Source organism: Polypterus senegalus, chromosome 5, assembly GCF_016835505.1.
Source record: "Polypterus senegalus isolate Bchr_013 chromosome 5, ASM1683550v1, whole genome shotgun sequence".
In the NCBI taxonomy this organism is placed as follows: domain Eukaryota; kingdom Metazoa; phylum Chordata; class Cladistia; order Polypteriformes; family Polypteridae; genus Polypterus; species Polypterus senegalus.
In genome coordinates this window covers 186,991,181-187,135,359 of record NC_053158.1, presented here as the reverse complement: position 1 = coordinate 187,135,359, position 144,179 = coordinate 186,991,181, and the positions used below count along the sequence as shown (strand labels likewise).

The window sequence follows — 144,179 nt, the reverse complement described above, 5'->3', positions numbered from 1 at the left end:
GTGGCACCTGTGTAAATTCATTCTCTGCCGGAGTTTTTGTCCAGTTTCTCCCACATAGAGTGCAGCATCAGGACATTTCATGCAGAGAATTAGGTAGACCACATTAGATGATCTGCAGGAAAATGATCCCTTTATGTGATGTTCTAGTCGGCAGTGTGGTATAACTATACTATGTATTATAAATGTGGGCACACGTTTTACATCTTTTCTGTAGGCAGGGAGATGTGCCATTAGAGTTATTTTTAATTGAATGGCCTGGACTTATTTACAACAGCAATTGTGTACATGTTTTTGGCATAAATACAAGCAGAAACAACTGAAATATTCAGTCCATCTTGGGAGCACCTAGAAGTATATCCACATAGGAGGTGGAAGAGGTTGGGAGCCTCTGCTGACAGCATGTTGAAACACACACCACACCATGAACCACCTGGATCGGGACCCTATTCACATAGGCATGCTCCATATTTGTCTTCTATCAAACAAGAAAGAACATCCATCTATTTTCCTAGCCCACATATCCAGGACAGAGTGAGAGGTGCCCTATATCAGTAATCATTCGAGGCAAGGCAGGAACAAAACAAGGTGTGAGTCCATCACAGAGTGAACAGACAGACACCAAGGGCCAATTTAGCAACTCTAATTCACCTAACTTACATGTTGGTGGAAGAAAATGCACATGGACATAGGGAGGAAATGCAAACTCCAAGCAGGGACCACCATTAGAAAAGTATATTCTTAAAGTTGATGATTTGCATATATTCAAAGAGAATCATGAGCATATATGAAAAATAAACATTATATCCTGGTGCACGTTAAAATTGTAAGGGGTTACGGTTGGTCTTAGACTATGAAGGAGTTAATTAAGAAAGGCCACAATTAATTTTAGCATAGAAGAGCGACCTGCCTGCCCTTTTACTTGCTTTGTTTCGAATTTCTGTGAATCAAGGATGTTGTGTTCTTTGAAGGAGGTGAGCTAACGAGCAGCTAGATTTTGTTTTAGGAATTCAGAGTCTTCGGCCTGACTTTGATTAAACAAGTTTCTCTAAGTATTCAAGGCTTAATTATGGGAACACTATAGGCAAGCTTTCATATTAGTGTGCATATACTGTATAAACTGCTCAAAAACAAATTAAAGGAACACTTTAATGCTGGATATCTCTACTGATATGGACTGGGTAATAGGTTAGGAATGAAAGGATGCTGCATCGTTTGATGGAAATGAAAATTATCAACCCGCAGAGAGCCGAATTCAAAGACATCCCGAAAATCAAACGGAAAAAATTATGCAGCCGGCTTGTCCATTTTGCCAAAATTTCATTGCACAAACTCCAAATCGTACTCAGTAGTTTGTGTGGTCCCCATGTGCTTGTATACATGCCTGCCAATGTTGGGGTCTGCTCCTAATGAGATGACGGATGGTGACCAGGGCATCACTGAGCTCCTGGACAGTCTGAGGTGCAACCTGGCGGCGTCGGATGGACCGAAACATAAATGTCCCAGAGATGTTCTACTGGATTTAGATCAGGCGAGTGAGCGTGGGGGCCAGTCAATGGTATCAATTCCTTCATCCTCCAGGAACTGCCTGCATACTCTCGCCACATGAGGTCGGGCATTGTCGTGCACCAGGAGGAACCCAGGACCCACTGCATCAGCATAGGGTCTGACAATGGGTCCAAGGATTTCATCCCGATATCTAATGGCAGTCAAGGTGCTGTTGTCTATCCTGTAGAGTTCTGTGTGTCCCTACATCAATATGCCTCCCCAGACCATCACTGACCCACCACCAAACCAGTCATGCTGAATGATGTTATATATAGGTTAGAGGAACATTTAAGTTTATATGTCTGTGCCTCTTTATGAATATTAATAAAGTTACAGAAGAGTATATTAAACCAGTTTTAAACTATGTAAGAATTATTTGTTAATGACCTGTACTTTTATTTCAAGTAGTCAAGAGGCACCACGTCAAGTTGTCTGCAGCTTATCCCTTATCAGTGAAGCTGCGTGCTGCCACCTAATTGGCACGGCTGCCTATTACATCAGCCTTAAGAGATATTAGTGCGTCAAGTAAACATTAATTGAATTATTAATTAAGCAGTCCGGTTTTTAAAGGTGGTTTCTACTGAGTTCAAAGTAGAGGTAAGAACTTATTAACCAAAGGCCCTCAATCTTTAACAGCTCAGGATTAGGGAGGAGTGACTAGTTGATGTTCACCTCCAGGAGGCAAAGCCAAAGGGATTTTTAATGAAGAAGCAGATCATGAAGGGTAAATTGTTATGAGAAAGTCTATAAAGGCAGAATATTGTTATGAGAAAAGGTGCAGAATGAGGTCATTATTATTAGAAACCCTGAAAAGCAGATGATGGGAAATTGTGTGAAGAGGGGATAAGAATTGTATTAAATCTGAAGCTCACAGAATGTTCAGGGCTCAAATCATTTGAACTGAGTCTGTATGTGTGCCGTAAAATAAAATCTGATTCTGCTGCCAGTCTTCTGAGTGCCTTCTTTGGGGCTGAGGGTGCCTATGCTGCCTAATCTGCTTCCACAGGCCCAGGATGTGAGCCCCCGGCCTGCTTCTTGTAAGGCACCAGCTCTACAACTGCATCATTATGCTGCCATTAAGGAACATATTTCTGTTTTTAAACTCTTTTGTAGTTTTTCATGATATTTACTGTCATTGGGCATAAAGAGTTCAGGGAGAGAAAAAAACAAACATATTCTAATACAACTTTACATTGTAATACATTAGGTTCAGAGTTGCACAAATAACACTCCGAAAATTCTTGTAAACGCACTTCATTCTTGAACTTAAAGAAACAACTTTGGAGTCCCTTAAAGGCATGCAGCAAATGTGATAAACGTCTTCAGTTGTTTGACTCCAGTCATGAGTTCCTGGAACTTAAAAGAATTTGCAGGTGTCTCAGTCAGTGCCATTGAAACGCAGAAGTGCCAGGCCCTAAGCTATGTGAAGTGAGATATGAGATTTGTGCAAAACTGCAGCTGCTCCACACTTTGCTAAACCTTAGTACCGTATATACTCATGTATAAGTCGGGTCTTGAAACCCGAAAAATCGAGCATAAAATCAGACCCTGACTTACACACCCATTCAAAAATACAACTTCTAGTTTCCTGCAATTTTGCATCAGTTTCTCAGACACAACGAATTTTATTGCAGCTGCACAGTTTCCAATTTCTTTCACCACTTCAATGACTTTTAATTTAAAACCAGCTTCATATTTTCTTCTGATCGAACACTCCATTGCAGATAAGGGATGCAGTTATGATAAAGGTGTATGAAGGTGTGAGATACAAAAAACACAAATCAGTGCAAATGTCACTTTGGAATAGTTTGGGTATTAGTGTGTGGTCACGTAGGCACAATACATAGAAATAAAAGGCAGTGTGCTCCGTGGTTATTCTCTCAGGTGGGCATTGGCAAATCATAATCTCTTGGACCAATAGCGTGAGTTTTTACGCATTCGACTTGTTCGACTGACATTATAAAATACCAGAAATTATACAGTAACTTAAATGGAGTATATACGGTGTCAGAGATGGCTGGGGTGGTAACCCGGCGGGACACCCAGGAGGACCGGAGAAGGGCTTACGCCTTCCCCAGACCATGTGGGGGCAACTGCCCTGGTTCCTTTGGGGGCCACGGGTACAGAACTTTGAAGCTCAACCCTGTAGGGGCCTGTGGTCACCGCCACACCCGGAAGTGCTGGGGGGAAGAGGTCTGGGGACACCCGGAATGCTTCCAGGTACGCAGCCGGCACTTCCGCCACACTGGGGAGTGCCGGTGGAAGATTGCCAGGAGGCACCTGGAGCACATCCAGTGTTGTATAAAAGGGGCCGCCTCTCTTCGTACAATGGCTGGAGTCGGGTGAGGAGAAGGACAAAGCTTGGTGGAGGAGGCAAGGAGGTGGCCTGAAGAGAGTGAGGCATTGTTGTGGCCAGGAGTTTGGGGACTTTAGGAGTTTGTGAAGCACTTGTATCATTTGTAAATATGTATAATAAACGTGTGTTGAGTGACATGAATGTGTCCGCCTGTCTGTGTCCAGGCCAGCGTCCACAACAGTAATTAAACCAGCACTAAAAAGTGAGAGCACTAAAATGTGTGATTTTTGGTGGAATTAACTGCTTTTATATATGTAAATCAAGCAAGTTAATCAATGAGTAAACCAAAAAGCATAATGAGCCATATGTTTAGCTCAAAATTAGAATCCTGAAAACATGAAAACAAACCAGCTTTGCTGCGTATAGCATTTTCATGTTCATAACAGAGATAGGTTTATGCACAAATTAACTTGACATTTTAATATATGATTACAATAAACACTTTGGCTTCTAAGAAAATTAGTCTAAAATGTTTGAATGGTTCTGCAAGGCAATTAAGCCACTTCTTTTAATATATTAATTCTATCTCTCAGTCATTAGACATTAAAATGACATGAGAACAATCTATATGACAACTGGCCATTCAGCCAAACAAGACCAGTCTCATCCACTTAATTCCCCCAAAATAACATCAAGTCGAGTTTTGAAGGTCCCTAAAGTCCTACTGTCTATTATTCCATGTGTTTGTGGTTCTCTGTGTAAAGAAAAACTTCCTAATGTTTGTACAAAATTTTTATCACTCTTTAATTTAATATGGTTCTTATATATCAGTATGCTGCTGCTGGAGTATGTGAATTTCCCTTTGGGATTAATAAAGTATCTATCTATCTATCTATCTATCTATCTATCTATCTATCTATCTATCTAATTTTAAACACTTAAGTCATATCATCTCTTAGTCTCCTTTGGCTCAGCTCTTTTATTCTTTTCTTATAATTCAGCTCCTGTAATCCTGGAATCAGCCTAGTTGCTCTCCTCTAGACTTTTCATAACCCAGCTATGTCTTTTGGGTAGCCCAGAGACCCAACCTGTATGCAGTACTCCAGATGAGGTCTAACCAGTGCGTACCCTCCTTAAACTTGTACTCAACACATCAGGGCGCTATACAACCTGACATTCTGTTAGTCTTCTTAATGGCTTCTGAACACTGTCTGGCAGTTGATAGTGTGGAGTCCACCATGACTCCTAAGTCCTTCTCATAAGGTGTACGTTCGATTTTCAGACCTCCCATTGTATATTCAGATGTAACATTTTTACTTATAAGTGTAATACTTTATTTATTTACATTAAATTTCATACACCACAAATCTGTCCAAGCCTGTATGTGGTCCAAATCCCTCTGTAATGATTCAATGGATTCTAGATTATCTGCCATCTTGGTATCATCTGTAAACTAAGCCAGATTGCTATTTAATTTCCTATCCAAATCATTTACATATTGGGGCTGGGGGTGGCACCCAGCCAGGATGCCCAGGAAGACAGGAGGAGGGCTCAGGCCTCCTCCAGACCATGAGGGGGCGATTGCCCTGGTTCCTTTAGAGGCCACGGGTACAGAGCTGGGAAGCTTAACCCTGTAGGGGCCCGTGGTCACTGCCAGGGGGCGCCCCCATGCCTGGAGAACCCCGGACCCTAGCACTTCTGCCACACCAGCAAGTGCTGGGGGGACGATGAGTGCGCAGCCGGCACTTCCGCCACACTGGGGTGTGTCCGTGGGAGATTGCCGGAACACACCTGGAGGACATCTGGGTGCTTATTTAAAGGGGCCGCCTCCCTTCATTCGTGGTTGGAGCCAGGAGGAAGATGGACGAGGTCGTTGAAGAGAGAGAGAGAGAGAAGGAGTCAGTCCGAAGAAGTGGCAGTGAGGTTTGACCTGGACTTTGGGGAAGATTGGGGTTTGTGGTGCACTTGGACATTGTAAATATTAGAATTAATAAACGTGTGGTGGTGACTTTAAACATATCTGCCTGTCTGTGTCCAGGGCTCGTTCCACAATATAATAAAAATAATAGTTATCCTTGCACTACCCCTATGGAATACCACTTTTAAAGTCACCCAATTCTGATAATTCTAATAAGGTTCAACATACCATCACCCCGTGTCTCCTGTGTTTTTGCCATTTCTGTTCCCATCAATACACAACACTCTCAACTCCCATTTCTTGATGCTCATTCTCTCATGTGGCACCTTATCAAATGCTATTTGAAAGTAAAGATAAATATTTGGTATTTAAATAACATGATATGCATCACTATGAAAATATACTTGTGTTGCTTCCTCATAGATTTCCAGCACATTACTAAAACATGACTTCCCTTTTTTGAACCCATGTGGACTGTTCAGTAAATCTTCTGATCTTGTCATGTGTTGCTCAAACTTATCCTAAATAATTCATTCCATTAATTTACCATTGATGCACGTTAAGCTTGCTGGCTTATAGTTGTTTGGATCTGCCCAATCACCCTTTTTTTTTTTGGCCTGCGCCACCTCCACCTACTCAAAGCTTCATGATGCTCCAACAATGATGGACGGATTAAAAGGAAGAAGTCTACGTGACCATCATCATCATCAAGCCCTTCCGTGAGAATCCTAAAGCCAAAGAGGACTGTTTCATTTATGTTAGGTAGAATGCCCAGAGGGGACTGGGCGGTATCATGGTCTGGAATCCCTACAGATTTTATTTTTCTCCAGCCGTCTGGAGTTTTTTTTGTTTTTTCTGTCCCCCCTGGCCATTGAACCTTACTCTTATTCGATGTTAATGTTGATTTATTTTTTATAATTATGTCTTTCATTTTTCTATTCTTTAATATGTAAAGCACTTTGAGCTACTGTTTGTATGAAAATGTGCTATATAAATAAATGTTGTTGTTGTTGTTGTTGTTTATACAATGGAATAATATTTGCCATTTTTCTTTTCTTTTTTTTTATTGAATTTATTAAAAGTAAGTAACATTCCAGACAAACAAGTCAAACTTAACAAAACTAATTTTTGTTCAACCCCCACCCAAGAGAAAAAGAGGCAGGCCAACAGCCAGAGTAAAACTTTTAAGAGTAGAAAAGAGGGAGGAGAATCTTTTTCCCCAATATAAATACTTATTCTATAATGTCATTGATTAGATCCTGGCAGGTTTAAAAAAAAATCTGCACAGATCCACTAAGTGAGAATTTTATTTTTTTCAAATAGTATAGAACATCAGTTACCCACAGACTTAAAAGAGGTGGGCTAGGATTCTTCCAGTTGGGCAAGATAAGCCTGCGTGCCAATAGTGTAGTAAAGGCAATTACAGTTTATTTGTCCTTCTCCACTTTAAGCCCATTTGGGAGTCCACCAGACACAGGTGTTAGTGGATTAGTAGGGATTGTGACACCAAGGCTGTCTGATAGGCATTTAAAAATTTTGGTCCAGAATGATGTTAATTTAGTACACATGCAAAACATGTGGCCCAATGAGGCTGGAGCTTGATTGCAATGTTTGCAGGACAGATCTTGCCCTGGAAACATTTTGGACAATTTTAAATGAGATGGATGTGCTCAATAAAATATTTTAAGTTGTATAATTGTATGCTTTGCACATAATAAGATAGAATTATGCTGTGCATGACTGCCTTCCACTCCTTTTCTGAAATGTTGAGTAAAAGATCCTTTTCCAACTGTACTCTGGGATCTTTGAAAGGAAGGGGCTTTAAAATGTTTTATAAAGATGCTGTCTGAGTCCTCAAGACTGATCAGTATTTCTTCTGGAATAGAAATAGGTGAGGGGTGGGGAAAATTGGTCGGATTTTGTTTGGTAAAGTTTCTAATTTGGAGATAGTGGAAAAATTGTGTTCATGGGAAGCTAAATTTGGAGTGTAATTGTTCGTAGGATGCAAAGATATCTATGTACAAATCTCAAAATGATTTAATCCCATATGTTTTCCAAACATTAAAAACCGTGTACGTTTGAGAGGGCTGAAAAAGATGGTTATTGTGTAGAGGTGCCACAGATAAAAGCTTCTCTATCTTGAAGTGCTTCCTACATTGGTTCCATATTCTGAGTGAATGAAGGACAATTGGGTTCTTAGTATATTGATGATAACTTGCATTTACTGGGGCACAAAGCAAGGAATATAAAGAAGTACTGCAGAATTTTATTTCTATTGTGGACCAAGCCTGTGTGTGTAAATCTGTTTGTTTCAATGTCCAGGTTTTTATAGCTTGTATATTTGCAGCCAAATAAAATTGAAAGTTAGGTAGACAATGCCAATTTCTGCTTTAGGTCATAGTAGGGTTGCCCTTTGGATGTGTGGTGGTTTCAAATTCCAAACAAATGAGGTTATGATTAAATCTAATTTCTTAAAAAAATGATTTGTTAATGTATGTGGGAAGGCTTTGAAATAGAAAAACAAGCTTAGGAAAGATGTTCATCTTGATAGTATTAATTCTCCCTACTAAAGTGAAATGGAGAATAGACCATCTATGCCAGTGGTTCTCAACCTGTGGGGCAGGCCCCCCTAGGGAGGCACGAAGTAACAAAAAGGGGGGCACAAAGATGTGAAAAAAAGAAAACAAGAATCAAAAATATGAAAAAACATCTGTTGAAACCAAAACAAATTAACTTAAACTACATTCTGATACTAGAACAATAAATATAGAGTTAGATAAAGGTCGATAAAAGTTAAGTAGGTATAATAGGGGGGTGCGATTAAAACTGTTATGAAAATGCAAATACTTAAAGGTTGAGAAACGCTGATCTATGCACATCTTGTTTAAGTTTTCCATGCAAGCAGCACAATTTTGTTGAAAAAGACCTTTATGTTTACTTGTGATGTTTACTTCTAGGTATTTAAACTGAACTGCGATGATAAATGGGAAGGTGTCCAATCTAATGTTGTGTGCTAGAGAGTTCACTGGAAAGAGCACACTTTTATTCAAATTAATTTTGAATCCAGATATCTTTTGAAATTCTTTTAGTGCTATTAGGACTGAAGGCACAGTATTTTATGGATCTGATATATATATATATATATATATATATATATATATATATATATATATATACTGTATACGTATTTGTTACCATATCATCTGCATATACTGTAGTGATATTTTCTGTTCAAGTCCACCTCTGATAATCCCCTTTATCTCAGAAGCATTTCGAAAGTAAATAGCCAATGGTTCAATGGCGATCGCAAATAGCAGTGGTGACAGAGGGCATCCAAGTCTAGTACCACATTTTAGTTTGAAGTAATCTGAAATAATGTTGTTAATACAAACTAAAGCTTCTGGACTGGTATACATTAGTTTGCACATATGTTTAGGCCAAATTCAAATTTGTGCAATGTAGTGAATAGGTAGTCCCATTCAAACATATTGAAAGTTTTTTCTGCATCCAGAAATAATAAGATCTCCATGGTTTTGGACTTTATGGGTGAATATATTACATTAAACAGGCGTTGAAGATTGGAAGCTAAGTGTCTGCCTTTAATGAATCTGGTTTGGTCCTGTGATATAACCAAAGACCTTTCTCAATCCTTCTAGCTAACATCATTATTCAGAAGTGAGATTGGTCTATATGATGAACTTTGTTAGAAGTTCTTATTTTTCTTAGGAAAGATGGTAATTAATGCTTGGAGAAAAGGTTGAGGTAAAATGTTATTTTCCCTGGCTTCTATAAATGTTACTAATAAAAGGAGGGCTAACTTAATTGAAATTTTTTTTGTAGAATTCGGCAGGGTAACCATCAGTGCCTGCAACGTTCCCACTATGAAGTGAGTGTATAGCGTCTAGTAATCCTGAGAGTGTCAGAGGTTTATCCAATTACTCTGCACTGAGAGTATCTAGCATTAGATTGTGTTTTGTCTTCTTTAAACTGAGTAGAATATAAGGACTTATAGTAGTCTCTAAATGTATGCATTATAATATAATACTTCCCATTTTTCAGTCCTTCAGAATTTCCCCAGTGTGCAGTGATTTCCTAAAAATATGCATCAAGGGTTTATATCTGTACCTGCTAACCACCTTAAGAACTCAAGGATAAATATTATCTGATCCTGGTGATTGGTTTGATTTCAGCCTATTTAATCTGTGCAGCACTTCACCCTCTACAATTTCTAAATAACTCCTTAGTAGTCTGGGAGGTAATCTAATTCCTTACAATAGAAGACCTCAGAAAAGTTTAGAGCATCCACTATTTCACTGTGTGTATATTTTATTTCCTATTTACTCTTCCTGATACACTTCATCTTCTCCTTGACTGTTCATTGAGTTGGTGTTGGAGTTCGATTGTCACCATTGGTATTTCCTGATTTTTCTTTTCTTGGATTTTTGCAACTACTGTTTGTTGGATTCTGCTTTTTTATTTTGTGTTGAGTGTTTTTTCCTTTAGATTTTATTTCAGGCAAACTCTTTACTTTATTTGTTTCTCCCTTTTCTCTGTTTTTCTACTTTGATTGATAAATCCTTCTTGATAAGCATTCATTATTTTGGTTTGTCTCCACAAGTCACAGTTTTTCAGAGTTTCTCCCTCTTATGAAGCATTTGTAATATTTTAGGACTTTATATTTTCATTCGCGGGATAATTGATTAGACACACCTATACATAAATAAAAACACCCTTAATCTTTAAAACTCAGCAAGATATTGAAAATATGACTCATTCAACTCCTATGTATCTTAAGGTTTAACACAAGACAGCAGGTACTGGAATTTGTGTGTGTCATAAAGTGCACACCACCACCCTTTATTGGCCTATGTTGTATGAATGGAAAATGCTTAGCTTTTTTATATATTTAATTATTATTGCATTTATAATTTTACCAAAACAACATCAAGCAAACAGTAACATAAAGAGCTGAAAGCCACCCCCATGTTTACTGCTATTTATTTACTTGGCAATTCCCTTCAGCAGCTCTTCTTGACGCTTTACAATATTTTCTTCAGCTTTTCTGTATATCTCATTGGTGTAGTGCATGCCACCATTACTTGCCACCATCTTATCGATCTTCTCTAAAAGCTCTATCACTTGCTTGTGGTTGTTTGGGTTCTTACTGTTAAAAACATGATATCTGTAGCCACATTTCCTCACCATCTCTTGTAGATCTTTGCTGCTACGTTCAAGATAACTATCCACTGACAGAGCTTTGAGGTTATCCCCATGAGTAAACAGGATCATTGTGTAACTCAAAGCCCGATCTCCAAATACACTCTGGATGATCTTGATGGCATCATTCTCTTCTTTGCTGAACTGGCCCACCTTCAGTACCAGCAGAAAGACGTGAGGCCCCGGCGATGATAAAGAATAGCACTTTCCAATGTTGGACTTAACTTCTTCTACTGATAGTTTTTTGTCCAGCAAACCAGGGGTGTCAATAATTGAGACATGTCTTCCCCGAACCATTCCTTTTCTTTTCTCTACCTCCTTCAGAGGTGAGGCTGAGAAGACCTCATTCCTCAGCTCATCTGCACCCAGTATTGTGCTGATTGCTGTGCTCTTTCCAACTCCAGCTTTTCCTCCGACAATAATTCTTAAATCAGGGGCTGAGGCCACTCTTGGTCGTCTTTCCTCTGTTGGAGGTGGCATTGCTCCTCCACTCTTTGCTGGAAAATAGAAAACATTTTTTTACCAAACCTTCTTGTTTTTATTATATTTGTTAAATGAAGAAAATCCAACATTACCAATGTGATTTTTACTTATATTGTGCATTTGTTGTTTTCTTTCTTTCATTGGTTCTTAAAGAAGAATTCTAAGTGCTTAATGTTTAATTATTTTTGTAATGTTCACAATCACAATGACGTTGCTTGGAGCACAAAGACAAAATGGAATTGCTTGTAACAAAAGCAATCCAAGTCAAACAAAGTTCTAATAAAGAATCAAACATAGAGTGGGCGAAAAAACAAGAAGGTCAAAATTCAAAAATATACAAGAGAGTAAGCACAGAAAAACACAGATATCTCATAGTCTCACAATGAACCACCAGAAACTGCAGGAACTCCAGATTTATAAGTCAGTTCCTTGGGACAATTGGCAGGTGACTCTGCCTCTTGGGGGTCCACCCACAAAACACACAAATCACAACCAAGGCAGCTTATATAAACTGTGTTTCCCAACCTTTGTTGATGTCCTGATTAAGTTTTTTACATAACATTATGTTCATGACCCACCATTCCTCCTCTGTGAATTTAGTGTGACCCAACCTCCCCCTTGGTTTATCGAGCATGATCATCAAATGGGATGGAAGAAGGCCCACATGATCACCAGAACGTCAGAGCATTAAATGAATCAAGGGCAGTCATTAATGGTTTTCCCTCTTGGTGAATCGAGCACAATTGCCGAGCAAAGGTTGTGGAGGTGGTCCAGTATTGGCCATGATCTACGGTTGTTAGAGGAGTGGTTAGGGGTGCAGTTTTGTCTGAGGTCAGCTGTGGCACTCCTGCAGTATCTACAGGTTGAGAAATGCTGCCATATTCAAAACCAAAAATAATGAATGATGCACATAGTTAACATTAAAAGGATCAAAAACAAACAAAAGAGACATGAAACATGAATTTGAGGAACCCTGGCTAAGACATGACAAAAAGCTGATATTAACCTCCTTAGCGTTAGACCTGAGCATCATTTCGGCTGTAAAAACAGTGCGAAAAGCGTTAGCCCTTTATAGACGTGTCTTGCATATGTGTTAGACCTGAGGATTACTCGGGCTGTAAAAGTGGCAGCAGTGTTAGTACCAAGCATTACTCAGAAAATGTGTCTTCTGTAAGAGACAGGCCCGAGTGTTACCCAGGCAATGGTGCAGACTCGTCTTCTCCTAGTCTCATAATGGCGTCTTGTAAGAAAAGTTTTTCAGTAGCCCAGGTGTTGTGTGCTCTTGACAGTGATATAAGCAGTGTTGACAAAGTGAATCTGTCTTCAGAAAGTGAAATGGAAACAGACAGTGAAATCAAAAGTGTAACTGATGAATCCAAAAGCGACATTCGTGTCAATCACAATTGTGCAGTGTGCTGTCCAAAAGCTGATCAGTTTGAAAAGAAAATCTGCAAGGAATTACACTGTTATTGTCCAGACTGTGACCTTAGATTGTATATTTCACTGAGCTTCAAGATATTGGCATTATTTTTATTAACATTATTATTATTATTCATTATTATGATTTGTTTCATTAGTATACTTTCTACACTTCTGACTGTGTATTTTTAGTGTTTTGCATGTTTTACACTAGAAAGATGACATTTAGTAAGTACATAATTTTTTCAAGCCAAAAAAATGCAATGCTATTTACGTGTTTTTTTGTGAAAAAATACAGTATAACGTGAAGGAGGCTACAAAATAAAATGACGTGATTTGTTACAATTAATTAATGTCAACAAAGAGGTCTATTCATCTGAGTATTTTCATTTTATTCCCCATACTTAGTCATATGGTACTTTCTTTAAAATTCTTAATTTATCATATATTCCTCCACCACATGCACCACCATATTTGAGCTTGCCTATCCATTGTCTTACACAGGGCTGTACTCAGCATTTTCTTTTATTTATTTATGAAGTATCTGGTATCATACACCGATATTGACATTTACAAATCCAAATTTCCTTGTTTGTGTGTTGGGTGGGGTGATGAGCCAAATATTCAAAACCCAATTTGACTTTAAAGTATTACGTGAAGCAAATGTTATGTAAAGAGACCAGACAAACAATGTGTACAATAAATAAACCAAATTCATAATCATAAATCCTAATCTTTACGCCAAACCATAAACAAAACCCTAAACTGTATTTGAAGTTCACTCAATATATTCGTTAAACCAGTTAATCAACAAACACAAAATGTACACACAATGTGTACTGTTGCTATCCAATCTTGACTGTTGCGACAATGACATAGTGTGTCAGAAATAGCTTTTCTAATTCTGAAGTAACATGGCAGCCATTGCATCAGAAAATGGAGGAGCCAACAAAAAAAGAAGAAGGTATCAAAAAAGAAAAAACTCAAATCGCAAACTTCTTGAAAATAAACCCAAATCAAAAAAGTAGCAGTGGGAATGATTCAGCAACCCTAACTTTTATTTTCAATTCAGAAATCTCTTTACAAAATGAGATAAAAATGTTAAATTAAACATAATCATAACATAAACCGTCCTGCTTTTCATATGTATATGCAGGAATAATTCCCCAATGCACTCACTACCAGAAACCCCATCCCCATTTTAGTAGCCAGTTTCCTGTGACCTTCACCCATGAAATGTTAAAGGGAGTACCTTTTCACCATTCAAATAGTCCAACTTGCCTTCATCTTTTATGACTGCAGGTACCATTACGACTGAGTGGTACTGCTGCACCATCATTGTATTATTCTGTGTTCATTTATATAGAGAGAACTTAATTTGTCCCCAGGGGCAATTTGCTTGCTTTCCAAAAAAATTGCTGCACACAGAGCCGCATGCACTGCAACAGGAATATGTAATTGACATATACAATGTGCCAGGGATGCCAGGGGCAACGACCCGGCCGGGACGCCTTAAAGGACCGGAAGAGGGTCTACGCCCGCCCTGGATCACGTGGGGGCCGCCACCCTGGTTGCTTTGGGGGCCACGGCTAGAGGGCTTGGAAGCCCAACCCTGTAGGGGCTTGTGGTCACCGCCAGGGGGCGCCCCAATGCCTTGGGAACCCTGGACCTCAGCACTTCCGCCACACTAGGAAGTGCTGGGGGGAAGAGAAGCAGGAACACCCAGAGAGCTTCCGGGAGAACAGCCGGCACTTCCGGCACACTGGGGCGTGTCAGCGGGAGATTGCCGGGGAGCACCTGGAGCATTTATTCGGGGCTGGCGTCGGGTGGAAGTAGGACGAAGCAGGAGACGAGAGTGGAGGCGGCCCAAAGAGTGAAGGCATTGTGTGCTATTGGCCAGGACTTTGGGGACTTTTGGGGTTTGTGTGTGCACCTGACTTTTGTAAATATTGTAAAATAAACGTGTGGTGGTGGATTACATGTCTTCCTGTCTCTGTCCGGGCCACGTCCACAAATGAAAACTTAAAATTGTGTTTGCCGCAAATATTTAAGAATTATATTGTAACAATTACGAAGTTAAAGTTTGATTTCAGGGAGAGTTGAGTTTTCCCCCTTCAATATTTGTTCCGGAAAAGACATGAATTTAAGCAATTTTTCTATAAGGCATGTCTTTGTACTTTTTTATAATAGTTAAAGTTTTATTCACAATGACTTTAGAAGAAGCTGGACCTGTCAGATTTTATTTGCTTTGGGATTTTTTTTGGTGTACTGCTCAGCCAGTTTCTATGTTCCTAAGGTAAGTTAATCATTAGATACCATCATGAAAATCCCCTCCATCCCCTCCAGGAGGCGTCCTCTTTCTGCCACAGGCTCATTCCACCACATTGTGCTAAGAAGTGCCTCTGGGGGTCAATTCTGTCCACTGCTCTCAGGCATTGTGCTTCCACCCGATGTACTCTTTTATTGATTGATTGATTGATTGATTGGTTATATTATTTGTCCTCTGAGTCTGTATTCTTGTTTTGTATGTTTCTGCTGCTTTATGCTTCTGAATTTCCCTATGAGATTACTAAAGTTTATCTAATCTAATCTAATTATTACAAAGAACCCTTTAAACTCAGTCTCATTTTTGCCTGTTTTCTGCTACTTTAATTTAAAAGGCTATAACTTCATCATCCTTTACACAATATTCATGTTTTATCCCTCAAAACAAAGGTCATACATTTCTCTTTCAGAATTCTTACAGCTGAAGAATTAGTTACATTTAACACGTATATTATAGCATAATAAATTGCATATTTCAGTGCTGTTTTTATCAAACAATGCACTTTGAATGTTATTCTTATATCTATAAGCAATGGAATAGGTTTCCTAACATTCTAAAAGTGTCACAAGATATCTACAAATAATAGTATGTCTAGTTTTACTGGTTTGGAGCAGTATAAAAAAACAGGATTCTTTGTTTACCACTTTAATTGTTTTCAAATAAGTATCCAAAGCATACATATCCAATATTGAAGACCCCTGGCGTATGTAACATTTTGAAGAGCAGATCTTACTCTGTCAGAACATATATCGTTGGTAAATCCAAATTACAGCACCAACTGTTGTACAATTCGAAAAGTCTTCACAAAAAAAAAAATGAAATACAGTATAGAAAGTGAAAAAGATAGAAGGTGGAATGCCGGATCATTTGAAAGCTGAAACACGCCATTCATTTTCTATATAATAGTTTGTCAAATTTTACACAATTGAATCAGGACATTCGAGAAAGCTGGTGGGAGGGCAGGTATTGCTGTTATGCAGCATTTTGGTCATCTGTAAGGGAGGAAAGAAAAGCACTGCAAAATGGTACCAGGGTATATAATATGGCATTTTAACAGCAAAACTCTGTACTTTAATTATAGCAGCAATTAAATGGTTTTATTCAGTTTTTTTAAAAATTCTGCATTATCGTTTGGTCCCACCTGTGGGTCCAAAACAGTGGGGCAGAGTTTAAAAGGTTAACAACAAATTTCAAAAGCTTTAGATGAACTGTAGAGCATCTACAAGCCATGCTGACGATGAGTATAGTGTCCAAACTGTTTATCTTTTTTATCATGAGTGATATAACAGATATCATTGGTTTATTTGTAACTTAATTGGTAACTCTTGAAAAGTTTTACATTAAATTATAAATATTGTATTATATTTCAAATGAAAAGATACATTTCACATCAAATACAATTGTATAAACAAAAAATATCTCATCCTATTTGGAGGATACAGCTTTATTTTATTTGTAAAAAGAGGTGTCAGAAAATCCATCCCATCACATCCCTAGACTTACATGATGAAATTGGCCAGTTAGCTTTATCTATGAGCTTGGGAAGATTTTGGCAAGCTGAAATGCATACCACTTAATATTCATACTATATATATAAAAACCATTCAGTAATTTGCCAATATTAAGATGCAGTAGGGTGGCGCAGTGGTAGCTTTGCTGCCTCGCAGTTAGGAGACCCGGGTTCGCTTCCCAGGTCCTCCCTGCGTGGAGTTTGCATGTTGTCTGCGTGGGTTTCCTCCCACAATCCAAAGACATGCAGGTTAGGTGGATTGGCGATTCTAAATTGGCCCTAGTGTGTGCTTGGTGTGTGGGTGTGTTTGTGTGTGTGCTGCGGTGGGTTGGCACCCTGCCCAGGATTGGTTCCTGCCTTGTGCCCTAAGTTGGCTGGGCTTGGCTCCCCCGTGACCCTGTATTTGGATTAAGCGGGTTGGGAAATGGATGGATGGAAGATGCAGTACCTTGCATAGTGTGGTGTTCGGTAAAGATTTCATATAAATAATCCATAATGGATTGTTATTTGTTGAATTTCTAATAAATATCGTTATAGCAATAAGTTCAAGCAGTCACTGGATTATTAAAAGTTACCATGTTTGATGCTTTCTCTTTTCTAGTAAGCCTCCGTTCACTTCCATTACCTCATTCCAGCTTGACTCCCAGTCATAGGTCTCTGATTCATATCTTTTTCTAACAATAACATATTTTGTTATACCCTGAGTTACAATTTACATGTGTTCTTGATCAAACTAAATAAAAGCAAACCTGAGTGAGCATGACATTAAGGTGTGGATTAGTAAATGTCAACACTGATCGGCGAAATTCACATTTCCAGCAACAAACTTGCGGTGTTTGTCAGTGACCTTGTGTGTTGAATATTTTCCTGGAAATTCACAGTGTCGCTAGTTTAAACTAACTTTGTTTTTTTTTTTCCCAGCACCCAGTTATAAGTTGCAAAACTAGCGTGACATCACAGTGTTGGATGTAAGAGCCCCCTGAGTATATAACGCAAATCCAAGTAGTGGGCAAATACTTAGCAGAGAACTTGCAAATCCCTTTAAACACAAAACAGGCACTAAGAAGGCAACAGGAAACATGTCTGTGTAATTGTGTCATTTTGTATGGATTTGTATGTGACCTTTATGTAGTATTTGAGCCTAGCCCTTTAATAGTATTGCCCAGAGTGCTGTGTAGTAGAAGAATTCATGTGCTTTGGTGCGGTCCTTTTTTGGTAGAGGCAGTAGTGAATATGTAAAAGCATCAGACAAAAAAAAAAAAAAAAGAAAAACGGAACTGTTGATTCAAGAGAAGTGAGTAACTGCCATCGAATTTGTCGGGAGCAAGCCTTAGTTAATTCATCCTTCCTATCTGCCACTGTCTGAAAGAAATGTTATATTCTGACATTTCATTCTATACATTTTATCTCAGGGAGGCATGACAGTCCAGTGGTTAGCTCGGCTGCCTCACCGCTCAGGTCAGATTTCTGCCCACCATAATTAGTCCAGCATACACTTCCCAAGCTCTCAAGTACACTTGCACCATCACAATCCACTTAAGACTCATTCCGTTTCTCCTTTCTATTGACTTCAATGCATTTTGCTGAATTTGCCAAATTTTTCCAAACATTTCTGCAATTTCACCAAACGTGAGGCTGAGCAAATTCAGTGAAGTCTGCTCATCACTAGTAAATGTTTACATATACAATTTTAGCCAAGAATATCTTGTTTATGAACTTACTACATGCTTTAACTATCGTGAAATATTTCACGATATTTTGGAAAAAGACAAGTTTATATTCTTAATATAATACTTTTCTTTCTGTGTAGAAGCATCAAATAAACTCAGCGAACTGAATGGTCTGCTATGGCTGGTCAAACCTCTTATGATGTTATGCATTGCCAGTACAAATTTGAACTCTGTACATGTTATAGTAACAGCCTTTTAAACCTATAAACAAATAATAATGCTTAAAAAGTAATTTCTACCTAAAAATACACACATTCCTACACCTTGACAAGAGTTTCAAATAAAAAAACTTTGAACTACATTAAACCCAAAAGACATAAATCTATGTTCATCTCAAAAACTAAGACAATCATTGTGACACATGATGCTGCTCCTATTCTTGGTCAGTGGATTGTTCAGTTTGGTCTTTTCTATTGGGTGCTACAGCTCTGGTTTGCGGCTCTTGCTAAAGCTGTTGCCATTCCTTGAAGAACGCCGCCAGATTCTGTATTCTCTGCCTTTTCAAATTGATGTATGAATTGATTGTCATATTCTGCTGCTTCTCTTGCCTTCTCTTTGTACAAGCGATGTGCAGCATTTTCCTTTTTCTGATGCTCCACTACCATAGTTTTCATTTGTTTCTCTTGCTCCCATCTTTGCTGCTCTTCACTTGTTTTTAGGCTTTCTAGCTCTTTGCACGCTTTATCCATGGCCTCTAATAGTCGAGCTTTTTGGTCCGAATCCTGTACTTGACTCAGCTCTTCACTCATCTTGCTAAGAAATTTTTCTTTTTGTTCCTTTTCTTCCTTTCTCTTGTTGCCCAGCTTTTCCAGATTTTTTTTAAACTCATCCACCGCCTGTCGGAATTTTGTTTTTAGGCTTTGCTTCTCAGTTTGGAATTCCTCATTTTTACTCTTCATAATCTCATTTTGTTTTTCAGTTATACATTTCTCTGCTCGCCGATAGTTGTCACTTGTGTAACAACATCCTCCATTTTTCTGCACCATATCATCAATTTTTTTGAAAAGTTCCACAACCTGCTTCTGATCGTACATGTTCTTATTGTTCAAAAGGTGATAACGGTAATTACATTTCTGAATCAATTTCATAAGTTCTTTATCGCCATCCTGAAGGAACTCTTCAATTTGTTTACCTTCTAGGTCATCGCCACGAGTGAAGACAATCATAGTGTAGTTCTTGGCTTTCTTACCAAATATGTCTTTGACTATTTTTACTGCTTCCCTTTCCTCTTGAGTGAATCGTCCCACAGGAACCACAATGAGGAATGCATGAGGACCTGGGGCTGAGAGTGAGAAGCATCTTCCAATTTCACTCCTGATTTGTTTCTGAGGGACCTTTGTGTCAAATAAACCGGGAGTGTCGACTACATAGACCAGCTTCCCATGTGACACTGCTTTGTCTTTTTGGCACATTGTTGTTACAGATGCCGAAGAGGGTTTGGAATCAAATGCCTTCTTCCCCAGGATAGTGTTTGCTGTAGCACTCTTCCCAACTCCAGTTTTACCTCCCAGAACTATTCTCAATTCTGGCAATTTTTGTTGTAGGAGAGATGTGTCATCTGGCTCTAAAGAATAAAAATTGCACGCATTTTAATACTGTTAAACTGAAAGTGTGTTTATTTTTCAGCATCTTTAAGTATAAAAACAGATACTTGAATGGTAATATTTATTATATTAACTATCAGTGCTTTGCTAACTACCAATTGTTCAATTTAGTAACATTTAAAAATGAAACAGATAAAGTAATTATTAATTTATTACTTACTGTTTATTTGTTTCTAGAATATTCACCTTTTTAAATACTTTGTGTGTTAAACATTTCTCCCTAAACTATATTAATCAATAATCAGAAATCATATTCTACAAATAAATGTTTAATTATTATTATATGGAACAAATGTTCTTCTTAGGACTCTCCCACAAACGTTAAATAATTACGCAAGTTCAGTAAATAAATGAATGGACTGACACTTTGGGGCACAAATTTTATTTACAGGGCAAAATCTACTTAAAAATCATCAAAATCAATAGGATGATCACTTTTAAAATACTAATAATTGAGTCAAGTTTAAGTTAGAAAAAATTATATCAGGGGTGTACTGGGTAAGCATCAGTGTGCCCCAGGGACAATGCTGGCCGTTCTCCTGTTCTCTTTCTATTCACCTCCTCATTGGGTCCTATCATTGAGCCCCATGGTTTGTTTTTTTTATCAGTGCTATGCTGTTGATACACAACTGCATCTGTTGTTCCCTCCAGAAGACCACATGGAATCTCTGCATTTCCCACTGATATTGCAGCCTGGATGAAGGAACACCATTTCCCGCTCAATGTGGCAAAGACAGACCTTCTTGTTATTCCAGCTCATTTGTCTCTCTTCATGTTAGCTCATTATCACTAACACCAATTCACTATGCAACCTTGGGGCTTTAACTGTCCTTCAGGAACTATGCTACTACTGTCTCTGTCTTGCACATTCACAAGATCAGACCGTATCTGACAGAATATGCAGCACAACTCCTGGTGCAGGCTTTGGTTTTGTCTACTATGTTTCTCTATTGTTGTTTTCCTGGCTCTGTATTCCTACTTCTTACCATCTCCACTGCAGTCAGTACAGTCATAAAATACAAGTAAATATGCCAAAAATTGTTTAATCCCTGGTATCTGGAAGACTGAATATGGCACACATGACACAGGTTTACTCTAAAGCCAACTGGTTGAATGAAAGTGAATGCCTTTCCTGCACCAACTATCTGGATGCTGTTCCAGAAGTAACAGAAACTTAATGTTAGGTCTACCATACCTAAGCAGGTATGTCACAATTCTCTAATGATTGCGAACTAATCGGGTGTACTGAATAGGGGAATCAGACAAAGTATAGGAGGTGGAGAACTTTGAAAGTTGTCTGCAACTCAACATTAGCAAAACCAAGTAAGTGATTATCGACTTTCACCACACCAATGATGCTCTATGTCCACTCACTATTCAGAGAGCAGATGTAGAGGTGGTGCACTGCTACAACTACATGGGAGTCCACATCAGTAGCAGGTTGGACTGATCTTGTAACACAAAGAACTATAAAAGAAAGGGAAGACCTAGCTCTTTTTTTAAGAAACCTCAATCCTTTAATGTGGGTAGTGACATACTTCACATCTTCTACAACTCTGTGATGATCAGTGTAATTTTCTGTGATATGGTGTGCTCAGAGGGCGACATGGTGGTGCAGTACCTCACAGTTAGGAGACCTGGGTTTGCTTCCTGGTTCCTCCCTGCGTGCAGTTTGCATGTTCTCCCGGTGTCTGCGTGGGTTTTCTCTGGGTGCGCTGGTTTCCTCCCACAGTACAAAGACATGCAGGTTAGGTGAAGACCTGAATTCTCTTTACAGCTGTTAGCATTTTGACTTTCTCAATGTGTTAATCTTAGTCTTCTCCATGTAAACTGATAATTATAAATTGGCAGTGTGGTATCTCTTCCAAAGGTTGCATCCTGTGTTGAACCTGGCACTGCCAGTCTAAACTTCAACCCACAAGTGACTATTGTGGACAACAGGGGGCATACAGCTCTCCAAACCCAGGACACAACAGACACAGAGTCGAAGTTCAGCACACAACCCGAGTTTATTAAGTGAAGGAAACACTTTTATTTAAGTTCCCACCTTACGCAACACAGTACCAAGAAGCACAAATACACGGTCCCTTTCTTCTTGTTGTCCCTATCTTCTGTCTCTTGTACCCCTCCAATCCTTTGTCCTCCCTGAATGGAGTGAGATGGCCCCTTTTATAGCGCACCCAGAAGTGCTCCAGGTATTCCATAGTCTCCTTCTGGCTGCAATTCCTGGTGTGGTGGCAGCCCTGCAAAGGAAGGCTCAGCCATTCTCCGTGAGTCCCCTGGCAGTGGCCATGGGCCCCAGCATGGTTGAGATTCCATGCTCCAAACCCAGGGCAATGTAACAAGCCACGGGGGGCTGCCCTCTGTCGACCCGGGGGAGGTATTGCCCATGCAAGCTCCTTCCCCTGGTCCTGTCCATTACTCTGTGTAATGAACAAAAAAAAAGTGACAAAAACACAAATGCACACTTCTGCATGAACCTCCATCCATCCATCCATTGTCTAACCCACTGAATCCGAATACAGGGCCACAGGGGTCTGCTGGAGCCAATCCCAGCCAACACAGGGCACAAGGCAGGAACCAATCCTGAGCAGGGTGCCAACCCACCGCAGGACACACACAAACACACCCACACACCAAGCACAAAAATGGGGCCAATTTAGAATCACCAATCCACCTAACCTGCATGTCTTTGGACTGTGGGAGGAAACCGGAGTGCCCGGAGGAAACCCACGCAGACACGGGGAGAACATGCAAACTCCACGCAGGGAGGACCCGGGAAGCGAACCCGGGTCCCGTAACTGCGAGGCAGCAGTCTGCATGAACCTCTGACTCAAATAACAATGTATTGTTTCATGAAACAGGTTAGTTTTGTTTCACTTATAGTTTCATGAAACTGACACTAAAATATGTTTTGAAGGCGGTTTCTTCTAAAAAGAGTTTTTTAGGGGTTTAAAAGATTTTTTGGGGGTTAGAAAGAAAAACCTATTGCTTCCTAAAGCAGCGTTTCTCAACCTTTAAGTATTTGTGACCCGAGTTTTCATAACAGTTTTAATCGTGCCCCCCTAACATTTTTTTGAAATGTACTGTAGATGCATATTTTATTATACCAATTTAATTTTTTAGATATTTATCTAACTCTATATTTATTGTTCTAGTATCAGAATGTAGTTTAAGTTAATTGCTTTTGGTTTCAACAGATTTTTTTTTCATATTTTTGATTCTTGTTTTCTTTTTTTCACATCTTCGCGCGCCCCTAGGGGGGCCCACCCCACAGGTTGAGAACCACCGCCCTAAAGCTTTGTTCACACCTCCATGTTTACCTGTGGTCTTTTCCGAAGCTTAATGATGCATGTAATCCTTCACACACCAGTAAAATCAATTCTATTTATACCTCTTTTTCACATCATCACAAACAAGTGCAGTGCATTTTTTAAAAATGTGACATGCTGCATACTTGGTACAATTAAATGCACCAATGTGCACATTACTGTGTTTCTCTACAGCTATTTAGATAAAGGAAAATTTAATATTTATGGGAAAAAAAAATACATTCAATCACAACAAGCACAAATGAATGTCTTGTCTATACTTTGATATTATTTTCAGTCTACTGACTTCATCCAAATAACTAATAATCTTAACTTTTATTACAGTTATTAAATTCTTGAAAGGCAATAAAAACAAGTTATAGTTCATTTATTAAGAACATTACAAATCCAAAAACATCTGAAAGCTCCTATTCACCTAAAGTTTTCGAAATGTCATTGAGTTGAGATTTGCAGTTTCACAACGTGCTACTTTCAACTGTCCTACTTTGGTTATTGGTTCCATGCATTTTCAGTTATCTGGCTGCAGCAAGTTTATGAAACAAGCCATTTCTTCTAAAACCTGTAAATATATTGCATAAAGTATAATGTGATAACATGTATTAAATTAAATGCTCTCACCTATCAGATATTTCATCAGTATTCTTCAGCAGCATGTTTTCTAAATTATTAATTAAGAATTGTGATTTTACAATGGAAAAAAAAATTTTAAACATAAAAGTACTGCAATAAAATTTTTAAAACTTGAATAAATTCTCAGCTGATTCTTCACTTATGGGGAATATTGATAAACAGAGAATAGGAGCCTCTATGCTGTGTTGTGCTGGGATGGTAATATCACTTAAACATTAAAAGTGCAGGCTCAGTTATGGGGCACACTCTGGACCCTCAGAGAGAATGAAGTCAAAAACTAATGCCATTAAGAACAATGCTGCACATCCTTTCTCTGACACACTAACACTGAGGTCATTCAGCCAACAAAATATTCAGTTGAACTGTGTCATGAAACGTAACTGTAGCTCCATTATACCAACAGCAATACACCTGTATAGTGTCTCATTGAGACGTTATTGTTTTAAAGGCTTTAGGGTCTTGTTGTCATGTGTAATGAGTACATTGAAATACTGACATGTGCTAATAAGCATACATTCACAATTCCATTAGTCAATCTAGTACCAATTCTCTAAAACTGAATATAAAATATTATACACCTTGCCTTACCCTGAATTCAGTTATATTACATGCAAGCATAAGCATTGGTAGAAGCACACACTGAATGCTGTATATTTAATGGGATAAAACCATTTGCCAAAGGTAATGTGTTCATAACTCAGTCAGTGCTTACACAGTACATACCATAAAGTACATTTATCTAATAAGAACATATACAAAACTTTCAAAATACAGCAATTAAAACCTGACATTGAAACCAATGAAATAAAAGTATTTAAAAAACCTTATTAATTACCACAAAGTTGTTCCATCTTGACACGAATTTGGTTCACAGAATTTGGTTGTGGGTCCATTGTGTCTGTTTTCCTTGTTGTCTCTCTAACAGTGTAGAAAGGCAGTCAGAGGTGTGCGTGTATAATGCTGGTATTTATAATTTAGCCTGCCCATAATCCTGTTCTACAGAGGACTGGCACTCCCTCCCTGAAGTTAGGGAAGAAACAGTAAGCTATCAGGCATGTCAAGATTAAAGTGCCATATTTATTTAATTCCAAAAAATAGAAAAAAAAGTTTTGTTTACATATACTGTACACAGATGTGTTCGGTAAGATAATTAACTATTACATGTAATATTTTATTTACAGTAGTATCCTATATTCATGTTGATACATCCAGTCATTGAAGTTTTCCTTCTATCAAATTGAAGAATTAGATTCTCATATATACAAGTGAAAATGTAAAATGATTCTGTTTAAATTATAAAGAGCAGTTGCTCAATTAATATTGCATGGAGTACAGTATATTTAAACATGATCAATAATCTGATAATGCTATGATAAATAGAAGACTGACATTTAAAGGTTTTCTTCTAATGTTAATAGCATGATCGATGCCTTTATAAGGACAGATCTAACTAGATGCCTCAAACCAGTTCAGTATTTTTCATTAGGAAATAAGAAATCAAACACAAAGTAAGTCTTATAAGAACACTAAATAAATGTTATTTCATTTAGATCCTAGAGTATTAGTGTGTAGGATTTATTACATCACAAACATGTTTAGTAAAGGGAAATAAAGATTTAATTTATAGTTAAGTAATATGAAACATCTGTTTTTACTCTATGCATTAAAAAGCAATTCTTATTTCCATTCTTTCATGCACCTCCCCTGAGTTTACATCACTGTCCCCATGGTCTTGTTTCTCTCTTCTGCTCAAAGGAATTTGGTTGACTTATGTAGTCCCCGCCTTTAAGATTTTCTCGTACATTTCACCAAGTACTTTTTTTTCTACATTAAGTCCCATCCCATTCTTGACTCGTGTCACCCTTGCAAGACATACCCATATTTTTTTGTATATCTTCTGGGATTATGGCTAAAAGTACACTTCTCAAAAGAACTTCACAAGGATTCCTTCTGTCAACTTCCTAGTAGCATTATCTTGGTCACCTAATTTAGCACAATTTGTTTGGATGATACCAAACTCTAAATGTATCCTGGAATTGTAAGCTTCATTTAAATGTCTGTCTTACATTAACTTGAGTTGCAAAAGTTGGTTTCTAAAGACAAATTCAACACATCTAAAGGACAAGTGCCACCGACCTCCTCTTTCTTCATACTTTTATTCTGGAGTCCTCTCTGTAAGTATCCAGAGCTTTGATTCATATCAGATAGGAAAGCCATCTAGGAAACATCTAGACTCAGAGACTAATGTACAGAGACTCAATTTATATCATGGATTGTAGATAAGATGTTTATTCTTAATATTTATAATTCTTTTCTGGAATGCATGTCTCTGTTTCAGAATATTTTTCATACTCTAAGATTCAGATGCAAAGATTTGAATCTCAAAATCCCAAGGTTGCACCTTGAAAATGAGAATGGAGCTTAACACCCAATGTATTATTACTATTATTTTTTTTTGGTTTGTGCTGGTTGCTTTTTAACAGGAACCCACTGGGATCTATAGGTCTTATTGCCAGATGGTCAGGACTTTATGAAGTATTCGGGCAGTTCTAAGGAAGTCGATCTTCTGCACTTGGGCTTTAACTAGAAGTTCTTCAAAATATTTTTGGAGACCTGTTTGAGTAATTCCAAGGGCTCCAACTATGACTGGAAGCACACACGTTTTTGTGTTCTGTTGATATTTTCTACCACTTTGACTGAGACATTTGCACCATCTGAAACAGTCATATCAATGAGCAGACATCGCCTCTTGCTTCTGTCATGGAGAATGATGTTAGTTGGGTCCAATGACATTTACAGCCATACCGTACATAATGGTGATGTTCTCCATCTCGACGATCTTTTCAGGCTGGTGATCATACCTGTGCTTAATAAATTCATTATTATTGTTAGAGTCTATGTTTGTACAAGTTAGAGAACTTGGAGAACTTAGAGAACTTTATAAAGACCCGTGAAACAGCCAAGACTTTCCAAAATCAGATTTCTAAATCCCAGAGAATTATTTGTTTTACTGTAGAAGCTCACTTACTAGAATTCATATCCTGCTTCTTCTCTGGAACATCCATCACTCCTTACATTCAAATAAAAGGTTAATCTAAATGTACTCTATGGCATTTGCAAAATGACATTATCAGTGACACTTTTGCTCTAACTTGCACATGTTGCACATTTAAAGTAGTTTCTAACTCTTATGCAAATGTGTAAAGTAACCACCCAGTATGTATTTCATTTCTTACTTTGTAAACTCTCAATGTATTGTACTCGATATACTGTATTTAATATTCCTCTTGATAGTTTTGCATTTTCGCTATAGTAGTGCTCAAGTATTAAATATACATTATACTGTTAAAAACAGTGATTGAATAACTTACATTTTACTTCATACTTGTTTATGCATGGGAATATTAATAAAATTCACCTGGCTACACTTGGTTATAGCTAAACCAATTAGGTGAATATAATAATTCAACTAATGCAAATACTGTATTTTGTGTTTATATTTTTATCATAATGCTTGAAAATAATCCAGAATATTATCTTTTTTGAATTTCTTAAAAATTACGCTGTAATGAAGTGACAGACTTTCCTCCGATATTTGAGTGGGTGTTATATCTGCAGTATTAAATGATCAGAGCAGACAAATACACCAGCTTTTAAATGTATCACTTTCCATGTCCACCAGAAGCAGCTTTGCCCCCTTTGAGATGGATACAGTATATCATGCCACTTTTGAACCTCAATCCTTTAGCCATGAAAATATTAAGATATGAAACATGTTTCTTTCTACATCTCATAAATGTAATCGGTTAAAAAAAAACCCTGTCATTGTTATATACATGTTGAATTTACTATGTTGCTTAATCTTTTGGTCTTTCTTGCTTTTTATCAGTATGAGGCTGTGTAATGCTGTAGGAAAATTGCATTTTTATAGAATACCAAATACACTTCATAATATTTAATTTTAATCTTAGAAATTAAGTAAAAAATTGTTAAAAGAGTGGAATTGTTGGTCAGAATGTATATCTTTACGCTTAAATACACTGACCAGTGTGTATCTGATTGTAAGAATATGTGAAATGGAGGCTTGGGACTGTAACATTAACATGTTACAAGACTAGCCAAAAGTAACTTAATTAACAATTAACCTCACTATGAGAACTTATCAGCTTTCTGAAATTTTTAACTGATGCAATATCTTACTTAAGGAAGTCAGCAAGACTCTATAAATTGAAATGATTTTTAAAAAAAAAACTAGAAAGGAGTCAGAGAGAAACAACTGCTGAAGGGAAGACATTTGATCAGACCCCTCCACTCCCAAATATCCCACCTGGTTTAAGAGAACAAAAGACTGCAACAACCAAAGTTACAGCCACCCGATATGAAATGTGCTATGTGACCCTGGTTTGAATCCTTCAGGTTGTATGTTTTCATATATAACATTTGCACCTGGTTTCTCCTTCAAATAAACAAAAGTAAAGATTGAAATGGTTTGAGTATGGCTTTGTTGAAGTATCCTGTTGTTTACTGACATATAGCAGTAACCAATAATTGTTAATGAATGAAATGTGTCCAGTTAAGTTGTGTACTACCGGTAGTAGCGATAAGCTATTGGCTTCTATTAGACTGTGTAACCCTTTTATGGGAAGCCATCAGGATACAAAAGCCTGACAGGAGTAGTGGTTCCTGGCTTTTGCTAGGGTATTCTGAAGTGTAGCCCTTTCAAGGGAAAGAGTAGGAAGGCAGATAGATCCTGGCAGGGACACCTTGTGAGCGGAACAATTTTTAGTCCCTGACGAGGTATTGAAGATGAAGTAGCTAGTCTCAGCTAGTGTTAAGATATTGTTTTATATTTGAGATTATCTACGCTGAGTGAATGGTGAATATACCTGTATATGTTTTGCAGGACCTATGATTAAATCAAGGCTAACAGTTCATGTGATTTCAACTATTAACTTCTCCACCCATATAAAAAAACCTCAGAGGTTTAAGTGCCTTTCCTGGACACTTTTATACCACAAAGTAGGCTGTAAAGTAGCCACCAGTTTTCCGACCTTGTAGGATCGTGGAGAATCAGAGAGCACAAAGTAGTAACCATGATAATAATGAAATCTGTTGTTAATCTGGTGTGTTTCAGATTGCTATTGTAAAATATAATTAAAAATGAAACTCAGACTGGTTATACTAAGTTTTCTTTAACATATTTAAAAATGAGTACACAGCATGATTTGGTCTTTTTTGAGCAAAGCCAACACAAGTGTAATTAATAACTCAAAGAGTTGCATTCCAAACTGCAGCATTATCACATCAGCATAATCTCATTAGATCTGTTTATTTCCCTTTAGTGAAAAAAATATCAAAAATGAAACTAACAAGCATGTTTGCGCAACTAGGCTTAGCTATTATTGTGTAAAGTCAACTGAGAGTCAAAAGTGAAACTACATTCACAATACACAAAGCCATCATGACACTGAATTATACCAGACAGTCTGTTTCTATAGATAACTCAAGATAATATCTGCTGGAAAGAATCTAACCATCCATGTTCTTACCAGTTCTGGGTGGCAGAGGGCCAACACACACCCAAGTGGCACCCAAGGGGATAAGGGTGAGGATCCATGTAGATGGGTTACATTCACTCACACACACTCTCTTGAATGAGCAAGTGGGATGAAACTGGAGAAGGCAAAGAAAAGGAAAAAATATAATCTCCTTGAAAAAATATAAAGTCTTCACAGACAGTGTCTAGACTGAGAGAATATAACCAAATTAAAGTTTATGAAGTGTGAGACTGTACAGCAATAGGCATGACTGATGATGTCTGAAAAAATTTCAGATTGCACTAGTTTTTACATGTTGCTTTTAGCTCTTTTTGTCCCTTATTAATTAGGGGACAATGGAAAGGGATGCTGGAAAGAGGCTACCCTGTCACATGGAAGTTCCGCCTTACCTGGAAGTGCTTCAAGGATTCAATACCATTGTACCAGAAGTAATCCCATGATCCAACTTGAAAAACAGCCTGTCCACCTTAGCAAGTCGAGTCAGTCATTAGTAAAGGTGGGCAACACTTGCTGAGCAGGAAAGGGAATACGGGCGGTGGTATTACCATTAGATTGGTATCAGTGGAAGATAAGACATCTTCTGCATACATTTTTGATTTGTAAGAAAGGTATTTTTGGAACTTGACCCAGTGTCTGGTCCAGATGAGGTTTGGGGTATGGGTCATCCCATACAGGTAATAGCATATTGTATTCATAGCCTATTTCTATTCGATGCATTATTCTAATTATTATAATGATTATGATGATGTTTATCTTTAATCAGGTCAACAATGTGAAAATGTAAAATGTTTACAAAACAGCAGAGATAGAGAATTGTGACTTGAATCATATGAATAAAAGATGGAGCTCCAAACTACATAATGAATTAGAATCTGATTCTGAATAAAAACTATAGATTTCCAAATTGGTTCATCAAATTCACAGCCATCTAGCAACAAAATGCAAATGAAAAGAAACATACTAAAGCTGAAAGAGTGAACAGTCATGTCCATTAAAAAAGTAAATCTCTCTTCCCATGTCTTTGTTTGTTGCTTAACCAGTTGTCTTGCTTGGAGTGGCATTGTGCCAGTGCCACTCTATTGAGAAAGAGTGTTTGGAATCTTTTAACAAAGACGTTCTGACAAGTGGATGCCTTTTCAAAAATAATGTGTTTATTGTTCCAAGTTGCTCTTTAATGACCTATACTGAAAGAATCATTCGTGAAATTGGGTGTGCGCGTTCTCTGAAATATTTAAAGTTGTCCGTCTACAGCGTGTTATAATAACTAAAAGTGAACTCACATTTCAGAATAAACATAAAACAAAACAAACCATTCTTGTGACAATTTTTGGTTTCTTTTGTGCTGTGTATGCATTTGCTGGATGGATTATGCCCTGTTGGCAAAAGAGAAATTTGAAGATCTAAATCAGCTGAACTTAACCTTGAGTGACCATGCTGCCTATAGCAAGTCAATTAAACAAATGCATGACTGAAGTAACAGATATTCAATTTGTAAACAGGAATATAATCAATTTAAACAGCCTGTTTTTGGAATAACTGTTTGTGAAGTAATCAGTTGGGATTTCAAAAATATGCAGCATATCAGAAATTCATAAAATGTGTTTCTGTAACTCTGCATCCATCTCTGAAAACAAATTCAACACATCTAAAAGACAGGTGCCACCAGCCTCCTCTTTCTTCTCTCTTATGTACTTGAGTCCTCTCTGCAAGCAGCCAAAGCTTTTTTTTGTATGAGATATAAAAGCCATCTAACTTGTTTTGAATTCCTTCAACATTGCAACAGGGTCCAATGCATGCTTGACAGTTTTGCTTCTCTGGTATTATTCTTTAAGGAACAATTATCCATTTACTATTTGTGGACCTTACTGAATTTAAAGACAGGTAAGGATCACCTAAACTAGTGGCCTGCTCTTTTTGTGCAGTGATGAATGTTTCATTAGACAGCACTATTGCTATATACAGTATGCATATATTGTGATCCATGTGCTTATCTGTTTACTGATCCAACTAAATAAGGTTTTAGAATTGAAAGAAATCTCAACAAATCCCGGCAGGGACAAAGAAGAATCCAAGCCTAGAAGGGATGCTGATTGTAAGCACTATCCTAAAATAAAATAACATTCGGAAATTAATTTAATCCAATTTAGGGTCATGGTGGGCTAGGACCTACTGTACCTTGGCAGTCACAGTGCAAGTCAGAAACTAACCCAGGCTTCTGTGATGTTCATGCTCATTGTTTCAAGTCATGTCAAGACCACTACTACCAGCAGTCCTCATTATAATAGCCAGCTCGTGCTGTCACCTTCTTTGTGTTCATATCTATCCTCCAATAGTAACCAACAGTGAGCATTTGTAAATAATGTGAAAAACATCAAGAACAAAAGAAACAATTTTCATGTAACTCATGTTGTATAATTTGCATGTTTGTTATCCTCAAAATATGTAAAATGCATCTAGTTTTTTCTAAAATATTATTACTTCTGGAAAACTTAGCATACAAGATACACAGGAAAGACACTTTTCCGTTAATGATGCGCTTTTGAAATGACAGGATTCTTGACCAATTAATGACCCACTATTCTCCATTTTAGTTGAGGATACAAGTGGTATGACATGCTCATATAACTCAGACACTTTATAAATACTCATCACTATACAAATAATTTGCTTTCTTTTATGAATAACTTCCTAAATATCAAATATACTGTTAAGCCTTAGAATGAGAAATCAAAAGTTTTGATTTAATTGCCAAATTAAAATCACAGTCTTTTCACACTTTTTTAACATTTTGGGCTATGGAAACTTAATCGATCTATATAAACCTACAAGATGCTAAGTGTCATTAATTGATATATATTGCACTGTGTGTACTGTAAATACCAAAACATACTGTATAGGCCAAAGCATTAGTCTAAACCAGTGTGCACTAAAATATCTGAACTGATGCTTACACAGAATATACCATCACACAAAATAACCACAACCCAGTAAGGCCCACTTGCAAGTGATTTTGAAATATTTTATAGTTTTGAAAACCCACACAAATCGCTCCACAATCTCCTTTCTTCCTAGTGCCATACGACTTTTCAATAAGAGTATATATATATATGACTAAATAAAGAAACCTTAAACCTTACTTAATAAGAAAGCAAAAGGGTCACTAATTACCACTCAGGCATTCCATCGTAGATCACAGTTGATTCAGTGAATTTGATTCTGAAGCCTTTGTAGTTGCTTTCCATGCAGTCCAAAAAATGTAGGCAGTCAACCTGAGTGCATCTTATTTTGGAATTTAAAATGTATACAATCTGTAATCGTATCTAACAGCGAACTGGTATTCCTTCTTGTTACATGAAAGAAATTAACCTGTGAAGTACATAACCCTTCAGAGAAGACACAAAATGTATTCTAAACCATGATATGATATGCAGTTCTCATACTGGACAATTCACAGATAATTGTGTAAATATACTTCATAGACATACAGTATTTGTTAAAAACAATAGTTAGGTATGCTATAAAGATGATCTTGTTTGGTATTCTTAACAGCAGTTTTCTTCCCATTTAAATACAACTTAAAACAGAACTTACACAGTCCTCTGAGCAAAGAAAGTGCTGATTTAATGATAGTTTTTTTTTTCTTAATGAATTTTATTCTCACCTTGATGATACATTATTGAGGTGATCTATCACACAATAACCCTTATCACTAAGAATGAAGTTACAAATTGATCATTAAAAAATAAACTTGGGAGGAATAACACTGAAAGAGCACAAAACAGAATGATAACTGTCAAGAACTTCATAACATTACATCTTAACAATTATCTATACTTTAATACAGCAGTTTTACTGGGTAGGTAAGTATATCCAGCACTGCCGTATCATTCAGATACTACAAATGTCAGTTGTTGTCTGATTTGAAGATTCAGCAGAATCCATTTTGTGGAAAGTTTTTATTTACAGTATATTGTGGCTTCATCCCCTTATTATAATAATATTTTATTGTTATTTTAATAATACCACATTGCAACCATTTTGTTATTTGTTCCTGCTTGTCATTTTCCATTTTTTGCTAATGAGTGCACCGTGTTGTTACTATATGGTGCCCTAAAGTGTAATATCATTGTGCTGGAGTATCCAAGATGCCAGAGTATTATCGCTAGTGTCCACATTTTAGATACAAAACAAAAATAATGTCAGTGTTTTAATTAGTAAAGGCTTAAAATTCTAATTTGGTTTTAAGGCTTTACTGCATGTTATTTTTTAACCTTCATACATTTTGATCTCTCATTTTTTTTTATCTGTTTCTGAGTAAGTTTCTGTGTTCATTCCCTGATCCTACAAAATCTGCCCCAGGATGTGCCATTATCAATTTCAGACATCGTCTGTGTCTTTCGTTTATCTGTGTGGTCTCAGGCAGTTTTGCTTAGGATTGCTTGCCCGAGAAAGAACTCTTTTTTTTAATTTACCAGCACATAAGGAGCATATAAAAAGTGTACATGTTTGCAAGTTAGCTGAGCTTTTTAAAAAACTGTCACAACAACAAAAACACACTCAGTTTTTTCAACAAAGCAACCATTGAACTAAACTGAAAGTGAAGCTAAGGGAATTCTTTTTTGACAAATGTCTAATAAAAGATAGCCACTCTGTGTTTGCCTCATGCCCAAATAAACACACACATCTGATTTTCTTTCCACTTGCAGAGGACAGTTACTAAAAACATGGAAAATGGTGCCAACAAGTCAGTGTGGATTCCCACAGGAATCACAAGTTACACAAAGCTACAAACACATTGGTTATGCAAAACATTGTAAGGTCTTCTTTACTTTCTAAATATATAAAATATGCTGAATCCTGCATTGCCTTCCAGCTTTCCCAGAACACGCTTTACTTAGGTGAGCATGGCAAGATTTAAAGCTTAGGCCGTTTACATGAAAAAGGTTTAAGCACTCTAATACAGGAGTAATTAATAATAGTAGCATTTATTGATATGCTGGTGAAAGCATATATTTACTGAAGATGACATAACCTTTAGATGACTTTGAATATTGCTTACTACCAACAAGACTGTTTTAAGAAGTAATATACTGCCCTCTAGCTGCCAAAAATCTCTTACAATCATATCATAAATCCATCCATCCATTAGAAAACCCATTATATCCTAACTACAGGGTCACGGGGTCTGCTGGAGCCAACCCCAGCCAACACAGGGTGCAAGGCAGGAAACAAACTCCGGGCAAGGTGCCAGCCCACCGCAGCATATCATAAATGGTTCTGTTATTCAAGCATAACACAAACCTAATGTGTAAAACGAGTACTTAATGCAGCCTAATAGACTGTTCCATAAGGCCTAGTGAATATAATGCACTCTAGCCATTCACTTTTAACAATTAAAAAAATGATTTTTCCCATTCTTTTGACTTTTCACTCTTCTGCCAAACCTATGGTAAGAGCTCTACAACAACAACAACAATATTTATTTATATAGCACATTTTCATACAAATGATGTAGCTCAAAGTGCTTTACAGGATGAAGGAAGAAAAAATGACAAAATATAAAAATAAAATTAGGCAGTACTAATTAACATAGAATAAAAGTAAAGTCCGATGGCCAGGGAGGACAGAAAAAAAAAAAAACTCCAGACGACAAGAGAAAAAAATAAATAAAATCTGCAGGGGTTCCAAGGCCAACAGACCCCCCAGCCCCCTCTAGGCATTCTACCTAACATAAATGATCTCAGGCAGTCCTCACGGTTTTCAGGCTTCACATGGAAGAACTTGATGATGATGGTCATGTGGACCTCTGGCCTTCAATCCATCAATGTCGGGACAGCATGGTGCTTTGATCGTGCAGTGGTGGCACAGATCACCACCACAGAAAACCAGAAAAAGAACAGCAGAGAAAGTAGGGGTTAGTACAGATTTCAGTACCAAAATGGTAATGATAATTAAATGCATATACAGAATATCAGAGTTAAACTAAAATGAAGCTATGAGAAACCCATGTTAAAATAATCAGTTTTTAGCAGTATTTTTAAAGTGCTTCACCGTATTAGCCTGGCAATACATATCTGGAAGGCTTTGATTAAAAAGAACAATAAAACTGTCCACACTTCATCAACCTGTACCACACTGCCACTGCCACAACTATAACAATACAGTATAATAGCCAAGAAGTGGTCCTGCTACAAACACCCTACCTTTTAGGTTTTGTTGTTCATGTGTTTGATTAGGTAAAACCATAGATAAAATCACTGGGACTGGCATTACAATGTTTTTTGTTTTTTTTACAACTGGCCTGCATCAGTTTCGACACGAAGAAAAGGGAAGATGGAGCTGAGCAGACGGAGAAAACCATGGGTAAATTTGCACAATGCTGGAAGTTAGCATGCTCACAGACTTGTTATCCCCAACAATGTATTAAAATGCAACAAAAACATGTTGATTATCTTTGCGTGATACTGACGCACATTGGAGATTGCACTGAAGCTGTAGCTGGAAGGACAGATGCAATATGGAATTTGTATATGAAATACCATTTCAGGTTTACATGTTTTGAGTGCACATCGGCCATCAGACCAGTGTGTAAGTATGTGATTCAGTATGTGCATAAGAATTACATATTAAAAATGACTGAGTTCACATGGCATAGAAAACAAAATATGATTTGAGTATACATAAGTCAATGACAGTGGCACATGTTTTGAATCCAATAGTCTCAAAGGTTTGATGGTAGGTGTATACTCAGATAATTTCATGGTATACTAACAAGCTTTGCCAACAACAGACACTTGGCACACTTTTGTGCAGAGTAAGCCATAGCAGAATGTACCTATGGATCAAACAGAATTAGACAAAAGGAGGAACATATGTAGCTTGAAGCAGTGGCGAGGATCGGTGGACTTGTGGAAATATGTCAAACTTCACCCATGACAGCTACCATGAGCCAACAGATTAATGGGAAAATATACTCTTACCTCAAGGAAGCAGTACCTATAATCACTGATAAAATTCATTACTTTCAGTTTTTGTTATGCCTTCTGTGATTCTGAGGGGTGCTTGTGACAGTTTCATAGTTAAAACCTTTGCTGCTTTAAAGTAGAAGTATTCTGTAAATTTTAAGTTTTTGTTTTCAGTTTTGGGCTTGTGCATCAAAAATGTTGCACTTTAGAAATCAATATCATGTTGCAAATGCATATGTACCGTGGTTGTGAAGAAATTACTTTAACTTGAAAAATACATAACTTATTCTTTGTTGCAATGAAAAAAAAACAGCCCAACATTGACTAAACTTACTTTGATTTACAATACCTGATAAATGGATTTGGTGTTACATCAGAGTAGGACAGCGTTCGTCTCCTAGCAGAAATTATGTATTTACCAAAGTTAATCATATTGTATGTTCCACTGACTTTTATCCTGGCTTTTATCACATCATTTATTTTCCTTTGTGTATGCTTAATGTGTAGCCTATTATGATTAAAAATCCTGCCAAACTATGCCCCAACACTGCTGTTAAAAAGTGTTTTTTCTTTGTTAAAGAACTGGCTTCTCTGAACTATGAATGTTTTCCATTTTACCAATATATTCCATTTGTGAGTCTTCCTATAAGTTTATACTCCTTTTATCCTGTTAGGATAACGAATTGGAAAGCCATGACCGTTTGTGAAATGCTTTTATTGCAAATAAAAAAAATGTTTTTGTTTTTTTCAGGTATTGTCTTCGCTGTACCCAGGAGAGAAAGAAAAAATAAGATCTAAGGTGGATTTTGAGGAAAATAATATATATTTTATTTGTATAATAGCTAAGAATGTTTAATCTACATATTCTCTTTGAGTGGACAGTGACTTATAGAGTCCTTATGGCCAGTTGTAATACTGACAAGCTTTTAAAATTGTTAATATACTTGAAATTACAGTATGCGGTCCGTTACTGATACCAAGAAATCAATATATTGCACTTTTAAATCTTCCTAAATAACTGAAGTGTATGAAATTTTCAATCTAGTAGCACAATGTATTGAAAAATGTAATGTCAGAAAACCAGTGAAATCCAGAGACCGTCCATAACTGACCTAAGTGAATGAGCTGAGTCACTATTTTTTGGGATAGAAACCACACTGTTAAATTTATATGCTGATGTACATTTTACAGAAGTAAATAATGTAGGAGTGCAATTAGATTTTTTTCTAAACTGTGAATTTATTTTTAATAAGGTATTCTGTATTAGTTGGTTTGAATGTAATTTTAGTATTCATAGTAATTCTGTATCTGCTTACATATGTTTATTTTAACCTGTTTTATATATATATATTGTGAACGCTGGCCCCGGCACAGACAGACGGACATCATTTTTGCACCCACACACCGTTTATTTACACTTATTTACAATATACAAATGTCACGTGCACTCACGAACCCCAGTGCCTCCAGCACTGATTCCCCCAAGTCCAGGGCCCACAGTTCTGTGCCTTTCTTCCTGGCCGCCTCCTGTCCTCGCTCTCCAGCTCAGTCCGCTTCCTCCCGACTTCCACCCATGACTGGAGGGAGGCGGCCCCTTAAATAAGGCTCCCGGATGAGCCCCAGGTGTTCCGTCCTTAGCCACGCCCACGCGTGGCGGAAGTGTCGGCTGTCTTCCTGGCAGCTCTCCGGGTGCCACACAAAGTCTTCCCCCCGGCACTTCCTGGTGTGGCGGAAGTGCCGGGCTCCCGGGATAATTAGGCACCGGGGCGCCGCCTGGCGGTGGCCACGGGTCCCTACAGGGCTGGGCTTCAAAGCCCTGTACCTGAGGCCCCCTGTCTAACCAGGACGGACGCCCCCACTCGGTCTGGAGGAGGCACACGCCCTCCTCCGGTCCTCTAAGGCGTCCCAGCCGGGCTCCACCCCCGGCCGAGGGCCACACGGGATGAACTGGCATCGGGGCGCCGCCTGGCGGTAACCACGGGCCCCTACAGGGTAGGGCTTCCATGCCCTCGACCCGTGGCTCCCAATAGAACCAGGACGGACGCCCCCTCGCGGTCTGGAGGAGGCACAAGCCCTCCTCACGTCCTCCTGGGAGCCGCCGGGGCCACAATATATATATATATATATATATATATATATATATATATATATATATATATATATAAAACTTTTAAATACATTTCTATCCTTTTTCCCAAAGAACATCTGTTCCCCTTTGTATATGAGATAATTGTATCTTTTAATCTTTTATATTAAAAATGTAAATGTATATCTGTATTTTTGATCATGCATATTGTTTATAAATAAAGTATTTTGGGGAATAATATTTAATTTGTTTTAGTATGTGTAAATTAAATATTTTCTCTTTGTTTTACATGTATTTCAAAAGGGTTGGGCAGCTCTTTGCAGAGTATGTACCACAGTCAGTCATGATGTCTGTGTAAGTCTGGATTTGTAAGACTTTTGACATTTAGAAATAAACATCATTGTCTTAGCATAGCCTGCTTAATCTAATCCTTGGTCATGGAATATATCTTGCCAGTATTAGGAGCAACACAGGAATCAAACCTGAAAGTGTAATTAGCCCATTATACAGAGCATACCCATGCACACAACCACACACAAAATCAAGCAGGGACATTTTACAATCATCAGTCAATCTTTGGGATGTGGTATGAAAACTGGATTACCCTGGGAAAAATCATGGCTGACACAGTGCAAAGTCAACAGAGACAGATAAAAAAACACAGGTTGTATTGATGTGGCAGCAGCACTAACTACCAAATCACTGCTCTGATCAAAATAAAAAAATAATATTATTAACACATAATAAAGGATCTGATGCTATAAAGCAGGTATTATGAAAATACTATTATCACTGTCCACTATTAGACAGAGAACAAAAACAATTTAAAAAACTAACATAATATTGGGTTATACAGCACACTATACAGTACTTATATCAAGGACTTTGTTAAATGGTTTTACTCAAACCACTGAACACCAGCAACACCAAGGAACTGGTGGTGGATTTTAGGAGACCCAGGCCCATTATGGACCCCGTGATCATCAGAGATGACTGTGTGCAGACCTATAAATACCTGGGAGTGCAGCTGGATGATAAATTGGACTGGTCTGCCAATACTGATGCTCTGTGTAAGAAAGGACAGAGCCGACTATACTTCTTTAGAAGGTTGGCGTCCTTCAACATCTGCAATAAGATGCTACAGATGTTCTACCAGACGGTTGTGGCGAGTGCCCTCTTCTACGCGGTGGTGTGCTGGGGAGGCAGCATAAGGAAGAGGGACAACTCACGCCTGGGCAAACTGGTGAGGAAGGCAGGCTCTATTGTAGGCATGGAGCTGGACAGTCTGACATCTGTGGCAGAGCGACGGGCGCTGAGCAGGCTCCTATCAATTATGGAGAATCCACTGCATCCACTAAACAGTATTACCTCCAGACAAAGGAGCAGCTTCAGCGACACACTGCTGTCACCGTCCTGCTCCACTGACAGACTGAGGAGATCATTCCACCACCACACTATGTGTCTCTTCAATTCCACCCAGGGGGGTAAACGTTAACATTATACAAAGTTATTGTCTGTTTTTACCTGCATTTTTATTACTCTTTAATTTAATATTGTTCTTTATCAGTATGCTGCTGCTGAAGTATGTGAATTTCCCCTTGGGATGAATAAAGTATCAATCTATATGAAGTATAAGTCAAGAGGGGTGATGCTATATGTTATATAGTTATATGATTCAACCAGAACAAAAAGTACAAACTGAAAATGCATGAACTACCATCAAGTAACAGATCTGAAAGTAGTACTATAGCGTTTCAAATATTGATTTGAAATTTTTGAACTGTTTAGAGAACATGAAATGGTTAGCTTTATTGGGTTGAAAGGCTTGTTCTTATTCTTTTCTATTCCTGACCTCTAGAAAAGTAATTCTGAGTGACAGATTTAGGAATTAATTCAATTAATTTCTTGTCAGTAGCAATTGCAAGAAAATTCTCAATACTAGAAGGAGGGCAAAGACAAAGAACTGCCTCACCGTCAACAGATATTTGGATAAAGATTGGAAGCATCAGACTGTGAATTGTGCAGAATTTTTTTTTCCATAGAGTGGTAGGGGAGAGGGGGGGCACTTACCCCTGACCATTCTGGGGTGAAATGTGAGAGTTATGCACATTGTATGTCAAAATAAAATGGTAAGCTATGAATTGTTGAGCCAATAAACAAAACCTGACTAAGCATGATTTGTCAGTTTGGGTGCTTTCACATTAATATTAAAAAAGAATGTCCTTGTGATAAAACGACTTCTGAAAATGCCTTGATAGCCAAGGCACCACGTAGTATTATATGTCATTTATACATTGATATTAAATGCTTTTTTAGTTATAATTAAATTTGGAAATTTGGAATATTTAAGACACCTCCTTAATGCAATTTCACAAACGACCATTTACAGGGATCTCATGCCTCTTTAAGGGGGAGTGGAGTGTCCACCAGCTTCCCTGTATCTCTCATTACAGTGTTACATTTTTAGGCAATTCTGAACGTTTTAATATTACTACATATTATTGAGAGAGCAACACTAGGCAGGTTTTATCTAACCCTTGAGCAAGATAGAGTGTAATTAAAAGAATAAATAAAAAAGATCTAATTTTTCATGTTAGAGTACCATATCATCCTGAATAGGCGGCCAGTCAAACGAATGGTCTATACATTCACATACACATACACATACATAAATCTAACCTACATGTCTTTAGGAATGTAAGAAAAAAAATTGACCACACAGATTAAACCGCAGGCAGAGAAAAAAGAACAGGGGAGCATTCAAACTCTGTGGCATGAGAATCAAACCTAGTATGACATTTATCTGAGGCAGCGTCAAAAACCACTGTACTACAATTCCACTCGCAAGGTTAAATTCTTTTAGTTGAGCAGCCATACCAATTTAGTTTGAACTACCCCATGAATTAATCACTCCACGAGCACTGTGGACAGGCGATGATGAGCTAAATCCCTGGCTAGACCTACGCGCCCAGATACCTACAGCCGCTCCTTCACAAGCTTGACGAACACAGGCTCGAAAAAAAAAAAACCCGCGTGCTATTCTGATTGGCCGTTTATTACCATCGTGACTTTTTCTATTGGTTCAGGACACCCTGTCCGCCAACCCATCCTATTGGCTACATGGAGTACTTTAAATGTGTTTGACTCTCTGCTCTAACGATGTAGGTGCAGAGTTAGTAAAGCTGCTGTAAAAAGTGCAGTCCGAGCTTGATTTTAATATTTTTTTGTTTATACTTAATCAGCTAATCATTAAGTGGTAAGTTTTTGCAGATTAAGTTGGTTCGTTTGACGCGTAGCCAAATTTTGTAATTTGCTCTAAATTCATTTTAGCCATGAATATGTGTGAAGATGAGATGGAGCGGTGTGTTAGACCGTGATACCCTGTCTGCTGGAGCGTTTTGGACGTGTTCATTTTTTTTTTTTTAAATCGGGCTATAAAAATGTAGTCGGCGAAGACAGTATTTATAATACACACGTACGGAAAAGAATATTTTTGCTAGTAGAAGGCAAGAATCACAACGATAAATAGGTGAGACATTATACTAAATATCGGCGTGCGGGAAAGGTTGTACTTGTTTGTATCATGCGTATTCGGTGTTTTAATTTCTTTAGTTGGTGTACTCTAAAGGATTTAGAAAATATTATGACCAGCAATAGAGGGGTAGCGCAACTGCCTCATATTGTTAAGACTTCTAAAATTATGCCGTGTATCTGTGTGAAGTGTGAAACTTGAATGTATTGATCATATGTGCGTTTTTTTCGTCTACCCCCTCGGTTATTCTGATTTCCTTACACAACCCAAAAGTCGTACGTGTTAGGATAGTTGTTGGTTCAGAATTGGTCTCGAGTTATGTTTATGTGCTTAAGTAATTTTACTAAGTGTATCAAATTTGAATTATTTTTCAACTTAACGATAAGTAAGCCAGTATTGCGTATATTAAGGCATGCCACCGTTATTCAACCCTAACCCTTGTGGATCACTGGTGTAAACGCCACTCGAATATATATATATATAACATGAAATGGTAAGCGATTTTTTACTTTTCTTGACAGTCATTTAATTACAATATAATGTTGCAGTCTAGCAAAGCGTGTTTGAAATTGTACTTTTTGATATATTTTGTCTTATATCTGTATCAGGTGTGTTCGCTGTCTAGAAGCGAGATAGCATTATGAAGAAAAGAAAATATTTCATACATGACAATCTTTGATTTCTCTGAGATTTTTCAGGTAACAAACATAGAGGTTTCGAGTTAAAGTTGTTGCACACCCCAATCTTGGCGCCGGACAGCGGCGACAGTGTTTCATTTTGATTAACAAACGCAAGCAGGAATATCACTGTGCTCTGTGAACGTGACGATGATGACCCAATAAACCTCTTAATCCTGTTAAGTTCTGCGTTTGAAGTTAATTGCTCAATATGAAATTTGCCAATATGATGACACAATCTTGTGAAGTAAATTGCTGTAGGGTTAATTACCTCTAAATTCTGTGCATTTTATACATGTATACATTTTACTATTTACTAGACTATTTTAGCAGAATTAAGTGTTTCACTAAAGTGCACAGTGGCAGAGCCACCACTTTAAACCCTGTTGCTTGCTCATGTCTGAAGCTTCAAGTATAAATAACGTAATTGTTATAATTGAAATCAGAGAAATTTCAATTAAATATCATTATGACAATTTTCCAATTGTAACTATTATTGTAGTATTCGATTTTTTTAAAATGAATGTGGATAGCCTATGTAAAGTTAGTAGTTCTAGCTGTTTGTTCATCTCCCTTTGGAGTTTTTTTTTTTAGGGGGTTTGTTTGTCAAGTAGACAGTTTCTCTTCTCTCAATCTTTATACAGGCTAGTGCAGAATGGAAAAACGTATCTGGATATTTGCCTTGTGTATGCTATGTTTGGTCCCAGGCCAAGTAGCGGCATTTTTTGAGTGGATGAAGAGGTCTGTAACACCAGATTCCACACCCACAGCTACACCCCCTGATCTTTCTGCTGGAGGCCCTGCCTTTGAGATGACCACTGCAGATGAGCGTTTTCTGGCTGAGGCAAAACATCTCGAACTATCACCACTGGAGAGTTGCCACTATAAGGTAGAGAATAACCTCTAACATGATTTATGCACCCTTTTTTTAGGTTTATAGGGTCATTAATGTTGCATGAATAGAGTACAGTAATATTATTAATGTTACCATTCTGGCACCACGATTATGGTATGACTACCTTACCTGTAAACATTTGTTACTAAAACTAGTCCTGTGCTCTCATTTTTACAATAGGTGGTTGTACAACTAAAGTCTTCATGTAGCAGCCTATCTGAAGAGGAACTAGGTAAACTGGGAGTGGCTCTGTTTAACTGTCAAGCAGCTGCAGAAGGACGTAGGACCTACTTGTGCACCCCAGAAATGGTTTGGGTTTTAACACATCAAACATTTTATAAAACATTTGATGTGCTGGATGTTGTTTAAATACATATGCCTAAATTGTATGCTCCTTAATATTTGCTTTCTAAGACCTTTTTTTCTTTTCTGTTTAATTTTTACAGACACTTAAAGAATGCACTGCAGAAATGGACCCAGACACCTGGAATGCTTATCACATAGTGAGCAATCGAGCACGCTCTGTCTGCTATGCCACCCGCCATTTGCAGTTTAGGAAGAAAACGGAGATGACAGTTAACTCTCTCATCTCTACAGCAACCAATCAGCTTGACACTATGAAAGCCCTAAAGGTGAGCACAATAAATTAACATCTATTTCTGAAACGGCATGAACAGTAATAACCTTGTTTTACAATCATAATGAAGTTTGACTCTCTGGCATTCCTTTAAGTGACTTTCTCACTGCCTCACGACAAGACTGTGTACCTGAACCACAAACTTGAAGTTTCTGCTGCACAGTCTTGGAAGAATACCCGTCATGGTGAAAGATTTTCAGAAAGTTTTATGAGAAACGCTTGCTTTCACAATTCAAATCGAAAAGCCTTATTTTATTAATCATGCAGTTAAATCTATTTTGTTACTGACTTGCAGCTCCTTGTCTGTTGTATTTATTTTCAAACTGATAAGAGTTTCACAAAAATAAGGTTTATTTTATTTAATGCTTTCTTTTCAAGCTTTAAATATACAAATTCTATTGCTTAGTTTAGTTTTGGATTTGCAATATTTATTTATGCCTGGGTTAGGGTTTTTTTAAGCCTAGTTTCTTTATTTTTTCATACTTCAAATAAAAATCTTTCCTCCACTGATCAATGGCCAAGAAAATCTAAGGTATTCCAGAATCAAATATACCATAAAAATGGGTATAGCAAATCATTCTCAAATCTGCTAAATCAATTGAATAGTCACAGTGGGGTGCCAGAACCAATTATGGCAGGATGCAGCTTAGGGTAGAGTGCCAGTCCATCACCATGCTTGCGCACACACCCCACACTCGCAACTGCACAGATCCAATTTGTAATCACCAGTTCACCTAAAATGCATGTCTTTGGAGATGGGGAAGAAACCTGGAGTACTGTGGAGAAAACCCATGAATATACTGGGAGAATGTGTGCTAACTCCAAGCAGAGATTTTTATCTCGGGATTCTGCATCTGTGAGACTGTGTGCAAAATAAACAGTTTCTGCAAGTCACTGCCAATTCTGTTTGCGTCTGTTTAGGGTCATTGCAGGTCCATTGCTGCCAACAAGGTTGATTCTACTAGAATTTCAAAATAAGCTGTGTTGTGTATTAGATTAAAACTCCTTGTAACTCAAGCCTTCACCTGGAATATGTCCTCTAGAGCAACGGTAAACTCGTACTATAGATATTTGGGCAAAGTAAAATACTGTCCTCTGCAGTTCAGTGTAAATTATTACTAAACATCAGTCTATACGTTTGGGTTTATTTAAATTTGATGAGCATTTTTAATGCAAGTGAGGCTGCTAATTTGATCGATTTTAACCATGTGGTTCCTATTTTCAGGATGGTCAGATGGAGCTGAAGGAGCTGACTAGTGCCTCTTTAGATAAAGTTCTTAGCAGCCAAAGTTCCTTATTAGAACAGCAGAGTGTTCTGAAGGAAGGCCAAAGTAAGCTGGAGACCTCTATTGATACCAACTTGGAACGTCTGGCACAGGAAAGAGCACTAATTGCAAGTGGACAGCAGCTTGTGGCACAGCTCATTGAAAATATAACTTGGCGCATGGGTGAGAGTGATTGATATATATAATTTTTTTTTTTTAATCTATTAATGATTTGTTTATACAGTATAAAAAAGGTTTCTAACATGCGTTATTGTAATATCTGATTATAAGAAGGAATGCTGAGTATATACTCTTGTACTCTAGTTTGTGCTTGAAAAATTATAGCAACTTTTGATGCTTTAGCAAAACATAAGCATAAGAGTGCATGATTAACTTTTAAGCTTTTCTGTCATAGGTACTGTTGAGCACAAGAGATATTTTGATTTGTGTTGCTAACTTTTGACAAGTTGATTCCTATACTACCAATTTTCATTTACTTATTGCCTCTTTCTTTTGTGCCATTCCTAATCTGACCTGACAATCCTTTACATCACCTATCAAATTTTTACATTAACCCAAAAACTGATTTTTGTTAATTGCTTAATGGAAATGAAAATACTCTTGTCATTTCATCATACATTTTGTGCATGCTGTTGTAAGATTTTTAAGGAGTTTTCAATGTGAAGACATACTCCTAACCACTAAAATTACACTTTTGGAAATATGAGTCATGAGTGTCAGACAGCCAGAGGTCATTTGTTCAAGCTCTTGTTTACAATGCTCATTCGCACTGTAAAAAGTAGCCTTTTCTGGGAGGCTGTAAATGCTGGTCTACTAATGTGTTTTTCTTGATATGTAGAAAATGTAAGCAAGCATTTGAAGGATCAAAGTGTGGATCTGGAAGATGGACATAAGACTATTCTTTCGGACCTGGCAGAAGTAAGAATTAGAGCCCAGGAAATCTATTCAAAAATAGGTATTGCCTTCTACTCTCTTTATAAAGTGGTTTTTTGTTTTTTTTTCTTTTTAAGTGAACTTCAGCACATATTTGGCAAAAAAAATGATCTTAATATTACAGATGCCTGGCAGTCATTTGCTAAATTAATATTCTAGCATGATTAGATCAAATATACAAACTGAACAGAAGTATTGGTTAAATGCAGTAATATTACAGTATGTGCTGACTGGGCAATGCAATTCCTATTTTTAGTCTAGTCTATGAGGATATTGGCAAGTATATTACACTAAGAAACCGGAAATAATCTGAACACTTTTGTCCTAGTACTGTATGTTTCACGAGGCCAACCTGTAGCATCCTTGTATCTGAGTGGGCTACTTTAATATTATTGGTTAATGCTGCTTTGAAGAACTGTAAATCTAAGTGCCACTTAGTTATGGCATAATGTTGGCCTTGGCCTTGAATGTATCTTTCCAAGTGTTCTCTTTTGTGCACTGCTTATGAAGTATTCGGTTTCATTCTTAATAGCAGAGTTTTTGTTTTGAGAGCAGATTAAAGCAGCTCTGCAATAGAATCCTGTTTATGTATAACTGTATATGATTTCTCCTAGAGTCTAATGCAGCAGGATTTGTTGTCTACCAGAATCGCACTGTACATTACTACGAACAACTCATGAGTAATCTCCAGCGAATGAATACCACATTGGGAAATCTGGCTGATTTCGTGGACTCTATGCATAATAGCATGGAACACCGGCTGCAGCACATTCAGAGCTTCATCAGTTGGGCAGGTAAGCCTCAAGTGCGCATCTCCAAGGCACAGGCTTTTAATAGGGCATAATGCAAGGCATTTTTAATTAGTTGGAATTTTTCAGAATGCTGTGGTTTTTTTTTTTTTTTTTTTTTGGTTTTGTTTTTTCTCCTGTGCAAAAACACTTCTGAAATATTAAACTTGAACTCAAATACAATTTCAAAATCCCATTATACTTTCTTTTATAGTTTAAAAGTGATCCAGCATAGGTTATTTGGAAATGTGAATTTATGCATGTAATCGTAGAGGCGGTGCATTCCAAATTACAGAGTATTTCTTCAACATGGATTATCAAAGTTATTGAAGGAATTCCAGTTCTTATAGCTCAGCCAAAGATGTTCTGTGGTTTGTTTTTTTTTTTGGTTTTAAACAAAAAGAAATGCATCCTAATTAGATGCAGCATAGTTGCTCTACGCATGTGAATGCTTTCTCAGAATAAATAGAGCAGATGCCAACCATGATAAATTCCTTGTTGCGTGGATGTGTAGTACATAACTATATATAGTTTATCCATAAAATTGTAGAGGAGCAAGATTTTGAAATTGAAAATGGCACTTAATTTTAAAAGTATAGGAGCTCTACATCTTGTATTCCCTTACTGTTCACACAGTATGATAAATAGCCTTCCACTATAAGTACTTTACCTCTAGCTAACACTGAAGTTTTTAAAATGTGCTACTATAAGCATTTTTTCAAAATATTACTTCTGTACGTACAGTATTAGAAATCTGCGAGCATTAAATATTTGAAAATTCTTTTTTGTGCATTCCATCCCTATAGGGTTTAACCTGGCAACATTGTCTACCTGTATCTTACATGCTGGCTACTTCCTTTTGGCCGCTCTTCTCATGTCATTTTTGCAAACTCCTGGATTTTCACGGGCAGTACTTCTCGTATTGGTTGTCCTCAATGCTTTGGCAGAACTCAACCACCAAACGGCAATGGATTTCCGCAGCTTGTCAGTCTTTTTGATAATTACAGCAATTGGTAAGTTAAACACTAGTGCTTTACGATGCAAGTCTGTTTGACATCTGCAAGTGTGATAGCACTGTATTATTGAATGTACAAAGAATATCCATGATTGCACCGTCACATGCTTCATAGCAAACCATTTTCATGAGTGATACGATATTTCAATGTTTCAATGTTTTCCTTACCTGGGTACTAACATTTTGTACCATTCAAAGTTTAAATTTCACATATAATCCTAACTTAAAGCAACTTCTCCAACAATGAGACAAATACACTTGACTTCAAAATAAAGATTAATTTAAGCACATTGGTGTTACTGTAGTTGTTGTTTCAAGCATGCTGTCACCAAAAGGCTTTTGTGGTTTGTAATAATGGTTCCTTTTAATGTGGGGGGGGGAAATATACAAAAACCATCTTTTTATATATACTGCTCAAAAAGAATTAAAGGAACACTTTTTAATCAGAGTATAGCATAAAGTTAATGAAACTTATGGGATATTAATCTGGTCGGTTAAGTAGCAGAGGGGGTTGTTAATCAGTTTCAGCTGCTGTGGTGTTAATGAAATTAACAACAGATGCACTAGAGGGGCAACAATGAGATGACCCCCAAAATAGGAATGGTTTAACAGGTGGAGGCCACTGAAATTTTTCCCTCCTCATCTTTTCTGACTGTTTCTTCACTAGTTTTGCATTTGGCTACAGTCAGTGTCACTACTGGTAGCATGAGGCGATACCTGGACCCTACAGAGGTTGCACAGGTTGTCCAACTTCTCCAGGATGGCACATCAATATGTGTCATTGCCAGAAGGTTTGCTGTGTCTCCCTGCACAGTCTCAAGGGCATGATGGAGGAGATTCTAGGAGACAAGCAGTTACTCTAGGAGAGCTGTAGAGGGCCATAGAAGGTCCATAACCCATCAGCAGGACCAGTATCTGCTCCTTTGGGCAAGGAGGAACAGGATGAGCACTGCCAGAGCCCTACAAAATGACCTCCAGCAGGCCACTGGTGTGAATGTCTCTGACCAAACAACCAGAAAGGCTTCATGAGGGTGACCCAAGGGCCCCATGTCCTCTAATGGGCCCTGAGCTCACTGCCCAGCAGCATGCAGCTCGATTGGCATTCGCCATAGAATACCAGAATTGGCAGATGCACCACTGGTGCCCTGTGCTTTTTACAGATGAGAGCAGGTTCACTCTGAGCACATGACAGAAGTGAAAGGGTCTGGAGAAGCCATGGAGAACATTATGCTGCCTGTAACATCATTCAGCATGAGCAGTTTGGTGGTGGGTTAATGATTGTCTGGGGAGGCATATCCATGGAGGGTCACACAGACCGCTACAGGCTTGACAAAGGCACCTTGGCTGCCATTAGGTATCAGGATGAAATCCTTGGACCCATTGTCAGACCCTATGCTGGTACAGTGGCTCCTGGTGCACGACAATTCCTGGCCTCATGTGGTGAGAGTATGCAGGCAGTTCCTGGAGGATGAAGGAATTGATACCATTGACTGGCCACCACACTTTCCTGACCTAAATCCAATAGAACACCTCTGGGACATTATGTTTTGGTCCATCCAATGCCACCAGGTTGCACCTCAGACTGTCCAGGGGCTCAGTGATGCCCTGGTCCAGATCTGGGAGGAGATCCCCACAACACCATCTGTCATCTCATTAGAAGCATGTACCGATGTTGTCAGGCATGTATACAAGAACACAGGGGCCATACAAAGTGCTGCGTACAATTTTGAGTTGCTGCAATTAAATTTTGGCAAAATGGACTAGCCTGCCACATAATTTTTTCACTCTGATTTTTGGGGCGTCTTTGAATTCAGGGCTCTGTAGGTTGATCATTTTCATTTCCATCAAACGATGTGGCATCCTTTCGTTCCTAACACATTACCCAGTCTATATCAGTATAGATATCCAGGAGGATTTCTTTTTCCCATTGAGATCTGATGTGTTTTCAAAGTGTTCCTTTAATTTTTTTGAGCAGTTTATATTTGTAAATTTTGGTGTAAAATTATCTTCGCAATAAAAGTACACTGGATTAGTAATGCAGAAAAAAAAACTAGTAGACTGGTGAAAAATATGTAGTATACTTTGTGTCTGAATCTTTAATAGATTTTCTTTCACTGTTTCTAATGAAAAGCAACTGTGGTATTCTACTATAGTAGTAGTGTCTCGCGTATTAAGACAACAGAATGAATCACAATAGAAGCAGGTAAAGGAATGAATCTCAAAGACTCATGTCTGTAAACGGTTGAATTTAGAAATGGTACCCGAAGTGCAAAAAAATTTCAAATAGTTATGTTTTATCTTTGCTGTGTAAAACAGCACTAGTATAACCTGTTGGTCATAATACCTTATTCCAGTATATGCTTTGCAGAGAGGAAGATTAAAATAAAATTTAGAGCACAATGTATGGTGTGTTGTACATAACATCTTTTTAAATTCACTGTAAACCTTTTTAATATCTAAAATTGTAATGAGTATTTGATCATGATGCTTTATTATATCCTGATTTAACATTTTAAAGTAAAGCTTACTCGGTTTCCCAAAAAGGTTACTTGTAGATTAGTCACAACAGAAAAACTTTCTGGTTATTTTTTTGCCTTGCTGTCTGAGATGAGAAATAAGCTGAGAAAAGAAAGATTGCGTTTTGCCTTTGGTAGAATTTGATGATTGTGAAGGATTAAATTATGGAACATTGTCATTTTAGTGGGACCAATGACACCTCAAGGACTATACACGTGTATCAAAAAAAAAAAAAAACCCTATGTCTAAAGTTTATATAATAACTCTTGGTAAAATTGCATTGCATAAACTATTTACATCTAAGAATAACCACAAGTGTTATACCTGCTTTTTAGTTTTAAATAAACGTACTGTTCTTTCTACTTTTTTTTTTTTTTTTTTGCTTGCTCTTTCTAAGGTAACTGGTTTCTCCTGAAGCTTGCAAAAGGGTATGCATTGTCACGCCATCAGAGTAAACTGCCTGCTATGCCTTTAACTTGCAGCACTTCTAAGTATGAAACCAACTGTGATGGAATATACTCATCCACTCCAAAGGAGTAAGTTGTTTTAAACATGAAATTAATTATCATACTGATTTGCTTTTGAAAACCTTTAGCTGGTATAGTTTTGAACTTTGGGGACCCAATTTCCATTTTAGCGGTTTGGAATATTGTTACAATCTGCATTGATCACGGCCATTGAATTTTAGTGATAATTCTCCAATAATAGATGGGCTTGAATAAATGAAAGGGTTGTGGGGTTTTTTTTGTATTTTTGTCTTCCATGCTGTAACATTCAAAAAAAAGTAATAAGTACACAGCATGCGATATACATTTCCATAGTTTGCTGGTGAAATTGTACCTAATTATAAAATTCAAAACTCTGTTTTAATACTAAATTTGATACTTGCAGATCCACATATCTCTACAGTTCTGAACTAATGTGGCTGAATTGTCCATGAAATAGCACGTGCTAATAAGAATTTCAGTATGTTTTCAGGGGTTTTATATAATTTTTTTTTTTTTTAAATCGGTATACAAACTGACATGGTTAATTCTGGAGTTTCATGTTGGTTTTTCTGCAAAGGAAACTGTTCAAGGAAGAAATGAATTCTCCTTTAATGGCAATGGAACAGGACAGCTTTTTGTTTGGTGAGTACTGGCTTACTCTCCAGTCTCGTTACCACTTAGTTTAGCAGTAAACTTTAGCTAGTCAGTGTCATTACAGGCTTACACTTCTGCCATTTTAAATTTCCCTAGAACAACCCCTCATTAATGAACTCTCAACACAAGTAGCTGAAGACGTGATGACTAAGAAAATGCGTCGACAGTCGGAAGGCTTGCCAAATCACTCCACTCCTGTATTGAAAAAGAGAGCGAGTCTTCCTTTGGTAAGTTTTGCTGTGTACCAGTGTCTAAGATTTTTATAGTTTTTGTTTGTTTGGGAGGTTTTTATGTACATTGTTGAAAGCTGATCATCTTAAGAGTTTCCAATCCCAAAATTTGAATGGTAAATATGTGACATATAAAAGTTTAAAGAATTGGAATTAGAATAAGGAGCACGTTTTTCTATATTCCAGTCACTTTTCTGGTATTTGATTGCATTTGTTGTTAGTTTTCAGGTTTTACCTTATCACTGTCTTGTGCACAGTTTTACTCTAGGCCACACAGTGTTCATTAGAGAGAATTATAGGAGATTGTTACTTCTCAAATTTTTTTCATAATGCTGGTATTACAATTCAGTGTGAATGTTGATCATAGTAAGTGGAAGGATATAAATTTAAATAAACCTATTTTCAAAGAGAGCATCAAAATTAGTCTTTCCTTCATCATTCACACCTGAGATTTCCAAAGAGATAAGGTAAAAGGCAAAATTAAAACTCTGATTTGTTTTTGCCGTTTTGTTTCCCATATATTTTACATGATAAATTTCAATATAAAGTTAAGTACGGTAATGGGCAGTATTGTCCTCCTTTCTTGTAGGTGACCCAAGAGGGCCTTCCCCAGAGGCAACTAGCTTCATTACTTGAGACAGTGTCAGAATTGAGAAATACCAGTCTTAATCAATCTGTTGCCAGCAACGAGTAAGTATTAACCAGGAAAAGCATACAGTAAATAGATATTCATCTGTGATCCACTTGTAAACATAATCAAGAGTTTCCTTCAACTTGTGTAATCTATAATATGTTTTATTTATTCCTCTCCCCCAACTCAGTGTTTCTACACAAAGGTTAAGTAATATATAGCCAACATTAGAGGGTGAGCTCCATTTTAAAAGTTAGTCACTGTTTGTTTGTTTTTGTAAATTTAGGCCAGACAGAGTGAATTCTTCAGAGGATGGAGTATTTGTGCATTTTTATTATAAATTAACTGTTTGGGGGAATTTTTTTTTTTTGGGTCCATGTGGGTTTTGTCCCACATCCCAAAAATACATGTTGCCTGGGAACTCTTTAAATGGTCTCCATGTGAATGAATGTTGGGAATGTACCAAACTCAAACTATCGGAGAATTGGATCTTGTCGTGGGTTTTCGGCTGGAATTCAGAGAGCTGTAATAAGATCATGGATGAAATACAATTTCAAACTTTATACAGGGTGACACAAAAAAATGGGAACTTTTGAAAAACCCAATAAAAATAGAAAAAAATAAATCCAACAAAAAATTTTGACGGGCAGTAATCCAAATTATCAATGTCTGAAAATTACGTCCTGTAGATGGCGTCCTCCTGTATGTATGCATTCTTCCAATCTGCTGTTGAGGTTCCCCATTGATCGCTGCAACATCTTGGGATACCACGAATTTCGTCTTGAATTCTTTGTTTCAGTTCATTCGGTGTCCTTGGCCGAGTCGTGTAGACCCGACTCTTAAGGTTAGCCCCACAAGAAAAAAATTGCAAACGGACAAATCCGGTGATCTTGAGGGCCAGGGAATGCCGCCGAATCTCGAGATGATACGGTTACCGAACAATTCTCGCACCGCTGCCATTGATTGTCTTGCAATTAAATACTAAATTACTAAATGGTGAGACTGTTTACAGCTCAAGGTCCCTGTTCTGCAGTGCTGCCAACTGTACATGGCTGCTACTATGCATTTCAAAAGTTCCCGTTTTTATGTGTCACCCTGTATAATGCATACACACAGACGTGTTTGTTAATCAGTTTGGAACCATTTTATTTTACAGTGTTTAACATAAATGGAGCCCAACGATATCATCTGTCCATTAACATTATTGTTAAACAATGGCCAGTTGACAGTAAAGGAGAGGAAAACAAACTGTTTTCAGCAACATCAATAGAGAACATGTAATCTCTATGAGGGTCAGTTAAAACTAAGTCAGACAGAGGCCAACAAGCCAGTCACTCCTTTTGGGCTGCCTAATATGACAAATATGGGGAGAAGTCAGGAGATATACCCTTTGTATTATAAAGGTGAACTGTGCTGTGCTTTGCTTGCTTATTTGAGTCAAAACCTGAACTCGCACTTGGAGGAGGTCAGTGATGCCTCCAAACTGCAGGAGACTTAGATACTTTATTAATCCCAAGGGGAAATTCACATAGTTCACTTAGTTTGTACCATAACCTTGCCGCTATAATTTGAATGTTCTCCCAATTTCAGTTTGACTCACCCTATATTTTTGTGTATTGATGTGTGCATCATGCACTAGAAACGATTTTATGCCTAATGTTGATTTGTTATCCTATACAGGTAAAATTCTATCATAACAAATTCCCAGGGTAAAAAAAAATTCATTATAACGAAAATTTCATTGTAATGAGATTCTGTATTTGTTACTAGAGTGCTTTATTTAACTTGCGCCCAGGCGTTTGCAATCATTTCAATAGCTTCTTTTGTATTAATTTTAATCTCCTTCTGCCTACAAGTTATGCTGACAAGAATTCTCAGCATTTCCTTGCGATAATACACTTTCCCAAAGCGCGATTGCAGCGTCTGTGGAAGATTTTGTCCGTTGCCAGGGCAGGGCAAAAACCGGCTCATAGTGCTGCAGTGAAGTTACACGTGTATTGCCCCCCAAACACGAGGCTGAGTCTCAGTACTTTAGGAAAACCAACTTTATTTAGCTTGAAACAGGAACGGCACTTATTTATTGTAGCATGATCTGCCACTCTGCTAAACACAGACCTAGCAGTTAGGCTGCATTACCCATCGATATCTTTTCTGTTTGCTTTGGCGGAGAGACGCAGAATATCTTTGAGCCAGCTGTTGCCCTGGCAACAGAAACAGTCTTCCAAAGACGCGGAGATCGGACTTCACAACGCTCTTTGGTGTGTCGTCCAGTTAGGGGAGGTACCAAGAAAGTTTACAAACCTCACATTTTCTTGAATGAGTGCCACATTAATAGGAATGTTTCTTGAATGAGCATCTCTGAGCCACATAAACTGCTTTTTCGACGTCTTCAAATGCAGCAGTTCATATGTTTGCAACTTGATATTTTTATTTTTTTTTTTCTTTTTTGCTCAGTCATTCAAGAAAGTTGACAGCGTCAATGACAAAATTTACTGGCAATATTTTATTTTTTTTTTTTTTTTTACTAATATGAACTGTTATCGTTTTCATGTCTGCCATTTCTATAGGAGGGTGACAATGAGTTAAATTCCAATGGCTGTTTTTTAAATGTTGACGAGCAGTAAGCAAAAGGTATCACTGAAAACTGCAGGAAACAAAGGGCAAAAAAAAAAACAGTACGAGGAAAGTTTGAAGAAAGAAAAAAAAAAAAAAAAATTAGTGTTTCTGTTTGGGGATCATTGTGCACAACTGAGCTGCGGCCACAGAACTAGCTGCTCTGTGGATGATTCATTCAGGTATTTCAAGGTCGTTTGGGCACTTCGTTATAATGAAAGTATCTGCTGAATGTACTTTCGTAGTAACAAGATTTCTATAGACTTGCATCAGATAGGGAAACTGTCAGGACCTTAAAAATACTTCCGTTATAATGAAAATTTTGTTGTAAAGATATTCATTATAACGGAATTTTACCTGTATAGAACAATTGATTAAACCCCTTAATTTAAATAAAATGCTTCATTCAGGCTTGTTTTGGGTAGTATTTTTGCACTAATGTCCCTTTTTCTTGTGGACAGGTCCACCTCTGGCAGATATAGGTGCAATGGATTTACAAAGACTGGGCAACCCTGCAAAAACAGAGTAGCACAGGGGCAGGAGTTCTGCCGTGTGCATGATTCCATAAACACCTCCAAGAACACATCTGGCTTGTAACACCTGAAGTCTTGCATAGTTACGCAATTCACTATATATATATTTTTTATTTTTAAAATCTCTTCTAGGGTAGCATTCAATGAGCTGAAAACCGTTCTGGTCATTTTGTAAACGGCCTCATTGGAGTCCTGCAACCTTCATTATAGGGTTTTACTTGGATTATGACCTTAGTTGTTAATTCAGATGGGCTGTTGAGCAGCATCCTTTATCTGGCATAATTTTACTGAAAGCTGACATTTTGTAAGAAGAAATTTCATACAGGTTTTGTATATTACTTAAAATAAAGTCTTTAGTATTTTAAGTTTGTCAAGTATTCATTTAAGTGTAGTTACATGGATTTACTGGTATGAATATCGGAACTGATTGTGCCAAAAAAATTGAACTGTCTGTTTTTTACTAAATCCTGCTAAATTTGACTTAAGGTTCCTCAGATTGTGATTATAAAAGTAGTTGGATTTAAGTCTATGTGCATGGAAAGAGCAAACATACTGTATACAGTAAGTAGCAGATGTTATTGTATTATGATGACATGATAAATTATATGTACAAGTAGTCTAAAGCAGTTGGGTAAGAAGTCAGACAAAGGCTGTCTAGAAAGTAGATTGCTTTGGGTGACAAGTGGAGAGAATAAATGTTTAAAATAAGCACCTCTATTCTTATAGTGCTATACACTGCATGCATTAAATCTGGTGGGATTTATTTATTTTATTTATACAAAAGCTTGTCCACGCTGTTTTCTGTGTGTGTAAAGCCCTATTGGCACCAATTACAGAACTTTCAAGTTTGATCCATTTTTTTTTAATCATTTATTATTTAAATGAATCTTCTAATACTCTGGCCTCAATGCAAAAACATTCAAATAGATTATATTTTTTGTCGACAAGAAATATAAAATGTAACCTATTTCAAACTTTTTTTTTTTTTTTTGGATTTCTTTTCCCCAAAAACATGTTAAAGTGTAGTGCAGGTTGCAGCCGCTTCTAAAAGAGTAAAAACATAACTGCATGCAAACGCTTGAACGTTAGAGAGCTGGGTGGTGGTGGTTTTACATATAAGGAGGCTTCTTTCTCAAAGACAAACTGGAATTACTTATCTTGGGAAATATAAAATGAAAACTGACTCACTCGCTCATCAACACAAACACTATTTCCCATTTAGTTAAAAAGATGAAATTTGGCTGGATGGTACATCTAGGACAGTATCTGCCAAGAAGGAACATTTCAATATATCAATATTTAGGGGTTAACCCCCTAAAAATGTAGAAAAACTAGATATCTCTAATGTATTAATTTGATTGAAATTTGACATTCTAACAAAAGTTAGACTAAAAGTGCTGGCTGTTTAATATTTTGCTAAATTACATGCTCTTTATCCAAGTGATTGGAGCAGCATAAGTGACTAACAGGCCATACGAATACTACCATAAACCATTAGGGTGTACAACAGAAGAAGGTGGTGTGCTGGACAGGGAGGAAAAAAAGACATGATCACATTGTGAAATAGAAAAAAAGTTCAGTGAAACTTGAAGCAGAGCTCATTGGGTAGCGGGCACATTTTTTTCTGTTGACTACCAGCAATCGTAGAGGCGTGAAGTATTAAGTGCCACAAAGCACATGCACATATGACAAGTAAGGAGATCACCCTTGAAAGATCAAATACTGTGAAGCACTATCACATAAATGATGGAGTTGACCTGTGGAGTTTGGGCTGCAGCGGGTGCATTAGCAAAGGGTGAAAGGTGATAACAGCTGCATAACTGTTCAAAAGTGCTGCGAAGCATCCAGAGATGAGGTGCACAGCTGCAGGTTACAGAGACCATAGTGTATTATTTTGAAATGGGTAATTAGCTTTCTATAAATTGGTGTTTTGCAATGACCATCAACGAAATCCAACTTGCTAAGAAAAGCAGGAAAAGGCAGAAACTCCTCTAATGCCTTAAACATTTACATTGTCCATTAGTAAAACATTAAGTGTAAGCAGCTCCTGGGATTTTAATATTATTACTACTACTGATATTTGACTGATGTCTTTATCCAAGGTGACCTACTACACTTTGAGATAGTTACATTTAATTTGGCTGTTGGTCACATAGTGTCATTAGCAGGATGAACTGCAAGGTTTAAAATCTTCAGCACTACAACACACTGCCTGACAATAATATTAGCCTTTGTTAAATAAATAAATAAAAAATAACACTACAAACATTTGTATGCAGAAGCACTTTGTACTTCTTGCACACAAGATCGACTGTGTTATAAGTGACTCCTATTCTCTGTATGAAATATCCTGGGCAAAGCTAGGTAATGCAGATAGTGGTGTGTACATATAAATTTGTGCATAACTTAAATGTAACAGGGAATCCACCTTTTTTCCCCAGAGGTAGGTGGCTCATACAATAAAGTCTCCTCTCTCTCTCTCTCTCTCTCTCTCTCTCTCTCTCTCTCTCTCTCTCTCTCTCTCTCTCTCTCTCTCAAATATATATATATATATATATATATAAACACACTAATAAAAGGCAAAGCACTCACTGACTGACTCATCACTAATTATCCAACTTCCCGTGTAGGTAGAAGGCTGAAATTTGGCAGGCTCATTCCTTAGTTTCCTTACAAAAGTTAAGCAGGTTTCATTTCGAAATTCTACACGTAACGGTCAACAACGTCTGCCATGTTGAACTTTATTTATGGCCCCATCTTCACGAAATTTGGTAGGCGGCTTCCCTGTGCTAACCGAAACCGATGTACGTACTTCTTTCGGTAGTATGACGCCACTCTCGGCCGCCATATTGAGTTTTGCAAACCTCACTAATTCTCCAACTTCCTGTGTAGGTAGAAGGCTGAAATTTGGCAGGCTCATTCCTTACAGCTTACTTACAAAAGTTCAGCAGGTTTCATTTCGAAATTCTACACGTAACGGTCAGCAACGTCTGCCATGTTGAACTTTCCAACATTAACCGCTATAACAGCCTCCACTCTTCTGATAAGGCTTTCCATAACTTGGTTCCCATTCATCCCCTGGAGCATTTGTGAGGTCAGGTACAGACAAGACCACCTACCATGCAATCAGTGTTCCAAATCATTCCAAAGGTATTCAGTAGGATTGCAATCAGGGCTCTGTGAAGGCCGCTTGAGTTCCTCCCAAGTTTTGTAGACCTGGCTTTGCACAGCCCTGTTTAAGTGACAGCAGCCTTGACTCTCTCTATGAGAGAGGAAAAAATAGAAGAAATCTTAGGGCAATTCAAAGGCCAAATCCCCTCTAGGTATGGTAAGCTGTGGAATGGTGTCAAATGGAGTAAGTGCAACACACAAAACACAAGTAGTCCTGTTGTCAAATCTGTCAGAAATACAATATCTATTCTTGCACAGTGCTCCTTAGTAAGTGCAAGTGCAGACCCCCCCAAACAGTTCCTTTACTGGAACCAATGGGTCTAGTCCCAACCCAGCCCCAAATCATTATCCCTCCTCCACCAAACTTTACAGTAGGCACTATGCAGACTAGAAGGTAGTGTTAAACCTGGCATCTGCCAAACCCAGAGTCCCCCATCAGACAGCCAGACCGTGTGAGGTGTGATTCATTACTCCAGAGTCCAACGGTGGTGAGCTTTACACTACTCTGCCTGATGCTTAGCATTGAGCATAGTGATCTTAGGCTTGTATGCAGCTGCTCCATCATAGAACCTCATTTAAAGAAGCTCCCAATGTGCACTAGTGGTGCTGATGTTGCTTGCAGAGGCAGGTTTGAACACTTGAGAGCGATGCATCACTGCACAGGCCATCTTTACACACTATGTGCTTTAGCACTTGACAGCCTACTCTGTGAGTTTGCATGATTGGCCACTTTGTGGCTGAGCTGCTGTTGCTCCTTGACACTTTCACATCGCAATAACAACACTTCTACTTGACTGGGGCAATCTAAAAGAGCAGACATTTCATATACTGACTTGGCACTGTCACAGGATGACACCTTCCTCACGTGTTTAATGTCACTGAGCTTGTCAGTATGACTTGTTATACTGTTATTGTTTGTCAATGGCGACTGTATGGCTATATGTTTGGTTTTAGGCACCTGTTACCTGTGGGCGCAGCTGAAACACCTCCGCTCAATCACTTGGAGGGGCCTCAGTGTGTACCAAAGTAACAGTTTTTGTAGGGTGAATAAGATCATGAACTGGCAAGATGCAAGATTTATAGGCCAGCCATTGGTAACTGACAGATTACATTTGGGATCTTCAACATGCAACTTATCTAAATGAAGCATCCTACAATTGGCAAAATTAATAACTTCTACATTGATATCCCTGGAACTTCCATACTACGCTCTTAATAATGCTGTTTAGTGTTAGTCATTTTTAGAAGTAATTTTCAATGTAGATGTACTTGTTTATAGATAAAGTTAACACAGACAACATGATAATCAAAAAAATAATGTTTATTTTATATTTACACCAGTTTTAGCTGATTGCACAAAGATGGCAATGCTACAATGCCCTACTGTCCATAACCTCAATCTGTTAAGTTCATCAAAAATGAAATGGTTGAATACAAATGTTTCTAGACATTTAAAATTGTAACATTATTTGTGAATGACAACAGTACTCTGAAGACAAGTTTTTCATGTCTTTTAAAAGAAGGAACAGAATTGATGTTTTACATAAGATAGCAATGTGATTAGAAGCTAATTAACCACATATACAAACTATAATATAAAATCAACAAACTTGCATTTGTGTGAGCAAACCGCACTAAACCATTAACTGTGATCCAAAAATAACTACCAACCAGCAAAAATTAGTAACATTAAAAAGAGAACAAGGAGGGTTTCCAATCTTGGTCCTCGAGTGTGGCAGTAGTGTTTTTACTACAATCCATCTCTTGCTGCTGTTTAACTGTGTGCCTCAAATTTCCTCGACATTTCTGAGGATTTCTTTAAGGTATTTCTTGGATGACAGAAGTTTATAGCACTTGTTGGAATTATTTTCTTGTTTCCTTTTCACCATTCTAAATGGAAAAGCAAATTGATGATAAATACAGGGTGGTCCAGATCTAATTGTGCAGATCCAGATCATCTGGATGATTTTGATTTATGTGTGGACGATTCCAGTTCGGCACAAAGACGATTATTCATGTCGTCAGTTCGCACACTTCTTGATGGTCTGGGATTTTTTGGGTGATTTTCTATGTCATAAACTTAAGTTACAGCGTAATGAAAATTGCATAATTGGATCTAGACCACCCTGTATACACAAAGGTGCAAATGGGGCCATCTTAACTGTTAGTTTCTTTGCGATTGGGCAGCAGGATAATTAAATTGGAAGCAAATAAAAAAAATTTGTTAGTTACAGTTGAAGAAATAGAGTTGTGATTCTTAATAGGTGAAATAAAATCTAAACCCAAAACAATTACCTTCTAATAAACACAGAATATAGCTGGAATGAATACATACCAGTAAAGGGCCCTACAAGAATGAGGACCCCTGCCATAAGGATATCCTCATAAAAATAAAATCCACAAGATAAGAATATCTGACCGCAGGGTGAGGGGTGTACTATTAAGGCACAAAATTCAAGAACTTGTTTCATTAACAGTAGGAACTGTCTGTTGGTATAAAAACCCGTAACCACTGCATCCCCCTGAGGATTAAGACTGGAGACCTCTACTCTAGTATTAAAGTTGTACATTTTGCATGTAAATAAAGATCTCCCCAATAATCTTTGAAGATGGCATGATCTATAGTTATTACAGTAAAATAACTGACTAATAGGTTTTATTGTAGAGAGCAATAGATGAGGGGTCCACAAAGTTGTCCTAGAGGGCTGTCGAGACTGCAGAGGTTTGTTCTTCTAAATGTGAAGTCAATTACTACTCAACATTTTTGTTCATTTTAGCTGTCTCGCTTGTTTAGAGTCCCCAACCCTGATTCCTCCTTTAAGTCCTAAACAGCTACATTCACTGTTTTTAATGAATGCTTATTAGCAATAGGATGTAAACGACACCTGCAGTGTGCTTTATCTAACTTGCTTCCATTGAGCATATCTGATCTAATATTTGAATGGAAACTGAAAAGAAAAACGTGAAGGACTAAGAATTGCTGATCAATTTTAGTTTACAAATTAGTTGAATGATATCCTTAGAATGGGGAAAAAATGACATGAGCTGACATGGCAGAACAATTACACTAAGAACTAATATAATTGCATAAGATCTGTTAATCACAAGGATTGGATTCTAATTAAGCAAACATGTTGAAGAAAAACCTGTACCCACTATGGCCATTCAGGACAGGAATTGCAGACCACTGCCCTAGACTTTAGCTAAAGTACATTTATTTTAGATTTTTTTTTTTTTAAACGTATGGCCAACTGTGACATGGGTAATTTTGTATAAAAACATATTTCAATGATGTATTCGAGTGTTCTACCTCAGATTTACATTAGAATTATAAATCATACAAAATCTATTGGAAAAGTAGTAAATAAAATCACTCAACTGTTATACAATGTTATGCCCTTAAACCACAAACACCACCAGTATTTATTTATACAGCCATGGCCCACTACCTAAAACAGCACAGAAAGCAGCAATTGCAGTGACAACGGTAAATTTAAGGCTGTAACCAATGTGTGGTGTTGAAAGGAGGACAACTTGAATACCTGAAGTGCAGCAGGCTTTTTAAAAGACATAAGCAACCGCAAAAATGCTAACAGTAGTTAAATGAGTGGCTAGTTTGTTCATCCTGCTATAAAGCAACCAAAACTCACACCCACTTCAGTGGTGAACATTACCAAAGTTGGGAAATGATAATGTAAACAGCACCTACTGTCGCTGCATAAACTGTGCAGTCAGGGCCCTCCTTCTACCTCTGAGAGCCCTGGGATCATTTTTGAAGAATTTGATTTTTGTGCATGACAATTGTTGTAGAAGAATTACATTCGTTGTTGGCAATGCTTTCAAAAATTTGTATCCACTTTTGTTCTTTGATGTAAACAAAGTTTCTCTTGCCCTAATAAGCTCCTTTCTTTACATACACTGATACTTTAAGTACAGTATAAAACAAAACTCGAACACTTCCTATATTGTAACAAGCAGCAATACTAGGTCCATCTGAAATAGGCATATTTCTACTGTTCCTGTAACAACACATCACTTGTTCCAACAAAGTCATTCAGCTTTAAAGTTAACTTCCAACATCAGAAAGGACTGCATGAGTAAATGCACACACTTTCTCATTTTTTTAATAACAGACTAGAGGACTCTGGTATTCTAAATAATTAAGAGCATAACATACAAACATAAGAGAATTCACACACATAATAACACCCTCCACAAAAATGAGCAGGATCCAAAACACACAACAAGAGTTCTTTCATGACTGTTCTCCTTAAGGACAAAAACAGTAACTGATCATATGGTCAGAATGTCTTAAAAAGGCTTTACTTTTGTAGCAGAACCCTAAAAATTCTTGCAAAATTAAGCCTCAAGAACTCTTCTCTATTCTTCAAAGTTTAAATTATATACAAAAACACATCACTACAACCTTTTAATTCATTTTCTAGCTGTGCTGTAGTTGTCTTCAAACCATCTACAGGTTTCCTTCACCGCTGGAAAAAAAATAATCACAAAGATAGGTTAGGCTAATTGCCATCTACTACATGGATAGCTAGTATTCACAAGATATATAAACAAGACCTCCCCAATATTAAATGCTCCTTCTTACACTGTTGCCCAAACAATAAATGTTGACACCTCAGGAGTTCATTTTTTATTTAATTACTAAAAAAAAAATAATCTTTCCCTTTTTCTATTAATATCCATTTAATAAGACATATTGTTAAACATCTATAACTGTTACTGAAGTTTTTTTCTCATGAATAACCTAAAATTAAGAAAAATGTTTAACAAGGTAGTAAAACCTAAAATATTTTTGGTTGAATGAGGGAGTGTGTGTGTATTATATAAATATATATGGTTATATACACACACACACACTGTAAGAGTCCTGGTTGGACTTTAACTAAAACGTTGTGGCAGCATGTTTTCGCTTTGACGCCTGCTGCAATTCCATTTGAGTAGGTTTCTATCAAATTACCACACCAGATGGTTCCTATTTTGTTGTAAGATTTTATTCTAAGCTGTAAAGGGGTTACCACTTTATGCCACTGCCATCTTCAGAAGAGGCTGCAGATTTTTTTATTTTTTTTTTATTTAACAGGACTGAGTTCTGATTTGGCCACTCTGACAGATGCCCCAGATGTTGTGTTTTAAAGATGGCTTTAATGTATTTACAGCTTTCTTTCAGAGGGCAGCAGGTCTTGCACCAACACATAATAACATGAAAAAATTAATTTGCCAGCACTCTAACAGTGCATAATCTGAGTTATCAACAATATGCAGTCTTTTTTTTAACATTTTATAGAGCGTGATAGCCAGTATGCAATCAAGGTGGCGTTTCCAACATTTGCCCTTGTACCCCCATGATGTTAACTTTTGTCTACACCTATCTAGAAAGCTGTTATATATGCAAAAATGAATTTCATCCTTAAAATTTTACCTCTGTATACCAAAACTTGGAAAGGACAAAAAAATGTAATTTGAAGTTTTAAACACCAGCCAATGAAACATTTAGCAAACTTCCCAGGCTATTCTTAATTTAGGAAATTTAGAGTAAGTTAATTGAATGGTTCATATCATTCTGCACATGTATCTTGCCAAAATCAATGATGATCATAAGTCAATTACTATTAAATACAGTTCTAACAGAAAGGTACAATCAAACCAACTCAGTGACCAGTTTAACCAATTCCTTCTCCAAATCAGGTTTTACAAATTATCTTCAATCTGAGGGGTAAAGATGTGACTAGTTTGATGAACAGGCATATAGTAGAAGTTTGTCTTTACCTTGTTGAAAAGAAGTAAATTCAAATGCAGGAAGGTATTTGCGCAGTTTCTTGTTGCTGGCTGTTTTCTTGAATTGACCATCTGATTTTGTGGCATCAAACTATTTCAAAAGAGTTAAAGATATAAAAGACTGGTCTCCTTTTGAAGCAACAGTATAAAATTACATATTGAGAATGCACATCTAAGTAACATGTATGGTCTGCTTGTTGTGATGCTTGTCAGGTCAATAAACCCAAATTATTACAACTAAAATGGTCTTAAAGAACTGAGATGAAGTTGAAGATCGCAATTTATTGACTGTATGCATCAAGTGCACTGAAAGTCCTATTCACACTACTCTGTGACAAAAAGAGAATGTTTCACAAACACACAAGTACCTACTAAGTAAATAAGAAAGGCAAATACAACACACATGAATGTATGCATATGTGCGACATTAAAAAGATACAGGATGAACCTTTGCAAACTGAGATGCTGTCAAAGCTGTCATATGAATGAATGCATTATTTAATACTTTTAGGAGTTCACTTTTCAGAGAAAAGCTCATGATTATATTTTACATACTGGATTAATGGAAAGGATGCAAAGAATGCTACTGCTCAATATATTTACAAACTGAGATATGGAACAATTTTTAGCATTGGTATTCGCATTAAATGCCATGCCACAGTGTTATCAACCACAGTACAGTATCCTACCCACCACAATCAGCATATATTTCTTGCAAAAAAAAAAAAAATCCAAAGGGCCAACAGCTTTTCTCTCACAAAAGTGACAGGTCACTACTTAAAGAAATGCAGGTTTGTTCTTCTCAAGACCAATTAAGGCTTGATACAAATGTACTATTTAATACTGTACATATTTTCTGAAATATCAAACCAAGTAGCTCCACAATGAACTGGTACCCCAACCAGGTTTTGTTCCAGTCCATTGAATGATCCTGCCAGGACAGACTCAAGTCCCCCACTCTCTTAAACTGGAATAAGTAGGCTTCAGAATATTATAACCGAGTACTCTGTACTCGGGTACTTTTTTTTTTTTCATTGCCCTGCATTTTTAAATTAAAAATTGTGAACCAACTGAATTTGTGCAAAATAACAGCAAATGAGTTGTTGTTCTTGGAGTACAGCACATGCACAACTCATACTGTGTAAAGTATAGCCTGTCTTTGTACTAATAATTTTAAGAAGTGGCTGGTATTACAATTATTTTGAGCTATTTTAACCTAGTGTTTCACAAATTCATTACTTCTTCCTTTAATATTAGTGTTTTGCAACCCAAAGAGTCAAACTTGAGAATTTTAATATATTCTGAATTTGCATTAAAATATCTACTTGGAACTGGATGTAAATAATAAATTAATAGGAGCTCTTAAAGCTAGTAAAATAAACCGGTTTGCTTTTTAGGCACTGCAAAAATGAAAGTGTATGAATTGGTCAGTTTTGGGAAGCGTGCTTTAAAACCTAAACCAAAGAAAAGAAATAAAATCCTAAATTGAGGCTCATAATTTAGGTCCAAATCTTCACATCCACATTCAGAGGTTGATATTTTTTCCTCGTTTCTCTTTTTACAAATAATTTGATTTCTATTCATTTTCTATTTGTTAGCTTTCTTAGTCATCATTATGTTGTTCTAATCAGATCTTTGACTAATTGATTGCCACTAGCAATTATCTTGCACACATGGACCTTATTAAAGTGAAAATCAAATGAATTCATGGAGATCACATTCCACTATCTCTAACGCAAGAGTGCAGAAATCAAATTATGTAACATGAAAAATACAGTTACACTGAATGTAGTTTGTATGGCTACTGTAATTTAGTTTCATGTGATTCTTGTAGTAAAGAGTCGAGTTTCTGTAAGTTTTTTTATAAGTTAATTTCTCATTCTGTGTTTGCAGCATAAAATGCAAAATACATCTCAGTACAAAATGTGTAATATTGCAATGGTAAGTGCTTAAAACTATTTATATTGGAGATCTTCAAAAAAAATTAGTAACCTATATCATAAATTTAAAAGTTTTAAAATACTGTAAATGTAACTTTTTTTGAAGCATTGACCTCCTTGTTTTTCCAAAGTTTTGTCTTTCTAACACAGATCTCAAAGGATACAATAACTTGTCCTTCAAATCCCATTGCCTCCACAATGCTTTCGGCCGCTTCTCTGATTGAAACTTCATCTTCCTCTCCCACTAGAAAAAAAGTTACTTATATAGATTAATAGAAGTACACTTAAGTATTTTGAAATCAATAGGGGGAAAATACTCAATTAGGCACAAAAACAATTGTTCAATTTTCTAAAATGTATACTTTGGAGGAAGCATTCTTTTGTCCTATTGATGCCCTCAAACATGCAGACTACGCTGATTAAAGGTGAACCATTAACAAATATGCTGGCACTTTGGAAATCTTACCTGAGAGGATTATAGGGTCAATCTCTGGATATTCTCTCAATACCCAGATAAACAAACGCGCCAGATCCTGTGCAAAAACAAAAATAAAAATTTATGAACATACTGACATAGTATTTTTTCTCCCACTTGTACATCAGAATCATTACTCAAGTATAGATCACCAGGTACAAACCAATTAATACTTCTTTGACGATAAAGCATGGACACATTCCCACTTCAGATGTATGAACTACAAGATGCTTTAAGCAAATACTAAAATACTGCTTTCTTTTGAATTTTCTAAGAAATTTTATGATGTATTGTTGAGCAGTTGATGTATTTTTGTTCACTGAATGTTCTCTAACACTACTAGAACAGATTTGATATAAATACAGCTTTCCGTATCTTATTCTGTTAGCTCATATCTTAGGATTTTTTGCACATGCATATGAAAAATGTTTCAATAACTGATCTTTATGCTGACCCATGATTGCACCTCCAACTCTGACACAAACCACATTATCAAGTTCGCCAATGATACTACAGTAGTGGGACTCATCGAGAACAACGATGATGCGGCGTACAGAGAAGAGGTGGAACGGCTGGCACTCTGGTGCAAAGACAATCTGTCTCACTGTTGAAAAGACAAAAGAGTTGATTGTTGACTTCAGGAAGACCAAGGCTGTCCATCTCCCAGTCAGCATTGATGGTGTCACAGTAGAGAGAGTGAAGAGCACCAAGTTCCTCGGTGGTCACATCACAGAGGACCTGTCCTGGACCAAAAACACCAGCTATCTTACAAAAAGAGCCCAGCAACGTCTCTACTTCCTGCGACGACTGAAGAAGGTGCACCTCCCCAAACCCATACTTACCACCTTTTACAGAGGCACCATAGAGAGCGTCCTGACCAGCTGCATCACAGTCTGGTATGAAAACTGCCATGCCTCCGACCGCAAAGCCCTTCAGAGGATTGTGCGGACCGCTGAGCGCATTATTGACAGCTCTCTACCCAGTCTGCAGGAAATCTACACCTCACGCGGCCTTCATAAAGCCACTAGCATCATGGCTGATCCCCACCACCCCTCTCACCGACTGTTGACTCCTCTTCCATCTGGAAGACGACTCTGCAGCATCAGGAGCAGGTCTGCGAGATTGTGCAATAGTTTCTTTCCCCAAGCAGTCTGGCTCCTGAACACCACGCTGCCCTCCTCCACACACACTGTGGATTACATAACACTGTACATATATTCTTCATTTTTTTTATTTTTCTTTTATCATAGTGTGTGTTTGTGTGTATATATATTTAGGATGACAATAAAGCTCTACTTGACTTGTTGCATCGAAGATCCAATGACCTAGTTTTTTTATAACCAATATGATGCAGGCTCAGACTCTATGGATACCATGAAAAGGCATAAGAGGAACATGGAAAGCAAGGACAGATACCAAATATTGCTAAATTTATTCTCTTCCCTGTCTTTGACAGGTAACGTGGCTAGTAAATATTTTAGCAAAAAAAGCATGCATTTTGCATGTTCAAAGTATATTAATGTATACTGGGCATGTAGATTATTGCGGATATATGGATGAAGCAACAATAGTTTTATGAATTTTTTTTTTTTTAACATGGATTTTTTCACATTGTTTGCCATTGTCTAGTGTTGGTCACTGTTAAGTCTGGTTCAGTTAGAATTTTTATGTTATTTCAAAATGAAAACATGAGATTACGTTTTTTTCCTCTCAGCCACTTATACAAAATATGGGGTCAGTATCCTATTAAAACTTTTGAGTTTAGTATTTCTTTAAGTAAAACTAGTTATAATATACCTTAGTCTCTATTATTATAAATAAGCTTAAAAAAAAAAAAAAAAGTATTTATTCAATGGCTCCGAGCCAAGAATGGTGGTGACCGTCATCTATAGACAAACCAGTAAGTTGCTTTTGTAATCGCCTTTTCCTATGATATCCTTTTGTGATGGTAATTGACTTTATAGTTGACATATGTGAATAAGAAAAATCTTGATAAACTTTAAATGAGTACTTAATATCTGATGAAAAATGTATATATACTGATTGTTTCTTTGTACAAGTGATAATATTTGTGGTGAGCTCACCTTTTAGCATTCATTAAAGTCCTAACAAAGGATTATCATCATAACACATATCTTAACATCCACAGTTTTCCTACTGTATTTATCCACCAAGTTAAATGTATTAAAACACTTTTTTTCTTAATTTTAGTTTTGTTAGAGCTACATTTTTTTTTTCACTTTTGGGTCACAGTGTTCTGTGTTTTTGTTTTTTGTAGATTTAAGTATATTTTTACAAAAACTATTACCTAAGCATTTTAAGGAGCACAGGATGACAAGAAAAGCTTGCAGGTTAGGGAGTTTCAAAAATAGACTTGATGTTATTTTAGAAGAATTAAGTGTATAAGACTGGTGAGCTGCTTTGGGCTGAATGGTCTGTTCTCATCTAGATTGTTTTAACAGTTAAAGTTTAAAGTAGCTTTATGATGATCCCAAATGTTTCATGTATGAAGAAACTGTATCAGTCCAAAAACACCATCAAAGGTTATTAGAGGAAACTGATGCAGTACTGTCAGGTAAATGAAATGTGTTGAAATAACTCCTCAACCCAACACATTACACTTGGATATGTACTGGAAATATCTTGTGAGGAAGGCTGAAAGTTTTTATTTTGTCATGTTTACACAAGAAAATGTGATATAAGCCTTCTCAGTTGCAACCAAAAAAATACAGAAATAAAATCAAAAACTAATAGAGACAAGACCGGTTAAAATGTACACAGTAATTAAAAAAAAATTATAGAATGTGAAAACCAGTTCTTTGCTATTTCTAGCAGTTTCATAGTGTTGTACATTTATTACCTGAGGTGGATACATGAAACGTATGAAAAACTGTACACTCCTAGAATTATCTCCAATATTCCTTATTAAAAAGACTGGCAGTTTTTTTTTTTTTAAATAAAAGGAATTTCTTGAGTGATTTGTATGGGTCATTAAACAGACTATCCTACCTGATAGTCAATTTTCTTATTCTGCGTGTGCTAACTGAATATTACATGGAGAAAATAAACACATGTTTTGGAGATCACTATAAAAAAGATACAATATTGCATAAAATAAAGACTGATTGATTTAGAGTGAATGTTTAACATACCAATGAGTAGATGAACTGACGCAATGGCTTTCCAGACCCCCAAACAGTCAGTGGAGTACCCTGTTCTAGAAAGGAGAAGGAGAAGAGAGTGACAAAATTGATAGAGAACGTCCGGAGAAAAAACCTGTTAATTTGATCGGGTGCCTACATGCAGTCTTCAGCCTTAATAACAAACGCTTGTCATCATCTATATTTTACAATCTGTATATTGAAATAACAGTTTATCCCGTCTTCATCATTTTCTGGTATACTTCTAAATTACTATTTTAGTTACCTTTAGGCAAAGATCTTAACTTAATTACCACCAAGGTTATAAACTGCTTTCATCTTGTTTTGTGTTTTTTTTTTGTGTACTCAGTGTTTTTCTGTTTACTTTTATAAGCTTCAGACAAATCAAGTTTTTTCCTTAAAATGTTAAATGTCAATTTGATTCCATGTTTTTCTTATTCATTGAGGTCTTCCACAAATTTTGCAAACATATTGCTACTCAGACTATAATATTTTTAATGCTTACCATATTTAACCTAATTACTAATTATTTTGTTTTCCTTTGTTACACAAGGAAATTTCATAATGGCAGACTAAAATTAATTTACTTAACTTAATACATTTTTTAAATCATCATAACTCTTTATGAAAGAGATAAGGGCATGGAAAAGCTCATATTTTGATGTCCTGAAAATAAGTAAAAACAGGACAGTAAGCTTTGTGGAAAAAAAAAATAGAAAGAATGACAATACAAACTAAACTCACTTTTAGCTAGATAGGTTTTATGGATTAGTCCAGGCAGAACATGGCCATCTTCAATATTAAAGTTGTCATGAGGTCCAAACACATTTGTTGGGATAACAGAAGTGAATTTACAGCCATGTTGCTGAAAGTACGCCCTGCAGGTAAGAACAAAAGTATGTAAAGATTAAACTTAAGCAAATCTACATGGCAGTTTCCATGTGTCCGAATTACACAATAAGGAAAAATGATTGTTTATATTTCTGTGAATGTAGTAAGTTAATAAAGCAAATTCAAATAACTATACATACAAAGTTAATCCCGAGTGATCAGACAACATACAGTGCATCCGGAAAGTATTCACAGCGCATCACTTTTTCCACATTTTGTTATGTTACAGCCTTATTCCAAAATGGATTAAATTCATTTTTTTTCCTCAGAATTCTACACACAACACCCCATAATGACAACGTGAAAAAAGTTTTGAGATTTTTGCAAATTCATTAAAAATAAAAAAATTGAGAAAGCACATGTACATAAGTATTGACAGCCTTTGCCATGAAGCTCCAAATTGAGCTCAGGTGCGTCCTGTTTCCCCTGATCATCCTTGAGATGTTTCTGCAGCTTAATTGGAGTCCACCTGTGGTAAATTCAGTTGACTGGACATGATTTGGAAAGGCACACACCTGTCTATAGAAGGTCCTACAGTTGACAGTTCATGTCAGAGCACAAACCAAGCATGAAGTCAAAGGAATTGTCTGTAGACCTCTGAGGCAGGATTGTCTCGAGGCACAAATCTGGGGAAGGTTACAGAAAAATTTCTGCTGCTTTGAAGGTCCCAATGAGCACAGTGGCCTCCATCATCTGTAAGTGGAAGAAGTTCCAAACTACCAGGACTCTTCCTAGAGCTGGCCGGCCATGTAAACTGAGCGATCGGGGGAGAAGGGCCTTATTCAGGGAGGTGACCAAGAACCTGATGGTCACTCTGTCAGAGGTCCTCTATGGAGAGAGGAGAACCTTCCAGAAGGACAAGCATCTCTGCAGCAATCCACCAATCAGGTCTGTATGGTAGAGTGGCCAGACGGAAGCCACTCCTTAGTAAAAGGCACATGGCAGCCCGCCTGGAGTTTGCCAAAAGGCACCTGAAGGACTCTCAGACCATGACAAACACAATTTGCTGGTTTGATGAGACAAAAATTGAGCTCTTTGGTGTGAATGTCAGGCATCACGTTTGGAGGAAACCAGGCCAATACCATCCCTACAGTGAAGCATGGTGGTGGCAGCATCATGCTGTGGGGATGTTTTTCAGTGGCAGGAACTGGGAGACTAGTCAGGATAAAGGGAAAGATGACTGCAGCAATGTACAGAGACATCCTGGATGAAAACCTGCTCCAGAGCGCTCTTGACCTCAGACTGGGGCGACGGTTCATCTTTTAGCAGGACAATGACCCTAAGCACACAGCCAAGATATCAAAGGAGTGGCTTCAGGACAACTCTGTGAATGTCCTTGAGTGGCCCAGCCAGAGCCCAGACTTGAACCGATTGAACATCTCTGGAGAGCTTTTAAAATGGCTGTGCACCGACGCTTCCCATCCAACCTGAAGGAGCTTGAGAGGTGCAGCAAAGAGGAATGGGCGAAACTGGTCAAGGATAGGTGTGTCAAGCTTGTGGCATCATATTCAAAAATACTTGAGGCTGTAATTGCTGCCAAAGGTGCATCGACAAAGTATTGAGCAAAGGCTGTGAATACTTATGTACATGTGATTTCTCAGTTTTTTTTATTTTTAATAAATTTTCAAAAAACTCAAGTAAACTTTTTTCACATTGTCATCATGGGGTGTTGTGTGTATAATTCTGAGGAAAAAAATGAATTTAATCCATTTTGGAATAAGGCTGTAACATAACAAAATGTGGAAAAAGTGATGCGCTGTGAATACTTTCTGGATGCACTGTACGCAGTACTATAAAAATTCCTTTTACAAAATGCATAATACCCATCATTTTGTACGTACATTTTTCTGCACAACAGTGTCTAGCTGTAACTAAATATATGGATATACATACAGTGCATTAGTGACCATCTTCCATGATTGTCTCTTTATTCAGACTTTTTCCACTACTGCAAACAAGCACAAAACCTGGCTCCTAAATATTTTTTTTTTTTTTTTTTGCATTTTAGTCTTTCAATATAAATTGGACCACTTTTTAATGACATAAACCTCCTATTAAAGACTCCAATCAGCACTAAATTTCACATGCACGCAGGCATAATAAACGATGTAAATATGACAGTAACTTCTTTGCATACAGAAGCTGCATTAAAGCAAGCTCTAAGAAACTACAGGTGCCAAGGCCTGTGTTTTATTTTTGATGGGAAAGTTGTTCTACCGTTGTCATATTAATTAGGGATCTCTCAGTATAGGTTTAAGAAATAATGCTATCTGATCATCATATGCTACTTAATAATTTGGTATGTATACAGAATATAAATTGATTAATGATCTTCTACTTTACCGTCATGGTAATTGTCAAAAAATGGTGAGGTTTGAATTCAATAGGGCTAACTGCAACCAGGTCTGGCTTTGTTCAGTTGGCTGATTATCATATACCTGTGGTCAACTGTTTGAGTTATTAACAGGACAAGTGTAGGAAAACATTTACTACTTAAATATATTGAGAATCAAGTTAGGAGTTATATGTTTATTCTGATACTCTTTATCTAATCTATTTTGTCTAAATGTCTGAAGTAATTCATTGTGACAAATCTATAAAATGAGAGGGAGAAGTATTTTTTACAGACCTATTTATACAAGTAACATAATGTGAACATTACAATCCTGGTTTGATCTTCAAACCCAGCATACTAAAAATCCTTTAAAAAACAAGTCAACCTCCTTAACCACTCTATGCTTTATTTATTTAGAAAAGCAACATAAATACCAACACAAGCACAAGACCAAACTTGGTAATATAGGACATACTTCTGCATATACTACTGTATATATTGTTGCAGCGTACGTCATAATTATGAAATACAAATACACTCTATACCTGTTCTGCACATCAATCATCCTCTTCGCATATGAGTATCCAAAATTAGAGCCATGAGGGGGACCATTATGAATCTATTGGAGTAAAAAAAAAAAAAAAAGTGCATTATACTCTTAAAAAAATCCTGAACATAAAAAATCTGTTTCCAATAGGTTTTAAATATATATAAAAATGTTAGGATAAAATACAGGAAAAATTGTTGCCTGACAATTATATTTTTGTTTATTTTAATATTTTCCTGGTGTACACTCTATATTTAAAAGAAGATTTAGAAATGTACCCTAGTGTTGATTAAATGTCAAAGTTAAGGACAAATATCACACTATTCCTAAGTGTGTTTTTTTTTTTTAAATTCCAACTTGAAACCAGGGCCTGGTGTGACACTGCATCAGTCTGCATGACAAACATACATAAGTGCAGGAATCTGTCTTTCTTTTATAGTTTCCTGTAAACAAATTGCTAATTAAATACAAAGCACAACAAAAATTACCACTTGCTTTGAATTTCCCTTTGCAGAATAACTTGTATTGATTGATTAATATTACTCTTACATATTTGTGCTTTTATCATATTCCTTTATAAAAGCATAATTTGACAAAGTAGTTGTACTTTTTATTCATTTCTTCTACCAAAAACGAATGAAACAAAGACTATTAAAAAGTAAAAGAAATGCCTCTTATTAAGTCAGGCAACTTACTTAATGAAATGGGTTTAGTTAAGTTTTATTAACAGGTAAGAAATCAACATGATGATAGAGAACTAGTGTACTGTCTGGAAATAAAACATATCTTAAATGATTTTGTGGTCTCTGCAAAACCATAGAATGTTGTTATTATATATTTAAATAAGTAATTTTTATTATATATATATTTATATTGATTGATAATGTGGTCCCTATTCACTAGAAAAATCTTTCTCCTTCTCCCCTAAAACTGACCTGTGCTACAAGAAAACTAAAAGCACCATAACAAATATAAAATCAGGTCCAACAGTTGATGTAGCCCTAAGTGAAGCCAGTCCTATCTAACATCTAACTACACACCATGTTCCTACTTTTAAAATTTTACCTCTATAACTCACCATAGATTCATCAATGGGGTATTCAGTTTTGTCTGGGAAGATGCAGGTTGAAAGACAGGAAACAACCTTCTGAACTTTTAATTTATAGGAACACTGCAGAACATTATCGTTTATAAGCATGTTTTTTCTCTGTAGAAACAAAAGTAGGCAATTTTTTTTTTATCAAGAACGTGACTGGGCAGCCCTGCTTACCAAAAGTGCTTTACCTCGATATAATACTGCTTTAACATTTTTTTTTTTTGTTTATATCACTGTGCAAGGCTCCTTCTCATAAAAATGCATTTATACAGAAAATAAGTGTTAATTCTGATTAAGTTTACAACAACAACAACATTTTATTTATATAGCACATTTTCATACAAACAGTAGCTCAAAGTGCTTTACATATTAAAGAATAGAAAAATGAAGGACACAATTATAAAACAAAATAAATCAACATTAACATCGAATAAGAGTAAGGTTCAATGGCCAGGGGGGGACAGAAAAAACAAAAAAAACTCCAGACAGCTGGAGAAAAAATAATATTTAAAAAAGTTTACACTGACCTGCATTCATTCATTTATAATCTTAACCAATTTTTTTTCCTGGCATGTCTATATTGTTATAATAATATAAAAGATGTACACATGGCAAAACAATTGATACATTCAGAGGATTAGTTTACTGTTGTGAAAGTTGGAGGTTTACTTCATCAAAAAGACAAATATTGCATTTCTGATTAATAAATATTTTTGCATGAAGTCATATCCAAAAATGGCAGTGATAATTACATTTACTTACATATATTAGTAGACTGCAAAAAAATGCATGTCTTTAATAGCATTCTATATAATCATGTAGTCAAAAATGTTGAAAGGCAGAAATCGCTTTTAACAGATATCAGATTTCAAATGCTGCAAAGTAAAAAATATATTCTTTACACTATGCTTAGTTGTTGGTTGTGCTCTTGTGTAACAGAGGTTTATGCAAGCAATTGATGGGACAGCTTGATTCTATCGCCATTTTAATTACTTCATCAGAAGCAGCTATTGGATAAATAATAAATAAAAATAAATACACTGAAATAACCTCTCTTAAGGTAAATTTGAAAGTACACCTGAGGTAGCACAGAAGGTTTTAAGATATGGTTTTTAAAACTAAATTGGAGTTTTTCAAGTTTCAAAAATGTAAACAGTGCTCTCTGTTCAAGATATCTTAGTATTAATTAAACTTTCCCTGCAAAATTTCCTTGAAAAATAACTGTGCTGAATTTCAACAAAGGCAATCCACTGGAATATGAGTAGTTTCATGGGACTGACCATACAGGCAGATATGATGGCAGTTAGTGCTTTTACCATTTTTGCAAACACGCCTAAACTGCAAAAAAATCTTAAAGGACATTTCAGTTTGCTTAACCTCATACTGTTGAAAAGTCAGACACAGTGCTATTTTTCTAAGTGACAGCAGAATATATAAAATGTAGAACTCTGTTTTAAATAGGGGATCTCAACTGGCAACAAGAGCAGCAAAAATACTGTAAGAGTGATAAAATGGAAGAAACAACAGATTGAAAATAATATAAATATCTAATACAAAATATTTAAAGTATCACTTATTGGCTCAGATGACAGTCCTACACGAGTACAAAGAAAGTAACTGAACAATAATGAAAATGTATGCACTTACCCAAAAATCCAAATTGTACTTCATGTTCCTAAAAAGGCCTCCCACCATTGCAGCCAAATGGATGACATGAGTAGGCTGGTGTTTTTCAAACACAGCCCATGTGTCTTCTGCTTTCCTTAAAAAAACAAAAACAAAAAAAAAAAAAAAAACACAAATCTGAACTTTACAAGTAATGTACATTAACTAATTGAGTTTTAACATTACAAAAAGAATAATCTGTTATAATAATGTTACAACAAAATCAAGTTTTATTTTCAATAAAAGGCAGAGTTCCAAAACAAAATACACAGAGGGTCTATCCACTTTATTATCCTCTTCAATTCAGTTTTTGGGTTGCAAGAAACCGCAGTTAGGCAGCGGAGGAAATGGCCTACCTTAAGGAAACTTGGTCAGACACCGACATGCTGTACTGGGCAATAAACAGACAGGCACCAGGCCTGTACTCTTCCTTCCCTTAAAAAGGCAAAGACTACCCTGGTCCTTGAGCACTTGGCTCTAAATTATATTTACTGTTTAATCTTTTAAAAATTCTCATGATAAGCCACACCAGTCTTGCTGTGTAAAGTTATTAGTTCTTGGATACTGGTTTGTCTGTTCATAAGCCAGTGTCACAGGTAAAGGCCATTAAAATGTCAGATGTTTTAGGTTAAGCTCCTTTGAGTGATCATGTAAAAATCTGTATTAAACACTCAGCGAATTAAGTAACTTTAGATTTAACAGGATATTGAGCTGAAAAATCAGTTTGTCTTGAACACAGAATATAGTTGGTAGTAGCATGATATATCAAATAAATTTTCTTCATATGGCTTCCCATAAACTAGTGTAAGACTTGCCTAAGAACTGATCTTTAAACAACATTTTCAGCATTCTCCATTCAAGCTGTCCTATCTGAACAATTATTAACCAAGCCAGCCAAGATACTCCTTTTCAACACTCCTGTGCTACTGTTCTTTTTAATAAAACTATAATTTAGCTCAGTCATAATTTACCTTGATTTTTAACAAAATGATGCACTGATTTTTCCATGGTGGTGTTGTGCGCATGTGTGTGTGTATATTACACACACAAGAGGAGACCCAAAAATTCTCATAATCAGAGAGTTTGGGAGTAATAATCAACTATGCTACTAGGTATCACATACCTACAGTCTTGTTAATTGGTCTGCGAAGGGGCACTGTTGAGTTGACCGAGATGCATAGTTCTGACATTTATTCTACAATTGTGTATGTGACTTAAGCATTTTTTTTTCTATAAGCCAAAACATGTCATTTTGAACACCAAGACAATGATCATGTTTTTTGACATTAACAGACTTGTTAATAATGAGTTTCCCCGTGAACAGGAAGCTAATCCATCCGTCCACTATCCAACCCACTATATCCTAACTACAGGGTCACAGGGGTCTGCTGGAGCCAATCCCAGTCAACACAGGGTGCAAGGCAGGAACAAAGCCCCGGGCAGGGCACCAGCCCACCGCAGGGAAGCTAATCTGCAACACTAAACTGCTAAGGCATTGGAAGGAAAGCATCAGGAAAAAATGTCTGTATCAGTGGCGCAGTCAAAACAGGATTTTGCACGATGACAGTACACCTGCACACACCACATTATCCGTCAATTACTTTTTGACCAAAAACAATGATCGTTACTTCACATTTCCCACAATCACAAGGTGTAGCTCCTTGTGACTTTTTTTTTTTTTTGTACTCTAAATTAAAATTTAGACTGAAAGAAGACAATTTGCTACTATGTTAGAAATTTTGGGGAGAAAAAATTGCACAAGGCTCTAAAGCACAGTAACAATACATGAGTACAGGAGATGTTTCCAGAAATGGAAGAAGCACTGGGGCAAATGTATTGCATTTGAAGGGAATTGCTGTAAGCCACATAAGTTTTTTTTATAATTTTGGAAATTTTTGGGTCCCCTCCCTCATCTGAGTGTATATGTGTGTGTGTGTATATATATGCCTGCTTAATATTCTAACATTTGACACATCTCATTTCCGCAATCTTCTATACAATGTAACATCTGAAGTAATATTTCTAACCTCAGAACAACTTTAAAACTTAAAACACTCACGTTAAGTCTGCATCCTTGGAAGACAGGAAGATCCACTCCTCATCCTCCCGTCCTTCTCCATCTTGAACCACTTTCTCGATGGCTCTGCCCACCAACCCTGAGCCTCCTGTAACCAAGATCCGATGTGGCTTTCTAGCAGATGTGTCCATATCTACAATGTGAAAAATGTAAATTGTTAAAATCAGACTTGCTAATCTGAATGAGTGAGACCTGATGTTTGTACTACTGTAATAATAAATGTACTTTATATTGTATTTTGAGAATCTGAAGGAAAATTCAACGACACCTACCATTTATAGTTGGATCTACAATGTGTCTATTCACTGTGCAGGCATAACACTGCTGCCCCAAAACTCCATAATCCTGGACATGCAGATTTGCTGTGGGTACTCCAGTGTCACACCACATTTCAAGGCAGTTGTATGTTTCTTATGTTTATTTGCCTTTCTATATTGCTTCGTGGAAGCCTTCTGATAAACAAATCACCCACTCTGGATTGACTCCTTCCAGGCATTTAATGCTGTAAAAAAAAAGTCTAGTTTCCCTGCACTATACAGCTAAAAGGGTTTAATAAGAAAATAGATATAAATATACAGTTATGAAAACAATTCTTCTGCAAAAAGAATTGCAGTTAATATCCAAGTTAATTCATATTATAAAATTAAGCTAAAAACACAATGCCATGGACCTTTCAGCAGATATGTCTAAGAATGTGTATTAAATGAAGAAAAAAAAAAAGATTCAAGGGAGACTCACAAACATGAAATGAGGTGAGTGTGGGTATCAAGCAACCATCTGAGGAAATAAAGGGAGAACTCAAAAGGTGATCTTGTCCTACACTCGTGGGGATATGTGAGCCAAGACGAATAATATCTCCTTTTGCTTTTTTTTGGTAAATGTCTTTACATTGCAATTAAATACAGCAAAAGACTGTTTAATCTCTGATCATAAGAAGTGTGTTACAATAAGGTTTGTGATTTTTTTTTTTTTTATCCTAATGGCTCCGATGTGTTTCATGAAGTACTATATAGTACAAACTATCTGGATGTTTTACCTACATAGGTTGTAGAAGGCTTTCTATAAAGAATGCAAATGCTGCTTTTGGACAAGCAGGAGGCCCACTCTGTGGTACAAAAACATTTAGTACCCCAGATACAACTTCAAATTGGGGCTATAATGCTAAAAAACTTTCCAAGCACAAGGTAAATCAAACGGGTTCTAATGTTTTTGTCACTGCAAAACTGTTTTCAGTACAATTCCACATTGTATTCTCCTGCATGTATATAAATAAACTTAAAACCTTGCCTAACTACTGACCAAATACAGATTTCATGATTTTAGTAACCTACTGATTTTTAAAGTGCAAAACAACCATAGGGCACAGTGTAGCAGTTAGGGCAATGTTTGTTAACCTATATCCTGCCCCCGCTACATTTTAATATTTGTATATAGACAACTGCATATTTATTATTATATCTATAAACCTTGACAATTTTGTTTTTGCGTCTTCGGTTCACTCATACGTATGTAAGTGGATAACCTTCTTTTAGACTTTTTCTCAAAACTCATTTTTGCATTACCAGAAATGATGGAATATGTGTAAATCTGCATACCGACAACTTGAATGCAAAACTGGCTAACTTAGCATAATCCAGTGTCTTTTAGTATAATGATGCTGAAAATGGAACTCCAGTTCCTGGATGTCAGCCTCGAGACTCTCCAGCAGCTACTCAGAAAAGCCAATCAGGTCCCTGGCAGTCTCTGTGGCAATCAGCACTTTGCTAGTTTGCTATCCTTAAAAGGAGTGCCCACTGTTGCTGCACTACATGAAATTTTGTCTGCAACATTGTAGGCTTAGCATTTCTATTTGTGTGATGGAATGCCAGCACATAGTACTGTTACTCATCCCTGGCCAATTCCAACTTGTTGACACTGTACAATATATTTCATAAATTTGCAATTATTCAGTTGCTAAATTTGGATTCAGTACACTCATATCTAAAAAGAACACCTAAAATTGTTGATGAAAGCAGCCTTTTTTGCAGACCAGTTGGATCATACAGTAGCTTGAATATTAATTGCACCAGGGTTATTTCTCTGTGTCGACTTGTTTTCTTCCAAGGTTTTCCACCAACATTCCAAAATGTATGTATATTAGGTTTACTGCAACTTTGTGATGAATTGTGGGCACAGATGTGTGGAACTTGTGTTGGGCTGGAGTTCAGTCTGATGTTACAGGGATAGGTTCCAGCCTCTGACACCCTAAAGTAGATTCAAAGGGTGTAAAACTGTTGTTGCTCTCATGTCATTTTCTAAATGGCTTAATGTTGGGATCTCAAACTCCGAGGACCTTTTTTTTTTTTATTGCTGTTAACTTCTTTTGAATTAATTTTAATTCACAAGATTTGTTCCCTGGAATTTCTTCATTGTTCCTCTGAATTGCTTAATTTCTCTCCTTAAACAGAAATGAAACGGTAAGTGAGTGAGCCAACAGAAGACCAGCTCAGTCAGGGCCTCAAACTCTCAACCAATTTCAATCCAACCTGTTGCTTAATCAGGCGCAAAGCCTTGTTGTTAAACTGTTCTTTAATTCCACTGCTTGTTGCTGCTCTCATTGTGTATTAACATACATTTTTTTTAAATTGTTGATTTTTGCTTTACTTTTTCTAAGAGCACTGTTAATAATTGTTGGGGAACTGATCAAATCAACATTTTTGAGATGTACACTCTGTTTATTTTCAGATATTATGGTCACAGTTTGCTGGTCATGTTTTGGCACATTTTGAATATCATTATTGTTTGGCTGCTAATTAAGGAAAAATAAAAAATTATTGGGTCCGAGTCTTCAAGAGCAAGTCAATTAAAATTAATTGAAAAGAAGTTAATTAGCAGCAAAAACAGGTCAGTAATTAAGAAAAGGGTTAACTTAAAATGAAAACCTGCGGCGCTTCGGGACCTGTTAACACTGGGCGCAAGTCTGGAACAGACTCTGGACAGGACGCCATACCAGCGCAGGACAAACACAGACAAACCTAACACAAACTTGGGCCAATTTAGTGTTAATTTATTTAAATTAAAAATTCAATTTGTATTATATCAGACATAAGAATCGTTTTTAACAATATTTTTAAAACCGTCCAGCACCATGTTGGGCGCGTTCATGTCATTTCGAGATGCCAGTCCCAATATACACCTGCTTACGTGTTCACTTCAACACCTCGTCGCATAGCAATGTTAACTGCGCCCGGTTCAACACTTTCACGTAATGCTTCCTAGCACACGCGACATTTCGAGGGGTATTTTCCAAGCAGGCTCCGAACACACGGGGATCAGCAGTCAACTAATATTCCGCGTCCACAACAAGACTGGAAGCAATAAGCAGTCCTGCTTTCTAACTTTTGAAAGAACCCGCATTGGCCCGTTTCACCCCGTCAGAATCACAAGCGCGTAACTCAAATACACTGTCAAGTTGACGAGATTCACAAATCGCGTTTATATATTCATCGTATAAAAAAATCTGCCACGACCACTCGTCGTCTTACCACGAGACTCTGTCAACAATGCAGCTCAAAGAGAAGTCCAAGCGGTTCTCTCTGAACTCGTCGGCGTTCCTTAGTGTGGAACCGGAAACGTGCAGCACGGCATCTTGGGAGTTGTAGTTTCAACAAGTCCGCTTTGGACATTGACACACAGAAATAACATCTTATTGAGTTGAAGAGAAAGAAACCCAGCAAGTGAAAGGGATGTCTGACTCACTAGTATAAGTAGACTGATCTACGAACAGGCTAACCTAGGCTGCAGCCTAGGGCCCCAGTTGGGGAAAAAAGTAAATGGTTTATTTCGTTAGTATCCGTACTTGACGGGTTTACCTTACATTACCTGCAGGGATGGACTAACCATTGGGACAATCCTCGCCGCTGTGTGCAGCGCTTCTAAGCCACAAGGTTTAAGAGAAAGAGACGCAACGTGATGCGAGTGGCTCACGCTGCATCCTCCGTGCGCCGGTCTGTCTAATCACATGATCATACTAACTCTGTCACCCCCGTACCATGCAAACAAAATGCGCGAGAGGAAACTTAAATTTGCGATTTGTGAGCAAGGCACAGAAACGGGGACAGGGAGTTAGCTCAATGAAATTCGATCTTCCAGGTCTCTACAGAACCGTTGACAAAAATACAACACAAAAAATCGTATCATATACAACAAATAGCTTATTAATCAGTTTACGCAGTGCAGAAAGGTAAAATGAATGATAAGAGGTGCTTAAATGACAACATCATAGGTTATTTCACTTTGACTTTATTTCCTAAACTGTTTTATGCTTTATTTAACAAGGACGCCAACTTTCGAACACGTGGAGTGGAATTAACGTTAGCTGTCAAACCTTAAACAGATGTTTAGTTATTTGGATTAAATCCTAACTGTGTCCATGACAGATGCTCACTAATTAATTTTGTAAGACAAACTATAACATCTCCAATGGAGCAAAACAGATCTGGAGAGGAAGGAGGACAAAGCAGCTGCAAGGTTATCGTTTATGTTTGTATTAGTCTAGAAATCACAAGATGGTTGTGTTACATTTTTTACTAAATCTAGAAATAATGTATGTGTTAGATGTATAAAATCATTTTTTAATGCTTTATAAATATTTTAGTTATTTAAGACGGTATTAACTAATAAGGACATGTGCACTGGTTCTTTAATGGCACTTTATGCTTCTTTACTGGGGTATCTGGTTCCTCATAGAGACATATTGCTTTGAAAAACCTCCTAACATGTAGAAAAAAATTTTAAAAAACTAAACTCTTTAATGTATGGTAGGCTGCCTAGCAAGACACTAATAGATCAAGACGGTATGGACTTAACATGTGTTATTGTATGCAGCGAGGGTCCATTTAAAATCATGACTTTTTGGTATTTTAAAAATCTGTTACCATCTCTTCATGGTTATTTACCGTATGTAGTCTATTACAGATCTAAATATATTCAATTTTCTTTTTGGAACCTCCATTTGGATGGGTTTTTGGGAAACAAAAATTGTTCCCATAGGACACTGGTCTGAAAAAGCACTCTGGCACTTTTATTTTTAAGAGTGTGGGTTACACTGAATTAGCTGCATTCCTTTTCCATTCATTGTTGTTGGTCCTGGAGTCTGCTGTGCTTATCACCAGTTGTCATAATATGGATAAAATTAAGAAAGCAAACCCACAGATTTAAAAACAAAATGACAAAACAAACTTAAACATTGAAAGACATGGCAAAAATGTTTCTAAATTGTTTATGACATTACTGTATCAATGCAAAAAAGGACGGAATAAAGGCCACATAATTAAAAAAAAATTAGATCAATAAAAGGTAAAACTGATTCATTAATTGTAAATTTGCTTGAAACAAAAAGCTGTAGCCTTAAACAGGGGTTTGCAGGAATGAACGTGAATACATTGCACAATTTTACTTAGAAATCAATAGGAAAAAAAACGTGCACATTCGTTGAAGGGTCCAAGAATAGTTGGTGCATGGCCAAGTGTGGCGTACAAGATTGGACAAAAGTCTAGGGCCAGTTTTTGATGCCAGCCCATCCCTAATTAGATTTGATTAGAGCAGGTAAACTTTATTTATTTTCTACAACTGTCACTAATACCACCAAAAAGTGTTCTTTATCAAAGCAGGCAATGGCATAAAATAGTGCAACAGGAAAGACTAGGAAGTCTAACACTGATGCCCCTTGAAAGTGACCCTTCAACAGCTCGATTTCTTGAAGGCTTTTGCTGCAAAGAGTACCTTAATAGAAATCTTATAGTAGGGATGTGTATTTTGCTGTTATTTTATCTTCACTTGAGGTTGGTGGTTGCTGTGGCTAGATGGCAGTAGTCCACTGTGTACACTGGCAGAACTGACTGACATAATGAGTTATTTGCAGATGATTCTCAGTCACTGTTGCCAATATAGGGTTGGTCTTAAATCTGGACTGCTGTTTTGTAGTGCACAATATATTTTTACATTAAGTTAAAATAAATGTGTGTCAAGTGCCATACAGTGATTTGCACTTCATGCTTGCCATGTGTCACTACATTGAAGTTAAGGTACAGAGAGGTAAGGCAGTTGTATGAATCTGCCAGCCTTTGAGTTGCTTATTTCTTGCACCTCCCATTGGGTAATATTGATGCTAATACATGGAACAAGTGAAAACTACTAGAAAGAGCAATAGACAACAAAATGCAGGCAGTTTGGGTAAAAAAAAAAAGATCCAAAAAAGCGATTCAAGAAGGACTTGGAAATGGTTAGTGGAACAAAATTTAACCAATATACAAAAGGATCTAGCGTGGCCATCTGTGCACTGCACAGTATCTTAAATTGAAATGGTTATCTATACAAAAGAAAGGTAATGAAAAGCCCCTTCTGCCTTAGAGGGGGCTGCAGAAGTATAAAAACATAAGAAAACAGCTTGTGCTTTTGCACAAAAAATGTGGAGAAAAGCACAACAATGATAGATGGAATAACATTGGACTGGAGCGTGTTTATGTATTGTTTAATGAAGTGAACAAATATCAAATAGATTGGTACTCGAGGGTATAAAAAAACATTATAAAACGCAGTGTTGTGGGAATACAGATACCTAGAAAAGAAGACTAATCCTGATATAGGATATATAGTACTACAGGAAAAAATCCTTCACTGACCATTAAATCGGTAAAGTTATTTCATAAGACGGACGCATGTTACCAGTTAGAAAGCAGTACCCATAATTTCCTAAGGAACTGCTATAAAGTAAGGGCTAACTTGTGTCTGTGAAGCTGTGTGTGACCACCGATTGTGTTTCTATTGCATTCTGCCTGTTTGTATATGGAACAATTTTGGCAACCAACTTGTGATACGATAAATCCTTGAATTCGTATGATTTTTTTTGGGAATGCAATTAACGCTAACCAATGACAAATTTATTCCAAAATAAAGTAACAGATTAACTGATTTACCTAGACTGAGGGAAAGAAAATACAGGCATGAGTTGCCCTAAATCCATTCAAACTGTTTTGTTATTAAGGGTTTGCACCGTTGCTTTGCAACAGTTTTTCTGTACTTGAAGTTTACATGTTCTGCAGCTGTTCTGAATTTTTTTTTGTTAAATAGATCTATCACGAATTATTTCCGATATGCATGTGTATATGTGCCTGCGGTGGGTTGGCACCCTGCCCAGGATTGGTTCCTGCCTTGTGCCCGGTGTTGGCTGGGATTGGCTCCAGCAGACCCCCATGACCCTGTATTCGGATTCAGCGGGTTAGAAAATGGATGGATGTGTATATGTGCCCTAAAATGGACAGAAGATCAGTGCCGGACTGCGGCACGCAGACAGTGGAGCGTTAAACGGGACTGAAGGTTGTTTATTCCATAGATATATATAGGTAGATGCCGCATTCACTGTGTTGCCCAGTTGACACGATAAGTTAGAGCGTCCGCCATATTGCTAGTGGCAAAAGTGCCATTTAAACTACTAAAGGTTGACATAGAAACTGGGTTTTCTGATGACAAAACAATAACGCTTAAAACAGTATCATTTACAACAGATTTTGGCGAAACATTTAAATGCAATTATTTAAATCCATTTATACACTAATAATGGCAATTATTGAGACGAAAACTTGACCAATGTCTGAAACTCAAAATAGTAAGACTGCAACTGGCAGCCTGGTCTTTCTTTTAACAGTGAAATCATACACTCAATGACAAAAATAAACAATTTAAAATTCAGTTAGCACAGACAAATTAGAAATTCCCTTTGAAATAATAATTAGGATGTCTTAAGGAATTTTACACTTAAGTACATACCATTTTCTCCATACTTTGTATTTTATTTCTATTTTACCTGAGTATAAATCCAGCCTCTCTTTCAGCTCTTCATTAATGAGGTTCTTCTCCCTCAAATCTTGCAGAAGAGCACGCACTATGTTCTTTGCTCTCCGTTCTCGATCCTTAGCATTTCTCTTCTCTCTTTCCATGCTCTCCATCCTAGATAAGGTTTCATTGAGTCTAGCCCTTAGATTTTCAAGAGATGTAGGCAGCGCGTAGGAGTGATCCTAGTAGACACAAGGAATTAAGTTTATATCACATCAGTCAATTTCTAGTTAGTACAATGTGCTGTCTGCTGGTCTGCATTTGTAATCACATCCCCCCTTCAATTCCACTGTGAGCACTGCATGCGTGCGTGTATCTGATTCAACAGCAGCATGTTTCAATGTATATGCGTGTGTATGCATTAGTTTATCTGAAAAGCATGATGGGGGGGTAGGGGGTTGTATTAAAAGAGGTTTGAAAAGCACCTTAGTACTCGCAACACTGGGATTAGGCAGAGCTTCAGTCTCCTGGACAGGCAAAGGACAGACTACTGGCAGGCTCTCCTTTGCCCTCATTGAAGTCCGTGTGGTCCTGGTTTTCAGTGGCTAATGTAAAAGAAAATAAAATGCTTAAAAACATGAACAGAGTTAGGTATGTCACTGCATAATGCTGTGTAATACATCACCGATTCCTTAAAAAAGAACGGACTTTCTAATCCTTATAGCCTAACTACACACTTACCTTTTGGCGATGAGATGGATACCTGAACACAGAGGGAACAGCTCCATCTCTGATTCTCACAGTCTGACCGGTCATATCAAAATCCTCCCGTCTAAAGTGCTCACTGCAAAGTCTGGATGCGTCATTGGCGTTGAAACCTTCCCGTCTAAGGGCTACCTCCCACTGCTTCCGGAGGTGGATTTCTTTGGGAAACCTTCAAAGTTTGAGAAATGTTAACAGCTAACAATAATCTACATAGTTAGTGACTAAATACGTTTAGCCAGAACGTTGTTTGGAGACTCAATTGAACACATGCATGCATTGCTTTGCGATCTTAGCCTGGCGTAGCTAAAGTTAAAACGGGATTTTCTAATGCCCAAATATAACCAAAACAATTATTCAGCCTTACCTATGAAATGTAATCCCCTGGGATCTGGTTTGGAGCGTACAGCGGTTTGTACAATTCCAAGCAGCACATGCGTGAGGCATCTTTATCCACTACTTCACTACACAGCAGTGCCACTCGCAAAATGGCGGCGACGTTGACGTACGATCCTACTGGTCATGCAGCGTCTACGCAATTCTATGTCTATGGTTTATTCCATTAACTGTCCGGATTTGGTAGATAGAGTGCAGGATTTCAGCCGGAATTGTGGGCCGAGCAATATCTACTTGGACTTCTTGGACTCATAGACATAGAATTGGTTCGCAGGGACACACCCCTCTTTTCCGCTCCGCCCAATGACGCGAGGTGCTTTTGTCACGTGCCCTTCTGGTCATGTGGCAGCGGAATGGCCGCCTCCATGGAAGGTAGCATTAAGAGCGAATTCCCATGGAGCAAACAACGGGTTCACGAGTTGATCGGACTTTACGAGGAAGAGCAGGTGCTCTGGAATGGCAAATGCAAGGATTATCACAACAAGAGCCAGCGACAGGCCGCCCTCGATCGGCTGGCAGCGAAACTTAACGTGCCAGGTGAGAGCTCTGCATTGCACGGTTTGTCCGTCACGGGAACACAGACTTGAGTGTCGTAGATGACAAAAGTCGGGGAGTTTGAGGACGGGGGCGATGTCGGCGAATTTTAAAAAGAGAGCTGGTTTGAGCGAATACTGGATGCAAAAGCCTGGATTCTTGTCTGGAAAAGTAATGAAAGGCCCCACTGTTTCAGTGGAGTGGGAATGTGTTTAGTAGACGTTTAGGTTTGTTTTGTGGTGATTTAGTGTGGACGCGTATTGTAGCAGGGTACGGTTAAGGTTCTTTTGCCTTTTAATAGGTTGCTCCTATTAAAAAAGATAGAAATCCTCAGCAAATACGAATGGCAAAATGCTGCTTAAATCTTCAAGAAAGTCTTCACTTTTAGGCGAAAATAAACTGATTTTCAAAGGGATGTCAGTTTGAATTTTAGCCGTTTTTTTAAGTATAAACCAACTCAAAACAAGTCATCGTTTGTATGTATTACTGTAAGTCAATCACGGACCTTTCTACACAGTGCACCTGTTTTATTAGCAAATCGACAGGTTGGTCTTTTTATTGTCATAACATCGATACACAGCATTGCAGCATACAGTGGCACGAAATGACGTTCCCCAGTACTGCGGTGCATATATTTAAAGACCGGTAAAGATAAGGTAGTTGTTTTATCACGATGGCTCGCTGTGTGTCAAATCAAATCTTGAAGAACAAGAGATAATAAAAGCACAGTCCAATCATACACTGTGCAGTCTTGTGAAAATTGTAAGTACGCCCCATGAAACTTTTTTATTATTATTATTTAACATGTGGGCATTTCAAGATTTGATCTTTTTTTATATATATTTATAAATAATATCCACTTTAATAAAACCCCCGTGCGCGTGTGTCTTTCCGGTTGAAGTGCGTATGCGCGGGACCGCACGTGTTTAGCCTGTCCCTGTGCATTCCTTGTGCAGAGAGAGACAGACACAGGCGCGCGTGCATTGTTGCAATGTTACTTTTCTTGACGGTTTATTAAATTACAGATTTTTAGAATATTCATTTTTTTCCCTGTGGTTGAAACTCATTTTTAAAAAAAGTGTTTTTAGCGAGTGGTTCGTAGCGCTATAGCGCGAACTCTTGCAGTGTTAGTCTTCTCTGTTGTTCAAGGTTTTCTTGGTGTTATTCAATGTTTTTACATTTAGTTTACTGTTACGCTGTGCATTCTATTGTAAAATTAACTATAACTTAAAATATACAGTATATTTTACATACAGCTCCAACGGTCTGGAACGGATTAATTGTATTTACATACAATCCTGTGGGAGAATTTACTTTGGTTCACGAACAAATCGGGTTACGACGAGAGTTTTGGAAGGAATTATGGTCGTGAACCGAGGTTCCACTGTATTTCTGTCAGAGAAAATTACAGGCATTTTACGGAAATACAAACCAGTATTACTGCGAGAGAAAATTAAAGGCACACAATACAGTGACGCATATTGCAGCCACATACAAGGTCCTTTGCCATTTAATATAGACTGTTCTTACTAATGTTTATGCACTACTGTTCTAGCGCCCGTTATTGTAACGGGCTTAATGTCTAGTCTGTATATAAATGTTATATTTAAAACATGCCACTTTTACATTTTGTGGTCAGTGGCAGCAGCTTAAGCAGAGAGGCCCAGACTTCCCTCTCCCCAGCCACTTCTTCCAGCTCTTCCAGGAGAATCCCAAGGCGTTCCCAGGCCAGCGAGGAGACACAGTCCCTCCAGCGTGTCCTGGGTCTTCCCCGGGGCCTCCTCCCGGTTGGACATGCCCGGAACACCTCACCATGGAGGCATCCAGGAGGCATCCTGATCAGATGCCCGAGCCACCTCATCTGACTCCTCTCGATGCGGCACCTCAAATACCAAAACTTAGAATCAGCTGCAAATGATCAGAACTTCATTAGAAAAGCTCATGGCAGCAGCTGTCTCATTTAATACTCTGGCACTTGGTTTGGTTTGCGGTTTGTTGTTAAAGTGTTCGTTCTCACCATACCAAAATCGAAAGAACTCTGTGATAGATAGACGGGGAAAACTTTATTTGTGCCCAAGGGGAAATGTGGCTTTTTACAGAAGCTGTATAAAAAAATACATCTCTCTATTATAATAAAAAAAATCCTGGGACGAGACATGACTTTTTCAGAGAGACACTTTCATGTCTTGCGAGAGATGAGACTTTGTGCCAAGATATTTAACCACACCCAGAGCCAGAAATAAAATAATAAAAAAGAGTAGATGACAAAGAAGAACGTTGTAAAGAATTCAAAAACATTGGCGCGATACACATGCAGAGCAGGTTAGAGATAATGAAAGTACTAAAATTTGAAAGTCTTAAAAAAACGATAGTAAAGATCGCATTAGCACAAACAAATGGAAGTTATTACTCGGTGGAATAAAGGAACAGCGAAAAGAGATTGAATATATTGTTCAGATTTAAACTTTAAGTCATAGATCGTCTAATTCGTGTTGCCATCAGGGAAAAGTAGTGTTTCTTCCCAATCAAGAGGCATATGAGCGAGAATTAAAAGATTGGTGGTTTAGTGAAAGTGAAATCCACATACACGAGTGGCAGAGATGTGAAGTGGCTGGCACGTAGCGCAGGCCGGGGGGGTTGGTAAATGAAGCCCCCTAGTAAATTTAATAAAATATTTTTATATTATGACAAACACCTCTCAAAAATACACCAGAATGACTAAAAAGGAAGAAAGCTGAAAGTAAAGACAACTTCTGACTTGGCAGTTAGTCATTTTGAGGCACTTTACAGGCATGTTGCCACTGGTATAGAGGAGCCTTAGTAGTGTTTCTTGACACATAATAATTTCTTGGCTGAATGTTCTCTGCAAATGTGTTTACATGCACGCAAAAAAACAGGAGAAGGTGAGCAGCTCAGTTAAGGCAGAAACGTTTTTCATTTATTCATTCATTTTCTACTACTTATTCGGGATGGGTTCACTGGGCCAACAGTCTTAGCTGTGATGCGCTTACTTTTCTTTCACCAGCCCCACTTGCCAACTCATACTGTGGGATCCCAAGGGGTTCCCAGGCCATCTGGGAGATATAATCCTCCAATCAAGTTCTGGGTCTCCCCCAAAGTCTCTACTGTGCTGGTCATGCCCATTAAATCTGCACAAGGAGGCATCCATATTATATTCCCGAACCATCTCTGACTTTCTGTGAACCTACCCTGAAAATAGATAAGTTGATGAAAGAAATATAATAATCATGCAGTGTATATTTTTTTCAAACATGACACCAGTGCTCTCTGTTGTATTGTATTGTTTGCTTGTATCATTTAGTCTCTTCCATTTTTTTATTTTCGTATTCACTAGGAATTCTCCGATCAGGTTTTTAAGGCCGATACTGATCACCAATTTTCATGTTACTTGATTGGCAGATTTTGATACCAATTCTGATTTTTATTTATTTGTTTGTTTTTTTAATCCTCTGAAAAACATTTTATAGTAAGCTCCTGCATAACCAGATGCATTGAAACCTTATGCCCTCTATTAAAGTGTATTTAACTGTAGACCACAGGTGTTAACTGTTCATTTTTTTATTCACAAAATTAAATACTATAAGCTTTATTGTTCAGTGACCATTAAATACAATTAATAAAATTTCCTTAAAATACATACTATAACTAATACAATATGTACAAAAATATTTATCCATAAATACATATGACATAAAAGAAAATAAAATGCTTCTCATAAATACACAATGTCATATTGTTGTTTTTTTTTCTGAAATGAACCAATCTGAAACGACTTAATTAAAAAAAAAAAAGATTTCACAATTTTTTTCAACAACAAAAAAAAATATATATATATATATATATTCTCACACAATAAATTAATTCATATTGGCAATTAAACACCACTTAAATGTAAATATACTTACACTTGCAGGTCTTAATCATTTTAAATCATTAATTGCACTCTAGTTTGTTTTGTTTTTTTTGCTGTTAAAATGTACACTTATATTTATACAGGTGTAATTTTATTTATTTTTTTATTTTTTCCCTTCAGTGTATCAGCTAGACATTCGTAATTCTTGAGGTGTAATTATAAAATCCAGATTACCATTTTAATGATGTAGCTCTTGTTTCTTACCAACACTTGCACTATATGATACACAGCAACAAATAATAATTTTTTTAAAAGACTATTATTTACTAAGCGGCAATTTCAAATTTGTCTTAACCTTTTCTTTTTCCAATTAAAAGTGTAAGCTGCTGCATTTTAAACAAGCTCGCCATCCAAACTCAAGTGGTGTCCATTTTAATGTAACAATCAAAATCAAAGTCTGAGTTTCTTTAAGTAGCTTTTCTTGCCTTTTCTAGTTGCACAGGACAACCTCTACAATTTTACCTTTTTTTTCAGTTTATTATTCTCCCTTCTTTAACGTAAAGGCTAATATCCCAATCAGCCCTCGTTCACTGATTTTTTTTTTAAAAAAAAAAGCCTCCACTCACTGCTGTTTGTTAACACAGCAGGACGTTTGCTGCAAAATAAAAAAAAAAAGTACCATAATACCTTGCGTAAAGGAGCACAACAACTCAATTACTATAAAACTTACACAAGCAGGTGCAGAAAACATCGGTTTTACTTTTTAAGGATCACCAGTCTAGTCTTTTTTTTTTGTGAAAATCAGCTGATTCTAATCCGTGTTCGATCGATCAGAACATCCTTGTATTCATTCACAGCATTATTGCTTATTTTATAGTTGGTACATTCTCGGTTTCACTTTGGCTAATTCACATTGCAGGCAATGAACTATAAATTGCACACTCATAGTCACAAATAGAGACAGTTAAATTGAAATGCTTTGTTTAATATAGCACTTTTTTATAGTGACCACCATCCGGGTACATTTTGCAAGTACAGACCTGTATTACAGTTAAAATATATAAAGTTGAGACACAAATAACAAGGCTGGGCTTGGGGCTTTCCTGGAAAACCGTCTGGAGGTTGACCGGACGTTAATCATAGAACTACTGTATATCCCTTCCTACACGCCCTCTAAATTGGCCGACCGGCTAGGCATATCCTGTGAATACGTCGGGTGAAAAAATTGAACAGCGAATCAACATCAAATTTCTTGCAAATTTTCTCTTTTTCCATTAGGCAGTTTTTGACTGACAAACATTCCTGTCCTCGATCATCCTCCCTTTTTGCCCGATTTAGCTCCCTGTGATTTTTACTTGTTCCCAAAATCAAAAGTAACCTGAAGGGAACACATTTTTCTTCAATGGATGAAGTGAAGACAAAAATGGCAAGCCTTTTGAAGAGCCTCAAGCAAGAAGACTTCCAGCACTGTTTCAATCAATGGAAGATACGTATGGAGTGATATAGAGATGGGGAGTATTTAGAAGGTGACATTGTTTAGATTGCTGTAATTCATCAATAAATATTTTTTTCACCTGGTATTTTTATAGTTGACCTGCTAAGTACGCATATCTAAGTGTAGGGTTTCAGCTATTTTCCGACTCCTAAACCATTAAATCACCATGTCTTTAGTATGGCTGTACACCTAAGAAGCTAATTATCCAAGCATGTATTTCAGTTCACTGTTGCATGGAGACGGGGCCTATTCTAATATTTTTGGGTACTGCACAAGGTAGAGAAGGGGCGCAAGCTCATCACAGAGCACACTTTCTGGACAAACCTGCATAAACCAGTGTGAAGTTTCCATGTAACCCAACAAACACATCTTTGAGATTCAGAAGTCGGAGTTCCCGGCAAAAAGCTGAAACAGCTATGATGACTCCACACTGATTCTTACGTGTGTTGGCTTTCTAAATGCTGAAGTATTAATGCTACAGGTTTAGTTTTCATTTCTGTCTTAAGGTGAGCTTGTCTATGTTCCAGTTATAAAAATGCGTAGCAGTTCTGATTTCCATATTTAGCACCTTTTGAAAGAAGGAATAAAAAACAACATGGATATTAATTATGCATGTACAGCGGACCATCCTGTAACAGAGGAGGTTATCATTTATGATGGCCGTATGCTATGCATCACTCCGTTTTCCTTTCGATGACAACTATTTTTACTTATTTTGTTTTGCTATTTTTTTGCCCTCTAGTCAATGAAGTCAATAAAAAGCTCATGAATTTGAGGACATATTACAGCAAGGAGCTGGCAAAAGTGAAGAAATCAAGAGTACGTGCAGGTGGTAGTGGTGAAGTCTATCGCTCACAGTGGCCTTTCTTTGACCACATGGACCTCTTTCTCAGCACACAGGTGGTACCAAGGAAATCTACTGTTCTGGTGAGTGGCATAGGCCATTTTATCGCATCTACATGAATTATTTTATATACACAATGGAATCGGAAAATATTCAGACCCTTCACTTTTTTTCACATTTTGCTATGTAGCAGCCTTGTGCTAAAATTATGTAAATTTAAGTTTTTTTCTCTCATCATACAAAAAGTGGAAATAAGATTTTTTGAAATGTTTGCAAGTTTATTAAAGAAGTGAAATATTCCAATGACATAAGCATTCTGGCCCTTAACTCGGTACTTAGTCAAAGCCCTATTCTCAGCAATTACGGCCTGCAGTCTTCATGGTTATGATGTGACAAGATTCACACGTCTAGAGCTGGAGATTTTCTGCCACTCTTCTCTGCAGATCCTCTCAAGCGCTCTGTCATGCTGTATGGAGACCGTTGGTGGTCTGCTGTTTACAGCTGTCTGCATAGATGTATGGTTGGGTTCAAGTCTAGACTCTGGCTGGACCATTCAATGACATTCCTAGAGCTCTCCAAAGGCTCTTGTGTATTGTCTTTGCTTTGTGCTTGGGGTCATTGTCTAGTTGAAAGATGAACCTTTGGCCCAGTTTATGGTCTAGAGTGCTCTGAACCAGGTTATCTTTAAGGAGATCTCTTTATTTTTCTCCATTACGTTTTCACTCACCTTGGTTATTCTCCCAGTTCCTGCTGCTGTGTAATGTTGCTTCCACCATTGGAAATGTATTGCACAGGTGATGAGTGTTGCCTGGTTTCCTGGAGACCTGGTGCTAATTTTGGTTTCTTCAGACCAGAGAATCTTGTTTCTTACAGTCTGAGTGTCCTTTAGGTGACTTTTTGCTAACTCCAAGTGGGCTTCCTTGTATCTTTTACTGAGGAGAGGCTTCTGTCTTGCCACTCTTTCATAAATCCCATATCAGTGAAATTTTGCAGTGGTGGCTGTCTTTCTGGAAATTTTCTCACATGTCCCCTACAGTTCTCTTGAGCTCATCCAGAGTGACCATTGGGTTCTTGATCACCACTCTTACCCTGGCTCTTCTCCAACGATTGCTCAGTTTGGTCAGGTGGCCAGCTCTTAGAGTCATGATTATTCCAAACATCTTCCATTTAAGAATATTGGAGGCAGCTGTGCTCTTGGGAACCTTCAGTGTCACAGGCATGTTTTTGTAACCTCCTCCAGATCTGCACCTTGACAAAATCCAGTCTCTTAAACACTGCAAGCAACTCCTTTGTCCTCTTGGCTTGGTTATTGCTCTGATACACTTGGTCAGCTGGGGTACCTTCACTATACAGGTGTAATCATGTCCAGTCAATTGAACTGACCACTTGTTAACCCAAACAAGGTGCAGAAACATCTGAGCAATGATTAGTAGACCAGGATGCACCTGAGCCAGATTTCAAGTGTCATAGTAAAGGGTCTGAATACTTGTGTCAATGTGATATTTCAGCTTTTTATATGTGGCAAATTTTACAAAAATTTCTAAAATCCTATTTTTGCTTTGTTATTTTGAGGTATTAAGTGTTGTTTGATGTGGGGGGAAGAGTGAATTTAAGCAAGTTTAGCATAAGGCTGTAAAATAACAAAATGTGAAAAAAGTGAGGAGTCGGAACATTTTTTGAATCCACTGTTATGTTATGTCGACAGTCATGGTATGATTCCTAATGGGTACAACTGACTTAATTACATAAACAAGACTGAATGCTTCCTATAAAATTCTAAAATGCTTTCAGTCCAACTCCAAATGTAATCTGTGGCAGTGTTTAGACTTCTATCTAGGGCTGAGGACAGAAATAAAAATCCCAGGGAATCGGCAACTTGCACGTCACATGAATGTATAAAGTTTAACAAAAAGAGCATAATGTTCAAAGCTTTCTTTTTATAGCTAGCAGCCAAGTTCTTTTAAAAGTTTCTCTTGATACTTTTTAAGTTGTCAAGGTTTCTGGTTCAATTTCATGACTTTGTGAAAAGGTGCTTCCTAAATTTAAATGCATTGGAATACATATTTGTGTGTGTTGTGGTAACACAAATTTCTGCCCCTCCTGAGGTTATTGGTTGTCTTTGAACCAGGAAGAAAGGAATCGATCCACTCCTTCAGTGGAAAAATAAAATTTTAATGCAGTAGAAAATTGTGAATCCCTAGTCAGATTTTTTTAGTTCCTTCCCCTGGTTGAAATAATCTGTCTCAGTATTTCAGGGATTGCTAAATTTATGTTGATTAGCAGAATGTACAATGTTATATTAAGGAACACAATCTCAAAAACAGTAGGGTAACGTGTAAAAAAGTAACATGCTTTACGTAGACCAGTTACTCTTTAAAGTAATGAGTAACTCAATGCAATAATTATTATTTATTGAAGCAAAAATACCTGTGGTGTTGTTATCCCAGCAGGAAAGGAAGGTGTAAAGAAAGAAACACATGTACCATTGCACCACTCTTTTGAAGGGCTCGGTCATTCAGCCAAGCAGAAAAGAGTGCATTTCATGCAGTCCAATAAAGTAAAGTTGTCATTTTGAATAAACATATATTTATAAAACACAAGAAAATGATCACAGGCGTCATTGCTATTTTACATTTACATGTACTAATTTGGCTGACTCTTTTATCTAAGGCGCCATTTATGATACAATTGATTCCATTTCTTTTAGTTTTTCCAGTTGGAGCATAAGCAGGTTGAGTGACTTGCTCAGGTTCACACAGTGTCAGTAGAAGGATTTGAACCCACAAACCTCAGAGTTTGAAGTCCAGACCCTTAAACACTACACCACACTACCTGAATGCTGCCTATTATCAGATTCATGGTGGCCAATGATGACATTTAACTTTTTTTTTGCGCAGTTTAATAACATCATAGAGTTTTACCAAAGAAAAACTGCAGAAGGTTATTTGTGCACGTAAACACAGATTTTTAAGAAACCAGGTTTCTGCCTTAACTAAGTTAGTCACCTTATCCTGGTTATGTGTGTTCAGGTAAACACATGGTATGATGTGTATAAAAGCCGAAAAGTGAATTTTCACCTGGAAGTGTCATGGAGAAAACTTCTTCATAAAAAAACACACAATCACTGGATGAGCAGTCAGAATAGACTTTACTGCAAAGCATATAAAGCCTGTCTCAGTTCAATGAAGTGAGCCCCTTGCTCTGGTCGAGCCTCATATTTATTACAATTCATATCTCAAAATATCCCCACTTCACACACTTTCTCATCATCTGCTTTACAGGGTTTCTAAGATAATGACCTCACTCAACGTCTTTTCTCGCAACAATGTCCTGGTCCTGTGGACTTTATCACAACCATTACCTTGCCCCGTAGAGTTCCTTATAACAATCTTTTTCCCAGTAGACCTTCTCATAACAATTTTCGTTCCCAGTCCACACATTCTCATAACAGTCACTTTGGCTCGAAATAAATATCTGCCACCTACAGGTGAGCATCACCCTGTTACCACTCCCTTCATTCTCACACTCCTAATCCTGGGCTATCAAAAATGGATGGCCTTTTGGTCAATCAATTTTCACCATTAAGTTGAAATCAGGAGGTCAACATGTGAAAGCTGGACTGCTCAACTAATAATTGCTTGTTGGACCAACATCCCTTAAGACTAAAATCGTGAATAGCTGTGCGGGTAAGTGGCAGCATGCAGCCACTCGCTTTCTCTAACTTGCCAGCACAGAGGCCAAGCTGCTGGGTGGTCTTGTAGGTGGTCTTGAGCCCACAGGCATCCAATCAAAGGAGAAGGAACATTAGCCTTTATCATCTCTTAAACTCTTAACATAGCTCAAGCTAGCTAACGCAATGCGTTTTGCTTTAACTTGATCGTCTAAGGTATTGATAACCCTTAATATATGAATTTAAATGCCATCTAAAATGTTTCTATGTGCTAATGTGAAAGCTTGCTAGGTTTTCTTAAAATGAAAGCTTGTGGAAGCTTGTTTAGCCTTCTGTCAGTCTGAAGCTTCAGCAGCTGTGTTCCCACAACAAAAGTCAGTTTGTTCAGTTCTCTCGCAGAACACAACGCCCTTGATTCATAGAAGTTCAAAACATAGCAAGTAAAAAGACGGGCAGGCGGCAAAAAAGAGCAGCAGCCCTTATGCTAAAATAAATGGTGACCTACAAGCATAAGCTTTTAACAGGCAATTGATCTAAAATTAATAACAAAGCACATTGATTCTTATTCTAAATTGAAGTACAAATTAAGTGAATTGAGTGCAGCGTCCAGAAATAAGAAGTATGGGTGTTTGTGACCTTTTAAACAGAAGAGAGATTTTGTTGTCTGATCTCTTGTTTTAGGTACCACAACAGAGTAGAAAAAGAAACAAAGGGCAGAGCTTGTCCCTTACCTTGATGTACCTGCAGAGTATCCAGCACCAGCTCTGTCAGCCCAGCATGTTATCGGTTTACAGAAAAGTCGCCCCTCACGTTTTACCCCCAACAATTCGCCTCTCCACACTTAACCCACCACATTTTGCCTTCCACAATTTGCCCCCTGTAGATGATGAGTAGGTTACAGAAATGTAAAAAATTCACCAGATTTTTTTTTTGGTTTAATAAATGCACATGTTAAAATTGCCAAAAACATAACCAAATACGTGAAATACAATTAACCTTTAAATTCCGGGGATATTTTTAAGTTTAACAAAAAGCATATGAAATATATTTAAGTAGTGCTCATTAAGACGATTATTTTGTCATGTAATGTTTTGAATATAATGTTTTGAGTAACATATCAGAGTTTCAATAAAAATTACAGTCCCATTTTCGATGAAGTCTCCAGGCCAATTGCACCAGCTATACGTTAAAGCCACTGTTATCGTCGTAGTCAAAACATATTAATGTAACATTTAAAATAAAATAAAATTTTACAAAATCATTGTTTAAAACTCAAAATTGTATGCAGTGCCTCTAAGTTAATCAATTACATTACGATTTTGAAAATCTTGGACTATTCCTTTGATTCTAGCAAAAATTACACCATACTTCGTTTCTTTGAATGCCTGAATTACCGACAATTAGTTGTGTAATTTCGAAGTTGTACATCCATTGTTGTTTCTTTATTCCCAAATATTTACCGACTCATTGATTCTTTAAAGTAGCACAAGTTTCCTGAAATCCTCTGTGCTACCTCTCCATGTCATTGTTCATATGTTGCTGATCAATCAGCGTTCGTTCGTAAACATTCCACAATTCGGTAGCAAAAATGGGTAATTGCTGGCCTCTCCATTGTCTTCTTCCAATATATGTATCTTCAGAGTAAGGTGCAATCACCATGGCTTCATTGGGGAAGTCATCAGCTTCAACTAAATCTTCAAATGCTTGATTAATAATAGCGGGAGGAATAAATGCCAATGCCGGAATTGTGCGGATCCAACAAGCAAATTTATGGTCATGGGGGATGGGTCAAGATCTCGTTATTATTGGCTGTTCGTAAAAGAAGTGAGATTACAATATTTTGAATATCTGAAACTGGTGGAACGTCATCATGGAATCATCTAGTTTGTCATCCCCTGTGATTTCTAGGCATTTAATGTGCAACAAGATCAGCAACTGGTGTCGTCATGACTGACATCCCATTCGACTATTAGTCATTTTATGTGCGTCCAGCTTAGGGGTATTTGCAATATAAAATAAAAATAGAATGACGTTATCACTCAGATTTTAATCAAGTATTCTTCTGCTGTGTATTTCCTTAGAAGAAACACCTATTACTGCATTAAATGTATCCATTCATTTATACACGTCAGTGTTTGGTTTCTTGTTACAACACACACGAGGTAGTATATTTCAAAGAAACTGTTTCTGACTATTATTTCTAAGAGTTTAAAGCAAATGGAAGAGTTAAGGTTAATCACTGCTCCAGTTTGAGCACCTTTGGTTAACTGAACTATTCAGTGTTTAGCTGACACGAGACTTTAGTATTGATTGATTTTCATCGTGATGTTGTTCTTGTTTTATCTGTCTCATTATGACCGTTGATTTATTGCACTTTTATTCAAACTCTTAGGAGCTGATGGAAGTAAACGGAGATAATGGGGAAAGTGATTTAAGAAAGCCTGTCATCGAAGATTCCAATCTGGCTGCAAGCTCCAATACAAACAAAGTGGCATCGGCTGATCATCTACAGCCCCACAAGAAGTTTAAACCAGACCTGTTACTGGAGGAATCGGTCAGTTCATACAGGACCACTTCAGTAGCAGTTCCTGTCCCTGCTCCAGTAGTAGTAACAGCAGCAGCAGCACCCCGGGGAGATGATGAAGATGACATTTTCGGAAAGCATGTGGCTAACGAACTACGTCTCATTGGTAACTTGCGGGCAAAGCAATTTGCAAAACTTCAGATCCAGAACATTTTATTTGAGGCCCAGTTTGGGTATTCTCAACCACCTCAGTTTATGACTAACTTTGAAAATCAAACTATGGACACCCCTTCTGACTCAGACTGTCCTGATAACTCTCGGAGATCAGCATGCACTTCTGTGTCACGCAGGGAAAAGCAGATGTCCCGGCTGTATAGAAATCACGACACTACAGATTGATGTCGGGGAAGGCCCTTCACACTGTGAATTTGATTCAGCTCTAGTTTCAACACTAAACCATCCTACCTCACTTCTATTCTAAATGCAAACTGTGCAAGTAAAATTCAGGCAATAGCACTTCTAGACGCAACTCCGTTTTTAACACGTGCATTTAGTAGAAAGTGTGCTTTGGTCCTGAAGCCTAAAACTAAAACTGTTTTTATAGAAACTTTTACCTTTAGCTACACTTGTGCAATTGTTAATTTCTTAAATGCCCAGGATCTAACATGTGACTGCACGTTTTCTGAGCCACTGCTGGAAATGTAGAAAATAGTATTTACCTTGTTTTTTGCACATAAATAAGGGTGTTAAACCATTTATTTCCTTGAGACTCATCCTCTAATTTTTAGATTTTATTATAAACAAGTAACCTCTTAGAAGCCCTGTTTGAAACCTAACTTTTACAAAATCTGAAGGAAAGAAAACCTTAAGCACGTTTGACATAATTGTAACAGTTAATAAGCTGTATGAAACCTGACTATGTTTTCATTTAAACCAACAATAAAATTTTGGTGGACTTTTACTTGCTTTTGTAAAGTGACATTTGATGCAACTATATTTTTCACCTTTTAGTAAATGGCATACATCAGTTCTCCGGGCATTGCATGTGTGTTAGGCCAGGTTTATACTTCATGTGACGCGACACATGCTCCAGTGGATGCACGCAAGCGTTTTACTGTTTTACATAAAGTACGCCCACAAATATAATCTGGAAGAATCCACCAGGTGACAGTTAGAGATATTACCATGGTGAGAACCGGTTCAGCTTCATTGTGCTGTCAATTGCCTGGAACGCCTATTAAATTCCGATGACACCTTCCTGCAATATCTCTGAAAAGGATGTTTAATGATTACATCCATCAATCCAGGGATGTGTCCATTCCAGCAAGCACTGGACACGAGGCAGAAACAATCCCTAGACGGGACATCAGCTCATCGCAAGGTGAATACAAGCACACACATACACACTGCCGTCATTTTAGTGTCCCCAAATCTGCATATCTTTGGAAGGAAACCCGGCAGGGAATACCTGCGAGACAGCAGCTTTACTGCTCCTCCACCGTGTCACCCCCCCATGTGTGTAATTATTAACTATTCATTATTTAAACGAAATTAACAATTTATCTGTAAAATACATACTTCAATGCATTTCATCATGAAAATGATATCAAGTATAAATCTAAGGATTTAAAATGTGCAGAGAGTTGGAATATCATACATTTAATGTGTTCTGTGTGGTGATTACTGCTGTCGGGTCAGGAGGAAGCCCCAGGAAAAAAAGAAAGTACAAAAGATGGTATGTGAGACTTTTAAAATGTATTGCGTCATTACGATCAAGAATATGCAACGCTTGAATATTAAAGCACCACACATGCATCTGTATGTCGGCATTTTGCTTCACCACATCGAGCCATTCATCAAACATCGAAGCGTGCACATCAATCTTGTAGGATCTGCATAGCGGCTTTCTGTCGCATGTAGATAGTGAGATTCTGACGTCGTATTCCGACTTTTCTCACACTGCGCCCCCCGACTTTTTGCTGGAACTGCAACTTGCGCACGTGTCACATTCATTTCTGAGGACCTGCTCGGAGGACGCGTGAAATGAACGCTGGGAACACATGGCAGCTATAATGCGTACGCGTTCTGAGTATAACATATAAACGAGCCCTTACTGTGCGACCATTTTATGTAACTTGAAGTTTTGGTTTGAAACCCTGCCTTCTTTTTTAACGGTGACTCAACGTTGTTCTGAAAGTTTTACAGTCTGTCAGTGATACTGAAACAATAAACTTTTTAGCCAATATGAAGATTTCCTGTATATGTCCATTCCCATGCTCCTTTTTTAAGTGATAACTTAAGTGTAATGAGAGCTACTAGCGGTACAAGTTTGCTTCTTTTCTTTGCTTTATTATAAGTGGGATAGTATATTGGTTGGGTTGTAAATTGTGATTCTTAACTCTTTTAGGGTGGATGTCAACTATCACCAACTATCAACTGTCACAAGGGGTTGAGGGTGTTTATAGACTAAGTTCGACATCCAGGGCAGAGGGCGATAAAAGCTGTAAACGTTGCTAAAACTCACTGTTACGTTATGGGTAGACCCCCTTTGCTAGGAGGACTATTATACTCGTTGACTTGATGTCAAATCCCTGCATGCATAGACATAGAATTATTAGACACCAGATGACCAGCAGCATCATATGTCAACGTTGCCGCCATTTTGCGAGTGGCACTGCTGTGGAGTGAAGTAATGTATAAAGATGCCTCACACGTGTGCTGCTTGGGATTGTGCAAAATGCTGTACGCTTCAAACCAGATCCCAGGGGATTACATTTCATAGGTATGGCTGAACAATTGTTTTGGTTATATTTGGCCATTAGAAAATCCCGTTTTATAATCTTAGCATCTCAAGGTCACCTTACAAAAATGTAAACAACATTAGTAAAATTAAAACAAGAGAATGATAAATCAAAAAGCAATAATTAGCAAACAAACAAAAATAACTGGCAGCAAAATTCACAATTGGTATGCCAGTTTGAAAAGATACGTTTTGAGGGCAGTTTTAAAATGCGATATTGAATCGAGCTGACGAATATGAGAGTGAAGAGAATTCTCGAGTTGAGGAGCACAATGAGTGACGCTCGAGCTGCCATTGCATGGAGTCTGATGTGTGGTACAGAAAGTAGAGCTGCAGATGAGGATCTGAGTGAGCGAGAGGAGTGTCAGTCTGGAGGAGATCAGTGAGCTTTAAATGTTAAGAGCGGTGTTTAGTATTTTATTCTGTAGTTAACAGGGAGCCAGTGAAGTTGAGAGAGAATCGGTGTAATATGTTCAGGTGGATTTGGAGTTTTTTTTTTTGTTTTTTCTGTCCACCCTGGCCATCGGACCTTACTTATTCTATGTTAATTAATGTTGACTTATGTTTATTTTTTATTGTGTCTTCTATTTTTCCTATTCATTTTGTAAAGCACTTTGAGCTACATTTTTTTGTATGAATATGTGCTATATAAATAAATGTTGATTGATTGATTGATTTAGAACAGCAGGTTATTATCCTGGCAGCAGAATTTTGAAGAAGTTGTAAGCGATGGATACATTTTTCCGGAATGCCAGATAAAATAGCATTACAGTAATCTATACGTAAGGTGACTCGGGCATTAACCAATACTTCAGTACTGTGTTGTGAAAGAACAGGACGAAGTCTAGAAATGTTTCAGAGATGGAAGAAGGCAGTCCAAGAAATGTTGCTCATATATAGAGGAATTATTTCATAATAATAATTATTACTATTTAATAATTGCCTTTATTAGTGTATAAATGGATATAAATAATTGCATTTAAGCGATTCGCCGAAATCTGTTGTGTGTAAACAATACTGTTTTAAACGTTATTGTTTTTTCAGAAAACTCGGTTTCCACGTCTACTTGTATTAGTTTAAATGGCACTTTTGCCACTCGCAATATGGCAGATGCGCTGACATATCGTGTCGACTGGGCAGCACAGCGAATGCGGCGTCTACCTATATAAGTCTATTCCTGCATGTGTGTGGCTAGCGTAGAGTAAACAACATCTAGAATAGCATCGACATCGGACGAGAGAGCAAAGCAAATGTGCAAAGCAAGATACTCTGTATGTATCATCTGTTTATTTTTTTGTGCATTATTACTGAATCGGACTCTTGACTTATCAAACTCCAATTTTTATGCCAGTGATCTGGAGATCGATAATGAAAATCGGTTATCTGCATCAGCTGATTGGTCCCCAGCTGATGGTGTAGCTGGCTCACCTAAGGCAATGTTTGCCCTGAGAGGACAACCCAGACAGATCTGTGAGAGGCAAGCTGGCAACTGAACTTCATCAAACGACATGGCGTACTAGTGGACACCACGGATTACCAGGCACTCGACTACTTCAAGCTGATTTATTCCGGAAAATGCTGTTCAGCTTATAAGTGATGAAATAAACAGGTATGTATTAAGTCTGTGAATTTACATAGTGTAGAACATAAAACAGAGTGACTTTTGTCATAAATACATATTTTATGTTGATTTATGTGTGAAACCTTTGCTTTGTGTACTTTTTTAAAAATTGATATTTTGGAAAAATATTCAGCACTGGGAGAAAAGGAAAAATAATTATTAGCTCTAAAAGAGTTAAATTGCTATGTTAATGAAAATCTGATTTTTCAAATGAATTTTGTATTCAAAGAAATAAACCTGTAAACTTTCTGTTAGAAACGTGTACACTTTCTGAGGAAATTGTTAGGCATGCCGTACTAATACTGGGGTAGGGCCTTCTTTTACTCTCAAAACAGCCTCAGATCTTCATGGCATGGATTCCACACAAGATGTTAGGAACATTCCTTTGAGATTCTGGTGCATGTTGACACAATTGCATCACACAGTTTCCACAGATTTGTCAGCTGCACATTAATGATGGGAATCTCCTCTTCTACCAGATTCCTAAGGTATTGGATTCAGATTCCAGACAGAGATGCAGGTGGTCGATACACTCCCTATGTTGTCTCTGTAGATAGTGGTGAGGATGGGAAGAGACAGGTTAGCTTTCCTCCTGCACCGCACAAAATGCAGTTACTTACACTAGGGAGAAGGTATGTTGGGTCCAGGAGAGATCATTTGTTACCCAATTAGTTCCAAGAGTCCCTGCAGTCCTTAAAAGTCTGGGCAAGTCTGGCCAACATAATACATAGAAAGCAGCTATGAAGCACCAGGTATCCATTGCCTTGGGCTCCTTCCATTTCTAGGGACAATTGATAACCATAATTGAGATGGGCTAGGAAAGGGGTGTCCAACTCCAGTCCTGGTGGACAGCAATGGCTGTAGGTTTTCATTCTAACCATCTTCTTAATTGGTGAGCTGTTTTTACTGCTGTGTGGGAGGATTTGGAGGCGGCAGAAGAAAGGAAAGGAAAGGTCTGTGAGCACTGTGGCTAATTGTGCAATGTGATATTGTGTTGAGGAGTAAAACGTGTGGTTTGGACATCTGGCTGTCCCAGTGTCTGTCTGCGTCCAAGGAATCTTTCACACGCTGTAGGTCATCCATTGTCTGCAAGACTTCACATAGTGATGTGTTACAATTGAACCTTTGGCAATTTGGACTGCGATGGCAAAAAAAACAAAGAAGTGGGCCATCTGCTGAAGGTTAGGTACACACAAATCTCCTTGGAGGGGCCTTGTGTTGCTTCATTACTGCATATAAGGAGAAGAGGAATACCCCAAAAAGAATTGAAACAAAGATAATTATTCAACAAGAAGAAAGGAGACTAGCCATAACAGCAGGTCTTACTTTCCATGCAAAGAAGACTGTAATATTTACATTTATTTGCTTGGCATTTACTTATTTGGCTAACTAACACCATTATACAAGGTGACTTACATCGTTTCTGATACAGTTGGTTATCTTTCTTTTGGTTTTCCAATTGCTGCACAGGCAGGTCAAGTGATGTGCTCCTTGGTGGTCACTCAGTGGTGTCAGTAGTGGGATTTGAACCCACAACCTCAGGGTTTAAAGTCTAAAGCCTTAACCACTACACCGCCCTGCACACACTTTTATCCAAAGCGACTTACAAAAAAAGGTAAACATAACCGAGTAACATTAGGCTAGGGCCTGATTCTTGAGCAAGTGTAGTAGGACAGGTAACAAAAGTTGAGTGCCATAAATGAGAAGAGGTAATAACTAATAAATGTACAATCCTGGATTAACAATCGATAAAGCAATTAAACTTAATGTAACAACAAATCAACCAACAATATAAAAGATCACAGAGCAAATGGTTTTTTTTTCCAGTCAATTAGACAGATATTCACAAAAGAGAGAGGTTTTCAATTGCTTCTTAAATACATTGAGGGAGTCAGCAGTAAATCAAGGTGGGCAGCTCGTTCCACCAACTGGAAACTACACAGGAAAAGAGTCCGGATTGAGACTTGATACCACGCAGAGGTGGCATCACTAGGCACTCTTCCCTGGTAGACCTGAGTGGGTGAGAAGGAGCATAACACCTCTCTAGTCTCCATGTACACCGATTGACGACTCTGTAGGCAAGCATCAGGGATGTGAACTTGATGTGCGCTCCTACAGGGAGCTTATGTAGTGACATGTGCCCGCCTCAGCTGGTTACATACAAGATGGGCCGCTGCATTCTGGGTCGTCTGCAGCGGCTTGACAGCACACTCCGGTACTCCTGCTGCCAAAAGTGAGTTGAAGTACTCCAGACGTGATAAGATCAGAGACTGGACCAGAAGTTGTGCTGCATATTCCATCAGATAAGGTCTGATCTTGCAGATATTGTACAGCGTGAACCTACATGAACGAGAAACAGTAGAAATGTGGTCAGATAAAGATAGCTGCTCATCATTAACCACCCCAAGGTAGAGTAGTGACTTGACAAGTGTTAGCGACATTAAGACAAGCTGTTCAGTGACGTGGAGATAAACAGACTGGCTGGCCAGGATCACAAGAACCTCGGTGGTTAACATATTGCATATTGGATGCCGACACAGAGATTACAGCTGTAAACACAAAAGAGGGATGAGGTAATGGACAAATAACTTGTTCTCTTAAATACTTCTATTTGTACATGTAACTTTTGTATTCTTAAATGGTTGTTGTATATGTGTAGTTGAATGCTTACGTAACTCCTTATTGAATTAAATAGCATATTAACTGTGATTCCCATATAAGATGAGTTGAAATCCAAGTAATCGATCTAGATCTCAGTGTTAACGTTTGCAGTGCACCATATAATATACTGTATATGTCTCTGTTTTGTGTCATTTGGTATCCATCCATCCATCCATCCATCCATTATCCCAGACCAGGATTGGGATGTGGGGCTGGAGGCTATCCTAGCTTGCATAGGGAACAAAGCAGGAACAAACTCTGGACTGGATGCCAGTCCACTGCAGGGCAGACATACACCCAGCACACACCGGGGCCCTTCCAGCATTGCTAATTCACTGGAAAATGTGTGGAAGTCATCCAGGCATAGCATCCATCCATCCATCAATTAGCCATCCCACTATATCCTAACTACAGGGTCACGGGGGGTCTGCTGGAGCCAATCCCAGCCAACACAGGCAGGCAGGGCGCCAGCCCACCACAGGCCATTTCGTATGGGATTCATAAAAGCAGTGTTATTGTTTGTGATGTGCCAACTGTTGGAATGACAAATGCAGTGCACTTTATTACTAAAAATGTTTGTGATGTGCCACCTATTGGGATGACAGAAACATAGCAACCGGACAGACACACAGACAGATGCACCAGCACTTATTCTTTTAACCAGTAACAGTGCACTGCACAATAACACGCAGTGAATACACATTCCTAGTCTTCATCCCCTTTCTCTGTACGTTTAGCATTCGTTTGCTCAGAGGTTGATGCGCTTGCTGCTTCCTGAGCAGCTCTCCTTTTCTCCACCCTAACGGCCCGCTTCTTCTCTTCTTCCGTCGACATCTTTTCGCATTAAAACTGATTGTCAGTTTTTGTGTTGCAATTACTTGGTACGTTTTTCTTAATTTTTCACTTAAGCTGGCACTTAAGTCTTCAATCTGCCTCAAGAATGATTTAAAATATGAAGAGGTAGAGGAAGTGATCGCGAAGGTGGTAGGGAATGAGAACGATGCATGTACGCATGCGCTGCACAGGCACATTGCAGAGAGTTGTTTTTTCAATAAAATACAAATAAAAGAGCAATAAAAATCACCACGACGAAAGTGGATAGTAGACGTCATGTAGTATATGTGTACCAAATGTCAGGTCAATCGGTGAAATGGTTTGCGAGCTACAAGTGATTTAAAATCCTGGACAGACAGACAGACAAACAGCCACGGTAGCGTATTATATAAGACTAGCCAACCCACGGCGTACAATACGCCGCATAATCCGGACGGTTTAATGATTTTTAAGCACAGGGGGAAAATTAACATTTGAAAAATCGGTAATGTAATAAATCAGCAAAAAAAGCAACATTGTAACAATGCACGGAACGAAGCAACGAACAATCGTCCTTGACTGAAAACTGGCGGACCGCCATCGCTCATGTGCCCACCTCCAACTCGTCACTTGAGTTGTTGTCGTCTTAGCACAGTCCACATGCACCTGTGACTCGCGTAGACTTTCCGTGTTCCTGCTGGAGCATCTAAGAAGACACATGTTTGTCGCGGATGTGAATTGCTGTATGTAGCGTGTAAAACAGTTTGCTATGGTCTTGCGTCGTAACCGAAAACTCGGTTTTTAAAGACTGCTTACTCCATTGTGTTTTAACCTCAGTTGTAAAGGATTGTTTTAAGGATCCCATGGGATACACGTCGCAAACCGTTTCACACGCTGCATATGGCGATTCACCTCCGGCGTGGCTCCTTCCTGCGTGCGCCATAGGTGTCTTACTTGTCGGCGGCTTAGTGAATCCACGCCCCGCTTTCCATGGGTGTCTTGCCTTAGTGAATTATATATATATATATATATATATATATATATATATATAGATAGATGATAAGCTGGATTTAAGCAGATAACACTTTCTTATCCGCAGTGTTTTGTAAACACTCTGCCTTCGTTGGGAATTCGTTTTCCTTGCATATTTGCATGAGAAACTTCAACTTTCTGCTCTCAAGTTTGCTCTAGACCAGGGGTGGGCAATGTCGGTCCTGGTGAGCCACAGTGGCTGCAGGGTTTTTGTTCCAACCCACCTTCTTAATGAGAAGTCAATCATTGCTAATGAAGCACTTATTGCTTAAGTGACATTTTGGTTCTTCATTTTAGTGGTCTCGCTTGTTAAGGGTCCCCAACCTTAATTGCTTATTTCAGTCTTTAAACAGCTGCATTTTCTGTTTTAATGGCTCCTTATTAGCAATCAGATGTAAATGGCAAAGCAGCCAGCAGTTCACCGTCTAGCTTGTTTTCCATTTATATCTGTTTGTGTTCATCATGATCTGTTTGATTTATTAAAACACTTCATAGAAAAATATGACGGACTGAAAATGGTCCGTTTTAGGCTTCAAATTATTTGGATGATCTCTTTGGAAAGGAAAAAATCTATGATATACAGTAAGAGCCTAACATTGCAGACTATCCATCCATCCATTTTCTAACCCGCTGAATCCGAACACAGGGTCACGGGGGTCTGCCAGAGCCAGTCCCAGCCAACACAGGGCACAAGGCAGGAACCAATCCTGGGCAGGGTGCCAACCCACCGCAGGACACACACAAACACACCCACACACCAAGCACACACTAGGGCCAATTTAGAATCACCAATCCACCTAACCTGCATGTCTTTGGATTGTGGGAGGAAACCCACGCAGACACGGGGAGAACATGCAAACTCCACGCAGGGAGGACCCGGGAAGCGAACCCGGGTCTCCTAAAATTAAATAAGTTCTGAGATTGGCAAGGACTGGTTTCTAAATAAGCAAATGAGATGGAATGAAAACCTGCAGCCACTGCGGCCTTCCAGGACCGTCATGGCCCACCCCTGCTCCAGCCCAAATAACATGATTGGCTATGTGTGTACTTTTAATCTACTTTAGACAAAACCAAACATATGTAAATGGTTTGCCAGCAATGGAGATAAAGAAAATGCCACACATGCTTGCATGCTGAAATGTATCATCAGATTGACTGCACCTTTGTGGTTTTTAAACACACACACCTGCATCAGCCCTAACATCTGTATTTTGTACGTTGGTTGTCCAAATGGAAATTTCTGCTGTGTGCTTATTATTGCTTACAGTCAGTCAGTCAGTCAGTCATCGTCCAACCCGCTATAACCTAACACAGGGTCACAGGGGTCTGCTGGAGCCAATCCCAGCCAACACAGGGCGCAAGGCAGGAAACAAACCCCGGGCAGGGCGCCAGTCCACCGCAGTATTGTCTACATATTCACTGAATTAATTTCCACATTTTTTTTATGCTATACACTACTTGGAAGTATATGAGAGAGATTCATGTTTTCAAAATCAATAGTGTCATTGCTGAGCTGCACAAAGATGTACAGTAAGGACAATATAAGAAAGCAAAGAAAAGGCACAAAGCATTTCTTATTTTAGAGTTGCTCTTTGAGACCCCTAACACCAGGCTCCGGCAGGACTACTTATTGTTTTAGCATTGTAATGTTTGAATAAAAACCTAGGTATCCTGGCTTTCACCTTCAAGTGACCAAAGCTTTGTGAATCACTTTTATTAGCCACTACTATATCTTTTTTAGCGTAATGTATATTATTAGTCTGATATATTTTTTTAACCGAATTATTGAAATTAGGCAGTTATGTTATATGTATGCCATTTTATTTTGACACTCTTTGGTAAACTGCTATGTATACTGTACATCCATCCATCCATCCATTATTCAATCCACTATATCCTAACTACAGGGTCACGGGGGGTCTGCTGGAGCCAATCCCAGCTAACACAGGGCTCATGGTAGGAAACAAACCCCAGGCAAGGCGCCAGCCCACTGCAGATATACTGTACAGTACAATACTATTTAAAAATATAAACTATCTATTAAATAGCCACCAGATGGCAGTGTTTCCCTACAACTAGAAGGTAAAAATTAAGCTACTGGAGTTAAATAATCACAAAATCATCCGAAAATGTTGTGTTATAAATAGTCCATACATGTCTAGAGAAAAGCTTGATGTGGATACCTCAAGCCATATGCACAGGCCAAAGCTGTTGTGAAATAACAGTGATGCACTACACCACACTGGAATAGTGGGTCTCTTGCATATTTTGGTATACCGAAGATAATGGTCTTGTTTTTCATCTCTTGCTCCTTGTGGTTTGGCTGATGAAATCCTAACATTACTGAAAGGTCTTTGTGTGTGTGTGTGTGTGTGTGTGTGTGTGTGTGTGTATATGTATGGTGTGGTCCAGTGGTTGACGCTAATGTCTCACATTTTCAGAGTCCTGGGTTTTCAACCGCATGCTTAGACATTGTCTGTGTGTAACTGGTTCTCCAGATATTCCAATTTTCCTCCTCCATCCCAAATATATGCATTTTAGGCTACTTGGCCACTCTTATTTGATTGATTGTGAGTGACTGTGTGTGACTGTCGCCCTGATTGTGGTCAGTGATGTCAAAATATCCACGACCATTAACTTTATAAGCAGGTTGGGAAATTGATAGAAAGTGGGATAGTAAGGCCAGCCAGGACCATGTGTCATTTGTATGTTACATGTCATGTCATTTTCTAACTGGTTCAGTCCAGACCAGGATTGGGATGTGGGGCTGGAGGCTATCCCAGCTTGCATAGGGAACAAAGCTCTGGAGGGCACTCCACTGCAGGGCAAACATACACCCAGCACACACCTGGGCCATTTCAGCGTCGCCAATTCACTGGAAAATGTGTGGAAGTCATCCAAGTATAGCATCCATCCATCCATTCATTATCCATCCTGCTATATCCTAACTACAGGGTCACGGGGGTCTGCTGGAGCCAATCCCAGCCAACACAGGGTGCAAGGCAGGAAACAAACCCCGTGCAGGGCACCAGCCCAGGGCACGCACACAGACACACCCACACGGTACAATTTAGGATCACCAATGCACCTATTTTGCATGTCTTTGGACTGTGGGAGGAAACCGGAGTATCCGGAGGAAACCCACGCAGACACGGAGAGAACATGCAAACTCCACGCAAGGAGGACCTGGGAAGTGAACCTGGATCTCCTAACTGAGAGGCAGCAGCACTACCCACTGTGCCACTGTGCCGCCTCCAGGTATAGCATCCACACCAAATTTAAACTGCATAAGAGCTGTGTCCTGTGTACACTGTTGTATGGGTCAGAATGCCAGCACATGACAACAGATGACCTAGACCAAGTTCTCAATGTTTCACACCATAAACCTGAGGAAGATATTGGGCTTTTTCTGGCCCAGAAAGACCTCCAAGCATGACTTCCTGCTCTAATGTCAACTAGTGGACATGGATACTGTCATAATGAAGAGGTACTGGAAGTGTTTGGGCCATGTGATGAGGAGAGATGCTGATACCATCATTAAAACAGCTAGACACTAGAAGGATGTAGGAAACATGGGAGACCAAAAACAACATGCATCCCTTCAACCGCTCGGACAATCGGACTCGATTCACAGCAGCAGCATCACAGGTGGCTTGTGGCCAATCCTGGATGAGCTCCCCAACCCCTGCTCTGGTGATTGAGCTCCATTCACCAAGGAGGGAAAGCATTGACGATTATGATTGGCTCATCTAACACTCTGACACTCGGGTGATCATGTGGGACAAATCCCCACCCCCAACTTTGATGATCGAACTTGATTCACCACGAGGGGGCTACCCTACTCAAAGGATGGTGAACACAATGGCATGGGAAACACGTTTTTGTGATACCACAAAGGTTGGGAAATACTGATATGCATATCGGGGAGTGGGGTGTAGCGGGGCGAATGATGAGACAGGACAAAAGCCAAATGCTTGGGGTTGCCAACTGGGCTAAGCCATATTTAATTCCAACAAAAAAAGAAAACTGTAAATAAATCGATGGCATTTTCTGCTTGGGACAATTCCCTTGAAACAATGCCCTTTAAGGGACACCCTTTCCCTCTGTTTTGTGCTGTCTATGGTAGTCGGGTCTGAAATGAGATCCCACCTTAAGGGGTGTCTCCCTTGTATACCAAGTAGACCAGAAGGGGTGAGGGCTTCATTGCCCTCAAGCAGTGCATTCTCGAGTCTGTGAGGGAAAAATGGAGACAAGACTGTTGTCATCATCACCCCTTGTCCTAAGGTGGTACCATGACTGCTGAAGGCCTGTGTGTTGTAGCTTGGGAGTCCTCTACAGTGCACCTTCAACCTGAGCCTGGAACAATTGAGAGCCCTGAGGCTTTGGAAAACATCTTGTATCACACCAGTCCTAAAGGCATCATGTCCTAGTGAGCTGAATGACTTCAGGCCTGTCGCCCTGACGTCACATGTGATGAAGACCATGGAGCGGCTGCTGCTTCACTACCTGAGGTATGTGTATTTCCCCTTGGGGATTAATAAAGTATCTATCCATACCAATCATATGTATAAATAAAATTCTTTTCAAGTTTGAAACGAAAATTACGTTATTATTTCAGCAAATACCGAGTGGAGGCAAACAAAATTGTACTATTTGTTGGTTTGAACAGTGATATAGTCAACAAAAGGAAGCTGATCGAGTGACATAGCGTGTTGGAGAAACTTGAAATCTCAAGTTCACAAAATCGCACAGTGCCCGAAATAAAAAAAGAAGTTGTCACATATCAAAGTCGCTGTGAGTGTCATATGAAAGCTTATTGGGTAAAGAGAATAAAAGAAGGCACACAGTGTGAAAAAAGCACGAAATGTCAACTTTAATCTCTAAATGTCCACTTTAATCACGTAGTTTATTTTATCATTAAAGTAGAACATCATAAACTTCATCTTAAATTCGCTTAATTTACTAGTTTCTCAAATCCCATCGTAACTAAAGTAGTACGTTAAATGCTTTGCTTTGTATTTGATTTTCTATGTGTGTGAATCACTATGTGCTTCAAGGCTTTCACTTCCTCCGACAGGACACAGAGTCCATTACATTCGTGATATTACAGCTCTCTGAATAATTAAAATACTGAGGTGTATACGTGATATCATTTTCATGATGATAGGAGTTAAAGCACATTATTTAAAATGGGAACACGGTGGCGCAGTGATTGTTCATGTCTTACGTAAGATGCTTGCTGCGCCATGTGTGACCTTCGATGAAATGCTTTATTACAGAAGTACTGTCTTTTTCAAACATACTAACCTCCAATTACTGTCCTTACTTTTCTTTCTCCAAATACCTTATCACCACACAATCAGCTCTGTAATAGACGTTACGTCATCTGTAAGCTTAGAACGCTGATTCTTCAAAACTTTTAATGAACATTGAAATATCTTTGTAATGTTTAATTATTCTATCCATCTATCCTTCCAGTGTCGCGCCAGCCACAGCAAGAGTACAGTGCAAGGCAGGAACAATCCGTGAACAGAGCTCAAATTACTCGCTAGTGCTGCAGCACCGTGTAGTTAAAGTTTTATCTGTATAATATAATAAATATATTTTGCTGCATTTCATCTTAAAAATGATCTCATCATCATATGTAAATACGCTCTTTATTAAGTGGCTAAGGTTGTGCAATATTTTAACTTTATCATAAGTACAATTACCTCACTGTAAACTTGCAAGTACAGACAGTTCTACAAGGGGCACTTGATGGACTGATGGAGTGCATGTATAGTTCTTGGGATGAAAATGTTTGTGAACCACGAGGTCCGAACAGGAAAGGCTCTGAAGCGGATGAGAGCAATTCAAATAGCGAATGGCTGAGGCAGCGTGTGCTTGATGCTGTATACCGATAATTCTCTTTCCGATCAGCTGCTGCTGTGATTCACACTCCGATACAGTGACATTAATACTCCAAGTGGTGCAGTGAGAGTAATATGGAAAAAGATGATCCGATGTGGCAACCCCTAACGCTTTAGCAGCTTTAAGAAGAAGAAGAAGGTGCAGTGAGAGTAACAACGCTAAAGCAGCTATTGTATTTAGAATAGTTTGACCATTCTGTGGACCATTATATTGTTACAGGTTAATTACAATCGGATGCATTAAACTAATAAACAATATGCGGTTAATTTCAGTGTATTTATAAAGCAAGTCGGGGATGTGGATCTGAAAAAGAAACATAAACCACACAGAAACAGTAGCACTGCTTTGACTCTGGGTGCCGCTAGTCTGCAAAACCGAGTGGAGAACTTGCGTATGACAGGGTATGAGGTACCGTGGAAATGTGCATTGCTTAGGTTTTATACATCGCGATTTGAATGTGGAAACGTTCTTACGCAACATTTCTGTGCGTACGCGCCGTTTTTACATGAGGCCTCAGGTGTGCAGGTGTTCCTAATAACTTGATCCTAATAATAATTTGTTCCTAATAAAATGAGTGTAAGTCCTTTATTGTTTTACATTTATGTTTTGTTTTTTTTTTTTCCACTCTCTTGTGTTTAATGTTTTCTAATTCCCTTAAATTTTTATACTATTCACCTCCGTAGGTCATTTGTGAATTCGGGAGCTGCTCAGGAGTATTCTCTGTAGTCCACAATGGATTTTCTAGTAACGAAAATAGAAAGAATGTAATTAACATTAAAGTGAAAAAGATGTTTAGTTCTTAGTAATCCTCAATAAATTCAATGTACAGTCCCTGCCATAATGTTTACGACAATTTCTGTGATTATTCAGGTGTGTTTCATTGCTTAGTAAGATACCTCGGCTTTGTTCTACCCTTTGGAGTCTGTGGTTGCCATTTTTCAACATCAGGACAAGAGTGGTGCCAATGAAAGGCAAAGATGAGACTGAAACACAAGACTAAAACCATACAAGACATCAGTAAAACCTTAGGATGACCGAAATCAACCCTAACCCTAACCCTAACCCTAATCATTAATAAGAAAGAACGCACTGGTAAGCTCAATAATTACAAAGGGACTGCTAGGCCAAGGAAAACCTCCACTGCTGATGACAGAAGAATCCTCACTATTGGAAAGAAAAAGCCCCAAATGCCTGCCTGACAAATCAGAAACGGTCTAAAGGAGACAAATGTGGACGTGTCAGAGACGACTATCAGCAGAAGACTTCATGAACAGGAATACAAAGGACACACTGCAAGATGCAAACCACTCGTTAGCCACCAAAACATGATGGCCAGATTACAGTTTGTGAAAAAGGAATTAAAAGAGCCTGCAGAATTCTAGGAAATGGTCTTGTGGACAGACAAGAAAAAGATGAACCTCATCAGAGTGAGGGCAAGAGCAAAGTGTGGAGACATGAAGGAACTGCCCAAGATCCAAAGCAGACCACCTCATCTGTTAAACATGATGGTGGGGTGTTATGGCTTGGGCATGTATGACTGTCACAGGTCCTGGCACACGTCTCTTCACTGACAATGGAAATGCTGATGGCAGACACACAATGAATTCTGAGGTGTACAGAAATGTCTGATCTGCTCAAGTTCCAGTAAATGCCCCCAAACTCATCGGACACCACTTCATCCTACAACAAGATAATGATCCAAACATACTGCTGAGGCAACACAGGAGTTTTTCAAAGCTAAAAAATGGAAAATTCTTGAATGGCCAAGCCAGTCACCGATTGAGCAGGCCTTCCATATACTTTACTGAAAAGAAAACTTAAGGGGACAAGCCTCCAAAAGACGCAGGAGCTTAAGATGGCTGTATTAGAGGCTTGGCAGAGCAACACCAGAGAAGATCCTCAGCACCTGGTGATGTAGATGAATCACAAACGTTAAGCAGTCATTTCACGCAAGGGATACAAGACAAAGAATTAAATATGACATCTTTAATACAGTAGACCTGCCATTGGCCTTGAATTGGGGGACCGTATACAAAAAGCATTGTCATTTCTACACGGTGTGACTGAGATGTATGCAAATTCTCTTACATGAAAGTCTGCAATGTAAACTTCAGTCACAGCTGAATTGTTTGATTTGTAATTTTGAACTGTCGAGTAGAGGGGTAAAGCAGGTTAAAATGTGTCTTCATCCCAAACATTATGGAGGGCACTTTACGTGCTGTATATGCAGTGTATGCTGTGACACAGGGCGCACAGGGCCTGGTCTTCTATTTACTGCTAAAAGTGTGTTTCAGGATGCTAACACAGCTCAGTAAGTCCGCCTGACCAGACGCCCGCCCGTTCCTTAGTTCACATGTTGTGATATTATGTAACCCTGCATTACTGCTCAGTGGAGTGGAAGCCATGCAGCTTTATCCAGTTGAGTGATTGCGTGAGAGAGCAGGATTCCAGTGCTCCATCAATAGCACATGATTACCGTATAAGTGCTTCTATTTGTACAGATAGCACTTCTGTCTTGAGTCTCATTACCTGCAGGAACTGAGTCAAAAGCATCCTTGTCTTCCATGCCTTCTGGCTACCAGCTGTCAGGAATGGAAAGAGATGAGTGCTCAGTTTGAAACAGCAGCATCTCACATTCCTCTGCTCTGGCGGCATACACAGCAGAAATATAAAGGCAGGAACTGCAGGCAGCCAGCAGGTGGCGTTTCTCCCTCGTTTTGGTTGTTGGGTTGTTTTTGAAAGATCGGTAATGGTGATTGTGCTCCTGCAGGGGTCCTTGTCTGAGGGGTTTTCATTATTGCATGTGTGATCAGTCCTCGCCAGATTCCTGGAGATAAATTATTGCGAGAGTCTAAAGGTTTGATTGCAACTTCATTTATTTTATTTGTGTAGGACTGTGCTTCTAATATTAGTGCTTTATACCAGTTCAGACCACTAGGACTGTCTTTGTTTTGGTATGCTTGGGCCACTAGGGGGATTATAGCAGGGCCCCAAACTCCAGACACAACTGCGCAAACAGCAGTCCCAGATTCAAATGAGTATTTATTTTAACAATTATCCTTGCACTTGTTATTTAGACAATACATCTTTCTTTCTTTCTCGGGGCTGGTGGAGTGAATCACTCTGGCACAGGTGACTCGCCGCAAAAGTCCAGGAAGGCGGCAGGATTCAACGAGGTTCAGAGTGTGAGCCTTATTGGAGCCATGGACAATGGGGACCCAAGTCTGGGTTCAGATCAGGGAGCCCTGCCAGCCATGGGACAACAGGGACTCGGACCAATGGAAGGATTGTGTTGACTGTCAGTTAGGCGTCTTCTCATCCTGCATCGTCCGGTTAGGATAAGGGGAGGAGACGCCAGGCTCAAAGGAAGCATCACGGACTAGCATGTCTGGGAGGAGTTTTAACCTCCGTTTTAATGGAATAATATTATTGTGGAATAAGAACCTCCACTGTCACTTATTTGTTTTCGCTCGCCAGCCCCCATGCCTGCACTATGCGCTAGCCTCTTTGCGGTTCTGCCGCTCGCGTATGGGGATGCGGATGTACAACTTACTAACTTTTACATTACAGCGAGTAATTAACCATATTAAAAAAATAGTAAGACATAGTAATTTGAAACTAAATTATGTTTCATGTTGTGTTAGTTATTCGTAGTGTAATACGATTTCGTTCTGTTTAGCTTTGAAATTAATACACACAACTTTTTAAACTTACACTTTTACTGTAAAACTTAAGTAAAAACTATTTTTTGAATTAAATTTTCGTCAATATTGCATTGAATTTTGATTCTGTGTTTGGACTTTCATCGTGATAACTCAATGTATAAATGCCCGTGATTAAATTTTGTTTCTTTCTCTCTATTAAATAAAATGACTTTTTCGAATGTTTGGCTCTGAGATTTGTTCATTTTCTTTGCAGAAGCTATTCTAATGGGAAATTGTTAACGTTTTAATACGATTAGCATATCAAGATCTAATGTTATCGCCTGAAGATGTACTACATTACCTTTCTTGGATACATCATTCTTTCTACAGTAATTCGTGCCGAGAAAGACTGGACGGTGTTAACGGTTGTAGATATTCTTCGTGATATTGTAACTTGATGTTTTCATCTTCCACACAATCACTACCAACTGTTTCAGCATAGACTATTAATATGCATTTTACCAATGTGCAGTGTAACCGATCCTAATTTTTGGCGTTAATTTGTTTGACTTCATCGTTTCTCGCTGCTAGAATTGCCCATGTACTTTTTTTTTTCTGTTGATAACCCTTTGTGATGAAATTCTTCAATAAGCTTTGGACGTAATAAGTCTTCTTTAATTGGGAACTTAAAGTGTGGAAAACGTAAAAATTTATAAGTGCTGAGAGAGCAGGAACTGTGTCTTTCAAAAGCATTCACACGAATGAGATGCGTGAGTACCGTGTGCGTGGTCGAATACGGTTGAGAGGAAGCCGTGACTTGAAAACCTCTCATGGCCAAATTCTCGACTCGTGGGATTTTTTTATATAATAGAGAGATTTCCACTGTTTTGAACACTGTTCTGTTTTGTTGAATTTTAATAAAACCACTAAAGCACTTCTACACCTGCCCCTTGCTCAATTTGCGTTTTGTCCTCATTTGCTGGCTTATCCCTCGGGTATGTTATCAGTTGTAGCGAGTCTCATGGGATCAACCGGTAGCATGGGGCCAACCTGCACTGACGCACCCCTCTACTCCACAGTTTAAAATTACAAATCAAACAGTTCAGACATAATTAAAGTGAAATCTCAGACTTTCATTTAAAGCGGTTTCAAACGGTAAATTAAGGAAAAACATGTCTTTGTCCCAAACGTTATTTAGGACACTGTGTGTAAGTTGCCTATGTTATGTCCCCCAAGAGGCGGGGCCACCTGCCTGTCACTGCCAGGAGCCAACCTCTGCCCTATAAATCTGGTGGGTCTCCACAGTTCCTGGATGTTTATTTCAAATGTTGCTGAAAAGTGGTGAGTTTACTTGTGTTTTGGTGAGCTTCTTGTGATTTTCGGATTATTTGACCTTCTGTTTGTCTTTTCTTTTTGATTACGTCTTTTGATTCTGTATTGGGATTTTGTTTTTTGTTTGCTCGGATTGCCTTGTGTTTTTTGCTCTCCAGAGCTAGCTTTTTGGTACAGAGCATTTCATGAAATAAATCTTTTTTAAGTAATTAAGATTATTTTACTGCCCTTATTCTAGGTGGGGATTGGCAGTGTACCCCACTCTAGTAGGCATTTTTGGAAGTGCTTTTGGAACTCTTTAGTGCCTCGGACTCCTAGTGCACAATAGATGAGGGGAGATGGGAATGGGGCACGACATTTCAAAGACAACTCTGATTGGTTGTTTTTCCTATTTCCTAACAAATTATTGATTTTATATTTAACATTCATATTGATAAGTGTCCCCCCACAGAAAAGCAAATGCCCATCTTAAGAATTGGTTTGAGGGATGGGTCAGTGCAGGAGGTTCTTTCACACAGTGCTTTACGCATCAATTAATGTTAGTTAACGTTAATTACCTAACAACATCATGACAGCTACGTGGAGAACTGAAAAGTACCAATTCTGTGCAGCTCACTAGCCGGCGCTCTCCCATGTGCTGACATAAATAAATAAATTCAGTATTGTACTACAAATAATACGAGGAACCAGCTGCCAAAGAGCCCATTACCTTAGAAAACAAATTGTCTTCACGGTTCAGTCTCCAAAATGTTCCTGCTGCTTCTATGTTTGTCCTTTCCTGTCAATCAAGCAGCCAATTTTATTACTGTCCTTTTTTTTTTTAAATATCATTTCTAATTCAGCTAGTGTTGTCTTTCTTTGATTTTCAAAGCTTGACTGCCCAATCTTGAAGTGGGCAAATGTAACAACAAGAAAAGTAAATGAAGGAAAAGGCATTTGCAGCCTCTGAATTTAAACAAGAAGTAGATTGGCAAATAAATTAGTCTGCTGGGATAAGAGGAGTGAATTTGGATCAATTTAGTCAAACGATCTTCATTGTATAGTGCCTTTCATATGGAGTACTCCTGCCTTCTGTCTAGAGCTCCCAGCATCGGCTTGTTAATATTGTTAATTGGATTAAGTGGTTCTAAAATTGATGGATGGACATTGAGGACTCGGATATAGAGCTTTACAGGATGGCAGGTTTCTTTGATCAACTGGTGTCCTGTCTGGAGATGATTCTTGACTTGTGTCCACTGCTTCCTGGGGTAGACTCCAGCTTCCTTATAATCCTGGATGGATGGCAGTGGCGTATGGCCCACCCTGATTGGCCCAGCCAATCAGTTCATTGTATATGAAAGTTTTCGGGTAAATTTTGTAATTGGGTATTTGTTATTTTGTCTTTCCTTCGATTTCAAAGTGGTATGTTAAATCCCATTGTTTTACTGAATTTTCAGTAAATAAATAAATGGGGCAGTCAGTCATTATCCAACCTGCTATATCCTAACACAGGGTCATGGGGGTCTGCTGGAGCCAATCCCAGCCAACACAGGGGGCGCAAGGCAGGAACAATCCCTGGGCAGGGCGCCAGCCCACCACAGGGCACACACACACACTAGAGACAATTTAGGATCGCCAATGCGCCTGACCTGCATGTCTTTGGAGTGTGGGAGGAAACCCATGCAGACACGGGGAGAACATGCAAACTCCACGCAGGGAGGACCCGGAAAACGAACCAAGGTCTCCTAACTGTGAGGCAGCAGCGTTACCACTGTGCCACTGTGCCGCCCTAAATGGGGCAGTATTACGGTGTATGTGTAACCTGACTGGAAGTTGTCATTAGACAGTTAACTGAACCTGAAGTTGCTTAATTGAGTATTTTTGACTAATACCAAGAAATAGTTCCTTATTTTGAGGGATTATTTCTGACATGGCAAAACAGATGGAAATATCAAGTTTTTTCAAAAAGCGTCATTTTGCTACATGGAATAAATATCCAGGATGCAGGGTACGCAGTCCTACAAATTAACAGAAAAGCTGAAACAAGACAACAAAAATCGTCATCTCTTTTGAAGGTGCTTGACAGCAGCCTGCAGAAATTTTCCCTAATGCTAATGCCTTGTTGTGAGGAATGGTCACACTTCCAAGTAGCGCTCGGAGCGTTGAGAGAGTTTTTCATCCGTAAATCGTATCAAGACGCATTTTGAGATCATCAGTGTCATCACTTCATCTCAGCAACTTGACTACCTTATCATCTGAACACAATCTTGCCAATGTAATAAGTGTATATGTTTAATATGTCACTGTGCTCTGTACAAATATTTTATAAATCTACTTTTCTTCCTACTCACATGCACAACTAATACAAAGCCAGATTTAGAACAGGGGCTTATCATTTAGAACTGCTAGGCAAGCATTAGAAGACAAGACAGGGACAACTGCGAAATTGGCATTCTATATTATTTTTGTGTGTCAAAGTCTGCATGAAACTGTATCCTCTTTGCCTTGTTTGGAATGGCATGATTCCCCTAAGTGGGGGCCTGCACATGAAGAAAGAGTATAAAGCCTTGGAACATTGCCCGGCACATCTTTGAAGCCGACGGACGGATGGGAGATAACGTCATCCAATCCGGAAAATCCTTCCAAGGCAGCAACAAAAATGGCAGACTCTATACATCGGGCCCCCATTCTCGAACTGGGTTCTTGTCATGGCTTCCTTCATCTGTTATGCAGCGTAAGCCGTCATTAAAGAAAGCGAAGTTATTTCTCCTATGTGATTTCTTACCGCCATATCATTAAGGGTGGGGCATTGCCTTTTTAAATTATATCTATTGTGAAAGTAGAGAGTGCTATCGCTCCTCCAAACGCGCAGACAACAAGTCCAGACACCAGGTAAAATATCAGAAGTGATTTTAATTTGCTCGAATAATGTGCACAAAGCACCTCCACGATACACAATAAACAATAATCACAATCATAATAAATCCTCCTCTCCACCCAGCAGCTCCGTTACACTTCCTCCCAACTCCGGCTCAGTCTGCTGGGTTTCCCACAGTCATTTATATAGTCCTCGACCCGGAAGTGCTTCTGTCTCTCAGTCCATGTGATTCCATAGCACTTCCAGGTCAAATGAAAACTCTTATTTTTCTTCAGCCCGGAAGTACTTTAGTTCTTCCGTTCCCGTGACTTGTAAGTACTTCCGGGCTATAATAGAAACAATCTTCATATCTCCCTGCAGCGTCCCCTAGCGGTCCCCACGGTATCCAGCAGGGCTGTGAAGCTGAACTCCATTGTCCATGATGCCCTGCTGGAATTCGGGGCACCTCCATGTTGCAGGGAGGACTCCATCTAGCGGCGTGGGGGTGTTGGCTGGGATAAACTGCCGGCCATATCTCACACTATATAGATTCGGGTTACGTAGCACGCCGCAATTAAAAAAGAACTCCTTCCAACAAGGGAGCTAGAGCCCCCTGCTGGATACAGCCAAAAATCTAGATCATGACAAAATCATCAACTAGTTCAATCTAAAACCCTGACACCGTGTCTGACATAAAACTTTACAGGACAGGTAGGGATTGACTTTGTGTGTGTGTCCGACATGGCACAACATTTGATTGCCCCGATAATTTTTGCTCAACTTTTGCATGGTTCTTATAATTCAGCTATGTAAATGTACCACAGTATGAATACATGTATTTTTTGGTATAAGTGCCCTTATATATCCTACTAAAAACTAGATCACCCATTTTTACACAGGCCTACCCCTAAATTCTATTCCTGGCTACACCCTTGATGTACGGGTGACAAATTTCAGGAAGTGTGTCTTAGCAATTGTGAAGTACCAATCAACCCAGCCTTCATATCTTTGAGATGTGATTGGCACAGTGGACTGCCTAAAGAAAATTGATATGGAATGGCCCATACAGCACTTCCATCCAAATTTCACTTTAGTGATATCCAGGACATCATTTAACAGAATATTTTATAGTACAATAGAAGTGATTGTACTGTGCAACAATATAAAATCAAGTATGTTGACAGATTTGTTGGCACCTCTCCACGAAAAAGAAGAACCCACATTGTCTCTGAAATAACGTGAAACTGACAAAAGTAATTGGCACTCATTATTGTTTATTCCATATTTAACAAAAGTCAGACTTTGCTTTAGAGTTTTGATTTAACAGAACATTTCAAATAATAACACAATTGGAAAAGGCATGAAAAAAATAATAGGATCCTTAACCTAATATTTTGTTGTACAACCTTTGGAGATAATCACTGCAAACAAGCCATTCCTGGAGCTCTCAGTGAGACGTCTGCACCTGTCTACAGGTCATTCAGCCCAAACTGCACAGGCTATGTCAGGTTAAAAGGGGGCTTCGCCCAGACTGCATGTTTCAGTTCTTTCCATAGCTGTTTGATAGGATTCAAACCGGGGCTCATCAATGGCCACTTCAGAATAGTCCCATGTTTAGTTCTTAGACATTCTTGTTGTTTTCTGGCTCTTTACCCTGTTGATTGATCCGTGATTTGTGACTGAGACAGACCTTGCTGACACTGGGTGGTATGTTGTGCTCCAGAATGTCTTGATAGTCTTGACATTTTATTACTCCACACACAGACTCAAGGCACCCTGTGCCAGATGCAGCAAGGCAGCCTTAAGACATAACCAATCCTCCCCCATATTCCACAGTAGGTCTGGTGCTCTTTTCTTTGAAAGCCTCATTTTCTCATCTGTGGACATGGAGCTGATGTGACTTGTCAAAAAAGTTCCAGTTTTGTCTCATCTTTCCAAAGGACATTCTTCCAGAAGCATTGTGGCTTGTCAATATGCAGTTCCTCTTTGGCTTTTTTTATGTTGTCCTTTCAACAGTGTACTTCTCTTGTTCGTCTTTCATTGAGCCCACTCAAAAAGCAACAGATGCTGTGATCAGACACCAATGGACATTGACTTTGAAATTCAGGTTGTATTTCTTTGGCTTTTTGTCTACCATTCTCACTATTTTTCTGCACATTCTGGGATTGATTTTCCACTTGTGGCCATGGCCTGGGAGCTTTGCTACAGTCGGATGCCGCTTAAACTTCTTCATAACATTTGCAACTGTTGTCAAAGTAACATCAGGCAAAGGCACCAGCCACACGCTACAAGTATTAGGAGAAGGAAGAGAATTAAGTGGGATGAGATTAGCTGTAAGAGTAGTAGAAGAAGATGAACAAGTAGTAAGGAGATGTAGGAGGAGGAGGAAGAGGAGAAGAAATAAGAAGGGCAAAAGTCTTTGAGGAGGTAGAAGGAGAAGGAAAATTAACAGGGGTGAGATTAGCTGAAAAAGTTTAGGATGAGTTGGACACATAGGAAAGAAGTGTAAGGAGGGTGTGTAGGAGTTATCAGAGGAGGAGGAGGATTAAGATGGGTAAGAGTAAGTGTAAAAGTAGTAGAAAAAGATGAACAAGTAGTAGTAGGAGGAGAAGGTAGAAAATTATGAAGGAGCAGAAGTGTAGGTAGAAGTATTAAGAAGAGAATTAAGAGGGTTGAGATTAACTGAGTTTTAGAAGGAGTTGGACATGTAGGAGAAGAAGGAGGAGTATTAAGAAGGGAATGTGCATGAGACATATAAGAGGGAAAGAAGGAAAATTATGAGAGGTGAGATTTATTGTAAGTGATAGAGGGGGTGGACAAACAGGAGGAAGTGGAAAATTAAGAAAGAACAAGGGTTTGTGTAAAAGTATTAGGAGGAGGAGAATTAAGAAGACTAAGATTAGCCGAAAGAGTTTCAGAAGCACTTCGACAAGTAGGAGGAGGAGGATGGGGAGGAGGAAAATTAAGAAAGAACACAAGCGTGTGAGAAGGACAATTAAAAGGAGTAAGAGAATTTAGAAGGGGAAGAAGTGTGTGTGTGTGTGTGTGTGTGTGTAGGAGTATTTTTAGGAGGAGGAGAGTTAAGAGGAGCAAGAGTAATGAAAGAAGATGAACAAGTAGGAGGAGGAGGAGAATTAAGAAGAGTAAGATTAGCCAAAAGAGTTTCAGAAGGAGTTCGACAAGTAGGAGGAGGAGGATGGGAAGGACGAAAATTAAGAAAGAACACAAGCGTGTGAGTAGGACAAGTAAAAGGAGTAAGAGAATTTAGAAGGGGAAGAAATGTGTGTGTGTGTGTGTGTGTAGGAGTATTGGGAGGAGGAGGAGAGTTAAGAGGAGCAAGAGTAATGAAAGAAGATGAACAAGTAGGAGGAGGAGGAGAATTAAGAAGGGACAAGAGTGTATGTGGGAGTATTAGGAGTAGAATTAAGAGGAGCAATGATAAGTATAAGAGTAACAGAAGATGAACAGGTAGGAGGAGGAGGAAGAGGAGGAGTGTGTGTATGAGTATGAGTAGGACAAGTAAAAGAAGGAGGATGAGAATTTAGAAGGGGAAGAAGTGTGTGTGTGTGTGTGTAGGAGTATGAGGAGGAGAAGGAATAGAGTTAAGTGGAGTAAGTGTATAAGTAATGAACGAAAATGAACAAGTAGGAGGAGGAGAAGAATTGAGAAGGGACAAGAGTGTATGTGGGAGTATTAGGAGGAGGAGAATTAAGAGGGGTAAGAGTAACTGTAAGCATAAGAAGTGATGGTGAACAAGTAAGGGAGGAGGATAAGTATGAGAAGGAGAAAGAGCAGGAGTAACAGGATGGATGAGGATGAGGGAGGACACACATGGAGAACATGCAAACTCCACACAGACAATATGGAATTCAAAACCAGGATGTTGCTTCTGAGGGATAGCAGAGGTAGCTGCAATGCAGCTGTGCTGCTTGATTTAAACTAATTACTCAAAAAAATTAAACAGTGCCTCCTCACTACTAACACTTTTATCTAATAGTAATTCCCATGTGCTAAATTACAAAGTATGAAGCAGCAAACATCAAAACACATCAATCTCGTGAATTAAAGGAATTAAAGTGCAGTTAAAAAATGTGGCTGATCCAAGATGTACGGGTCACAAAGAGGCAGAGGTTGAGAACACAGTTTAGCTCAGTGGTCACAGCAGAGTTTTGTTGTAAATGACGCTTTTAGCAAAGGTGAAGAGGACTCCTCTTGCCCACAGCTCTTTGCGTGAGTTGGTGTTATTGGAAATGAGAGAATAGCGAGCACGCTGCCAATTACGCCTGATGTACCTTGGTGTTCCCTCCACAGGTGCTGGGGTCTCACAGGGGGCACATAAGGACAGTCTGCAGACTCCTCCCCCACTATTGAAGGCTGTCAGGTGGGTGTCACAGGAGTTGACAGCTGCTAATTACTGCCAATGAGAGATGGCAGAGGGGCTCGTCCGTCTGTGTCTGTGTGACAGCCTGAGAAGCACTAATTAACACATTCCCTTTCCCCCGACTGACAGACAGAAAAGCAGAGTTCCTTCATGACAAATCTGTCATAGCTCATCATTCCAATTCCAGACTTCCCTTTGTCTTCATCAGAAACACAGACTCACAGGGATAATTCTGCATGAAACATTTTCTTGCAGTCCCACCAACGCACGCGTGATGCCTGTTGAAGTATTCCGCAAACTGAAATATCCTTCTGAGTAACTACTGTATAGTGATCAAGAGCTGCCGGCGGGGTCCATGTGATAGATCACAGGAGAATCTCATCAGTACGCTCACACTACATTTTAAAGATCAGCATTGACATTGTAGGAATCATTCACAAGCTGATCAGTAAATGAGTGACTTGGCATCCACACCCCATTTATTTGAGCAGCATATTCAAGGGATGCTGTAGCACTAAAAGGGAATGTGCGCCACTGAAAACAAATAAAATAGGCTCTTTGTAGTGGGCACTTGCCTGAAAAAGTCCTAGAAGCTGCTCATAAATTGAATTTCCAACAGTGATAGTCACCTACCACTACATGCACACTGCAGGGCCAACTCCATCCTTATGTCCCATTATTTAAGAAAACATGTTAAGAAGAGGGCGGCACTGTGGCGCCCTCGCAGTTAGGAGACCCGGGTTCGCTTCCCAGGTCCTCCCTGCGTGGAGCTTGGATGTTCTCCCCATGTCTGCATGGGTTTCCTCTGGGTACTCTGGTTTCCTCAGTCCAGAGACATGCAGGTTAGGTGCAGTGGCGATACTAAATTGTCCCTAGTGTGAGTGTGTGTGTGTGTGCATGCCCTGCGGTGGGCTGGTGCCTTGCCCGGGGTTTCTTTCCTGCCTTGCACCCTGTGTTGGCTGGGAGTCGCTCCGGCAGACCCCCGTGACCCTGTAGTTAGAATATAGCGGGTTGTATAGAATAATGGATGTATGTTCAATCAATCAACATTTATTTATATAGCACATTTTCATACAAAAAAATGTAGCTCAAAGTGCTGTACAAAATGAAGAATAGAAAAATAGAAGACACAATAAAAAATAAACATAAGTCAACATTAATTAACATAGAATAAGTACGGTCCGATGGCCAGGGTGGACAGAAAAAACAAAAAAAAAACTCCAAAGGCTGGAGAAAAAAAAAAATCTGTAGGGGTTCCAGACCACGAGACCGCCCAGTCCCCTCTGGACATTCTACCTAACATAAATGTTAAACATGTTAAGAAGAGTGCCCTCTGCGTCCATGAATAACAGTAAAAGAACAAGGATGGTGACATGTTTTGTTATTCTATTTTTTACAAATAAAAGAAGGATGACATTCGGGTAAATACTCTGTAAATAAAAAGGAGTCATGAGTCACCTTCAACCATGAATTCAGGTAGGGACTGGCACCTCACCCAGGAGAAGCAGTCAGGAACTCAAAGCCCACCGTAGTTCCCTTTCTAAACCCAATATATTACGAGGGACTCCAGGTGTGAAGTCTGACAAATACAAAATAATCCTTAAACAACACTCGCCAGCAGTAGCTGACACCAAGCTGGTTCTGAAGCTGGGAAAACTCCTGCCGACCAGTCGATCCGGTGACAGTAACGAAGATTCTTCCTTGTTAGTTTGATTCAAAGAAAAGGAGAATCTAACAACAACAATATGTATTTCTATAGCACGTTTTCATACAAATGATGTAGCTCACAGTGCTTTACAGGATGAAGAAAGAGAAAAGAAACAAAATATAAAAAACAAAATTAGGAAATACTAATTAACATAGAATAAAAGTAAGATCCAATGGCCAGGGAGGACAAAAAAATAAAATAAAACGGCTGGAGAAAGAAAATAAAATCTGCAGGGGTTCAGAGGCCATGAGACCAACCAGCCCCCTTTAGGCATTCTACCCAAAATAAATGACCTCAATCAGTCCTCATGGTATTCAGGCTTCACATGGATGAACTTGATGATGATGATGGTCATGTGGACTTCTGGCCTTTAATCCATCAATGTAGGGACATCACAGTGTTTTGATCGGGTGGTGATGGCGCAGATTGCCAGCACAGAAAACTGGAAAAAGAACAGCAGAGAACGTAGGGGTTAGTACAGATTTCGGAGCCACCAGGAATGATATTGAAAATTAAATGCATATACAGAGTATCAGAATTAAACTAAAATGAAGCTATGAGAAAGCCATGTTAAAATAACGAGTTTGTAGCAGTGTTTTAAAGTGCACCACCATATTAGCCTGGCAAATTTCTATTGGCAAGCTATTCCAGATTTTAGGTGCATAACAGCAGAAGGCCGTCTCACCACTTCTTTTAAGTTTAGCTCTTGGAATTCTAAGCAGACACTCATTTGAAGATCTAAGGCTGCGATTTGGAGTTGGAGTGTAAGGTGAGAGGCATTCTAAAATATAAGATGGAGCAGATTATTGAAGGCTTTGTAAACCATCAGCAGTATTTTAAAGTCAATTCTAAATGGCACAGGTAACCAGTGTAGTGACATCAAAACTGGAGAGATGTACATCAGATTTTCTTTTCCTAGTTACGATTCTGGCAGCTGCATTCTGCACTCGTTGTAACTGATAGATGTCTTTTTTGGGTCGTCCTGAGAGGAGTGCATTACAGTAATCTAGCCAAATGAAAACAAAACCGTAAACTCATTTCTCAACATCTTGCAATGTTATAAGAGGTCTAACTTTTACTTAAAATTCAGGTCAGAGTCAATAGTTACCCCTAAATTCTTTACCTCCATTTTGACTTTTAAGCTTAATGGATCAAGTTTATTTCTAACAACCTCATTATATCCATTTTTGCCAATCACTAAAATTTCTGTTTTCTCCTTATTTAGTCTGTCAGTCAGTCATCGTCCATCCCGCTATATCCTAACTACAGGGTCATAGGGGTCTGCCAGAGCCAATTCCAGCCAACACAGGGCGCAAGGCAGGGATAAACCCTGGGCAGGGTGCCAACCCACCATAGGGCACACACACACACACTCTAAGCACACACTAGGGACAATTTAGGATCACCAATGCACCTAACGTGCATGTCTTTGGACGGTGGGAGGAAACCGGAGAACCTGGAGGAAACCCACACAGACACAAGGAGAACATGTAAACTCCACACAGGGAGGACCCGGGAAGTCAACCTAGGTCTTCTTACTGCGAGGCAGCAGCACTACCACTGTGCCACCCCCGGGTTTTTTTAGATTCCGGATATATTTTTACATACTTTTTTAAAGACTTTTAAGACTCTCCTTATTTTGTTTGAGAAAATTACTACCCATCCATTCAGAAACACAAGTAAGACATCGTGTCAGTGAATCAAGAGAGTCGGGGTCATCAGGCGCTATTGATATTTACAGTTATGTGTCATCAGTATAGCTGTGGTAGCTCACGTTATGCCCCGAGATAATCTGACTTAACGGAAGCATGTAAACCGAAAAGAGCAATGGACCCACAACTCAAGAACCACGCAGGTAAAAAGTCATGGCAAAATGTGTAAAAATTTCAGGTTTATTGGCACCAGCTGGTAGGGAAAATACTATGTGAATAAAAAATAGTTGTGAGTCACTGTCATTAGTGAATTCAAGATGGACATCCTTTACTACTTTCAGCCTGATGGAACCTGCCGTCCGCACTGCTCAATGCACTGTGACAAGACTTCCTAATCTAACAAACCAGAGACTTAAACAAGTCAGGGTCATTTGCATAACACAGTCAAGAGCATTCCGGTTTACACCAATCAACAAAGCGGCACAGTGATGCAGTGGTACCACTGCTGCCTTGCAGTAAGGAGACCAGGATTCATGTTTACATGTTCTCCCCATATCTGTGTGGGTTTCCTCCAGGTGCTCCAGTTTACTCTCATGGTTCAAAGACCTACAGGTTAGTGGACTGGCAATGCTAAATTAGCCATAGTGTGTGGTTAAGTGTGTGTGTGTGTGTGTGTGTGTGTTTGCCCTGTCTTGTGCCATATGTTAGCAGGGATAGGCTTCAGTACCCCCCGTGGCCCTGTACAGGACTAAGCAGGTTAGAAAATGACTAACCGACTGACCAATCAACAAGTAGATAAATGGTATTTTTTGATACACCTGTGACTTAGTAATATTTAAAGGGCCCAAAATAGTTTAACAGATTAAAAGTCAATGGCAAGTGTCTGGTTCATTTAATAGAGCATCTTAGGAGGTGATGTTCAAGCTTTATAACATGCTGGTGAGGCCTCATGTGCAGGGCCATTTTAACAGCTTCTTAGGCCTCCGGGCAAAGTAGAGCACTGGGGCCCCTGTTTTGATAGCAAAACTGAAACATACATAGGCATCAGAAAAAATATGGGCCCCTATGCTCATGATGTCCCTGGGCAACTGCCCAGCGTGCCCATGCGTTAAGATGGCCCTGTCTCCTCTGATTTTCCTTTGTATTTTGGGACTGTGTTAGGGCTGATGGGACACAGGGAAGACGTGTCCCACAGCTGAAGAAGAAATTAAAAGTTCTTTTGTTTATTTTACATGTGCCAATATCGCAGCGTGTAACATGCTTACATGGTAATACTCACTCATCCAACCCAGCCTACAGTCTGACCCTGCCCAGTCCTATGCCCTGTGGTGTGGTATGCTTACGTCAGTGGGCATGACTGCAGGTGTTTTGCTGTCTTTTATGAACCGGGACTCCCGAAAGCACATAAATCCTATAAATACTTCCAAAATTGCCTATTAGGGCCCTGGCTAGACACAGAAAGGATCTAGAAGAATCTTTATAAAATAAAAGACTTATCTTAACAACACTGCTCTGTAACATGAGAAGCTCCATGAAGCACAAAAAGGAATTACCTGAGAAGACAAGGAAATCCAAGGCAAACGCAGTCCCAATCCAGGATCCAAAAACAAAGTCAATAATCCGAGCACAGGATATCAAAAGCACAGCAAGACAGAAGTCACCACCACTCCCAAGTGCTTTCGAAATAAACCACCAGGAACTACAGTATGGGAGACCCTCTACTGTATATTTAAAGGGCAGAGGGCAGTTCCTGGCAGTGATTGGCAACAGTCTCCTGGAGGCCCACCCAAAAACACAAGGAACATAACACACCACTGGCAAAAAAAAGCAGATAATAAGCATTTCCTTCTTCAAATAAGGAGCAGAAATGGAGATTGTCTGACCAACACATAGCAGACCTGTTCCTAATATCTAGAATAAGAAAAGTAAATCAATTATTCCCCAAGTTGATATCATCTTACCAAGGCCATTGATGGATTTTGTCATTTCAGAGGATTAATCTCAGGATAAATCTGGATTTCACATGTGACAAATACAATGTGATTCAGCATAATCTGGACCTGCCACCAAAATCAACTTGACATGTTGTGTCATTAATCATAGTGAATCATGCAGATGTTTTAATGTAACTACATACACGAGAAGACAAGCTGGTGGCTCAATATTTCCCTAAGTGGACAGACTCGATGGGAATAGCCTGTAACCATTATCACTGATTACTAATGTTGTGCGTCACAGTTGTTCAGCTTTAAGTGAGATCTTGTTAGCTGGCTGTTCTGTTCAATGCCAGGTCAACTGAGTGAGCACAGGGTGCTAGAAGGCAAGGATGATGTTATACAGGAGGACCTCATCAGAAGCTTTGTATAGAGTGTGAGAAGCCACACAAAAGAAGAAACCTATGACGTGTAGATAATTATTAGGAATTAAATTCACTGGGAGCATTCGGCAATGATAGGCTGCTAGCCTTAGGCATGTTTTCCTTCCCAACATAACAAAGGAACTGATGAAATGCCCTAAGGTTGTATTTGCTACTTTAGGCACTGCACTTGTTTTAGAACACTTTGTTTTTGGTTTTGTATTAAATAAAAGCACTTTGCACATTTTGCACCATCCTCTTGCTTCGTTATCGATGTCTTCACTGTCCAGCTCATCCGATTATATTACCAATGGTGTCGGGATCAGGAGCTCCCAAACTGGAGACGGGAGCCTGGAGCAGAACCCACATCGTCACAAGGATTATCTTCTCTCAGTCTTTTGCGCCTTTGCAGGGCTTGTCCCCAGTCCAAGCGAGGAATTTTCCCTCATCCCAGCAGGGACACCCATCCACGCAAACCGTCCATCAAAATATACTGTATGTATGTATGTATACAGTATATATACTGTGTGTATATATATATATATATATATATATATATATATATATATATACTAGGGTGCTCTGCCCCCTCCTCGCTTCGCTCACCCACTCCCGGGTTTGGTATACCAGTGTGGCGAGTGGCTGGGGTGGTACCCAGCCGGGATGCCCAGAAGGACCGGAGGAGGGATTACGCCTCCTCCAGACCACGAGCGGGCAACCGCCATGGTGCCTTTGGAGACCACAGGAAAGGAGCACCACCAGGGTTGCGCCCAGATGCCTGAGGAGCCCTGGCCCTCAGCACTTCCACCACACCCGGAAGTGCTGGGGGGAAGAAGACCAGGGACATTCAGAGTGCTTCTGGATGCACAGCCGGCACTTCCGCCACACCTGGAAGGGCCAGCGGAAAGTTATCAAGAGGTACCTGGAGCACGTCCGGGTGAGCATAAAAGAGGCCATCTCCATCCATTCGATGGCTGGATTCGGGTGGAAGAAGGACAGAGCTCGGAGGAGAGGAGTGGAGGCGAACCTAAAGAGAGAGAGGCATTGGATAGAGGCCTGGGGTTTAAGGGTGTTTGGTACTGGGTACTGGGTTGTGTGCGCGCTGTAAATAGTGTAAATATGATTAAACGTGTGTTGGTGCTTGAACCATCCGTGTCCTTCTGTCTGTTTCCAGGCCAGCTTCCACATTGGATATACAATTTAAAGAGATTGCTATTTTCATGGGAATTGCTACATATGCATTATTTTCACTTTTACTTTAAAACATTTGTAAAAACAATACTCGTTCTTTATTTCCGGCTCCAGGTGTGGTTACATCTGTTTCTCACAGGACGTGCTGTTCACGTTGTAAAGGCAGTGCGGCTGAACGCAAACTAAGGAGATCCCGTCTGATCATCTGCTGTCTTTCTGCTGCTGGCGAGCTGCCTGTTCTGCTTGTCTCGCTGCCCGATCATTTCAAAGCCCGTACAGCAGCTGTCCTTTTGCCATTTCGCGTCTCTGCCGCTCGCGTTGTGAAGGGGGTGCGGCTGAACACATGCTAAAAAGAAGTGGTCGGATCATCTGCTGGCTTGTTGCTGCTTGTGAGCTGCCTGTTCTGCTTGTCGTGCTGCCTGATCATTTCAAAGCCCATACTTTTGCCACTTCGCGTCTCTGCCACTCATGTTGTTAAGGGGTGGGGGGATAGGATGTTAGGGTGGCTGAACGCAGGCAAGGAGAAGCGGTCGGATCATCTGCTGGCTTTATGCTGCTGGCAGGCTGTGTGTTTTGCTTGTCGCTTGTCATTTTAAGAGCTGGGAGCAAGTTAAAGTGTCTCTCGCGGGACTTCAAATTGTCTTCCGAGAAGATTACGCCTCGTCTCCCTAATCTCTCTCCAAAAGATTTTTTTTTATAATAGATACATTTATCAGGATCTTGGTCTTTGCATGTGGAAGAAAAATCAACTCTAGATGGGTTGTCAACCCATTGAAGAGCTCACCTACTTAGAAAACACATTTATTCACGATATGCAAATTTCAGATCTCAATAAATGTAACATGGGTGACTTTGGCATGTGAAAGGAAAAGTAGAGTATCTACAGAAAAATCCATGGTGTGTAGAGAACATTCAAATTCCACATTTACAGGCCTGGGCCAAGCTCAGTTTCTTGGAAGTGTGAAGCAGCAACTCATACCACTTTGCCACCATATCATCCAACAAACAGCCCCTTCTTAATTTTAAGAAAAGGCCATCAGTCCAGAGTGCCTGTTTCTGTTAATGTATATTGGGATTAATGAGGACTATAATCTGGTGGCTTTACTGACACTAGAAGGAACTTCAAAATGGCTCAAGAGTGAAACTCCAAATAAGTGCTTATAAGGCCACTCCCTGTCTGGGTTTATGGAACTTAGAGATGAGGGCTCCTCAAAAATTGTTGGTGGTCAAGTGAGTGATTGAAAGAGAGAAAAGAGGGAGATGGCATTCAGTAAGAAGACAAGTAGCTACAGCCATGAGAGGCAGTACATGGCACCTGCACAGTTTGGCCATGTAGGGAGCCAATATATACTTGATTACCCCTCTCTGCTGTTTTCATAATAACTGAATTTGCAGCATTTAAGACTTTCTGGACAATCTGTCCAGTTTTGGTTCCTATCTTATTCACTGTCGTAATCTTCTTTATTTATTTATCTGGTTTGTACAATGCTATATACTGTATACCCTGCCGTTCTTTCTTATATTCTGTAAGTGCCTTGAGCATGGGAAAGGCGCTATATAAATAAAATGTTGTGATGGACGGCTGGGTCCCATGCCCGCCAGGACACCCCTGCTGCATATGTTCCGGGGGAGCAACCATGGACAGCTCAGTACCTCTCTTGGGATGATTGGTGGCAGCCTCCCAGACCGACGGTGATTTCCCAGCATCCCGCCTGGCTCCATGGGAGATGGAGTCTTCCACAGCCTGGTTGGAAGCTGGGATGGCCGCTAGGGGGCGCTGCATAGAGTCAACAGCCTGGCTGGACGAGTCTTCAGCCCCACCCGGAAGTGCAATTAGGACCAGGTGGTCAAGCACCTGGAACGCTTCCAGGTGGGCTATAAAAGGGGCCAGCCACCACCACTCAAGAGCCGGAGTCGGGAGAGGAGGATTAAGCTTGGTGAGGAGGAGTGGTAAAGGAAAAAGAGTGTTTTGGTGGTGTTTTCCTTTGTGTGTTTTGCTTTGAGACTGTGTTGGGCTGTGTGACACGGGGAAGATGTGTCCCACGGCTGAAGAATAATAAAAGCCTGTGTTTATTTTGTACGTGCCTCTGTGTCAGTCTGTGCCGGGTCGGGCGCTATATAGCATCCAGATTTCAATGTATTATCATTATTAATAATAATAATACTGCAATAAAATAGAATAAAAAAACATGTCACTTTATTCATATACTCTGAATCTGAGTCACTGAGATATCTTTGCTGCTAAGGGTGATACATTCTTCAAAAGGTAAAGCAATCTGGAAGCCCTGACATGTAAAAAGACTTGGTGCACTCAAAGACCATAAACATCCAAATACAAAAGCTTAAAAGCCGTCTGCACTTTTAATTAATTCCTCACCTAAGGAAGCTTTTGGCCAAGTATGGTTGACTCAAGAAAAGCGGAACAACTCCAATATGAATAAGAGCCTCTACTACATTAAAGGCTGTTGTTACCCAAAAATCAATAGAAATTGACGCCAGTGTGTTCAAATTGATTTGTAGAAGACTCAAGGGGAACAAAATTACATGTGATAATGAAAGACTGCGCTAGGGGAGTGTTTAAAAAGGCTTCACAATGCGTCAAGCTGAAGTACAAGATCCAAGGGATCAATCTAAATGCACAATCAGCTCATTAGATGACAGCGAAGGCACAGATAAGGCTGTGAATCGAATTTGGAAATCTTTTGGTAACACCCCATGGGAAAACACTGCAAGGACTTCAGTGGCTCAGTGGTCAGCTCTGCCACCTCACAGCTCCACGAACCCAGCTTCAAATCCTGGCGCGGATTGCTGCCCGTGTCCAGCATCCCAAACTCATGCAGGTTAGGTAGATGGCTGAATCTGAATTGACCCAGCGTGAGTGTGCCCTGTGATGGACTGACACTCTACTCAGAGTTGGTTCCTAGCTAATAAGTACACAGTGATGCCAGGCTCTGGTCCATCATGACCATTACTTAGAACACAAACTATAAATGAATTGTTATTTTATATAAGCACCATTCATAGAGCACCATCACAGGGCTCTTTACATAGCACTTGGCATGTGTGTGTGCATAGGGGACAACTTAAGGATTCTACTGATTGTATCCAAATTTCTGTGAGTGTCCATCCTGCCGACATTGTAAGAGATCAGAAAGACCAAAGAGTTGGGGCACCACGCTGGTGACCATGTATAATTGAAGTTAAATAACAAAGAAAAACATGCAGTAATTGCAGAACTGAAGTCAAGATGGCGGATCTTCCATTCAGGAAGCGGTGAGTCCAGGTGGACAGACACTGGGAGTGACGTCAGTGGTGTTATAGCCACCAATCTTCTAGCTCTGCAGAGGGAAGAAGAGAAAAGGCATTGGGACATGCTGCCGACCCCTGCAGCGGTGGGGAATGACAATCACCAGAGCCCTTAAACTATTCTCTGTGTGCCCATGCGTAACACACTCTAAGAAACATTTCAAAATAAACAATACGTTTGACAGTTTTCAATAGCATAATATTTTCAGACTCTAAAGAGGAGCTAATTACAGAACAATTGAATAGTTTAAGAGTAGATTAGTTCTGAAAAGACAGTACGGTAGATTTAGCATTATGAAAGCTGTTACAAAATTACTGAATGAGAAAGCAGACACGGTGAAGATGACTGAAATAGCTCCAGACAATTGTCAGAAGCCATTAAGAAGGCTAACAAAATGTCAGGTTATCAATCACAATGCATAGAGGACAAGTTATAGGAAGTGTTATAATGCACTGGTGAGGTCTCATCTGGAGTCCTGTGTGCAGTTTTGGTCTCCAGGCTACAAAAAGGACAAAGCAGCACTAGAGAAGGTCCAGAGAAGAGCAACTAGGCTGATTCCAGGGCTACAGGGGATGAATTATGAGGAAGGATTAAAAGATCTTTACAGTTTAAGCAAAAGGAGATTAAGAGGAAACCTGACTGAAGTGTTTAAAATTATGAAGGGAATCAGTGCAGTGGATTGAGACTGTGACTTTAAAATGAGTTCATCAAGAACACGGGAACACAGTTAGAAACTTGTTAAGGGTAAATGTCACACAAACATTCACACAGAGAACTAGAGATACATAGAATAAGTGACCAAGTAGTGTGGTAGACAGTAGAACTTTAGGGGCCTTCAAAACACAACTTGATGTTATTTTGGAGGAATTAATTGGATAGGACAGACAAGCTTTATTGGGCTGAGTGGCCTGTTCTTGTGTAATTTCTTTCTAATATTCAAATGTTCTAAATAAATGGAAAAAAAGAGATTTTGAGCCTTTAAGCAATCCACCAACAGATCCTGACACAGAGACCTAGGGAGAAAGGTCCAAGGAAGTGTCTGGAAGAGCAAAAAGGAATGCAGTGAGTGATCCAGCTTTTTTGGCAGGTTGGTAAGGTACAAGTAGCAATGACAGGAAATCTGGGGTGTGGAAATGAACAATTACGGAAGTCAGAAGTCTTTTAAATGACTTGTCTGGGTTCACACAGTGTGAAAGTGGGGCTAATCAAATCCACTACCATCTAGTTCAGTGGGGTCTGAGTAACAGGATTCTGCTGGTGGGTTGCGAGTTGCTATTATTTATAATGGTAGTGGGTTGGGGTGGGTCTCAATTTGGGTCATGGTGGATTGAACTCTGGTCATCTCTTGCTCGATCACCCCCCTGCTCTGATGATCACACTTGATTCAACAAGGCGGACACCTCACATTCTGACATTCGTGTTGTGGTCTATAGCCAGCTTGTCATCCCGGCTAAAATGCCCCAGGCCGCCAGGTGAAGCTCTCCTTGCAGCATGGCGGTGCCTCGAATACCAGCAGGGAATCATGGACGATGGAGTTTTCCTTTACAGCCCTGCTGGATACCACAGGGGACAACAGAGGACACTGCAGGGTGGCCCAGAGAGTTGTATGTGCCCTATAACCCGGAAGTACGTCTTAGTCACAGCGACAGAAGGAATGATGTACTTCCGAGATGAAGAAGAGGACTTTTTATCTGACTTGAAAGTGATAGGAAGTCACATGGACTGAAGGATTGGAAACACTTCCGGGTCAGACAATTTAAAAGGATGATGGGAAATCCCAGATGTCGAGGTGAGCTGGGTGGAAGGGTGGCAACGCGTCTGGGAGTGGTGGAGTGTGATTGATTATTGTATTGTGGATTTGTGTAATGAGTATTGTGGAGAGGAGGGTGCTTTGTGCACTATATATTAATAAAAAGTTGTATTTTTGGACTTTTACCTCGTGTCTGGCGTTTGGGTTCAAGAGGACGATAGTGCCCTCTATCTGTCACAGTGTTTATGATTGATTCGCAAAAGGGGACCACAATTGGTGGATTGCAAGGGCACTTACATGGGAAAAAGTGGGCCATGACCCCAAATAGGATGAGAAACACTGTTCTAGTTCACAATCCAGAGCTAAATCGCCTGTCCCATGAATACAGCATACAGCTTTTATAGCTCTTTTTCACCTAAACCTTCATCCATTGATTATCAAACCAATGTATAGTAATTCCTCGCTATATCGCACTTCGACTTTCGTGGCTTCACTCTATCGCGGATTTTATATGTAAGCATAATTAAATATATAACGCAGATTTTTCGCTGCTTCGCGGGTTCTGCGGACAATGTGTCTTTTTACTTCCTGTACATGCTTCCTCAGTTGGTTTGCCCAGCTGATTTCATACAAGGGACGCTATTGGCGGATGGCTGAGGAGCTAACCAATCAGAGCACACAGTTAAGTTCCTGTGTGCTGAATGCGGTGTTAACCAGGATGTCTCGTCTTGCTCATTCAGCATCAACGTGTTTCTCTGTGTAAAGAGTTAACTTTTGTGCTCTTTTGTGTTTATCTTTGTGCATAATCGAGCCCTTCATTAAGGCTCCAAAACAATCTGCTCCTGCTACTGCTTCAAGGCCCGTGCCCAAGCGCCAACGGAAGATGTTAACGATTGCCGAAAACGTAAACGTTTTGGATTTGTTGAAAGAAGGGAAAAGCTACACCGCTGTAGGACGCCATTACAGCATCAATGAAGCTACGATTCTTTTTATTTAAAGAGTAGGAAAGGAATATAAGATCTACGGCCGCAGTGTCCTTTTAAACAGGGTGCAAAATGAGTTGTAAATGGATGTAATAAGGCAGTAGTCTGGATGGAATCTGCTTTAGGGATTTGGATTGAAGAAGAATAACGGCGGTGCTACACAATCGCCTGAAGTGGCTCCTTTAGAAGAGCTGTTAACGCTCTCCTTTGTTGTGCATTAAAATTAAACTCATCGCCATCGGACAAGTCATCGTGTCATTGTTGGTGAGTAACTATAATTAATTTTCAACTTACAGTACTTAGTACATGTACGTACGTTTAGTGTCACTGTGCACACATTTACTGTATACAGTTTTTCTTGCATTGTACGTATTTATTGCTGGTGGCCTGTCTATCATAATGGCTGTAACATGTGATATCGGAGACACTCAATATCTTTAAAATAATATTTAGGTTTTACTGTATATAAACAGTGTGTTTACATACATAATTTCAATGAATCTTACCTAATATCTAAGAGAATACAAAGGGATTATGCTGTATAACTGTGTGGGGAATATTTATAAACAGTGTGGGAGAGTATATAAGGGCTTAAAATATATAAAAATAACCATACAAACATATGGTTTCTACTTCGCGGATTTTCACCTATCGCGGGGGGGTCTGGAACGCAACCCCCGCGATCGAGGAGGGATTACTGTAATGCAATTCAGGAGTATAAGGAGCCTACCATTAACAGAACACTGATCAATCTTAAATGACACCCCATCCACACACACACATTCCTCCTCATTTGATCAGTTTATATATCATTTAGTTTGCTCAACATACACATCTTAGATAGGATGAGAGGAAAATTAAAATGCGCAGCAAAAATCCACAGAGATACAATGAAAGCAAGCAGACTTCATGTAAATGGTGCCCACCCTGTGCAGCTGTGCAAACCACTGCAGTCCCACTTTGTCACTTCACGTGAATGTTCAACATTTTGAAAAATGGTTAGGCCTTGTCCATACATGTGTAATGTTTAACGACTAATTTCTCTGTAAGAAATGATAACAATAATCTAAATTATGATGCTTTCTTTTACACTAACGGCTTATTTGCTCTTAATTCGCATAAGCATTCTTATGAGTCATTTAATTGCTGATTAAGGATCTCCTAAACCATCCACTAGGCTCTCTAGGGACAAACTGCCCTATTTTATGGTCTTAATGAGCACTGATAAGTCCACTCAGTGAACTGATAACAAATTGATGGGATGGATTTTTAAAATAGCAATGGCAAGGAGTGAAGGTGAAGAATGAAGGAATTCCTCAGTCACATTAAAGGCACAGCCAGCCAGCGGCAATGAAAGGTCCCATAGAACTGGGTGCAGATTTTATGTGGGCTTTTCATTGAGGCAGTGCTGATGTACAGAATTACCTTGTCTATATTAAATTATTTAAAATATTTACCCACCTATTAGAAGCCAATCCTCTAAAAAATAGATCATGGTCATTACTATGTAATTTCTTACTGAAAGGATGGCTAAACTACTTAGTCTTTATCTAACCCATCATATTAACATACAGGGCCTATAGCATGCACTTCAGAAGACGTCACCCACCTGAAGCTATGCACGTTTGGGCCCGGCCACTACTTGGATGGGAGTCCATCTAGGAATAGCCTGCGTTGATGCTGCGAGATGTGTTAGTGATGCCAGCAGCGGGCACTTACCTTGTGGCCTATGTGTGGAATCCCAGTGCAGTGATGGGGACACTGTGCTATAAAAATGGTGTTGCCCTTCAAATGAAACATAAAACCGAGGTCCTGACTCTCTGTGGTCATAAAGATCCCTGTGCATCCTTTGCAAAGAGTAGGGTGTATTCCTGGCTAAACTGCCCACCACAGCCTAGTCGTTCTGCCTCCTAAGCATCCTCTGTCTCTAATTGGCCATCTCTCACCCCTTCATACCTAACAGCTCATGTGTGGTGAGCGCATTGGCACAAAAATGGCTGCCGTCACATCATTTAGGCTGATGCTACACATTAATGGGGCCTGAAGTGGCTCACCACTCTATAGGCAAAATCTTTGAATTGTGAGACAAATGCAATATAAATGTAAAAAAATGATTAAGGTTTCACATTTTATTGTTAAGCAACATTGAATTACAGTGGATTTCATTTGGACTCTTTAAAGTCAAAGTGAACACAGATCTCTGCAAAGTGGTCTAAATTAATTACAAATATAAAACACAAAATAATTGATCTCATAAGAATTCACCCCTTTATTATGGCATACGCAAATCATCACTGGTGCATCCAATTGGTTTTAGAAGTCTTGGAATTATTTCAATGGACTTTATGTGTTCCTCCGCCATCTTTTAGGCCTTTCTCATATCCCACCTCTTTTCTGGTTTCTGTTGTTCCATTCATCAACAGGCCAGGTGATCTACCAGTCAAGTCACTGAACTTGAATTAATACAAACATGAGGTTCACCGCATCTCGAATTCAAACGTTTTATCTGATCTTTAAACTCAAGGATAAGTTTGGTATTTTTTATTTTTCATTTTTTGATATATCATGTCTTTCTTGGTGTTGTAATTTTATACAGTATTGCTTGCATACTATCTATCTATCTATCTATCTATCTATCTATCTATCTATCTATCTATCTATCTATCTATCTATCTATCTATCTATCTATCTATCTATCTATCTATCTATCTATCAGACCGCTATATAATGCCTTTGATTTCTGTATACCTAGAGTATATCTACCATGGCACCAGAAAGTAGTGTACTCTGCATACATGACATGCTACTGCAACATACAACCCCTCTTGCATATTGAGCGTGGCCTTTGGGTCACTGAGCGAGGGGTACCAGCAGCTTTAGAGGTCCATGCCTCAGGCTATAGTGCCAGTTTTTTTGTTGGTGCTCCCATCTGTGCAGTAGGAAGTAGGCCGGTCTGGAGGAAGAACTCTACTTCCCTATGTGAGGTTCTTTAAACCAGGACCATTATGCTTTGCCTCAGCCTTTTTCTCCACTATGAGTTCAAGTATGTGCATGGACTTTAAAAAAGCATCCCCCCCCACCCTGCTCCC

At 38.7% G+C, this 144,179-nt stretch overlaps 4 protein-coding genes across 9 annotated transcripts; 2 read left to right on the top strand and 2 right to left on the bottom strand.

Annotated features, from left to right (window-relative positions):
- Positions 1 to 10,576: 10,576 nt before the first annotated feature.
- LOC120529924 (immune-associated nucleotide-binding protein 12-like) lies at positions 10,577 to 24,971 on the bottom strand. The gene is made up of 3 exons (XM_039754131.1): positions 24,846 to 24,971; positions 18,860 to 20,008; positions 10,577 to 11,473 (listed from the first exon to the last, which is right to left on the bottom strand). The coding sequence occupies exons 1-3, from the start codon at positions 24,901 to 24,903 to the stop codon at positions 10,761 to 10,763; spliced, it is 1,920 nt and encodes a 639-aa protein (XP_039610065.1). The 5' UTR covers positions 24,904 to 24,971; the 3' UTR covers positions 10,577 to 10,760.
- A 16,794-nt stretch (positions 24,972 to 41,765) lies between these two features.
- bmb (brambleberry) lies at positions 41,766 to 56,949 on the top strand. 3 transcript variants are annotated; one of them, XM_039753775.1, is made up of 14 exons: positions 41,766 to 41,875; positions 41,950 to 42,148; positions 43,473 to 43,717; positions 43,904 to 44,032; positions 44,170 to 44,355; positions 45,586 to 45,808; positions 46,485 to 46,601; positions 47,194 to 47,373; positions 48,174 to 48,380; positions 51,297 to 51,435; positions 51,965 to 52,029; positions 52,138 to 52,268; positions 52,861 to 52,961; positions 55,977 to 56,949. In XM_039753775.1, exons 3-14 carry the CDS (start codon positions 43,484 to 43,486, stop codon positions 56,110 to 56,112), a joined length of 1,848 nt encoding a protein of 615 aa, XP_039609709.1. In that variant the 5' UTR covers positions 41,766 to 41,875; positions 41,950 to 42,148; positions 43,473 to 43,483; the 3' UTR covers positions 56,113 to 56,949. The 3 variants fall into 3 exon arrangements, with proteins under 3 accessions (XP_039609709.1, XP_039609707.1, XP_039609710.1); XM_039753773.1 differs by lacking the exon at positions 41,950 to 42,148; XM_039753776.1 differs by lacking the exons at positions 41,766 to 41,875; positions 41,950 to 42,148 and adding an exon at positions 42,179 to 42,849.
- A 5,494-nt stretch (positions 56,950 to 62,443) lies between these two features.
- On the bottom strand, positions 62,444 to 88,437 carry gfus (GDP-L-fucose synthase). Of its 4 annotated transcripts, XM_039753769.1 has the most exons (14): positions 88,144 to 88,437; positions 87,756 to 87,948; positions 87,500 to 87,619; positions 87,046 to 87,256; positions 79,185 to 79,335; positions 77,108 to 77,222; positions 75,443 to 75,571; positions 74,363 to 74,436; positions 71,336 to 71,469; positions 70,583 to 70,647; positions 67,422 to 67,488; positions 67,120 to 67,199; positions 65,007 to 65,106; positions 62,444 to 63,709 (listed from the first exon to the last, which is right to left on the bottom strand). In XM_039753769.1, exons 1-14 carry the CDS (start codon positions 88,221 to 88,223, stop codon positions 63,654 to 63,656), a joined length of 1,575 nt encoding a protein of 524 aa, XP_039609703.1. In that variant the 5' UTR covers positions 88,224 to 88,437; the 3' UTR covers positions 62,444 to 63,653. The 4 variants fall into 4 exon arrangements, with proteins under 4 accessions (XP_039609703.1, XP_039609706.1, XP_039609705.1 ...); XM_039753772.1 differs by lacking the exons at positions 87,046 to 87,256; positions 87,500 to 87,619; positions 87,756 to 87,948; positions 88,144 to 88,437 and adding an exon at positions 83,082 to 83,775; XM_039753771.1 differs by lacking the exons at positions 87,046 to 87,256; positions 87,500 to 87,619; positions 87,756 to 87,948; positions 88,144 to 88,437 and adding an exon at positions 82,727 to 83,011.
- Positions 88,438 to 88,504: 67 nt separating this feature from the next.
- LOC120529710 lies at positions 88,505 to 102,074 on the top strand. The gene is made up of 3 exons (XM_039753768.1): positions 88,505 to 88,709; positions 94,818 to 95,002; positions 100,982 to 102,074. Exons 1-3 carry the CDS (start codon positions 88,526 to 88,528, stop codon positions 101,510 to 101,512), a joined length of 900 nt encoding a protein of 299 aa, XP_039609702.1. The 5' UTR covers positions 88,505 to 88,525; the 3' UTR covers positions 101,513 to 102,074.
- The last annotated feature ends 42,105 nt before the right edge of the window (positions 102,075 to 144,179 follow it).

Bases quoted from the DNA above. Each gene is read 5' to 3' on its own strand.
- LOC120529924 (XM_039754131.1), bottom strand. From the start codon at position 24,903: ATGGACCCACAACCAAATTCTGTGAACCAAATTCGTGTCAAGATGGAA. The intron at 20,009-24,845 runs GTAATTAATAAG...TTTATTCTTTAG, and splicing joins CAAGATGGAACAACTTTGTG to AGCCAGATGACACATCTCTC. The intron at 11,474-18,859 runs AATAGAAAAGAC...TCTATTTTCCAG, and splicing joins AAACCAGAGCTGTAGCACCC to CAAAGAGTGGAGGAGCAATG.
- bmb (XM_039753773.1), top strand. From the start codon at position 43,484: ATGGAAAAACGTATCTGGATATTTGCCTTGTGTATGCTATGTTTGGTC. The intron at 48,381-51,296 runs GTAAGTTAAACA...GCTCTTTCTAAG, and splicing joins TTTGATAATTACAGCAATTG to GTAACTGGTTTCTCCTGAAG. The intron at 52,030-52,137 runs GTGAGTACTGGC...AAATTTCCCTAG, and splicing joins ACAGGACAGCTTTTTGTTTG to AACAACCCCTCATTAATGAA.
- gfus (XM_039753769.1), bottom strand. From the start codon at position 88,223: ATGCCTCACGCATGTGCTGCTTGGAATTGTACAAACCGCTGTACGCTC. The intron at 75,572-77,107 runs GTAAGTGCATAC...TTGTTTCTACAG, and splicing joins AGTACAATTTGGATTTTTGG to AGAAAAAACATGCTTATAAA. The intron at 67,200-67,421 runs GTAAGATTTCCA...CTTTTTTTCTAG, and splicing joins TGACCCTATAATCCTCTCAG to TGGGAGAGGAAGATGAAGTT.
- LOC120529710 (XM_039753768.1), top strand. From the start codon at position 88,526: ATGGCCGCCTCCATGGAAGGTAGCATTAAGAGCGAATTCCCATGGAGC. The intron at 88,710-94,817 runs GTGAGAGCTCTG...TTTGCCCTCTAG, and splicing joins AGCGAAACTTAACGTGCCAG to TCAATGAAGTCAATAAAAAG. The intron at 95,003-100,981 runs GTGAGTGGCATA...TCAAACTCTTAG, and splicing joins CAAGGAAATCTACTGTTCTG to GAGCTGATGGAAGTAAACGG.